This window comes from Haliotis cracherodii, unplaced genomic scaffold (genome assembly GCF_022045235.1).
Source record: "Haliotis cracherodii isolate W230 unplaced genomic scaffold, xgHalCrac1.p SCAF_7, whole genome shotgun sequence".
NCBI lineage: Eukaryota > Metazoa > Mollusca > Gastropoda > Lepetellida > Haliotidae > Haliotis > Haliotis cracherodii.
In genome coordinates, this window is record NW_027266330.1 from 49,261,674 (window position 1) to 49,405,852 (window position 144,179).

General features: G+C 41.1%; 4 protein-coding genes and 1 pseudogene across 10 annotated transcripts; 4 read left to right on the forward strand and 1 right to left on the reverse strand.

The window, feature by feature from the left end:
* Positions 1–12,517: 12,517 nt before the first annotated feature.
* On the forward strand, positions 12,518–80,271 carry LOC139447456 (monocarboxylate transporter 12-like). 5 transcript variants are annotated; one of them, XM_071228829.1, is made up of 8 exons: positions 12,518–12,670; positions 49,080–49,146; positions 69,005–69,340; positions 69,762–70,132; positions 72,583–72,726; positions 73,475–74,644; positions 77,019–77,144; positions 78,059–80,271. In XM_071228829.1, the coding sequence occupies exons 4-8, from the start codon at positions 69,865–69,867 to the stop codon at positions 78,271–78,273; spliced, it is 1,923 nt and encodes a 640-aa protein (XP_071084930.1). In that variant the 5' UTR covers positions 12,518–12,670; positions 49,080–49,146; positions 69,005–69,340; positions 69,762–69,864; the 3' UTR covers positions 78,274–80,271. The 5 variants fall into 5 exon arrangements, with proteins under 5 accessions (XP_071084930.1, XP_071084932.1, XP_071084931.1 ...); XM_071228831.1 differs by lacking the exon at positions 49,080–49,146; XM_071228830.1 differs by lacking the exons at positions 12,518–12,670; positions 49,080–49,146 and adding an exon at positions 56,677–56,761.
* Positions 47,180–47,959, forward strand: LOC139448949 (keratin-associated protein 9-7-like). The gene has a single exon (XM_071230456.1). The coding sequence runs from the start codon at positions 47,180–47,182 to the stop codon at positions 47,957–47,959; it is 780 nt and encodes a 259-aa protein (XP_071086557.1).
* A 159-nt stretch (positions 80,272–80,430) lies between the features above and the next one.
* LOC139447388 (putative nuclease HARBI1) lies at positions 80,431–83,018 on the forward strand. 2 transcript variants are annotated; one of them, XM_071228715.1, is made up of 4 exons: positions 80,668–81,256; positions 81,755–81,863; positions 82,381–82,561; positions 82,947–83,018. In XM_071228715.1, coding segments are annotated over exons 1-4 (795 nt in total). In that variant the 5' UTR covers positions 80,668–80,753; the 3' UTR covers positions 82,949–83,018. The 2 variants fall into 2 exon arrangements, with proteins under 2 accessions (XP_071084815.1, XP_071084816.1); XM_071228714.1 differs by lacking the exon at positions 82,947–83,018 and having other exon boundaries at positions 80,431–81,256; positions 82,381–82,647.
* LOC139447389 (t-SNARE domain-containing protein 1-like) lies at positions 82,091–85,411 on the reverse strand. 2 transcript variants are annotated; one of them, XM_071228717.1, is made up of 4 exons: positions 84,994–85,411; positions 83,725–83,857; positions 83,271–83,418; positions 82,091–83,017 (listed from the first exon to the last, which is right to left on the reverse strand). In XM_071228717.1, exons 1-4 carry the CDS (start codon positions 85,138–85,140, stop codon positions 82,846–82,848), a joined length of 600 nt encoding a protein of 199 aa, XP_071084818.1. In that variant the 5' UTR covers positions 85,141–85,411; the 3' UTR covers positions 82,091–82,845. The 2 variants fall into 2 exon arrangements, with proteins under 2 accessions (XP_071084818.1, XP_071084817.1); XM_071228716.1 differs by having other exon boundaries at positions 84,985–85,411.
* An 8,851-nt stretch (positions 85,412–94,262) lies between these two features.
* Positions 94,263–105,475, forward strand: LOC139448311 (uncharacterized; annotated as a pseudogene).
* Positions 105,476–144,179: the final 38,704 nt, after the last annotated feature.

The window sequence follows — 144,179 nt, forward strand, 5'->3', positions numbered from 1 at the left end:
AGCTCCAATTTTTGACCAGTCAACTGACAACGTGACCAGAGTATGAGGCAAAATTACAAATAGTGACACCTGATAGTCCAGCTTTATCACGGCGGTCTGTAAATAATCGAGTCTGGAACAGACAATCCAGTGATGGACATAATGTTCGATGGCATGTATCAACCAAATCAGCGAGCCTGACCACCCGATCCCGTTAGTCGCCTCTTACGACAAACATAGTTGACTTTAACGGCAAGTATGGGTTGCTGAAGACCCACTCTACCCCGGACCTTCGCGGGTCTGGTTCTGGTGTTTGATGCTGAACTTTAGCAAACAAAGTCAAATGTCAAAAGAAAGACCTGGATCTGAATAAATTCAAAGAATAGTAAAATCTATGTCCCAATTATAGCGAGGGTGAACACACGTTTCATTCATTTGTATCAAAGCGCTTGGTGGTGATGCTAACATGAGTAAATATAACAAACAACTATGTTTACTCTTACAAACATTGACAGAAAACGTAACCGGCATAAGATTATAGATACACATCCCCAGCAACCTCCGCTTGTCATAAGTGTGTCAAATAATGTTTACAGCACATCGGCAATATCTCGGCCAAATAGATACGGATAAACCAGTCGTTTAAGGCTAAGGAATTCATTCTCCAGAGGGGATCCGGAGTCCCACCCAGGCTTTGTTTCGAGGTTAGTCAGCGCGATATCAGGCGTTTCTGTTACGTGGCACTAGATATAGTAAATATTAACAAATACGTCAACACCAGAGAATATCTTGCCTTGATTATCTTCCGAAACGGATTCCGCCCTTGTTTATGCTTACGTCTGTCCGTTATTTTCCTTTTATCTACATTATCTCGGTCGTGCGAACAGTACATCTGCAACAAGTGTTTGAGACTTCTGGCACTCCTATTCCATGGTGTGTACTATTATACAACAGAGAGTCGCAAGGCAGGATTATCTCAGTTTATCAAAAGTTATAAATTGATTCAGTTGATGAAACTGAGAGATGAAATATTGCTGAGTGCGGCGTTAAACAGCAATCCAACCAACCAACATAATTAGGTTGTGGGTCATGTTCATACGAGATATACTAGAATTTCAGTTTTTTTGGGATGGCCCATATCTTAAAATATTTGGCATGTCAAAAACTATAACTGTAACAAGTTTCATGGTTTTAACACAAAGTGCACACTTTTTCACGACTTTATGGTATAACTGTATACAAATCAACTTGTGTATACCAAAACCAATGCCTGTTATATCTAAATTAATGTGAGAGTACACTTTGCTATAGCCAACCGCTACGTTTGAAGTGCATTACAGAAGAGCTCCAATTTTTGACCAGTCAACTGACAACGTGACCAGAGTATGAGGCAAAATTACAAATAGTGACACGTGATAGTCCAGCTTTATCACGGCGGTCTGTAAATAATCGAGTCTGGAACAGACAATCCAGTGATGGACATAATGTTCGATGGCATGTATCAACCAAATCAGCGAGCCTGACCACCCGATCCCGTTAGTCGCCTTTTACGACAAACATAGTTGACTTTAACGGCAAGTATGGGTTGCTGAAGACCCACTCTACCCCGGACCTTCGCGGGTCTGGTTCTGGTGTTTGATGCTGAACTTTAGCAAACAAAGTCAAATGTCAAAAGAAAGACCTGGATCTGAATAAATTCAAAGAATAGTAAAATCTATGTCCCAATTATAGCGAGGGTGAACACACGTTTCATTCATTTGTATCAAAGCGCTTGGTGGTGATGCTAACATGAGTAAATATAACAAACAACTATGTTTACTCTTACAAACATTGACAGAAAACGTAACCGGTATAAGATTATAGATACACATCCCCAGCAACCTCCGCTTGTCATAAGTGTGTCAAATAATGTTTACAGCACATCGGCAATATCTCGGCCAAATAGATACGGATAAACCAGTCGTTTAAGGCTAAGGAATTCATTCTCCAGAGGGGATCCGGAGTCCCACCCAGGCTTTGTTTCGAGGTTAGTCAGCGCGATATCAGGCGTTTCTGTTACGTGGCACTAGATATAGTAAATATTAACAAATACGTCAACACCAGAGAATATCTTGCCTTGATTATCTTCCGAAACGGATTCCATTGAGCGAAAAAGGTAAAATAACAATATAAAGTGTTTGAATGGATCAGTGACGACTCAAGTGACGAAAAGGGAACGCATGTCCTGCCTTACCTGTAGCAACTGCAACACACAATATGCATACAGAGTTACTTGTTAGTTACCTGATGCCCAACAGCAGTACTCCTGCCATGGCGACGGCGGATCGTAAATAAAACATAATTGATAAATGCTCCTGAGTATTTGTTTCTAGGGGTGACTATTGATCCCAAAAAACTATTGCGATATCAATAAGTATTGCAAGCAACTATAATAACTATTGTTTGTTTGTATGTTTGTTTGATGTTTAACGCCGCATTCAGCAATATTCCAGCTATATGACGGCGGTCTGTACATAATCGAGTCTGGACCAGACAATCCAGTGAATAATATCATGAGCATCGATCCACGCAATTGGTTAGTTGGTTGGTTTGTTGTTTAACGCTGCACTCAGCAATGTTCCAGCTGTATGAAGGCGGTCTGTACATAATCGAGTCTGGACCAGACAATCCAGTGATTGACAGCATGAGCATCAACCCACGCAATTGGGATCGATGACATGTATCAGCCATTAAGGTATTTGAGAACAAGAAGTCAAAACAATTAAATCAATAAAATTAAAATGAGTCAAGACAATGTGAAGACATTATGGACTTTGTTTCATGATGAATGGGGATTGTGAAATACCTTTCACAAGAAATAGAACAATAAAAAGTAATGCCCAACTTTCAGTTTCAAAATACAAATGCCACAAACATAACTGAAAAAACACTTAAACTGATATCAGACTTGGTCATGACATTATTATAACTTCAGAATGTCAAATAGCATCAGAACTCTTCTTCAAAAATAATCACCATGCTCAGGATTTAATGCTACCTTCTTGTAATTATTGATTTCTTCCTCTACTCTGACAAGGGCGGGTTTGGCAGGTTCGGTTTTCACTATGAACCCATCACACAAACATGACATGGTTGTAGGGCTGTCATCACACTTGTCGCTTGTTGCTGAGGCACGCTCCTCGTCAGAACTTCTGTTTGGTGATTCTATTTTCATGACTACAGAAGGAATGTCGACCTCCATGTTATAAGTCCGATGGCCTGTAAGGACAGATCAGGTAGAGTTGGCAGATCAGGTAATGGCTAACTCTTTACTTCTGCAGGGGCTTTGGCCTTAGTTTCAAAGTGTTCTGGCATTTTGACTGCTTCAAATGTCATAGACTGGTATGTTGCCAACTTCTCGTTACCCTTTAGGAATTGTCCGGACTTACAGCTAGGATCCAAAAGTGTTGCAATGAGTAAATGCTTTTGACTTTTTCATCTACATAGCGTCTTCCCAAGTCTTGAGATACGGCTATCTCGACATATTTGACGAATTTGGTGTCATCATCATTTGCTGAAAGAGTGTTATTCAACAACTGCTGTTGAAGAGGTAAGGTACAACGATTGAGAGGATAGGAACCTTCTCCTCACATAGGGCCACTGTTGAAGTTTAAGCACAGATGGTGTAAGCACAGACAATAGTTCTGCAGCAGAAGTGATGTCTTTGTCGGACAAATACGACTCATTACATTTACCTCTCAACACTTTGGAGGTCATCGAAGCAATGACGGCAGGTTGTTGTTCAAGGAACCTATCTGTCATATCTACTGCAGGACCCGTGAAGATCCGGGGTAGAATAGGTCTTCAGCAACCCATTCTTGCTGTAAAAGGCGACTATGCTTGTCGTAAGAGGCGACTAACGGGATCGGGTGGTCAGGCTCGCTGACTTGGTTGATGCATGTCATCGATTCCAATTGGGTGGATCGTTGCTCATGATGTCAATCCCTGGATTGTCTGATCCACACTCGATTAATTACAGACCGCCGTCATATAGCTGGAATATTGCTGAGTGCGGTGTTAAACAACAAACAAACAAACAAACATGTCCACTTTAGAGTTCCATCTTGTTGCACAATCAATGATGAGTTTATGCTTAGGAAGGTTGAGTGAGAGCTGTTTTTCTGTAAGCAAAGCAGCTGTTGTTGTGCTCCTGTGAAACAATCCAACAATCTTTCTCATACGGGCAAGCAGTTTTGAAACTGTCAATTTTCAAGGCTTTTCCACATGACAAGTTCAGAGTGTGCGCAAACAGCCAACGTGGTCCTTTAATTCCCCCTCTCGTGCCGCCACGTACATGTTCGCAGCATTATCAGTTACAAGTGATGGTGAAGAATTTCGAGCAAGGTCCCATTCTCCTCCCCCTTGTTTTAGGACGGCAGCTATGTTTGTCCTGTGTGGGCCTCTGACAAAGCTCTTATATATAATATATATTCGTTCAATTGATTAAATGTTAAGTCAGAGCAATCTACGCTAGACTAATGCACACATATGTAAACGATTTCACATTGATTATTATTTATATTATATAATGATTAAGCACTCCATGGCAGTTTAAAGGGATTAAATGAACTCATATTAGTAAAGAACAAAGAAACATGTCACTGAAATTCAATAAAATAATTCTATTTTAGCATCATTTAAAACTAATAAAGTCTCAAATGATGATATTGTATTATAATAATACATTGTCTAATTTAGCAATATGGTGAATCTACCTGAATCTATTTACATAATCACTTCATTTAAATTCATTAACTTTTATTAATATTTCAAATAAATAAAGACTTGATTAACATGTGTTACTAAATGTTATATCTTTTACTTTTTTTTTAGGATTTTTTTTTTTAATTATCTGCACTTTATTTTCAATACTAACAATTTATCTTTCTAAAAGCGGCGTAAAACTATACTCACTCACTCACTATCTTTAAACATGTTTTTCTAGTTGTTTTGGGGTAAACTATTTATAAAATGTCTTAAATATTTTCCATTTATTCCTTTTATTTAAGTCATTCATATCAGATAAAATATATAATAGATCTATCCAAAATGTGATGAATTATATATCATCATAACGTTTGTAAATTAAAATATGTTGATCGCACTTTATTTTTAGATTTGTTTATTATTACCTGCAGAACATGTGTAGCTTTACAAAGGTCAGATGTCACGTGCTTCTTTGTTTGTTCGTATTTCTTTTTCAAAGCTATCTCAGGAAAATACTGACGTGAGGGCAACGTATAGGTCCGACTCGGTTCCAACACTTGAATACGTTTTCTGAAACCTGGATTACCCACGACACTCAAAGGCCGCAAATCCATGATGATAAAATCAAGAATGGCATCAGATATTGCAATGGCACGATATGAATTTGAAGGAAGTTTCTTCGAGTTCATTGTGTATGTCAATTTTATTTGTTATTTTTTTTTCAGTGTCGATGTCTTACCACGTGTTTCACCGCTGGGGCTGGCAACCCTTGTTGCACCAGTGGAACAGTGCTTTCTTCGCTTCGTGATCGAACAAATTTGTCGTGTTTCCACTATTTCTAAGAATTGTTCCACAAATCCTACAACCAGTGCGCTTTTTGTCGGCATTGTTGTCTTCTTTAATGAGGCCAAAGTTCATCCACACTTTTGAATTTGCGGACGGATTTGTGACAAATTCAACTTTGTCTGCCGGCATGATGGAAGGGTTGCTACGAGACAGAAGGGGCAAATAACTCTAACGGCTATACCAGTTTTCAAGCTATTGTGCGCTATTCAATTAGAATACGTTTTCAACTTTTAATAAAGACAAAAGTGCTACGAAATGAAATACGTACGTACACTATTGAAACTATCGATATTCGACACTTAAATCGATACTATCGATTGCAAAACGCGACTCCCATCGATAAATCGATATTGGGGCACTCACTATGCAGTACATCGATAGTCCGAAGACAATCCAGTGATTGACATCATGAGCATCGATCAACGCAATTGGGATCTATGACCTGCCTCAACCAAGTCAGCGAGCTTGACCACCCGATCCCGTTAGTCGCCTTTTACGACCAGCATAGTCGCCTTTTACGGCAAGCATAGTCGCCTTTTACTTTTTCAGCCACAGCCACAAAACCAGCTATTTTTTATACATTTAAAAATCATCTTTTTAAATCATGAAGTCCCCCGCTCCCCTCCCAGCATATAACTAAATTACGTTCAAACCCATCAAATCCAGCTTGTAATTGCGTCTTTCATCCACTTAATGTGGAACTGTTTCAAAACAAACCCAAGCTTGAACCCCCACTTGGGATATGGATCAAACTCACATTGCAGCTGCTTGTATTGACTTAGACTTCTGTCTACTCCACCTTGGCAATTAGTCAGGCCTGAAGTAGACCTTTCTCTCACAAAATTTAAGACCGCCTCCGTGGTCAAGTGGTAGAGCGTCCGCCCGGAAGGTCCGGGGTTCGATCCCCGACCGCGTCATACCAAAGGAGGTTAAAAGATGGTACTTGTTGATACTCTGCCTGGCGCTCGGCATTAAGGGGCTAAAACAAGGACTGGTCGGCTCGGAGTCAGTATACTGTGTCTGAGTGGGGTATTCATGTTAAACTGCAGCATGGTATCTCAGTGAGCTAGCACTTACAATCGGCATCAGTCCGGACTAGTACAAGCAGCCACACAAACACACAAACACACACGTCGTTATATAAGTGCAATAATCTTGGACGCGACGTTAAACCCCATTTCACCTCACCTCACTAATTTTAAAAAATCAAACACAATTCAAATAATATATCAACGGGGATATATACAATTACGAACTAAATATGAAAGTCATCGTTCGATGTACAGATGCATCCAAGGATGGTGGCAATGTTTCAAGTGCCACTGTCGTTGGATCTAAAGTAAATTCTTCCAGGATACCTGATAATAGTTATATTTCCACTGCCGAAGCCAAGGCTATCCACTTTGCCTTGGAAAACATTCAGCGCCAATCTAAATATAAGCAATCCATTATCCTCTTTGATTCTCTTTCCTGTCTTCAAGCAGTTAAAAACAGATCGTCAAATCATCCATTAATACTTGCTATTTTAGAATTATACAGTGACCTCTCTAGTGGCCAGTTCGACATTGTCTTTTGTTGGTTACAGAGTCAAGTCGGCACTGTGGGTAACACTAGGGCTGATGCTGCTGCTAAAGCAGCTCTTGATAAGTCGGTCTCTCCACCTCGAGTACCTCACTCTGATTTTAAACCCTCCATCAAAGTGTATATCAGCCAGATGATGCAAAGAAAGTGGAACCCCCATGTGGGTATAAACAAACCTCATGAAGTTAAACAAACTTTAGGTTTTACCTACGTGGGTTGTCAATCAAGACGTGATGAAGTACTGCGACGATGTCGAATTGGCCATACCAGTTTTACTCATAAATATTTATTGAAAGGTGAGGATCCTCCGTTTTGCGTCCCTTGTGATTAGCGATCATGTTTTGCTTGACTGTGTAGATTTTTCTCTCACAAGGGATATCTTTTATCATTCATCTTCTTTAGATAATGTCAATGCTCATTTAATTCCTGGCTTTTTAAAAGAAATAGAATTAATGAATATATTTTGAATAATTGCTATGTGTTTTAAAATTAGTGTAATATTATCATCAACTGAGATTATAGATGGTGGTGCCACTCCGGGGGTTAAAGTAATGTAAAAGTATTGTCCTCCTGCTAGTGGCATATAAATCCATTATCAATCAAAGTATACCCGTGAAGATCCGTGGTAGAATAGGTCTTCAGCAAGCCATGCTTGTCTTAAGAGCCGACTATACTTGTCGTAAGAGGCGACTAACGGGATCGGGTGGTCGGGGAGGGATTCTTTAACGAAGAACTTGAAATAATTCGCGCATTCTGATTCGTTTGTCGTATTTCCGCACATAACATTCATCGATAGGGGGACGAGTCTTCTTGCAGGTCACGGAAAGGGGCGAGTGGTGTCGAATGCTCCTAAGTGTATCCCTCGTGGTGAAAGGTTCACCGTCAAGCATATATTGCTTGACTGTGTGGACTTTGCAAGGGATTCAAATTATCAAAGCCTTAATCTTAAAGATCTTTTCCCCCGTGTAAGCGGGCATCTAATCTTAAGTTACTTGAAAGGAATTGGTGAGTAGGTGAATAATTAAATCCTTGTATTTAAATTTAGTTGGATGCTATTATCAACTGACATTATTGAAGGTTCATTCCAGGAGGTGAAAGTATCGTAAAATCATTTTTCTCCTGTGTGACACATAACCTTACCATAATCGATGTGACCCGTGAAGATCCGGGGTAGAATAGATCTTCAGCAACCCATACTTGCCGTAAAAGGCGACTATGCTTGTCATAAAAGGCGACTAACGGGATCGGGTGGTCGGGGTCGCTGACGTGGTTGATGCATGTCATCATATGATATCAATCACTGGATTGTCTCATCAAGACTCGATTTTTTACAGATCGCCGTCATATAGCTGGAATATTGCTGAGTGCGGCGTTAAACAACAAACCAAGCAACCAACCTTCCCAACTTGCATGCCGCTACACCCCCGCACATACAACCTGGAATATGACGCATCGAAAGTCACATGTGCGTACGAGAAGCAACAAACATACTCTCCTTCCATCCAAGTACGCCACTTTTCCCATCCCACAACATGGGTTTGTTATTCCCTTAACGCTATCTCCCACTGACATGTTTCACGCGACTCATTACGTAAGCAGCGGGGGTATTACGACACAAGGGGGATATACTTAGACTGGAGAGAGACCAGAATACAAGTACAGCGCTGAGAGGTCTAAGTTTAGATCTAGCACATTTGTGATGAGAGTTTTTCACACAAGGGGCAACGTTTTAGAAACCAAGTAAGGTCATACTTGCTTTTTATTCTGCCTGATTGAGGAAGCGCTTCAAAGCTGCTTTCGGAGAGGGTGTTGTTTTTTATCGATTTGATGGTGCCAAATTTCAGAATTCCTTGCTTGCTGACGTGAATGTAGTGAATAGAATAGTCAAACATCTAGTCTCTGAAATGGACATATGTTAGAGATAAATATAGTTGTGAAATATAATAAAAACGACTGTCTTCATTTCCAGAAACTGTTTTCCTGATAGTGAAGTAATCTAGATTCCGGGTTAGAATATGTGTTCAGCAACCCATGCTTGCTGTAAAAGGCGACTAACGGGTGGTCAGGCTCGCTGACTTGGTTGATGCATGTCATCAATCCCAATTGCGTGGATCAATGCTCATGGTGTCAATCACTGGATTGTCTCATCAAGACTCGATTATTTACAGACCGCCGTCATAAAGTTGAAATATTGCTGAGTGCGGCGTTAAACAACAAACCAACAAACGCATCCGTTGCACTGCAGCCGTACAACAAATGTAAACAAAGGATAAATACGCGCATGGAAATAGTTCTCGTCTCATGATATGTTTTCAATGAAACTTAAATAACCATTTTAAGACATATGTTTATCTTAATGTTTAGACTTATGAAACAGATGAAAAACATATGTAATTTGATAAATGGACTGTAATCGTCACATCTCGCTTGCCTGTGGGATGGGTATCAGATTGGCTGGCCGCTAGGAACTTGGGAATCTTGAAATTTGCTCTCTGACCCCAAATGTAGCGACATTATTTTTGTGTGTGACCCGTGAAGATTCCGGGATAGAATAGGTCTTCAGCAACCCATACTTACCGTAAAAGGCGACTATGCTTGTCGTAAAAGGCGACTATGGGGATCGGGTGGTCAGGCTCCCTGACTTGGTTGATGCATGTCATCGATCCCAATTGCGTTGATCGATGTGCATGATGTCAATCACTGGATTATCTGGTCCAGACTCGATTATTTACAGACAGCCGTCATATAGCTGGAATATTGCTGAGTGCGGCGTTAAACAACAAACACCACACCACATGTGTTTGGGAATGCCATCATAGTGAAAAGGTTACATTTGACTTACTATGCCCCCGATGAATTTACGCTTTGTTTGTTCAATCAGATTGGTTCGAACTTACAGACAAACGGAAAAAATAGTCAATGACTCACTTACATATTTACTATACCAATGACATGACATATACATTCAAATTGACCAGGGAAATTTAGCTGGGGAATATTCAGTGTCACGACAATCCTGCTCTTGTTTGTAATCATGGCAGTCAGTCGTTGGCGAGTTCAACATGTGACCTCCTAAGTCATTCGTGACCAACACGTGTTATTCCGGGACAAGCCGAATAGCGACTCGTGCCCCTCTCATGGCCATTTTTGCGACCGGGTTCCGTCTTAGCGCAAACGGGCATACCTAAAACAATTGTCAACTCGTTGCGTTATGGTTCACATATATTTCCCCATATATTATATATATTTTAGATGCAATTTAAAGCACATCGGGACGTGAGGAATTATACAGTATGATTGACCAAATTTAACTGTGTCTTGTGTATATTTTTAGATGTAAGACATATGTTAAATCAAAAATTGTTTCTGAGGGATTCTTTGACGAAGAACTTGAAATAATTCGCGCATTCGGATTGGTTTGTCGTATTTTCGCACATAACATTCATCGATAGGGGGACGAGTCTTCTTGCAGGTTACGGAAAGGGTCAAGTGGTGTCGAATGCTCCTAAGTGTATACCTTGTGGTGAAAGGTTCACCGTCAAGCATATATTGCTTGACTGTGTGGACTTTGCAAGGGATTCAAATTTTCAAAGCCTTAATCTTAAAGATCTTTTCCCCCGTGTAAGCGGGCTCTCCTGTGTGACACGTAACCTTACCATAATCGATGCGACCCGTGAAGATCCGGGGTAAATAGATCTTCAGCAACCCATGCTTGCCTTGCCGTAAAAGGCGACTAAGCCTGTCGTAAAAGGCGACTAACGGGATCGGGTGGTCAGGCTCGCTGACTTGGTTGATGCATGTCATCGATCCCAATTGCATGGATCGATGCTCATGATATTAATCACTGGATTGGCTGGTCCAGACTCGATTATTTACAGACCGCCGTCATATAGCTGGAATATTGCTGAGGGCGGCGCTAAACAACAAACCAACCAACCAACTAACTAACTAATCGATGTAACTATCATCAACCTGTGTTTTTAAGCCAACTCATTGCCGAGTATTTTGTAACATAGGCTAGTATTGTGCACAACCCCCAGTAGCTAAAGTGATGACGTAAATCCTGCTGGGGTATCATGCAGGAAGCCGAGGTGGCCTAGCTTTGGTTACTGGTGGCCTATAGCCCGTGTTTTAAAACTGTATATATAATATTGTTATGCTCAAATATCTTTCATAAATTATTTTTAAATATAACTTTGCATAAATGACTCAACTGTGAATTGACCCTTGAAGATCCGGATAAACGACAAACAAACCAACCAACCAACCAATTGCGTGGATCGACGTTCATGATGTCAATCACTGGATTGTCTGGTCCAGATCAACTACAGTAGTTGTCTGCAATGCAGGGGTGTCCAGAAGAAAGGGGTCCGTTTTGCTGAAATGTAGCTTGAACAAACGGCGTACATGTTTTTCAAACGACCGGCACTGTTTGATGACGTCACTGCGTCCATAAGTGACGTCACTGAGCTGTACGCGTTGCTCTGTGTTATCATCTAGAGACTAATATTATCGCTTCCATCTCCATCAAATATAACGCGTCCGATTGTACCTGTAATATAAACAACCTATCTGTGTTACGCCTAATTTTAAATTCAGCTGATTCAGCGAGAAGCTCCATGAACAGCTAGAAATATATTATGCCAGTCACATTCACAGCTATAAATAAAATTATCTCAACACTATTTCTCATCAATCTGAACAGTTGTGTGTATGTAGTTTAATATTCTCATGGTTCAGACGATGTTTTATGATATATATTCAATTAAAATATTTTGTGATTTTCGTGTGATATCCATACATACACGTTTCACATTTCAGACAAAGCCAAAATGGAAGTCTATATTTAGACAGTTTATAACAGGACACCCCGTGTCGTTTCCACAGAGCCCAGACGGCTGAGAAATAATGTTTGACCTTTAACCTTTATCACCGCCGGGTTACCGCTGCTCTATAAATAGAACAAAGGCCACCTGTTCCGTGTGGACTGCGCAGTTATGTCGCGTTAATTAATGCTCCCGTTTGGGTTCGCGATGGGTTACGTTAACGACAAAAAATAAATGTTAAGACAAAAGAAATGAGCAATGCGTCGCCTACACCAGAAATGCCATCGAACAAACCAGAATTATTTCACGCGAATCCCATCCCACAAACCCATTCCTAAAAATCGTCCGTCACTGACAACATTGCCTCGTTATAACGCGAATCTTTTGTCGCTCTGGTTTTGTGGATCTTGTAAGGTGAGATGTACGCCAGTGTGTCTGACACTTCAAAAACATGCTTACTCAGAAATGATATTACTTCACCTATGGACAATGAGTCACATATTTTCACCAGTCGCGGTGTTTCCTCACAGCTGATCAGCTGATTTCTAACGCAGTGGTGGTCACGTGCCAACTGCACGCCAGCAGTCAGTCTTTGTTGCTAGTGTGGTACATGCGATCCCAACCCGGCTCACTGATGTCGGGGAGACTATAACAGCCTCGGATATCACACTGGATACCATTTTACCGGACGGGTGAGTACATTTCAACTCAACTATCGCCATTTTTGACTTGCCTCCTTAAACTGTAGTGTTTCTAAGGCAACGGGCTGTCATCCGCTCATCTTTAATGTGTCGGTTCGCGTATCTACATCAGTGATGAAGGGGGCTTTGTGGTGCGATCAAATGCGATCACCACAATGAACCTCTGTCACAATTTCTTTCTGATAGCCAAATTGGGTGGAGTTGACGAATTCATAACATATTTTCATCATAGGTATCGATCCTTTAGCTACGACATTGGGGTGTTGGTGTATTACCAGCCTTTGGAAATAGAGGATTCGGTATAGTCTGTCTTACAGACCCTGATACAAATATATATATATATATATCAAATACAGCCCATGCAAGTCTATAATGTTTGGCAAGTCTAGATTACTGCAGTATCTGAAATGAATAGTCACTAGGCTCCCTTTTATTATATTTACATTAAGATAAGTGAACAACTGTTTTTTCTGTACGATATATTCATTTCAGAGACTAGATGTACGTCTAGATTCGTTACATCGGACGAATTTCCTTTTCGTTTTGGTTTCCACTAGGTTTCAATACAGACAAGCTATGTACCCGCGAGGGTGGGAGTGTTGTAGTTGGTGTATCTTCCGTATCGCCCCTATTGAAAATAACGCCTGAGTGAAAGCACCCTTGTGGGTTTGTTTACGTCGTAGCTGGGCCATGTTATATGCTTGGTGCGTCACCCGAATTACTTCTATTGATGATAATAGTGAAGGAGAACACCCTTGTGGGTTTGTTTACGTCGAAGTGAGATACACAGACAGGGTTGTGTCTCGCTCGACTGCTTGAATATGGACTTCGTTATTCATCTGTAGGCCATGCGGTGTATCATGTATAACATGGGGTATCCTTCTCGGAAAATGAGGAAGGGGGGGGGGGGGGGGGGGGGGGGGTGCAATTGTGTTATTCTTCTTCCCCTTCTTCAATCCGTTCAGCCGTCATTTTCATCTTTTGTCCATCCATCTCGATCTTCCGTGCATCATTCCGTCTTTCCCCAACGTCTTTTCTTCCTTTCCCTTCTCCGTCCTTCCCGATCTCCAGTTCATGCTTCCGTCCTTACCTCTTCTTCCGTCCATCCATCCCGAACTTTCGTCCTTCCCGATCTCCAGTTCATCCTTCCGTCCTTTCCTCTTCTTCCGTCCATCCCTCCCGATCTTCTGTCCTCCAAGACTAACCATCAGATCCATTCGGTCGTGTCTTACGACACACAGAGGCAACCAAGAATCCCCATGGGCAATATGTGAACTTAATTAAAGATCTATATATGCATCCGAGTTCGGTGATATATTCAGATGCATGTAATAATTTCAGTACATTATGGTATTCGATTGTGATTCATTTCATGAAGCGATTGTTTATGCTTCGACTCCCATGGGGGGCTAACTACAAGTCAGACTGATTCCCAACTCCCAATGCTTGAGTATCAGGGTTATTGTGTCACTGACCCCGACGGTGTGGGTCGTTGTTCATGCTGTCAACCAATGGTGTTCCTGGCCTACACCTTGTTCATGCCATCAACCAATGGTGTTCATGCCCAGATCTTGTTCATGCCATCAACCAATGGTGTCCATGACCCAGACCTTGTTCATGCTGTCAACCAATGGTGTTCATGACCCAGACATTGTTCCTCCCATCAACCAATGGTGATCCTGCCCAGATCTTGTTCATGCCATCAACCAATGGTGTTCATGGCCTTGACCTTGTTCCTCCCTTCAACCAACGATGTTCCTGTCCCAGACCTTGTTCATGCCATCAACCAATGGGGTTCCTGCCAAGATCTTGTTCATGCCATCAACCAATGGTGTTCCTGTCCCAGATCTTGTTCATGCCATCAGCAAATGGTGTTCCTGCCGAGCCCTTGTTTGTGCTCTCAGCCAATGGTGTTCCTGTCCAAGACCTTGTTCCTCCCTTCAACCAACGATGTTCCTGTCCCAGACCTTGTTCATGCCATCAACCAATGGGGTTCCTGCCAAGATCTTGTTCATGCCATCAACCAATGGTGTTCCTGTCCCAGATCTTGTTCATGCCATCAGCAAATGGTGTTCCTGCCGAGCCCTTGTTTGTGCTCTCAGCCAATGGTGTTCCTGTCCAAGACCTTGTTCCTCCCTTCAACCAACGATGTTCCTGTCCCAGACCTTGTTCATGCCATCAACCAATGGTGTTCCTGCCGAGCCCTTGTTTGTGCTCTCAGCCAAGGGTGTTCCTGGCGTAGACGCTCAACTGATATACAGGCCGTCGTGATGAAAGCGGCATAGTGTTGCTTCGGAAAATAAAATTTAATCGCTCAATTCAATGACAGTAGTAACAGATAACACCACTGACAATGATTCCCCCACAATAAGATTCCCAGGTGTTGTTTATAAGAAAGTGAAAGGGACGGGGTCGATTCAGCGAATTACTAACTGTAAAAAGGACTTGCAGTATGCGTATATAATGTACGGAAAGCGTACGTGATTAATTCGTTCGCTCGTCACGCCTGTAGGTCGGGTTCGATTCCCCACATGGTACAATGTTTGAAGCCCATTTCTGGTGTTCCCCCGCCGTGATATTGCTGGAATATTGGTCAGAGCCGCGTGAAACCATACTCACTCACTGACAACCCAAGTCACCTGTTTATGTCACCATGTTAACATACATGTATATTACAAAGTTATTGATTATTATATCTTGTGTCTCTTAAACAACAGCACGAAATGCATCATGGTCGTATATCAGATTTGAACACACATTTTTACACTTATATTCACGAACCTTGGCACATGTGTAAGTAAGATACCTGTGTGTCACATATATGACTTCGTGGATATACGAAACGTATTTCAATAATAAGGTCACAATACGATAGATATCTCAATTTAGATCCGGGTCAGAATAGGTACTAAGCAACCCTGACTTGTCGTTTGAGGCGACTATGCTTGTCGTAACAGGCTACAAACGGCATGGGGTTGTCAGGCTCGCTGACATGTCATCGTATTCCAGTGACGTGGATCGATGCTCATGATGTCAATCACTGGATTGTCTGGTCCAGACTCGATTATTTACAGACCGCCATCATACAGCTGAAATATTGCTGAGTGCGGCGTTAAACAACAAAGAAAGAAAGTAAGTATCCATACGGCTTACATCGATCACATACATGTATGGACATAATTCAGTATGTCACATTGTCCAAACTTAGGAAAAGAATGAGTATGGTTTTACGCCGCTTCTAGCAATATTCCAGCAATATGAAGGCGGGGGGACGAGCGACCGCAACAAGAAACACACAAACATATATGATCTAGAAACCCGTGAAGATTCCGGGGTAGAATAGGTCTTCAGCAACCCACGCTTGCCGTAAAAGGCGACTAACGGGATCGGGTGGTCAGGCTCGCTGACTTGGTTGATGCATGTCATCGATCCCAATTGCGTGGATCGATGCTCATGATATCAATCACTGGATTGTCTGGACCAGACTCGATTATATACAGACCGCCGTCATATACCTGGAATATTGCTGAGTGCGGCGTTAAACAACAAACCAACCAAACAAATCTAGAAAGTATTATTAAAACTAATAATAATGGCCTTAGAGACAAGTCTATTGTTATTACTACACATATGTACATTACAAATAAAAGTCCCGAATTGGACTGTTCATTTCTTTATGAAATAATAAATCAAAACATGACTGTCACAAATATTGCTGGTGTTCGTTGAGAGCAAATAAACTCATTTATCATTGGTAGCATCTGGCAGTGTTGTGGAATTACCTCGGGAGCGACGAATTCCGCTGCAGAAGCTTTCTGCGGCGGTTCCAGTCTGTCGATCGATTTGTCTGTTTGTTCTGGTAACACATCTTATCAGCTATCAGTCAGACATTCAGGTAGCTGTCGGCCGCGTCCTTAGCGACAGCTTTCTAACGCAGCAGAAGCGTTTTGACCTTTAAAATCGTGAGCAGTGCTGTGATGGAGGAACTACTATCTGGGGGGGGGGGACTATTCGATTGCGGTTTTCTTTCGAGACGCTTCATATGTTTAGGACCAAGATATATTTTTGGCAGTACAGTGAATATTTGGTTTGACCCAACAGTCGTTGTTTATATCAGGTCACCCAGAGAATACATATTTTTGGTGGTAAAGAACAAAGAAATGTAGGTTAATTACCATGGTTTTTTCTGGAATATGTCATAATGATCCCGTTCAGGCTATTTTGATTCATAGGATTTTAAAGTAGAACATGTGCTGATTCAAAGTCCTTGCAGAATCATTTCTGTGATTTGTTTTATGAAAATGTTTTCGTCAACAAGATATCAGTTTGAACTTGTTTGGTGTGTGGCGTGTTCACTTAATTGACGACCCTTGAAGATCCGAGGGACCAGATCCGAGAAGATCCGAGCGATTTGGGACGGGTGCAAGATATAGATTAGTGAATGGTGTTTTACGCCGCATATAATCAACACGATGTCCTGTGCATTATGTCTGGGCCAGACAGACATGTGATTTATAATATAGACTCACTCCACACCGTAGAGGTACGATAACACACAGTCGACAAGATCACATATTGTGACCATCCAATCCCCCTTTTTCATCCTCGTCCCAAACATGAGTTACTGAGGTTAGTATGTTATTAGATGGACCAGTTTTACGCCGTTGCACGATGACCCTGTTGTCTCGTTGGAATTTTAATTGTACACCATTGCTTTAAAATAATCCTGTTGAATCGATTGTGTACATATGTCCGGATAAACGAGGTCTGGAGGTTTACTGTATGATTCAATGAATCCTCCGGACCGTGTTAATCCGACAACCCCCTCATTCAGGACGATTTGTTTGTTGTTTTACGCCGCACTCAGCTAAACTCAAGCCATTTGACACCAAGTCTGGTTCAGACAGTCAAGTGACTGACATCATGAACATCGATCTACGCAGTTGGGATACGATGACATGCATCAGCTAGCGTGATCTCCCAATCCCGTTTGTAACCTCTTTTGTCGAGCACGTGTTGCTGAATAATTTTAAATAATTGTGTGGCAAGTTGGGAGACTGCAGTAGATCTAGCGTTTATGGTTCATCATAACGTGCGGGACCCGTGAAGATCCGGGATAGAATAGGTCTTCAGCAACCCATGCTTGCCGTAAAAGGTGACTAAGCTTGTCGTAAGAGGCGACTCACGGGATCGTGTGGTCAGGCTCGCTGATTTGTTTGATGCATGTCATCAATCGGCGTTAAACAACAAACCAACCAACTGACGTGCTGAGTTGGCATATTGTGATACATGTGTCGTTTGAAAGGTCAATGCGTGCACGTTGAGGTCAACCTCTGATACGGATAACAGGGGTCATTCTCGATCATTCAATGTTTGCTTCAGATGACTCTCTGCTTTAAAGTGAGTGAGTGAGTATGGTTTTACGCCGCTTTTAGCAATATTCCAGCATTATCACGGCTTTGGCACCAGAAATGGGCTTCACACATTGTACCCATATGGGGAATCGAACCCGGGTCTTCGGCGTGATGAGCGAACGCTTTAACCACTAGGCTACCCCACCGCCCCCTCAATTTTAAAGGCTTATAACGGCATATTGCATATTATGGAGTCGTTAGGGATGCAGCTTCACATGATAGATCGATATCATTGATTTCTCTCAGAACGTTGCGACGAGCTGGTGTGGGATTATGCAGTGATCACTTCCTCGTGGTGGCGCACGGGCAGAATACGCCCACGTGTCCACGTCGTGTCGTTCAAGGCGGATCAATGGGGATCGGTTGGATAGAATGGCTTCTGAGGTTGGATAACAGTTCACATAGATGTGTATTTAGGCTTATGAACTCTCGGTTGTTGAACCTACTAGAGGGGCTGTCGGGTAGCCTAGTGGTTAAAGCGTTTGTTCGTCACGCCGAAGACCCGGGTTCGATTCCCGACATGGGTACAATGTGTGAAGCCCATTTCTGGTGTCCCCCGCCGTGATATTGCCGGAATATTGCCAAAAGCGGCGTAAAACCATACCCACTCACTCACTGCTAGATTGTTTGTCACACAACCTGCCGATGACGTGAGTCGTTCCATTTCACTACTGGTTTGCCTGCTATAAATCCGACAACATTGAAGGTCGACCTAACATAGAGATTGAGTACAACCCCATTCACCCTCTCAGTAATAATATGAAAGGTCACTCGCATTTTCTAAATTGATCTTTTAATGTCAGTGCAGTTTACGTCGTACTCCGACGATGTTTTGTTATCGACCATTGGTTTCCCCTATGAAAGGCCGAGAAGATTCAAAGCATGATCGGCGTTCGCAACTGGATATTCTATTTTAGATTCGATAACGTCGCGAACGCCGATCGTTGCTCACTCAATCAACCACCAGTTTATCTGCACAGCACACAAGGGTGCTCTGACAAGGCTGTGCTCTTTTAATGTTAATGCAGTTAACATCGTGAATGCTCACTCTATCAACCACCAGTTTATCTGCACAACACACAAGGACGCTCTGACAAGGCTGTACAACTGTACAAACTGGATCAGTCACTCTGACGATCTTTAACATCATTTATCAGTTTCCATTTTGCCGTTATAATTAACATGGTATGGTCACGTGGATCGTACTCACGTTATCGACCATTGGTTTGGCTTCTACAATTGTGAAGATCGCCATGACATTGGATATAACAGTGGGGTAGAAACTCATCATTAATCACACAACGGCTATAGATATTGTTAGTGGACATCGCATCCTGATGACGTGGATGGATGCTCACATTGTCGACCACATGTTTGTCAACTAAGGCCGACATGACATAGGCTGTTAAATTCATTGAGAATCATCCTTCAAATTTCATGGTAGTCCGCTACTGCGAGACTACTTAATTGTGTTGATGACAAATAGATAACCTCTGAGGCCAGTCTTCATTGACTAGTTACATTAGGAGCTATGGATCTGATCCATTTCTCAATGGACCCGTGAAGATCCGGGATGCTTGCCGTGAAAGGCGCCTATGCTTGTCGTAAGAGGCGACTAACAGAATCGGGTGGTCAGGCTCGCTAACTTGGTTGATACATGTCATCGTATCCCAATTGCGTGGATCGATACTGATGATGTCACTAACTGGATTGTCTGGTCCAGACTCGATTATTTGCAGACCGCCGTCATACAGCTGGAATATTGTGTGCGGCGTTAAACAACAAACAAAAAAGACGATGCGTCATTTTTGCTACAAATTCCTGAACAGTATTTCCTGAAAATGTGTATTCTCGTAATGTTATTTCAATAAACATGACATTACGTCGATTGCAACAGCTGGTATTTATAATCATTATTCACTAAAAAATAAAATTACATATTCTTGTCACGCCGAAGACCCGGGTTCGATTACCGACATTGGTACAATGTGTGATGCCCATTTCTGGTGTCCCCCGCCGTGATATTGCTGGAATATTGCTCAAAAGCGGCGAAAAACCATACTCACTCACTCATAACGAAGAAGATCATCGCAATAGACTGGGCTCTGTCTCTTCATGTCAGCTTTACGCGTACGCCACTTATCTCTGAGCAGGTGTGAAACCGGTCTTACTTGAGCTTGTTATGTGACAACTATTTAATTTTGAGACTGAAAAGCGATAAATTATCTATGTGAGAGTTCGTGACATGTATAAGAATATTCAGAGAGATAACCAGCGTCATTAATCAATCATTCGCTGTGTCAGTTTCGACGCGGTGAACGCACACAATGGCGTGGCATATTCAACAAAGACCCGTGCAGGTTGAATGAACACCACGCATGCGCAGTCGAAGATATCATTAAGAGGTGAGGTGAAATTGGGTTTCACGTCACGTCCAAGATTATTGCACTTATACGTGTGTGTGTCTGTGTGGCTGCTTGTACTTGTCCGGACTGATGCCGATTTATAGTGCTAGCCCACTGAGATACCATGCCGCAGTTTAACATCAATACCCCACCGAGACACAGTATACTGACTCCGAGCCGACCAGTCCTTGTTTTAGCTCCTTAATCCCGAGCGCCAGACAGGGTAACAACAAGTACCATCTTTTAACGTCTTTTGGTATGACGCGGCCGGGAATTTAACCCCGGACCTTCCGCTCTCCCGGCGGACGCTCTACCACTAGACCACGGAGGTGGTCTATCATTAAGAATAGGAGACTGTTACGAGTCAGTGCTTTGATAGTGCTCTTCATTGCTGAACGTGGCTACGCCGTAGCGGAAGAGCGCGTCCAATATGAAACCTGTATTTGGTTCACATTCCATTTTTCAAATCCTGTCACTGGAGACAGCATTGATCAAGTATAATGTCAGATCTTGCATCAGCCTCCATATATCACTCTTCCGATTACTGTCGGACGTGTTCGGTTTGTGTAATACAAACTGGGTCCCAGCTGTTGATATCTGTATGCAACAGGGACCACTGAAAATCATTCCGATTGTCTCGGCACCGACTGTCTTGTTTAGATCCCAGTTTAGTCCCCATTGACAGCGTTGCCTCCATTTCAATTTTCGGTCCTCGGGTTTCAGCTCGATTGCGTCATGGTTGCCAGGAGCGGCTCAGTGATATAGGGCGCTGCAATTCATTTTCCAGAGTTGTGTCCCTTAGACGTGTAAGGATGATCTTATTATTTGTTCGAATCTGATCCGCCCGGATTATGACCCTTGGTCTGTCATCACTTTACCCATATTTATGGGTCTCACCAACCATGTCCCCCATTTCTTTGGGGGTGGGGTGGGTGGAGGGTGGGGGGGGTGGGGGGGGGTAGTCTATTGGTTAAAGCATTAGCTCGTCACGACGTAAACCGGAGTTCGATTCTCCGCATGGTTACAGTATGTGATCGATGCTCATGATGTCAATCACTGGCTTGTCTGATCCAGGCTTGATGATTTACAGACCGCCGTCATATTGCTAGAATATTGATGAGTGCGGCGTTAAACAACAAACAAATGGTACATGATCCAGAAGAACCTCCGTGCTTCCGTTTGAGTTCAGGGACAGAACTGAATGCACCAGCTATATTCAACCACAAAATCGAAGTTCTTGAGTCTCATAATACCAGGGATGCCTTTCAAGCAGCCAGTGTCGTGACAACTACACGTTTTAATTGTTCTGATTCTAAAACATCGCCGGTTGCTCGGGCCGATCAATGCAAGAGTGCTCCTCACTCAAGGGTTTGCTGCTGCAGGAGATCGCCATTACTGTTACCGAGAAGAAAGACGCCGCATTCAGATTGACGTAGGTTGTGTAGGTAACGTCACAAGGTCCATTCGAATAACACTGCGTTAAACGTGTGACGTACCGTGGCTTTTGGGTGACGTAGACGTCTTTTGGGTGTTACTACTTAATTGGGACCCGTGAAGATTCCGGGGTGGAATAGTTCTTCAGCAACCCATGCTTGCCTTAAAAGGTGACTATGCTTGTCGTAAAAGGCGACTAAGGGGATCGGGTGGTCAGACTTGCTGACTTGGTTGATGCATGTCATTGATCCCAATTGCGTGGATCGATGCTCATGATATTAATCACTGGATTGTCTGGTCCAGACTCGATTATTTACAGACCGCCGTCATATAGCTGGAATAATGCTGAGTGCGGCGTTAAACAACAAACCGAAAACTGAATTGGGGGAATTAGCGGTAGTAGAGCGGTCACGACTGGTTATTACCTTGAAGAACAGAGACGGCTGCTGAGGTGATGGCGTTTATTCGGTGGAAGTAGAGTGAGAAGTACATTTAATCATAATAACAAGATAATATGATACGTGTGCAACATATAATCGTATACATATAATTATAATAACTCGGTACGTGTACAACACGTATGATCATAATAATATAATCGGTATACAACAGAGAATGACATGATTATATAGATGTACAATATGTATTTTAAGGTTTAACAGATGGTTATCAAAAGGAATTTATTACGAGAAAATATGTCTAGTAGAAAACACTACACGTCACACGCTGTCATGCGTGGATATTTAATAACATATTGTTATAACAGACAATATAATATAATGATGGCCGACTCAGTGTTCATTGCTATTCAGTTGCAGGCAATCATTGGTATGAGTATGTGGCACTGAATGTAGGAACGTACAAGTTATTGACATTGGTCCACATACTCATAATGGGATGTTGCCGTGCAACTAGTATACTAATATACAAAAATATACGTTCGCGGGAGAAAGTATTGTCTGGATTATTAAGTCAATGATAATTTTCCCAACGCTACGATATAGTCGAATTAGATCTAACCTACACCTAACGTATTAAGATCGTAGCTGACAGAATAAGTTAACATTTAAGTCAATAGTGTCTTACCTTGAAGAACAGACAAGGCTGCTGTGTTGATGGCGTTTATTCGGTGGAAGTAGAGTGAAGTTTGTTACTACCGACCGCCGTATATAATTACAGTCAACTACGGTTATAACGAACTTAAAGGGACTACTGTTCATGTATTCATGTTGAGCTACGGCATGGTATCTAAGTGGGCTAGCACTATAAAATCGGTATTATCCCTGACAACTACAAAAATCGTCTCATCTAAAAGTGGTAAAAGATGTTTTTTTCGTATTTTGACATCAGTGATAAAGCTCGATAGATTAATTCGACTTATATTTGTTTGTTTGTTTGTTTGTTGTTTAACGCCGCATACAGAAATATTCCACCAGACAATCCAGTGATGGACATCATGAGCATCAATCAACGCAATCGGGATACGATGACATGCATCAACCAAGTCAGGAGCCTGGAATGCCTAAATGCTGCTAAGTGTGGCGTTAAACATCAACAACAACAAAAACCAATAATCTCTGACATGAAGGAATTCATCAGTTCGACACAACCGAAAATTAGACATAACGATGTTTAACTACTATATTTCGACCCCATTTCAGAAGAGTATAATATCCGCCATATAGGTCAGAACTATACTGACATCTTTCGTCACGCTAGCATTACATGTTTTCATCCTGAACTAAATATGTTCGAGCTAAATCATGTCATTTTATCTGACAATAATATGCCCTATTAGTCAATTTACTTATTTGCCTGCAACAATAACAAGCATTTGGTCAGGCAATCAATACAAATGCAATTCGTCATAACGAATGGGTTTAATGCTACGTGTATGCCCGTAGAGATCGATTAATAATCGTGTTGTCTCCCAATAATTGAGTTACTCAGTCCCACGGTCATATTTCGGTACTTTTGTGAGCTGATCTGTCTGGTATTGTTTAGGATGTAGGGCATCTGTTGCCAAGTCGTATGAGGCAACTTGACTTGTGGTGAGGTGAAATGGGGTTTAACGTCGCGTCCAAGATTATTGCAATTATATAGCGACGTGCATGTACGTGTGTGTGTTTGTGTGGCTGCTTGTACTTGTCCGGACTGATGCCGATTTATAGTGCTAGCTCACTGAGATACCATGCCGCAGTTTAACATGAATACCCCACTCAGACACAGTATACTGACTCCGAGCCGACCAGTCCTTGTTTTAGCCCCTTAATGCCGAGCGCCAGACAGGGTAACAACAAGTACCATCTTTACACGTCTTTTGGTATGACGCGGCCGAGATCGAACACACACACACACACACACACACACACACACACACACGTGCATGCACGTCGCTATATAAGTGCAATAATCTTGACGGCGACTTTAAACCCAATTTCACCTCACCTAACCCTTTATTTCGAGCAATATTCCAGCTGTTACAGCATTTGATGGCCACATTTCACAATTTCGAGGTACAATCGAGCATGCTCTTTCTCCGAAGATGTCAAAGAGCGGCATAGGAATCTTGCTCAACAGTTGTTTCCCGCCTGTGACTTGTACCATATGAAGTTCCGGGGTAGAATAGGTCTTCAGCAACTCATGCTTGCCGTAATAGGCGACTATGCTTGTCGTAAGAGGCGACTAACGGGATCGGGTGGTCAGGCTCGCTGTTGATCCATGTCATCGTATCCCAAATGCTTGGATAGATGCTCATGATGTCAAACATTGGATTGTCTGGTCCAGAGTCGATTATTTACACATCGCCGTCTTGTAGGTTGAATATTGCTGATTGCGGCGTTAAACAACAAACAAAAACAGCACACACACACACACACACACACACGTCTTAATAACCGAAATAATCTTGGACGTGATGTTAAACCCCATTTCACCTCATCTCAAATTGTAATAGACGCACAGTAAGTCAATATCAAAGTCTCCATGCAATGCGTGATATGAGTATAGTCACTGCATGTTGCAGTCACACAGATTAATATATAATAGGTTAATCGCCACATCAGTGATTTCCCAGCATCAGATGTGGATACAAATCAATAGCAAACAATGATAACACTGGGAGTGTATTCCACCAAATTAAACCAGTGGTGTTAATTTTGGGCGTCGCCATGGCAATATTATGAATTAGGCATACGGTCCTTCGGGGCTTGTACTGGTCGTGGATTCATATTGATCAGTATCGACCTATGTGTGCGTGGACAATGGTCAGTCTGGACTGTCACTGTCATTAAACAGCAGAACAATATAAATATTTCAATTGTCTACAGCCGTGCTGACAAGACCAGAATTTATGCTTACGTTTACTGTTATATTGAAATATTTGGTAACCCATATTATTCCAGTGTTATTTTGTTTAGTAACCGATTCAACTAGTAAACCTTCATTATATATCTATGGCTCAACTGAACCGAAGGTTTTGTCGCACAGCTTTGCCCGTTGTCTTGAGAAAAATAATTTTACTCCAGACTGCTTGAAAGAAAAGAAATTTGCCCACAAAAATTACATTGCTGCAAAGTGTTTTTCTTGAAAACATCAGTTGATAGTTTTACAATATCTGGTTTTGTAGAGGGAGCTGAAAAATATCTAATCTCGAAACGAACATTTTGCATGTACTGTTAGAAATATGTCATGAACTGAATAACAATAACGTTATATACCGTATATTGATTTAAAGCTGTTACCTATTATTATGCACTGTTTCTTCTAACTGCTGCACATATGTTCGACAGAACCTTATTGCTCTATTTCTCTATTTCGGAATCATGCAGTGGTCACTGTTGGCACAGATTGTTATGATTATGATGGTGGTGTCGCCCTTTTTATATATTTGATTTGTGAAAATAATGTGCCAACTGTAGTAACATATATCACACCAGATAGTCCAAACCGTCAACGTGTCCTAGTGTTTTAATTGTTGCTCGTCTCGAAAAACGCAATGGGCTCTATGTTGTGTAGTCAAGCATGCATACTGTGACAGATGGGGAGGTTAAATGTGCAGCACATTCCTCACACACTCTCTCCTTTGAACAAAGGCTTTTATTTTGACAATTGTGTAATTCAAATGTTTAAATTTATTTCAGTTTGTGATAAAATGTATCAAAAATGAAGGTGTAGCCAAACAGTGGAGGTAACCCTATGATTTGTCATTCAAAAAACTGATTTGCCATTATTTCCAATTTTTCACTCGACAGACAGGGTTTTCAGAGAGCACATAGAAACACATTTTGTTCATTAACTACAAATAGACACACCAGGAAAAAACTGCGGTTTGAGCGACCGGGAGTGGCATACACATGTAGAGAATCCATACATGTCCGTCAACGATAGCCCACTATTCATTGATATATCATACATGTTCGTCAACGATAACGCACTATTCATTGATATATCATACATGTTCGTCAATGATAGCCCACTATCCATTGATATATCATACATGTTCGTCAACGATAGCCCACTATCCATTGATATGTCATACATGTTCGTCAACGATAGCCCACTATCCATTGATATATCATACATGTTCGTCAACGATAACCCACTATCCATTGATATATCATACATGTTCGTCAACGATAGCCCACTATCCATTGATATGTCATACATGTTCGTCAACGATAGCCCACTATCCATTGATATGTCATACATGTTCGTCAACGATAACCCATTATCCATTGATATATCATACATGTTCGTCGACGATAACCGATTTCTATCCATTGATAAACCATAGGTTGTAGCCAACGATAACCAAGTATCGATTGATAAATCATACATATTAGTCAACGGTAACCAATTTCCTTTGATATATCACACACGTCAGTCAACGATACCCTGTTATCCAATGATAAATCCTACATGCCTGTCAATGATAACCAACATGTTAGCCAGTGATAACCTAGTATTCGATAATCTTACATCGAAATCAGTGATAACCCGTTATTAATCGAGATATCATACGTGTAATTATATAAGTAAGGAATAACCGATAATCAGTTGTGAACTCAATGCATGGAATCCATGATACAAAATTCATGTGAGTCAATGATAACCCGTTGTCCAATGATAACCCATAACCCAGCCTTGTTCTGTGAACCTGGGGGTTCAGTCGAGTAAGAACTGTCACGGTAAACGCACTGGCTGAAGAATGGATTTAGAATCGATCAGCTTCAGGCGAAGGCTGGCAAGGTGTCTCTGGTAATAAATAAGATGTTAACGAAGATTTATAGGACTCTCCAGGACGTGATCGGTACACACTCATGTACAAACAAAGATATTGCTCCAACCAATCTGTACCAGCTGGAGGCGAGTAAATACGACCAGATGGTCGCGTATTTGTACAGAAGAATTCGAATCAGTCAAAAGATTTATCAAAATAAAACTGCCCTCCCGCAGTCATTGCGTCGACCTGCCACCAGAGGATACTCGGTGTCCACGGAGAGTCTCTATTAAGGACCCAAAAGAGAATATATTTCTTTATTGCACAATCGCCCCCATTCCTATCTCACCCCCTTCTCAGCTGTAGCAACCCATTCTCATCACCCCCTCAGCTTCAGAAACCCAACCCCGTCCCGTTTCAGCCCCAAGGGATTTGAGGGTTTCTATATACTTGGTACAAATACGTATGGGAGAATTATTTTTAGTAATCCTTACCGATAACTTAATTTCGGTGACTATGTGTGAGTCTCCCTTCACATGTAAAAGATACCACGAGATACCCAAAGACTGGAAGACCTACAATACCATGACCTTGATACGTCACAATGGAATATATGTTCTGCCCACTTGTTATCCACTACTTATGTCAGAGACCATATGGTCTCTGCTTATGTACAGAAACAACCACCAACCACCAACCACCAACCACCAACCACCACCCCCAACACACACACACACACACACACACACACACACACACACACACACATCCCCAAGAAAGCGCGATTACATTAAAGCCTCGTTCTGGGTCAACCAGCGCTTGGAAAGAGCGCCGGGTGACCTTTCCAAACTGTCCTTGGCATCGACTGGGTACCTCTAACACAAACCACATACCGATATTCTGTATGTCGGCCCTGGTGCGAACCATCAGCCGTTAAATGTTATCATAATAATAGCATCGTATGTTGTAGCACGCAGTTAACCATCAACTATTTGTTTATACGATTCCTTAAATCCTATTCATTTTCAAAATACCTGTGCAATAAAAATGGGTCAATTGGTTAATTGGTGCTTATTTCGCTCTGAGCAAAGGAAACTCTCTGTTAATTTCATCATGTGTTTGATTTTGATTTGAAAACATGTACATTAAGCGATATTATATTTAAAAAACATGAACTGTCAGCAGTAAAAGAATACTTTTTCATGGTTTTATTACTTTTAAATATAATTTGATTTAAAACTTTTACAAATTCAAAACGAATTCACATCGTTCAAGATGCCTTGCTGGTGGGTATCTTAGACATCTTATATTTATCTAAATTTGCTTTTTTTCTGCACAGATTTACAACATTTTAAACATTGTAGGGTTCATGTGGTTGCAAATTAATTTTTTTCCCAAGTCTTCATTGAACCAATTTATTTTTGATAAATTACAAAGCCACGGGTTACTTTTTACAAACTGTTGGAGGAATGAATGATGGTTTAATAGACGCAATCAAATTTCACAACATTGCTTTTGTTTTCAATTACATAATAAACAAACACTGTTTACTTTCTTTTGTTTAACTTGGACCGTAAATGACGTTATGTTTTGCGAATTCAGACGAAAGTTGCATCATTCTCTCTGTCATTCCCTCTGCGCCGAACCGTGAAGATCCGGGGTAGAATAGGTCTTTGCGTAATAGGTGACTGTGCTTGTCATAAGAGGCGACTAACGGGATCGGGTGGTCAGGCTCGGGGACATGGCTGATTGCGTCACCGTATCCTCCTGTGGTGTGGGTCGTTGTTCACAATACCAATCACCGGTTTGTTGGGTCGAGATTCGATAGTTTGCAAGCCACTGTCACCCAAAGCTGAAATTGAAGTGTCTTGCTAAAATACGAAAAAAACAAAAAACGTCCGTCATGTTGGATGTGCGACGAACTCTGACATCGGGGTAGAATAGGTAGAAACGGGATCGGGTGGTCAGGCTCGCAAACTTGGTTGATGCATGTCATCGATCCCAATTGCGTGGATCGATGCTCATGATATCAATCGCTGGATTTTCTGGTCCAGACTCGATTATTTACAGACCGCCGTCATATAGCTGGAATATTGCTGAGTGCGGCGTTAAACAACAAACCAAAAAATCCCTCTCCGCCATTCCTTAGACCATTAATCTATTGCGCAAACTGGGCACCTGTCTTCGGATCACGTGTCCCGATGGGCCATGACTGTGCAGCAATCTGGCAGAACAACCGCTGTCAGGTGCAAATCCTTCCAAGTCATAAATATACGGTTTGATATAATATCCCGTGAAACAGTTTCAGTTATACTGGTGTACTGTATCCATTATGACCTTAAGTGACCTTTGTATACGTATCAATCTATATCTAACTGGTTACTTGGATGGAATGCGCAATCGGCACAGTTAATATTGTCTTCAAATATCAGCAGACGCTAGTCCTGTTTTGAATTGCTTTGTACCTTCAGCTCAGAGAATTCAGAGCGATATAAAAAAGGTCAAGGTTAGTGAACAATTACAAAACAGATTCGATTGACCCAATTCTTCATGGCTTAACATCGTTGCGCTTGTGGAAGCTATTGGTTTTTCTCAGCTATACTCGCGTATGTATTGATGTAGAATGTTCAGCGACTGTACATTTGTGACTTTCAGAATCAATAAAACATAGTTCAATCGATATCCTTTCGCCAGGTTGATATGACGAAACACTTATAGATGTTTGTTTGTTGTTTAACACCGCGCTCGGTAATATAACAGATATATGGTGGCGGTCTGTAAATAATTGAGTCTGGACCAGACAATCCAGCGATTGACATCATGAGCACCTACATGTATCTACGCAGTTGGGATACGATGACTTGCATCAACCAAGTCGGCGAGCCTGACTCCCCGGTCCCGTTAGTCGCCGCTTGCGACAAGCATGGGTTGCTGAAGACCAATTCTAACCCGGATCTTCACGCATGATCGAAACCCTTACTGAATGACGTGATATACATTTACGGTTGAAAGAATAAAATATGACAAAGTAAACTGAGAATGATTTAGCTAAATGCTGACCTCAGAAATATGTACCTTTTATTTGTGGCCCCGGAAACGGTGTTTTGGAATTTGACCACCGCTGCCTGGGATTTTTGCCAATGACAATGCCAATCACAGATTATTCTTCCATGGACGTCTTCCAAATGGTCTTTGGGAATGTTTGGGCACATGCACGAAAAACTGATAGGCCAAGGTCACAGATAGAAGACAGCTTTCGGTTACACTTTCTTAAACAAATGCACGTCCATGTATCTTTAAACTTGGTATGTACTTTCTCTACGACGGGTAAAGGTCAACTGTGTGGATATTGTGAGATATGGTCGCATAATGATTGTGTTGTGAATTACTGTTGCACTTTTGGTTGTACAATCCCGAGACGAAGGTAACTGTTTGATCTTAAGAAGGTGTCATGATTAAGGTCAAGCTCTGTAAGTAATGTTTTTAAACATTTAAAATTTACAACATGTTTATGGTGATAAATTAAGACTTCACGTTTTGAGGAAATGGGAGTGACGGGGCTGCCTCTGTTTTTGCAAAATAAATTCACTTCAGAAATGATACACACCAAGTATATTATTTCAGTGGTGAAAAACAGGGTATTTTTAGTGTTGAATGGTAGAAATGGTAAGTTCACACAGCAAAAGAAATGCAGTTTCCGGTATCCGGATACCTGCCGGATACCTCCAGACACTTACCCAAAACGCGTCCGGGTATCCGGTGGCAGATACCATGCCGGATACCAGATCCGTGGTATCCGGCATGGACACCTCACCTGAAAGTATGCCACCTGGAATCCGGGTATCCGGCACCGGATACCTCAATCTGGGTGTCCAAGGATCCGACACCGGATACCAAGGATCCGGATACCGGAAACTGCATTTTTTTTGCTGTGTCAGTGTTGAAAAATTGCGAGGATAGATGCTCATGATATTAATCACTGGATTGTGTGGTCCAGACTCGATTATCTACACAGACCGCCGTCATATAGCTGGAATATTGCAGAGTACGGCTTTAAACAACAAACCAAACCAAACCTGATCATCTTTCTATGTTTGTCACACAATACTGCAATCGCCTGGGAACAGCGTCACTTCGGGCTTTCCTCCCACATCAAGCTGACACGCCGTGGTATATAACTGGAATACTGTTAAAGTGGCCTTTAACAAGATTACTCACTCACTCAAACGAATCGAGTCAGGACCCAACATGTTATTAGGAAGAAGCATCATCAACGTCCCATACCGTCGTTGTATGTTGTCACGCCAGTCCCAGATTCCAGCACGTACCCCATCACACACACACACACACACACACACACACACCGATATATCTCTACGCCTCTCTATCATCCTCTCGATATGAACAGAAGAAGGGACCTGTGAAGATACGGGGTAGAATAGGTCTTCAGCAACCCATGCTTGTCTTAAAAGCGACTATACTTGTCGTGAGAGGCGACTAACGGGATCGGGTGGTCAGGCTCGCTGACCTGGTTGATGCATGTCTTCGTATCCCGATTACGTAGATCGATGCTCAAGATGTCAATCACTGGATTGTCTGGTCCAGATTCGATTATTAACAGACCGCCGTCTTTCAGTTGGAATATTACTGGGTTTGGCGTTGAAGAATACGAAGAAAAAACAACTGTTTTGAAAGTGAGGTGAAATAGGATTTAACGTCGTCGCGTTCAACGACGTGCACGCACGTGTGTGTGTGTGTGTGTGTGTGTGTGTGGCTGCTTGAACTACTCCGGGGGGGGGGGGGGGGGGGCGGTTTTAAAGTACTACCACACTGAGATACCATGCTGCAGTTTAACACGAAAACCCACTCAGACACATTATGCTGATTCCGAGCCGAACAGTCCTTGTGTACATTATGTACCATCTTCCAATGCCCTTTGGTATGTAGACTTGCACAAGTCTCTGAGACAAAAATTATTAGTTTAGATCATAATTTCTAGATTATATAAATAATTAAAACACGTTGTCCCTTCAAGAGACTGGTATTAAGAATTGCCTAGTATAAAACTAGAATTACTATACATCCAGGGACCTATCGTTCAGTACAGTCTTGGAGCAAGGCTATTTGGTATGACGCGGCTAGGGGATGATCACCCAACGACCGTCCGCACTCCTGACAGACGCTGTGTTTACAAAGGGGCCACGGGTGGCTCAGTGGTCTAAGGCGCCGCGATTCGCCTTGCTGAGTTGCGTCGCTTTGGCACGCCAGAAACCTATGATTGTGGGTTCGAATCCCGGTTCGCCCCGATTACGTTTCTTGGTTTGTCAGCACCATACCTGTGCTCGTGGGTTTCACCGAAGTGGTAAACGTCTGAGACCTGCATCACTTCGGGCTTTCCTCCCACATTAAGCTGACAGGCCGTGATATAACTGGAATACTGTTAAAAGCGGCGTTAAACCCAACTCACTCACTCACTAAAAGTATATATTTACAAAGTGAAAAGAATATAATCCAAATGGAATCCTTAACTTTTATAGTGAGGCAATCTAGACTTGAGTTGGACTCCTTTTTTCTCTTGGGTATTGGAGACAGACTAGGGTATATGAAGACAGAAATCTCCCAACTTACACCGAACATCCACCTCCCCTAACCCGACCCACCCCGTGATATAACTGGAATACTGTTAAAAGCGGCGTTAAACACAACTCACTCACTGTGTTTACAAGACCACGATGGCCGTCACTCTATTTCAGAAAAAAATCCATATATGGAATGCGATGTCATCAGTTATTGTTTTTAAAGCAAATTTGCATGTTTGCATTTTGAGAAACCTTTTTTCGTGACATTTAAAACACTCAGCACGTTCCTTTCTTGAAAACGCATTCTTAGACTAAGGGGGCGTCTCAACGCCAAAACATCTTTTTGTGACTACATGTATGACGAACTGTTTATTATTTCTTACAATCACAATTTTTGGAGAGAGCGTCCACCTTAAGACACCAACAAGCACGCATGTTCAGCGATGAACAAAGTTGTTCGAAAAAGACCAAAATAGCTTTGACACGATCCCTCACTGACCCTCAGATGTCTGAGAACAGTTTTGGCATGCTTGTCACGGTTTCTCTGACCTTGCTTTGGGAAGTGACCTGTCCGTCACTTTAATATTATCGACCCCATGCCTCGCGAGATAACGCGGCGTGTGAGAAGTTAATTGTATTCCAAGTGTCAAATAACGGTTTGATGGAGGGCTAGCCGCGGGCTCTGAACTTTCTGTAACAGAAGCAGACACGCACTTAAACGTTATCCTTTCAAACATGTACAGGGACACCATAACATTTACTATTTATTCTTCAGATATTTTTTGGGGGAAACGTGAGCTTACGTTGGATGAAAAGTTGTTTGTTTCGTATATGCAAAGTTTGTTTTCAAAGACGTAACGTGTTTGTTATTTTCTCTTGGCAGATAAAGACTAGCTATCACGCGATGAGATACCATTTATTGTTTGGCTTCGAGCCTTTTCGTGTAGTTTTGTTTGTTTGTTGTTTAACGCCGCACTCCAGCATTCCAGCTATATGACGGCGGTCTGTAAATAATCGAGTCTTGACCAGACAATCCAGTGATTGGTACCATGAGCATCGATCCACGCAATTTTGACGTGCTTCAACTAAGTCAGCGGGCCTGACCACCCAATCCCGTTAGTCGCCTCTCACTACAAGCATAGTCGCCTTTTACCACAAGCATGGGTTATGAAGACCTATTCTACCCCGGATCTTCACGGGTCTCTGCAATATAGCTGAAATGGGGGGGGGGGGGGGGGGGGGGGGGGGGGGGGGGGAAACAACCACCAGGGCCCACTTGCACAAAGCGATCTTAGCGCTAAGGTGATCATAACTCCCATACTTTAACATAGGCCTACAATAGTCGTAATACTTAGATAGCTTTGTGCAATTGGACCCAGAGTCTCAACCATGTTTATGAATATGTGTACAAATGATGACGTCATTAACTCAGATATGTGAAAAAATAAGAAAAAAATTGGAAAATGTTACTTGCTTCACGTGATACATTAGCCCCAAAGGAAATGGACTCGTGAAGATCCGGTATAGAATAGGTCTTCAGCAACCCATACTTGCCTTAAAAGGCGACTATGCTGGTCGTAAAAGGCGACTAACGGGATCGGGTGGTCGTCATATTGGTAAAACTCGCTCACCAGCCAGCCTCACTCACTAACTCACACTCACACCCATCAGCCACTCACACACAATCACGCCCACCCACTCCTACCCACACTCAGTCACACCAACCCGCCCTCACTCACTCACCCCCGGAATCGCCCCGTGAAGATCCGGGTAGTATAGGTCTTCAGCAACCCATGCTTGTCGTAAAAGGCGACTATGCTTGTCATAAGAGGCGACTAACAGGATCGGGTAGTCAGACTCGCTGACTTGGTTGATGTATGTCATCGATCGTGGGTTTCACCGATGTGGCTTTCCTCCCACATTAAGCTAACACGCCGTGATATAACTTGAATACTGTTAAAAGCGGCGTTAAACCCAACTCACTCACTCACTCTCCAATACTGTAACTGTTACAGCCCCAAATATTGTTGGTGCAGGTGAACTGAGGTGTGTTCACACAAGCGCTGTCAATTAAAATCATGCAAGTCATGCAGATCGTGCAGCGCACAGCTCAGTCAGTCCACGTGCATGGATCATGCGCATGCGTCTCATACTGAGACAGTGACACAATTATTCGAAACGTTTACCTTCGGGTTTTTCATCATCTGTCAAACAAATCCACTAACGCTGGCAAACAGACAAGTCGAGTGGTATTTTATGATTAATTACAGACAAACACTGAGGAGGGGTCCTTCAGTATATGCTAGAAAAGTAGTTTGAAACCAGGTCATCTTAAAAGGTGACTAGGCTTGTCGAAAGAGGCGACTAACGGGATCGGGTGATCAGGCTCGCTGACTTGGTTGATGCATGTCATCGATCCCAATTGCGTGGATCGATGCTCATGATGTCATTCACTGGATTGTGTAGTCCAGACTCCATTATTTACAGACCGCCGTCATATAGCTGGAATATTGCTGAGTGCGGCGTAAAACAACAAACAAACATTTTGCTGTAATAATTGTCAATATGCATAAGCATTCTGTAATACTGGTTCGGATAAAAGAAATGCACTGATTACGATCCTTGGTTTTGACAGCGGTCACACACATCCATCCCCCTTTTATTTTGAACCGTGGTTCAGTGGGGTAGCCTTGCTTTTTTAAAAGTTAAAACATTTCTGTCATTTTACAGTTATTTTCCCGTCGACCGCCACCGTGGTCTGGTGGTAGGGCGTCCGCCCGCAGAGCGGAAGGTCGGGGTTCGATCCCCGCCCACGTCATGCCAAAAAACGTTAAAAGATGGTACTTGTTGTAACCCTGTCTGGCGCTCGGCATTAGGGTGCTAAACCAAGGACTGGTCGGCTCGGAGTCAGTATACTGTGTCTGAGTGGGGTATTTATGTTAAACCGCGGCATGGTATCTCAATGGGCTAGCACTATCAATCGGCATCACTAGTCCGGACTAGTACAAGCAGCCACACACAAACACACACACGTACACGCACGTCGCTATATAAGTGCAATAATCTTGGACCCGACGTTAAACCCAATTTCACCTCACCTCACCTCGCCCATTTTCCCGTCACACTGACCAAACGTTAAGAAGTTCCAAAGGGCCTAAAAACTTCACAGCAGACTAATTATGCTGGGATTAGAAATCAAGGAATTCAAAAATATACATTGACTTTCGTTTTATTTTAATCGCATCATGTTCAGTCACTGTGTGATGACATCGGTCATAAAAATGTCTGGAATTCGTTACCATAATATAATAAATGGAAAAAATACTAATTGTAAAATGACTGAATCATGTATGGAGCCCGGGTTTTGTCCCCATCAACCTGTATTTGTTTGATGCATCTCAATTGGATCATCGTCACGATATGGCTGAAATATTGCCGATGTGACGTTAAACTTTAACTCACTCACTCACTCAATTGGATCGAGTGGTCAGGCTCGGGGACATGGCTGATTGCGTCACCGTATCCTCCTGTGGTGTGGGTCGTTGTTCACAATACCAATCACCGGTTTGTTGGGTCGAGATTCGATAGTTTGCAAGCCACTGTCACCCAAAGCTGAAATTAAAGTGTCTTGCTTAAATACGAAAAAATAATAAAAAAACGTCCGTCATGTTGGATGTGCGATGAACTCTGACATTGGGGATCTAAGTATGGGCTTAGGGTCCTACTTAAAATACCAATCGGCCCGTGAAGATCCGGGGGTAGAATAGGTCTTCAGCAAGCCGTGTTGCCGTAAAAGGCGACTATGCTTGTCGTAAGAGGCGACAAACGGGATCGGGTGGTCAGGCTCGCTGACTTGGTTGATGCATGTCATCGATCTCAATTGCGTGGATCGATGCTCATGATATCAATCACTGGATTGTGTGGTCCAGACTCGATTATTTACAGACCGCCGTCATATAGCTGGAATATTGCTGAGTGAGGCGTTGAACAAGAAACCAACCAACCAACAAACAAACAAACAAATTATAATATTTATCACTGGTTCATCTGGTCGAGAATTGTTTATTTGAGCACGCCGTCATTTTGCAACAAGAAGACAATCTGCATTCAGACTACAAAAGTCATAACACTAAGTTCGGTGCCTTCAGATGCCCTAGGTGGGCACGGGTGGCCCAGTCGTCTAAGGTGCCGCGATTCGCTGTGCAGAGTTGCGTCCCTTGGGCACGCCAGAAACCTATGATTGTGGGTTCGAATCCCGGTTCGCCCCGATTATGTTTCTAGGTTTGTCAGCACCATACCCGTGCTCGTGGGTTTCACCGAAGTGGTAAACGTCTGAGACCTGCATAACTTGGGGCCTCTCCTCCCACATTAAGCTGACACGCCGTGATATAACTGGAATACTGTTAAAAGCGGCGTTAAACCCAACTCACTCACTCACTCACTCAGATGCCCTAGGCTGTATTCATGTCACTTCGTCCTGGTCGCTATGTGGGTCTGTGTACTCATTATCTTTCTGTGCCCGCTGTAGACACATGTGGGACCTTGTGATAGCATTGCTCTACTATAGTCAGACACAGATAACACCAACAGATAACACAGATAACAATCGCAATAAATATTACTACAATAGATTCTCGGCTTTGGATAACTGCAGACAGGCATATGTACTCATTGGAAAGGCCACTGCACAAAAACACATATCATATACAAGGTGAGGGTGAGGTGAAATGGGGTTTAACGTCGCGTCCAAGATTATTGCACTTATATAGCGACGTGCATGTACGTGTGTGTGTTTGTGTGGCTGCTTGTACTAGTCCGGGCTGATGCCGATATATAGTGCTAGCTCACTGAGATACCAATGCCGCAGTTTAACATGAATACCCCACTCAGACACAGTATACTGACTCCGAGCCGACCAGTCCTTGTTTTAGCCCCTTAATGGCGAGCGTCAAACAGGGTAACAACCACCTTTTAACGTCTTTTGGTATGACGCGGTCGGGGATCGAACCCCCGGGCGGACGCTCTACCACTTGACCACGGAGACGGTCTCATATACAAGGGATGTTAGTGTATATCTGACCAGTGAGAAGGTTATTGAGTTTAAAGATCCCCCCCCCCACCCCCTTGTAACCCAACCACTACATAGCTTATGTCGGGGGCGGTGAGGTAGCCTAGTGGTTAAGGCGTTCAGCCGTCACGCATAAAGTTTGGGTTTTGATTCCCACATGGGTACAATGTGATGCCAATTTCTGGTAGGCCTCGCAGTTACGTTGCTGGAATAGTGCAAAAAGCGACGGGAAAAACATCCTCAATCAATCATTAATGTCTATGAGTAGATGTTTCGACAATGGACAGTCCATGAGGCATTGCTGTATAAATTAGTGTCTTGAAGGACAATATGTTCATATATCATCAACTGGTATTCATCATATTTTATTCACACAATATTCACAGCATCTTTTATCATGAGCCATATTCAAAAGCCTCCCTAATCTACAGGTTGCAATATGCCACTTGATGTACTGAGCTATATGTTTTGGGTTCACTGACTTGGTTGATGCATGTCGTCGTATCCCAATAACGTAGATCGATGCTCTTGATATCAATCACTAGATTGTCTGGTCCAGACTCGATTATTTACAGACCGCCGTCATATAGCGGGGATATTGCTGAGTGCGGCGTTACACACACAACAAACAAACAAACAAACATTTAGGTTTCATAACAATATGAATTCTCGGGCACATTTCATTTCTGGGGTTGGACTTTTTTTTAACTGAAAAGAAAAGTAATGCAGATGTAACTTTATTTTTTACCACCAAGACCATCAACAAACACGACAGATTTTTTTTTTTTTTTTTTTTTTTTTTTTGGTGTGTGTGTGTGTGGGGGGGGGGGGGGGGGGGGGGGGGGGGGGGGGGGGGCAATAAACATCACTGTCGACGCCCGAGAAAGAATTTCCATTGATATAATCAGATAAACAGTGACATATATTGTTGATAATTGTGGATGCTGATTGTAGTGATGAGGGCTTGATACAGGGTATCTGCCGATCTTTGTCACGTTGCGTGACACGACCCCGTGTACGGCGACGTTTGTTCCTCGTTATTCCCGGCCACACAGTTACAAAATCACAGGTTAGATAACCCTGGCGCCAAAATCAATACGTCGCCATGTGGAGTGCGTGTAGACTCTTCGTTACCTACATACATAGACAAGGATTCGCTTGTTTCGTGTCACGGGCGTTTATCGGGGCATCGGTGGCCGAAAGTCGCTGAGCAGAGTTGCGTCCCCTAGGCGTTCAAGGAACCTATGGTCGTAGGTGCAAGTCCCATCGTGACGCAAGGCGAACTTTTTATTATATTTTCAAATGTTTTTAACATATATATAAACTGAAAAATTCAGACGTTTTCATTTAGTATTCTTTGAAGTCCTAAACATGAAAGTATTGGTTGATATAAACAGGGCCCCGTTCCACAAAGCAATCTTAGCTCTACGACTGTCGAAAGTCAGTGTTAAAGAATGGGAGTTACAATCACCTTAGCGCTAAGATCGCTTTGTGGAACGGGGCCCAGGTCAAATTCGTACTCTTGTTTATCAAAAGAATCTGATAAATTTCCAACTAGTCTTAACTTTCTTGGATTAATGATGTAAGGGAATAATTATGAATATCAAGGAATGATTATGAAATATGAATATGTGCCAATAAAGGCGCGGAGTCCAAATCAAGTCTAGAATGATTTGGCAAGTCTAGATTGCCTCCGGGAATATAAGCGTTGTTCTTGTCTAGCCCGTAACGTATCTCTCTTCTCTGGCACTGATCGTTGGGCCTCTTGCCTATATCATATGAATGAATAAGTGCCTTGTTTGTCTGACGCGGAGTTTATCAAATTTACGCTGAATGCGGGATGTTCACCAAAACGGTGGGGAACTCGAGAATTACGAGTAAAAATCTGGGACTCTAAATTTGGGTCGGTCGGAAACCGGAAACACACATCCATAACACGTACGTCCAAGCGTGTGGTCGATAACATCTTGTGATAACAACTGATGGAGAGATACAGATAAGTATGTGGTACACGAATAACATCCTTTAACAGCCTTTGTCTGCATGTACGAAGCGATATTGCGATCGTAATCTTCTTTCAGACAAGATCTTATCTCAGCGCCACGATCCATCGAAACACAGCAACGCCGGCTCTAATACAGTTGCCATGAGGGCGTTACGACCGTTCATAATTTTACAGTTGTAAATTTAGGGTAAAGACTTAAATAAATAAGTAAATGAATTGGGCTTCACGCCGATGTGAACAGTATTCCAGTTATATTTGTTTGTTTGTTGTTTAACGCCGCATTCCAGCTATATGACAGCGGTCTGTAAATAATCGAGTCTGGTCCAAACAATCCAGTGATTGACATCATGAGCATCGTTCCACGTAATTGGGATATGATGACATGCATCAACCAAGTCAGCGAGCCTGACCACCCGATCCATTTAGTCGCCTTTTACGACGAGCATAGGTTGCTGAAGACCTATTCTTATCCGGATCTTCACGGGTCGACAGTTTTATGACAAAACAAGACTTTAGAAAGCGATATTTTCTGGAAATGCGTCGCTATGTGGCTGAAATAATGCCGATGCGACGTTAAATGATAACTCACTAACTCACTCTGAAAATGCACCAGATAAAATGGAGGTTTTCGGCCTAGTATCAAAACGAGTAAGCCTTAATGAAGGCTTAGTCGTGCTCTGTTAATTAAGATTGGGTTTTTTAAACTTTGCTATACATCTGAGATCGTCCTTTTGCTCACAAATTGACCTGACCTTTGAAAACTCGGCTACCGTGCTTCTTTTGGTCGTTTTCCACCCACGCATGTCTTTTTGACCACCTCATAGACTTCTTTCAATAAATCAGTTCTCTTTGAGCCAAGACGAAGCACGCCTTCTCTCAAAGTCTTTTGTAAGCTCAGTATTCTGTCACGTCACGTATTTTCACAGTAGGTATGCCCGAACAATTCTCATCTTCAGCTCTCGCGAGAGGTCTCTCCTTTCCAGACTCTCTGTGGATTCGCCTGGTAATTGCATTATGTCAAGACGTTACTACATGTGATCCATACCATGGGCCGCTGGCCATTGTGTTGTGTCTAATGAGAACTTGCTCCCTCGGAAGAAAGTCCTTTATATTTTGTTTTGAGTGAGTGACTGGATTGTTTCACGTCACAGTTGATATTATTTCAGCCGTATCACGATGACCTGTAAACAATCGTGTTTTGTTGGACTCACTACTCTCATTGGGGCGGTTGGGTAGCCTAGTGGTTAAAGCGTTTGCTCGTCACGCCGGAGACCCGGGTTCGATTCCCCACATGGGTACAATGTGTGAAGCCCATTTCTGGTGTCCCCCGCCGTGATATTGCTGGAATATTGCTAAAAGCGGCGTAAAACTATACTCACTCAATCACTCACTCACTTTGATAATCGGGGGTAGACTAGTGGTCAAAGCTTTCGCTCGTCTCGCCGAAGCCCCGGGTTCGAATCCTCCCATGTATACAATATCTGAATATGTGTCCGCCCCCCCCCCCCCCCCCCCCCCCCCCCCCCCCCCCCCCCCCCTCCCCCCCCACTGTGATTTGCTGAAATATTGCTAAAAGCGGCGTAAAACCATACTCGTAAACTCATTCAATGATATTCTTACAAGCTTTGTTTGTTTCTTTGTTGTTCATCCTCGAAACTCAGCAATATTCCTAGTATATGACGGTGGTCTATAAATAATCGAATCTGGATCAGACAATCCAGTGATTGACATCATGAGTATTCTTACAAGTGGGCGAATGTTGTTCTACTCCGAATCAACAATATTCCCTCTAACAGTCTGAACCAGACAAACCTATTGTTGATATTATGAACGTCAAACGACGTCGGGTTATGATGACGCCGCCAACAACGTCACCATCGGATTCATTTAGTCGCCTCGCAGACAAGCATTGGTTGCTGGAGACCTAATTTAACCTTGAATCTCAACAAGGTTTCGAATGATTAAGACGTCGCAAATATGGTTAAGGTTATATTAATGAGAGGTATACACTGACATTTAGTACCAGAAATAAAGTTGTCTTATTTAAAAGTATAATGGGGGTACGGGTGGCCCAGTTGTCTAAGGCGCCGCAATTCGCTCGGCAGAGTTGCGTCTCTTTGGGCACGCCAGAAACCTATGATTGTTGGTTCGAATCCCGGTTCGCCCCGATTATGTTTCTAGGTTTGTCAGCACCATACCCGTGCTTGTGGGTTTCACCGAAGTGGTAAATGTCTAAGACCTGCATGACTTCGGGCTTTCCTCCACATTAAGCTGACACGCCGTGATATAACTGGAATACTGTTAAAAGCGGCGTTAAACCCAACTCACTCACTCACTAAAAGTATATATTTACAAAGTGAAAAGAATATAATCCAAATGGAATCCTTAACTTTTATAGTGAGGCAATGTAGACTTGAGTTGGACTCCTTTTTTCTCTTGGGTATTGGAGACAGACTAGGGTATGTGAAGACAGAAAACTCCTATCTCCCAACTTACACCGAACAGCCACCTCCCCTAACCCGATCCCACCCCACCGTGCACCCACAAGCGTTCTTGTTGCATGTTCCCCAGGGGCGGGATGATGGTTGGGGCTGCCTCACAGCAACACCTGGACAGCCTGGTCGACATCCAGCCCAACTTGTCTCCAAAAGCCCAAAGCGATGGCTAAGATAATATTGATTGAAATTTAAGAGGAATAAACATCAATATATTTCTTTAGGCACAAAGATAAAAACCGTTCTTCATCCGTGCTCCATTGTACAATAGAAAATCAATCGGACGACACAGTATTACTGATGAAACAATCGATTTTCTCCTGTTTCCGTTGATACTGTAGCTTCAGCTTTGGAATCATCTAATGTGGGCTAAAGGAAGCCATCGAACGATGCCCAACGGCTGGAAGACCTACACTAACACGTGATCTGTACGACAAAAACGGTGATAATGAAAATAACACGACCACGTAATCCTCGATTTGGGGATAAACAGGGTGCCGTTGTACAAAACAACCTTTACTTAGGTTGAACTTAGTTACTAAGGTTAATCTTAAGGTAACCTTATAAAAAAAGTTACGCCCATTGCACAAAACTACTTTTGGACAACCTTAATGATGTCTACCGTTAAGCAGTGTACAAATATAATTTGTGTCACTTATAGAAATATTACAGCCATTAAGATACATTTCACATTTTGTATCGAGCAGCGAGGCGGTTTTAGTTCGTTGCAATAATCTGTAGTATGTACAATCGGGGTCTGTAAGTATAGATTACACAAATCATTGGTTGATAGTGTGAACAACAAAACACGAGTCATAAAAGCACGAGTCAAAGCAGAGTCGAGCCTGTTCTCACAAGCTAGTGGTAAAATAATGTGAGCTTTGTCGGTGACCAAAGTCCAAAGGTTACAAGTTACAAGGAAACGCAAACATCGACTCGCGGGTCAAGGCACACAGTTGACGACTGCTGAGATAAGTGATGACGAAACTCCTGAGCATTGATACTGTCGAAAGTCGACAACCCTATCACGTCCTAATATTAAGCTCATTCATCTGATGATAATCATTATGCATTATTCGATAGTTGTCATTTATGTTAATGTCTCAAACATGTAAGTACTGTAACAGTAAATCAGCTCTTGCACTTTGCCGAGGTGGTTACCGAGCTCTCCCGAGCCTAACTCGGTTAGGACTCGGGAAGAGACTACATATATACGTCGAGTATCATACGAGTACGCTACGAGTGTGTCACGAGCCCCATATGAGTCCAATGGGAGTCCAATAGGAGTCCAATAGGAGTCTATTAAGATTTGCACACTAGCACAACGATCTCGATACGAGCTTGGTACGATTTTGGTACGAGGTGGCTACGAACTGCTAAATAATTCGGCGGGAATAACACTCGTATAGCTCGTTTTAGACTCAACTCGGCAATAAATTTTGCAGACGGTGATCATACGAGTTCTGTACGAGCACCACGAGGTCGCCACGAGTGTACTACGAGTAGGACGAGTGTGTTACGAGTTTCTTTGGAGTTGGCTGGCGGCCCGACTGTGTTGAGCAGTTCCAAAACTCTCGTAGATCAGAACGAGGTATCCCGAGTTATCCCGAGTTTAGTACGACCTTGCAAGCTCCATTCGTGACAAACTCGTGTTATTCCGTGACAAGCCGAATAGCGACTCGTGCCCCTCTCGTGGCTATTTTTGCGACCGGGTTCCGTCTTAGCGCAAACGGGCATGCCTAAAACAATTGTCAACTCGTTGCGTAATCGTTCACACATTTTCCCCATATATTATATATTTTCAGATGCAATTTAAAGCACATCGGGACGTGCAGAATTATACAGTATGATTGAACACATTTAACTGTGTCTTTGGTATATTTTTAGATGCTAGACATATGTAAAATCAAAAATTATTTCTGAGGGATTCTTTGACGAAGAATTTGAAATCATACGCGCATTCGGATTGGTTTGTCGTATTTTCGCACATAACATTCATCGATAGGGGGACGAGTCTTCTTGCAGGTTACGGAAAGGGGCGAGTGGAAGCGAATGTGCATGATCCATACGAGTACCCCCGAATCAGCTCGGGTCCATACTCGGGACGCAACTCGACAAAGTGTGAGAGTACTAACTGTATTAAAAATCATGACACTGTCACCAGAGATCTAAGATCTTATTTAGGCAAGTTTATGCATCTATGATTCAACTTTGATAAATTGATGGGACAAGGGTGAAATCTGGTTTTGTCTGGTGTCTGATGTCAACGCACACCTGGTGCAAGTTAAATCAGTTTTCTGAAATCGAGCCCTGCAAACTCGTCACATCGTCACTCGTCAGTGAGCAGCCCCTCTTTAGGCGTGTATAGAGCCTCCTGTTGCTGTTAGTGTAGTACTCTGCCATACAGACCCTGAAACAACAATATTTAATACTGCCCAAGCAAGTCTATAATAATGAGCAAGTCTAGATTACTGCAGTATCTTGAAAATGAAAAACTTTTCTGGGCTCCTTTTTATTTTTATTATAACTATGATTTATCAACTGTGTTTCTTCTGTTAAATAGTTCAATTCAGAGACTAGCTGTTAGTGTAGTAGTGCCGAGGTGAGCTACGAGTACGACCTTGACATTCATACAGAATGGTGTCGTTGAGTATTTTTCTTTGGAGGTACATATCTGGATTTCGTTGGGTATTTTTCTTTGGAAGTAGGGCGGTCGGGTAGCCTAGTGGTTAAAGCGTTCGCTCGTCACGCCGAAGACCCGGGTTCGATTTCCTACATGGGTACAATGTGTGAAGCCCATTTCTGGTGTCCCCCGCCGTGATATTGCTGAAATATTGCTAAAAGCGGCGTAAAACCATACTCACTCACTCACTCACTCACCCTTTGGAAGTAAATCCCGACCCTACCCTGTGACAATTCCGAAACCCACTGGGTAGACTTTGCACATGTCTCTAAGAGAATAAATATCAGTTTAAATCCTAACGTCTAGATTATATAAATAATAGGAACAAGTTTTCCCTGTGTACTCTCCGCTTATCTAGACTTGCCTATTATATGGATGGAATTGCTATACACCCATGGACTTATCATTCAGTACAGCCTTGGAGCCTTGTTATTTGTGAGACCATAGCTCCACATGCAGAAGCTGGTTTCCACTCCTCTCCGTGTCAAGAGACCCGTGAAGATTCCGGGGTAGAATAGGTCTTGAACAACCCATGCTTGTCGTAAAAGGTGACTATGCTTGTCGTAAGAGGCGACTAACGGTATCGGGTGGTCAGACTCGCTGACTTGGTTGATGCATTTCGTCGTATCCCAATTGCGTCGACCGATGCTCATAATGTCAATCACTGGATTGTCTTGTTCAGATTGAATTGTTTACAGACCGCCGTCATCTAGCTGGAATATTGCTGAGTGCGGCGTTAAACAAAAACAAACAAACATGAATACAATGTGGGAAGCGAACTGTGTATATAATGGCTTGTGTGTTGCTGCAAGGGACGTACAACACAACGCATGAGCTCCATTTGCGCTTAGGGATTGGTGACAATGTGTTTCAGTGAATGCGTGTATTTTGCTGCTCAGCGCTAAAGGTTTATGAATAACACAATGGTCCACATAGGTGCCATTGAATGGAGTGCCGTCCACCGCAGAGTCAACATTTATATATTGTTCTCACATTTCAAAAGAGATTTACTTCAGATGTACCAGTACATGCATGCCCTTGACCTATATAATCTATTCAATTGCAACAATATGGCTGCACGTCTTACTACTCACTATCAGACGCCACCGCCATCCAGATACATCCCACACCTTCCACAGCTCCTGATTGTCCGCACCTGCGTCACTACACTCACAGACACAACAAACATCCCCACACCTTCCACAGCTCCTGATTGTCCGCACCTGCGCCACTACACTCACAGACACAACAAACATCCCCACACCTTCCACAGCTCCTGATTGTCCGCACCTGCGCCACTACACTCACAAACACAACATACACACACACACACACACACACAACCCCCCCCCCCCCCCCCCCTCCCCCAACTGCTTCCCAAGTCTACAATAATACACCCTCATTCGCGCCGCATTACGGGGTGGACTGGGTTTACAACGCCCCATGCTGCGTCCCAGTACCCCATGCTGTGTCCCAATGCCTCTTGATGTGTCCCAGTGCCTCATGCTGTGTCCCTGTGCCTCTTGCTGTGTCCCTGTGCCTCTTGCTGTGTCCCAGTGCCTCTTGATGTGTCCCAATGCCTCATGATGTGTCCCAGTGCCTCATGCTGTGTCCCTGTGCCTCTTGCTGTGTCCCAATGCCTCATGATGTGTCCCAGTGCCTCATGCTGTGTCCCTGTGCCTCTTGCTGTGTCCCAGTGCCTCTTGATGTGTCCCAATGCCTCATGATGTGTCCCAGTGCCTCATTCTGTGTCACAGTGCATCTTGCTGTGTCCCTGTGCCTCTTGCTGTGTCCCAGTGCCTCTTGATGTGCCCCAATGCCTCATGATGTGTCCCAGTGCCTCATTCTGTGTCCCAATGCATCTTGCTGTGTCCCAGTGCCTCTTGATGTGTCCCTGTGCCTCATGATGTGTCCCAGTGCCTCTTGCTGTGTCCCAGTGCCCCATGCAGTGTCCCAGTGCCCCATGCTGAGTCCCAGTGCCTCTTGCTGTGTCCCTGTGCCTCTTGCTGTGTCCCAGTGCCTCTTGCTGTGTCCCAATGCCCCATGCTGTGTCCCAGTGCCTCTTGCTGTGTCCCAGTGCCTCTTGCTGTGTCCCAGTGCCCCATGCTGTGTCCCAGTGCCTCTTGCTGTGTCCCAGTGCCCCATGCTGTGTCCCAATGCCTCTTGCTGTGTCCCAATGCCTCATGCGGTGTCCCAATGCCCCATGCAGTGTCCCAGTGCCTCATGTTGTGTCCCAGTGGCCCATGCTGTGTCCCAGTGCCTCATGTTGTGTCCCAATGCCCCTGCAGTGTCCCAGTGCCTCATGCTGTGTCCCAGTGGCCCATGCTGTGTCCCAGTGCCTCATGTTGTGTCCCAATGCCCCATGCAGTGTCCCAGTGCCTCATGCTGTGTCCCAGTGGCCCATGCTGTGTCCCAGTGCCCCACGCTGTGTCCCAATGCCCCATGCTGTGTCCTAATGCCTCATGCGGTGTCCCAGCGCCTCATGCTGTGTCCCAGTGCCTCATGCGGTGTCCCAGTGCCTCATGTTGTGTCCCAGTGGCCCATGCTGTGTCCCAGTGCCTCATGTTGTGTCCCAATGCCTCATGCAGTGTCCCAGTGCCTCATGCTGTGTCCCAGTGGCCCATGCTGTGTCCCAATGCCCCATGCTGTGTCCCAATGCCTCATGCGGTGTCCCAGCGCCTCATGCTGTGTCCCAATGCCTCATGCGGTGTCCCAGTGCCTCTTGCTGTGTCCCAATGCCCCATGCTGTGTCCCAATGCCTCATGCGGTGTCCCAATGCCTCATGCTGTGTCCCAATGCCTCATGCTGTGTCCCAATGCCCCATGCTGTGTCCCAATGCCTCATGCGGTGTCCCAGCGCCTCATGCTGTGTCCCAGTGCCTCATGCGGTGTCCCAGCGCCTCATGCGGTGTCCCAGCGCCTCATGCTGTGTCCCAGTGCAATGTTTCATGCTTGTTTCCGAAGCAGCCTTAAATGAGAATTGGATGTTTACAATATGTGATCCACAGTCCGGATAGGATAATACACCATCATCCACATCGTACTGTCACATACACATATAAATACGTCACTCCTACCCCCACCACCCACCACACAAAACACACTCACGCCTTCCATGTCCCCAATAATGCGATCACCCATACCAGATACTTGATTCTCGAACAACAAACCCTCATCCAACCAACCCCTCCATACACGAACAAATACATCATCCAACCCCATCTATTTCTCGAACAACAAACACTCAACCAACCAACCCCTCCATACACGAACAAATACATCATTCTACCCCATCCATTTCTCGAAAAACAAACCCTCATCCAACCAACCACCCCCCCCCCCCCCCACCCCACCCCCCCACCCCCACCCCACCCCCATACACGAACAAATACATCATCCATCCTAGCCCATCCATTTCTCTAACAACAAACACTCACCCAACCAACCCCTCCATACTCAAACAAATACATCATCCTACCCCATCTATTTCTCGAACAACAAACACTCACCCAACCAACCCCTCCATACACGAACAAATAAATACATCATCCATCCTACCCCATCCATTTCTCGAACAACAAACACTCACCCAACCAATCCCTCCAGACACGAACAAATACCTCAACCCACCCCTCCCTCCCCGCTACTATGATCGTACCCTCGCCCTCTCATTCCAACACCACCACATGAAATATCTCCAAACCTTAAACCACCCCTACCCAGACAAAACTACAGGTAAAAGTACACCGTCAGTGTATTCTGGTAACGGTTATGCACTCAAGGTCTATGAATCTATTCGCCTCGTACCTAGGAGTGGGAATATTGTTCAGAACATTCCTGCATTGAAACAAGCATTGCGCCGCGACCTCGGGTCGAATAACATCCATGCACCTACTCACCTCATTATAGGTGTACACACTTGATAAACTCATCAAGCGTTAGTGGTATTGACTGTTCTATCAACATAAACGTTAGGCCTCCGTTGTCGCTGGCATTCGCTATATAGACCATTCACGGACCACTGAGTTCTGATGAATCTATTGCAGCTGATTGCGCAAGATAAACACTCACATGTTACCGTTACTCTTTCCGTCCAGATATCGTGAGGCGATCCTTGAAACACGTGCGAAACGGGATCTTGCTGCACGTGTCGTGTAAATAACGGTGAGTACAAATTGATCATTTTTTCTAACAATCAAAACATCGTAATTGCCCATCTCATACATATGGCGTATACATCTAAACGTGAACATGCTCAAACAAAAGTAGGTACTTATTTCCAAAGTTCATAATAATATCAACAACAGGTCTTACATTAGACAGAATTTGACCTATATCCATGTATAATGTATGTTTCACGTTAACGGGAAGGTATTAAATTGCTTTTGAGCCTCCACGTATTTCATTGTTGGTTTGGATTTGGTTCGTGTATTGTTTTACGCCGCACTCAACAATATCCCAGCTATATGACGGCGGTCTGTAAATGATCGAGACTCGACCAGACAATCCAGCGGTTGATATCATGAGCATCGATCCACGCAATTGGGATGGATGACATGCTTCAACCCAGTTAGCCAGCCTGACAACCCGATCCCGTTAGTCGCATCTTACGACAAGCATAGTCGCCTGTATTTCATTGTGAGAATTCAATCTCTTTCTAACGATATGGGATTTTAGGGGTGGACATTAATCTAGATCTGTTACCGAAAATGCTGCAAAAAATTATTTATCTTCAGGTACAAAGAAATAAAAATTTCACTCGACAGAATCAATATTCAGAAAAGTAATGTGTAATGTGTCGATAAAGCGAGTTGATTCAAATGTATTCTCTCATACTCTCCATGAGACAAAAATATCGGTTGTCTCGAAGCTTTCGTTTCGCAGATATTCGAGACTGATTATTCTCTGACGTTAACGTTATTTATTTAATGTGGACGAAAAGCTCAATATGAAGGAGGTCGGAGACATTGTGCACTGTGACAGCCCTCGTGGATGACTGGCGCGTCACTTGTGACTGTGTCGTTCACGTGGCTGCCAGGTGTGTATATTGAACACGTGCCTTGCGTGCAGCAACACATACCGGTATATGTAATGGGCTCACTAATGCGCCACTGCGTAATTTAAACATATGTTTCTGCCAATAGTTTCATAATGGAGCCAATGGGCGAGACAGTAAAATAATTATATAATAATAGCAATTAAGTATATCACATTTCGTCTGATGTGATCTGTTTATTGAAGTGGAAAAATGCTATTTAAATTACGATGCTAGTCGATTGTGTGTGTGGAAACGTGGAATTAATATTATTTTTGGCAATATTCAATGCCGACCATGACAAAGGGGTTAAAGAGTACACTACAAGCTGTTACGTTTGCCGTGAGGGCAAGTGTGGTGATATTGTATGGCCCATGTGAAGGACACTTTAAAATATTATTCAAAAAGATAAAAATCGGCTCATTATTCCATCAGAGAACCAAAATGTGACCACAAAAACTATTCATTGTGGAATAGGACACCGCGCTCTGGCATAATTTGTTTGACGATGGTTAAATTGGTATTTCTATCAACATCTTTGTGTGTAAGGTGTGAAAGAAAATCCTAAGATTCTCTACAAATATCTTTCACTGAGAAATGGCAGCACGGCAGTTTTAACAACCATCTCAGAAACCGAGCGAGCTCAAACATTGAAAATTCGAACAGTCAGATTGAAAGCCGGAATGGTAAATGTCAAAGATCGACCGAGATCATTCTCTTGTCCTTGGTGTTCAAACACGAAAAAATACAATTCTCTTCGCGTATATGACCTCTTTACACCAATTCGGCCACCTTTTTTTCGTACGAAAGCCAAGGTCAATAAACAGACAAACGCCTTGGCTCTGCGGCAGGGCGTTTTAGGAAAGGCCATGAACTTATGAGTGGTCTGTCGATGTGTGGAGTAAAAGCTCCTGGCACTGACACCTGCGGACGTCTCAAAAGCATTTTGGGCATTTTCACTGGCGTACTTCTTTTGTAAATGGTAAAGCTTAAATTCTCTTCCTTCTTTTAACAACAGCTTATGTGATACAAAATATGTATGTCAAATATACATTGTTTATTATGAGAAGGTGTAGGGTATTTGTCGTTGGTTTGTGCAATAGTTTCACTGTAGGTTTTGAGATGGTTCCTGTGTATAGTGGTGACGTAGGAAAAGGTTTCTGGTGGCTTGGGTGTCAAACACTATCAGATGGATTCCTAAAAAGTCCCACAGGATATCCAGGAACACCTTGCATTCGATACACACATCTTTGATTATGTAGCATAGCGCTGCGTCTATATTGAGTACTTCTTGGTGGCTATTTATGTGCACGATTGTTTACCGGAAAAAAAGAACTCTCGGTGATGTTGAGCGAGTGAGTGAGTGAGTTGGGTTTAACGCCGCTTTTAACAGTATACCAGTTATATGGCAGCGTGTAAGCTTAATGTGGGAGGAAAGGTCTCAGACGTTTACCACTTCGGTGAAACCCACGGGCACGGGTATGGTGCTGACAAACCTAGACACATAATAGGGGCGAACCGGGATTCGAGCCCACAATCATAGGTTTCTGGCGTGCTAAGGGACGCAACTGCACAGCGAATCGCGGCGCCTTAGACGACTGGGCCCCCCGTGCCCCCCCGGTGATTTTAAGGATTATTGGTATCTCAATAAAGCTATGATACATAGATCTACTACAGACATTAATGGTAGAATTTTATCCATATCAAATTGACCCGTGAAGATCCGGGCTAGAATAAGTCTTCAGCAACCCATGCTTGCTGTAAAAGGTGACTATGCTTGTCGTAAGAGGCGACTAACGGGATCGGGTGGTCAGGCTCGCTGACTTGGTTGATGCATGTCATCGATCCCAGTTGCGTGGATCGATGCTCGTGATATTAATCACTGGATTGTCTGGTCAAGACTCGATTATTTACAGACCGCCGTCATATAGCTGGAATATTGCTGAGTGATGCGTTAAACAACAAACAAACAATGTCGACCTAACCTGGCGATCATAAATATTCGGCCTATCGCAACTAGCCACAATTATGTGCGGCGTTAAACAACAAACCAACCATATCAAATTGTTTTTTAAGCTACATTGCAGATCGGAGTCAGACCACTTTCGCGACTCTCAATTTGATTTAATGTAAAAGGTTCAGTGTGGCGGAATGAAGTCCGTTTAAAATATTCTAACGGTACCTGACAAGAATGCGTGAAGTGTTCTCTTTATATTCGTCGCATGTTCTGCATATCAATATCAACCAGTTCGCTCAGACATGTGCCATTAAGCCGACCAACTGCTTGCGACTAGTTCTGTATGCGTGATAAACAACCTTTAATGACAATAACGGTAGATAGCGGCTGTGTCAGCGTCACCTTGTCTAACCCACTTATACACGCGTATATAGCAACGGGAATGCATGTCCAAGGCTGTTCCTTGACGAATTACAGAGCTGACAATATCTAGGCTCGGCCACAGACTGTCCGTCTACATGTGGATACCTCTAAAAGTCAAGGTTAGCGAGAGGAAATATATTTATCTACATTCATGCTTACATGCCATACATGTAGCATGTTCATATTTCACGAACGATGTGAACAGTTTCCGGGTACTATGAACAGTGTGAACAGTGTGACGGGGGGCACAGGTGGCCCAGTCGTCGAAGGAGCCGAAATTCGCTGTGCAGAGTTGCGTCCCTTGGGCACGCCAGAAACCTATGACTGTGGGTTCGAATCACGGTTCGCCCCGATTATGTTTCTGGGTTTGTCAGCACCATACCCGTGCTCGTGGGTTTCACCGAAGTGGTAAACGTCTGAGACCTGCATCACTTCGGGCTTTCCTCCCACATTAAGCTGTGTCATATACCTGATACGTGATATAACTGGAATAATGTTAAGAGCGGCGTTAAACCCAACTCACTCACTCACTCACTGTGTGACAGTTGAACAAATTCTATGGAGGAAAGCGTAAAATAGGTGAGTGAGTGAGTTCAGCCACATCACGGCACCCATGTGTGGAATCGAACCGAACCTTCGAGGTGACGGGCGAACGCTTTGACCACTTGGCTAACGCCAACCGCCCCTAACGTGTGTAGGTCATGATGCTGAATAAACTTTTCTTTCGTATAATCGAGCGTGTCATTGAAACCCGCGATGAACGGATGGCTGAGGGGCGCAACTCAGCATTGCAAATGACGAGGCTCAGACAGCGTATATATATATATATTGTTCGTGTGCGGAATTTGATGAAGAGGTTGTTCTGAAATCTGTGACGCGTTTATGGAAGCTGATCCTGAAATGATTATATTCATTTGGCGGTGTCCAAAAAAGGTCAAAAAGTAGATTTTTATGGTTCATAACAGGTGAGGTGAGGTGAAATTGGGTTTAAAGTTACGTCCAAGATTATTGCACTTATATAGCGACATGTATGCACGTGTGTGTGTGTGGCTGCTTGTACTAGTCCGGACTGATGCCGATTTATAGTGCTAGCTAGCTCACTGAGATACCATGCCGCAGTTTAACATGAATACCTCACTCAGACACAGTATACTGACTCCGACTCAAGACCGAAGCTCTAAAAACTCGCAGGAATCAAACTGCCGAACACAGTCACCCATCCACCTACTCTCCGCGATCGAAGTTGCTTAACTGTACCTGCGTGACCCGTGCGCTGTGCACAGGGCCACGTGCCAGGCCAGACCTCAACGTAAAACAATTGACACAGAAACGACGTAGGCCGTTGCCCACTCGATCAACCACTGATTGTGTTACAAACATTTTATTTCCGGCTTCTGCTAAACAGATGTTATTTTACTAAAATAGCTTTCACTCACTCTTTCAAAGTCCCTAAAGCTTCATTTCGATTCCCTGTCTACAATATACGTTATGCCAGTCAATGTCGACCGGACCGATGAAGATCCGGGGTAGAATAGGTCTTCAGCAACCCATGCTTGCTGTAAAAGGCGACTAACGGGATCGGGTGGTCAGGCTCGCTGACTTGATTGATGCATGTCATGATATCCCAATTGTGTGGATCGATATTTATGATGTCAATCACTGGACTACCTTGTCCAGACTTGAATATTTACAGTACGCGATATAAAGCTGGAATATTCCTGAGTGATGCGTTAAACTACAAACAAACAAACAATGTCGACCGAATCTGGCGATCTTGAAATATTCGGCCTATCGCCACTAACCACAATTACAATATGAAACTCGTATCCCAATATGATTCTGTGAAAAACTGTTGTCGGTGACTGTTATTTTTATAAAATAAGCATCCAATATCCAAGCCTGCGGGAATGCCGAATGAGTAATTTCTTGATTGCGCCAAGGTGAATCAGGCTGTCATGCTCACTTCTCACACCTTGGCAACCCCATCATTTAAACTCGGTTATTCATATTATATATATTATAATTATAACTGGACTATTTGGTTAAACGTTAAGTAAACAAACAGATATGGAATGTATTCGCCCCCAGGGCAAGACACACCATTGGTTTAAAACAAAACCAACGATGTATGCCTTCAGGTCGACTGACATCTAGTCTCTGTCATGAAATTCCTTGTAGAAAAAAAACAGTTGTTAAAATATCTTAACACAAAATAATAAAAAGGAGCCCATAGACTCTCAGTAATCTAGACTTGCTCGCTTTTATAGACTTGCATAGGCTGTTTCGGATATATCTGTTTCAGGGTTTGTATGACAGAGTAGCCATCAGGCCTCAGTGATATACAAGGTCGCACCAACCGGTGAATGTTTGTACGTGTGTGTGAGTGAGTGTGCAGAGTTTAATCCCGTAGGCGAGCAAGACACCTATGATCTTGCGTTCGAATTCCCAAATTCTGGAGCAAGTTTCAATCCGAGTTTCAATCGACTCCAACCCCCAACCTTCCTGTACAACTTCTAAGTCAGTATCATGCCGATGCGTGTGGGTTTCATCGCAGTAGTTACCCAGGACGTCCTGACGTCACGTGACTATGGCTCGCTCTTATAATACAACGACACACTGTGAAACCACAACTACGATCAACTCACATCTATGTCTACGTCACATCCCCTGCTGCCATTACAACTATTGCTGCTACTCTACTCTACTACTACTACTACTACTACTACTACTACTACTACTACTACTACTACTACTGTTACCATTACTATTACTGCTGCTACTACTACTACTACCACTACTACTACCACTACCATTACTACTACTACTATTACTACTACTACCACTACTACTACCATAACAACTGTAACTACTACCACTACTACTACCACCACTACCACTACTACTACTACCACCACCACCACTACTACTACTACTACCACAACTACTGTTACTACTACTACTAATACCATTATTACTACTACTACTACCACTACTACTGCCACCACTACTACTGTTACTACAACTACTACTAATACCATTACTACTAATACCATTACTACTACTTCTACCACTACTACTACTATCACTACTACTGTTACCATTACTACTACTGCTACTTCTACTACTACTACTACCACAACTACTGTTACTTTTACTTCTACAACTACTACTACTACCACAACTACTGTTACTTTTACTACTACTACTACTACTACTACTACTACCACCACCACCACCACTACCACTACTACCACCACAACTGCTGCTACTACTACTGCTACTACTACTACCACCACAACTGCTACTACTTAAGTTTCTTGTTTGTTGTTTATCGCCGCACTCAGCAATAATCCAGCTATACGACGGCCTGCTACTACTACTTCTGCCACTACTACCACTGCCTCTACCACTACCATTACTACTACTACTACTACTGCTGCTGCTATTACTTCTATCACTACTACTATTGCTACTACTACTACCACTACTACTACTACCACTACTACTACTACAACTACTGCTGCTGCTATTACATCTATCTCTACTACTACTGCTACTACTACTACTACTACCACTACTACTACTACCACTACTACTACCACTACTACAACTGCCTCTACCACTACCATTACTACTACTACTGCTGCTGCTATTACTTCTATCTCTACTACTACTGCTACTACTACTACCACTACTACTACTACCACTACTACTACCACTACTACTACTACAACTACTGCTGCTATTACTTCTATCTCTACTACTACTGCTACTACCACTACTACTACTACTACTGCTACTACTACTACTACCACTACTACTACTACTACTACTACTACTACTGCTGATACTACTACTACTACTACTACTGCTTCTACTACAGCCACCATTACTACTGCTTCTTCACCACGACGACCGCTGCCACCGACCACCTCACTAAACATACAATGGAGATCGCAGCAATCACAAACTCGCCCCCTCGTCCATCTTCAGAAGAAAAACCAAATACAGGTCGATAAACTTCATTACGCTACAAATGTACAGTCCGTCATTAATAATCTATCGATGATCACACGGTAACATGTACAGTCTACATGTAGACGTAAACACTTCCACAAGAACCAGTGAACTGTGTCACATATCCGCTCTGAAGGGCGCACTTCCGATCACATGGGCCACGACCATGTATAATGGAACGAGTTGCCGCATGGCACCAGGTGCTTCGTGACGTCACGATGCGTGTGCGGTCACGTGACACTATGGATAGCCTAATAGATATACGCGTCAGATTTAGAACAGCTGATTCGGCGGAGCTTGTCAAAACACGGATGTGCTGTTATTCGCGGAGTTCTTTTAAATATGTGGTATGTATATGTTAATACATGTAGTTATATTGTCTGTGTTTGTATGCAATAGACGATGTTTATAGTACATTGATGTCTATTTCAGTGAAATAGAGACCAGTGATGACCGGTGTGGTAATCACGTGTTATGATTTGTTTATAATCCGGTAGATAATCTCCAATGCCTTTCACAAAATGATAACGAATCATCGGAGTATGTATATACATTTAACCACCTCGCTCTTTCATAGTTAAGTAATTACTGGTGATTTTTGGCAAACATGTTTTTTTATGGCACGATCGCATAGATTGCGTTGTGCAACTTCGCTCTTCGAGCTGGACACAATTTCATGCTTGGTCAATCCAATTGTGTGGCCGTGTGTGTTTGTGTGTGTGTGTGTGTGTGTGTGTGTGTGTGTGTGTGTGTGTGTGTGTGTTGTGTGTGTGTGTGTGTGTGTGTTGGGGGTGGGGGGTGGAGGGGAGATTGTTGTGGGGCTATGACAGGACGTGTTCGATCTCACTAATTAATCAATAAATATTAATAAATATCCCTAAGCCCGTTAATCCGCCCTGCAAACGATTAGCGCTAATCCGGCAATTAATCCGGACGAATTCACTGGTAACATATCGTCCGAATTAACCTAGTTACTCTGTTCAGGATAACTGTCATCAATCTCGGAATTTTCCTAACATGCCTAAAAGAATAAACTGTTTTGGAAAATACTGCATTTTTTACATCGACAAAAACAGTGTTCACTGGATGGTTTAAAAATGCGTTACGAGTTTTAAATATGAATGGTGCGGCTCCCCTTTCATAGAAATAATTAAATCATGAATTTGTATGAACTATCAACTGATCGGTATTAATGTGTATGCAAACGTTTCCTTGGTCGAAGGGACACTCGTGTCTGCTACAATATATATACTATACCGCGGTATCAATACATTGATAACAAAAAGCCCCAAAACTTATGATGCTGAGGATATACACGGTTCATTTTGTATTCTTTTTTTTATGTATCTTTATTACGCTTCATTAATTTAGATAATTAAATTTCAAGTATTCTTTTTCATTCATTTTTATTACGCTTCATTAATTTAGATAATTAAATTTCATGTATTCTTTTTTATTCATCTTTATTACGCTTCATTAATTTAGATAATTAAATTTAATGTATATAGATTGTAATCAAGGTAAAGTCATACGAGTCTATTATTATTATTATTATTATCGACTGCAATGTGTAGGAGGCTAGTGGTTTTTGTCATCAGCCCCACAAATGTATATTTATCTTAACGAAATGATGATATATTTCATATTTATATTTTTGTACATGCTTCATGTCATTTGTTGAAAACCGTCCAGTATAATCAGTCATGCGTACTAAATGTCAGAAGTCCGTCACAATAGTTGACAAAAGGCCTCAGTTTGTCTGGATACGGCATGGCGTTCAATTCGTGTCTTGTACAGATCGGTTCATGACAATAATTGAAAAAACGTCACTCCTTCATCGACTATAGATGAACTGATGACATACATCTGAGACACATCAGATGAGTGTGTACGCGTAAGAGGAAGACAGACAGATGTGGCGGTCTAAATTGATCGAGTTATTATTCAAATTAGATATGTATATGACACCTGTATACGATGAGCATGACAAGTAGGCTACCTGAAATACAATTGTCACAGAATAACAGCCAGGTATACCTTCGGTGAGTGTTCGTTTGTGTGTTGTTAACGCCGCAATATTCCAGCTATGTGTCGGCGGTCTGTAAATAATCTAGTCTGGACCAGACAATCCAGTGATTGACATCATGATCTACGTTATTGGGATGAGATGACACGCGTCAACCAAATCAGCGAGCCTGACCACTCGATCCCGGAATATATATTCCTGGAATGTTGCTGAGTGCGGCGTTAAACAACAAACAAACAAATAAAGGGATATGTCCTGTATATCGAGGGGGCACGGGTGGCCCAGTCGTCTAAGGCGCCGCGATTCGCTGTGCAGAGTTGCGTCCCTTAGGCACGCCAGAAACTTATAATTGTGGGTTCGAATCTACATAGATGGTTCGAATCCCGGTTCGCCCTGATTATGTTTCTAGGTTTGTCAGCACCATACCCGTGCTCGTGGGTTTCACCGAAGTGGTAAACGACTGAGACCTGCATCACTTCGGGCTTTCCTCCCACATTAAGCTGACATACCGTGATGTAACTGGAATACTGTTAAAAGCGGCGTTAAACCCGACTCACTCACTCACTGTATATCAAGTAAGGTGCTTTAACAGTGACCTTGGATTTGATGACGTGTAGCTGAAAGTGCATTGCCACATTTACTGTTAGAGTCGCCTGGGTTGTCTGAGTGTGTTTAAGTGAGTTCAAGCTTTTGTAAGTGTGTTTGAACATTTGTATCGTAGTCACGATAGGCTGCCTGTGCATATGAGATACACGTAGAGCTTTCATCATAAACATATTTTATGAGCATCGTTAAACGTATCCTATGTAAATAAATTTATTTTCATTTGACGTCACTATTATTATTTCCGTTTGACGTTTTGTTTGTTTGTTGTTTAAAGCCGCTCTCAGCAATATTCCAGCTATGTGACGGCGGTCGGTAAATAATGGAGTCTGGACCAGACAATCCAGTGATTGATGTCATGAGCATCAATCTATGCAATTGGGACAGGATGACATGCATCAACCAAAGCAGCGACCCTGACCACCCGTTCCCGTTAGTCGCCTTTTACGACAAGCATAGTCGCCTTTTACGGAAAGCATGGGTTGCTAGAAGACCTATTCTACCCCGTATCCTAACGGGTACCGTTTGACGTTAATATAATTATTTCCATGGAAAGGGTTTCAAAGGGTATGTGCTTCAAAGCGATCATAATCCTCTGACATGACGTCGCACCTTAATGTAAAAGAATCGTTAAAAATGTATAAAGTGAGCAAAAAATATCCTTTTCTTTAACCTGCAACACATAGTGCCTTTGCTAAACAGTGTGCAATCGACACCGCCTAGAAATGAAATATTACTCTAATGTAGGTCAACTTAACACTTATCCGATCAGCTGATCCTCGACCTAGTTAAGAAGCAAGGACTTATGATTATACACGAGGCTTCACTGACATAAGAGAGCGGTGACTTATGGGTGTATTCTTCGTTGTCCCATTGTTAAAGGTTAATGTACGCGATACTCCCATATAGTCATGTTTTAGCTTGGTTGGTTCACAGAAGGGTGAGGCCCACACCCTGGTAAGCTGATTGTCGGCTGTGACTGGTATCTCTGCGAGTAAGTACATATCTCTCTCTCTCTCTCTCTCTCTCTCTCTCTCTCTCTCTCTCTCTCTCTCTCTCTCTCTCTCTCTTTCTCAAACGCTTCAACAACTAGGCCCGTGGTCTAATGGTAGAGCGTCCGCCCGGAGTCCGGGGTTCGATCCCCAGCCGCGTCATACCAAAAGACGTTAAAAGATGGTACTTGTTGTTATCCTGTCTGGCGCTCGCCATTAAGGGGCTAAAACAAGGAGTGGTCGGCTCGGAGTCAGTATACTGTGTCTGAGTGGGGTATCCATGTTAAACTGCGGCATGGTATCTCAGTGCTATAAATCGACATCAGTCCGGACTAGTACAAGCAGCCACACACACACACACACACACACACACGTGCATGCACGTCGCTATATAAGTGCAATAATCTTGGACACGACGTTAAACCCCATTTCACCTCACCTCACCTCAAACACCGATGATACTCTATTTGGGATTGCATGAGAAAGTGAGTGACTTGGGTTTTACGCTGCTTTTAGCAATATTCCAAACATATTAGAGCCGGGAAACCAAACAATGTTTTTTATGCATTGCCCCAATGTGGGCACCGAACCCGACATTGGTCTTCGGCGTGACGAGATTAAACTCATCGGTATCGTCTGAACAATTTGGTTCTTTTCTCTATTAGTCTCATTAAAGATTAAAACGGCGATTGTGTGGTTACAGTGGCCGTTTGTTATGGGTAGCGGTTTGTTTGGCAACCACCAGAGGACAAATCTCACCTATGACTGTGTGACACTCGCCATGAATATTATCGCTGCTCGCCATCGACCTTGCTTCTCCTGCACCGTGCATCGACGCTCACTATCGATCGTGGTTTGCCTGATCCAGGCAGAAAAGATTCCTGACCGTTGGACATACAGCTAAAACACTCACTTTTTTTCTATAATTAATCACTATGTTATGTTAATTCTACAATCCATCAAGCCAAGCCATTCTCTATTACCCGATACATATCGCTAGGACATCACGACCCTTTAACGTCTGTACGTGATGTTCCCAGTGTGTAAAGATTGAAAACGTCATTACGCGTGCTCCAGCGCAACAACAGGCAACAATCGTACGACTTGTCTCAAAAGAAGGCTGACGAGACTGGAAATTAAAAACAGGCAACATCAATCCATGAGTTATCACCCTTCCAATCTTCTGATTTCCGTCCGCCATTTTCCCTTCCGTCAACCAGACTATCATTTTGAATAATCGTCGGCGGCCACATTGATTGTCGGTAATGAAGTCTTTGGTCATGTGAAGTCAAACTGATAGATGATAACGAAAATTTACCAAGCTGAGATTGGTTGGCTTCCGGTTGTTTTCGCCGAAAGGCATATAAATGTCCATGAATGTCCATGAGGTTAAAAGTTCAAACATGTCACTGCGTCGTACCCATACGCGACAATAACGAGACACATTCGTGACCAACTCGTGCTATTCCGGGACAAGGGGCGAGTGGTGACGAAAGTAACGAGACAATGCATGTGGTTGTGACACGCAATAAGGTCATCTTGAGCTGAGGTGCACCTAAACAGCAAAGTGGATGCACATCTGGGTGTAGCTGCTTGCACAAGTCCGGACTTGTGCTGGTTTTATAATGCTAGTCCGCTGACAAACCATGTCGCTGTTCAACATGAATACCCCACACAGACACAGTGCACTGACTCCCAGCCGACCAGTCCTTGTTTTAGCCCCTTAATGCCGAGTGCCAGACAGGGTAACAAGTACCATCTGTTAACGTCTTTTGGTATGACGCGGCCGAGGATCGAACCACCGACCTTCCTCTATTTGTGCCAAAGGACGCACTATCTACAAGACTGCTAGTACTGAGGCGGTCCTTCATCACAGCTAGCATGCTGTTCGCAGGTACAGAACAATTTCTCGTTCGGCGTGATCTTGATCTTGCGCCATGTTGGTCTCGCATTTGGCTTTGTATCGCTTAAAGAACAACGTTTCTACTGCGAGAAAGTCTTTTGTGGATAGTCCTTCTTTAATTCACATTATTTCAGTGGTCAGATATCAGAGATATTTTTATGTTAATATATTGTGTTGTTCTGATGTAGGAAGGGGCTTCACACATTGTACAGCGTGGGGGTCGGCGTGGTGAATGGACTCCTTAACCACAAGGCCACCCCGCCGCCCGTTGTAATGAAGACTAAACGATGGGATAGTGCAATACAGTGGGTCCCGTGAAGATCCGGGGTAGAATAGGTCTTCAGCAACCCATACTTGCCGTAAAAGGCGTCTATGCTTGTCGTAAAAGGCGACTAACGGGATCGGGTGGTCAGGCTCGCTGACTTTGTTGATGCATGTCATCGATCCCAATTGCGTGGATCGATGCTCATGATATTAATTACTGGATTGTAAGGTCCAGACTCGATTATTTACAGACCGTCGTCATATTGCTGGAATATTGCTGAGTGATGCGTAAAACAACAAACAACAGCAATACAGTGATGTATGTCTATCAGCCAGAGGTTGCGTCCCTTCCGTTCTATTGTGAACAAAGGATGTACAATTCTGGTGCTTTGGCATAGAATTCGCCTTAGGGAAACATGAATGAAGACCCCTTTCATTGTTGGAGACATTTTTCCAGCTGTTCCAACCGTGCGCTATGTCGCTGTGTATTTTCGCCGGAGATAGCAACGTTTTTATTATACATGATCAACATTTCAGGGCCACTTCTTGCCTCTTCATCACGTGAATGACATGACGGTAAACATGATGTATTTTCATACACATGACGCCAGTCATAATTAGACCGAGTATACATGAGTGAAGACAGTTCTAAAAATATTTCTCAGGCTATTATTTGTATTAGTGCCACAGTCTAAAACAAATATATCATCTACGTAGAGTGAGTGAGTGAGTTGGGTTTAACGTCGCTTTTAATAGTATTCCAGCTATATCACGGCGTGTCAGCTTATTGTGGGAGGAAAGCCCGAAGTGATGCAGGTCTCAGACGTTTACCACTTCGGTGAAACCCACGAGCACGGGTATGGTGCTGACAAACCTAGAAACATAATTGGGGCGAACCGGGATTCGAACCATCTACGAAGAAGATACTTTCATCTAGATATCAATATCTTCTCGAGTAATCGACACATACGATTATAATATCACATACGGAAATCAAAGCATCTTCTACGTAGATGAAAATGTTGTCTACGTAGATGATAAAAAAAATTCGACCTTGGCATTAATACGCTTCCATATGTATGCGTGTATTTACAATCGGTAGTGTATGTTTGTTGTTCAACGCCGTACTGGGCAATATTCCAGCTATAGGACCGCCTCCTGTACAAAATCGAGTTATTTACATCAAGGGCAACGCCCCTGATCACCCGATCGCTTTTTGCAAAAGGAAAAGGTTGATGGGGACCAATTCTGCTGCTTAAGTCGTAAAAACGTTAGTATTTTCACTCAACGAAAAGACAACGACCTGGACGTCAAGCTTGGCCAAATGTTAAAGGTGCACATTAAGACTATTGAACTATTGTGTGGAATTTAATAAGAATTCGGATATTGAGTGACTTAACAACCTGTGAAGATCCGGGAAGAATAGGTCTTCAGCAACCTATGGTTACAGTAAAAGGTGACTATGCTTGTCGAAAGAGGCGACTGACGGGATCGGGTGGTCAGGCACGCTGACTTGTTGATGAATGTCATCGATCCCAATTGCGTGGATCGATGTTCACGATATCAATCACTGGATTGTCTGGTCCAGACTCGATTACTTACAGACCGCCGTCATATAGCTGGAATATTGCTGAGTGCGGCGTTTAACAACAAACCTTATGTAGGTATAAGTGGCATTTTGCATGAGCAGCACGTGCAGCACACACGCACGAAATGTAAATATACACGTGATCAAATGACGACATTTCATTTTACAAGGACCCGTGCTTGAGATAATGTGAGCCTCACACTTACTTTTGGTGCAATCTGTCTAGATAATAGAGTTCTATTTCCTCAGATCAAATGTCATTTTATATTGTAAGGATGTTTCAAGAAAAGTGGTAACTGCCTATTGCTTTGGCTTTTTTGTCTTTAAAGCTAGGGGCACGGGTGGCTCAGTCGTATAAGGCACCTCAGTTCGCTGTGCAGAGTTGCGTCCCTTGGGCACACCAGAAACCTATAATTGCGGGTTCGAATCCCGGTTCACCCCGATTATGTTTCTATGTGCTTGTGGGGTTCACCAAAGTGTTAAAGGTCTGAGACGTGAATCACGCCGTGATATAACTGGAATACTGTTAGACCCAACTAAATCACTCACTCTTTAAAGCTAAGGATGACGTTTGACAAAGCGGTCGTAGAGCTATGACTCCTTTACTTAGACATCGATCCCTTTGTGAAGACGGGCCCTGAACCACAGACTAGGTAAATTCTTTTCAATTTAGATGATTATGGTCGACCCTCCCTCCTAAGGTGAGCATGGAGTTAAGGAACACCGATGACCTTGCCTCAAAGCAGAATTCTAGAACAAGACCATGAATAACTGCTTAGACAGAAACGAGTATTTCAAGAATGTAAATATCGTTTATTGCTTACGGCGCTTGAATAATCTTTAGAGAAGAACAATTGCCGCGTCGGAAATGAAAATACAAATTTGTATTATGGATCGAAGCTTGTCAGTTATTCATAGAAGCTGGCGTGTGTGTTATGCTAGGTAGGGTTCCCGAGGAGATGCTACACACATATGCCTCCCAGCGAGAAAACGGGAAATGTCCTTGACTTTTGATACTTGGCTTGCTTGAGCAGACTTGTTTTATAATCCATTGTTTGGGCATCTCGAGGGGTTGGTCACGTGGTACTGACGCCATTACCTGTCGAGTAATCATACTTGACACGAAAACTGTGGCTCTACGCACACATTTTAAGTACAATACATTATCGATGTAATTTTCAAATATTTGTTTGTCTGATTAAACCTACGTGTTGACATGTTGCCCTCATTGTTTGCACGGCAACAACGGCAGACTGTTCTTTAATAATAGCTTCGACCAGAAACCTATGAACCCCAGATACACCCTGGTCATAGGTCAAGGTTTGTCAGCACCATACCGTGCTCGTGGGTTTCACCAAAGAGGTAAACGACTTAGACCTGCATCACTTCGGGCTTCCCTCCCACATCAAGCAGGCCCGCCATAATATAAATGAAATGATGATGATGGGACGATGATGATGATGATGGGACGACGATGATGATGATTATGATGATGATGATGCGACTATGATGATGATGATGATGATGATGATGATGATGCCCACGACGACGAGGATGGGACTGATGATGGTGATGATGATGATGACGACGATGATGGGACTATGATGATGAGACTGATGATGATGATGGTGGTGGTGGTGGGACTATGATGATGATGACGACGATGATGGGATTATGATGATATTGATGGGATGATGATGATGGGACTGATGATGGTGATGATGATGGTGGTGGTGGGACTATGATGATGATGACGATGAAGAGGACATTAACGATACCCTCTCAATACTGACATTACAGTAAATTTAGTAAAGACAAGGTTTAACCATCTCATTTGTCATTTGCCCACTAACTGTGTCCAGTGGCAATGTAATGTTGAACCTTAATAACTCATTTGAACATAACTGTTCTCATAAAATGGCTACCCGTGAAGATCCAGGTTAAAATAGGTCTTCAGAAACCCATGCTTGTAAATAGGCGTCTAACGGGATCGGGTGGTCAGGCTCGCTGACTCGGTTGATGCATGTCATCGTATCCCAATTGCGTAGATCGATGTTCATGATATCAATCACTTGATTTTCTTGTCTAGACTTGAATATTTAAAGACCGCCGTCATGCGGCTTGAATACAGTACTCCTGGGTGCTGCGTTAAACGAAGCGCAAACCAATAATAGCATGGCAATAACAATTGTTCATTGTTTCGTAATGAATTGGGAAACCTTACCCTCGTATCAAGTATACAACAAGAAGGCGCAACAATGACTGACACATGCATCACAAGTCACGTGATGACACAAAGGTCATTAATGCAGGGACAATACCACGTGTTGACGCATAACAATGTCACGTGACATTCGGTGACAGGTTGGCTTGTCTTGTGACCAGTGTCTGTGACAGAAATATATATGTTAAATGTTGTGTGAGAGTATGTGATATGTTTATATGGTGGCTTGCTATTAATCGTGGTTTGAAGCAAAGGTGTTTTTTTTTTTCCTATAATGTTTATCTCCTTCATAAATGGGGGGCGGTCGGGTAGCCTACTGGTTAAAGCGTTCGCTCGTCACGCCGGAGACCCGGGTTCGATTCCCGACATGGGTACAATGTGTGAAGCCCATTTCTGCTGTCCCCCGCCGTGATATTGCTGGAATATTGCTAAAAGCGGCGTAAAGCAATACTCACTTACTCACTCACTCATAGATGCTGAATGTTATGACTGTTTCCCAGGTGGCCCAGGTGGCCTTGTCGACTAAGGCGCCGCGATTCGCTGTGCAGAGTTGGGTCCCTTGGGTACGCCAGAAACCTATGATTCTTGGTTCGAATCCCGGTTCGCCCCGATTATTTTTCTAGGTTTGTCAGCACCATACCCGTGCTCGTGGGTTTCACCGAAGTGCTAAACATGCATCACTTCAGGCTTTCCTCCAACATTAAGCTGACACGCCGTGATATAACTGGAATACTGTTAAAAGCGGCGTTAAACCCAACTCACACACACACACACACACAGATTCCAAAATTAGTACCGTTATTTCCGCTGATGATATTATTTTTTGTGCAGAATCCGAAAATGATTTGAACAAATTGCTACAAATATTGAACTGGTGTGAAACTAATGATACTGTTATTAACGGTGATAAGTCTGAGGTTGTGCGTGTTAGGAATCCTAGAGTCCCAAGAACCACACAACAGTTTCTGCTTCCAGTATTGACAATGTTACAGCAACCTTGACCGAGCATCTTCATAGTAATGAAATGGCAAAGGCTACGGCCAAATCATCTGACAGCTTTAGACCGTCTTATTTCTAAATGTAAGACATCCGGGGACATGTTTGTTTGTTTGTTTGTTTGTTTGTTTGTTATAACAAACAAACAAACATTAATAAACATTTCCCGGCCTGGGCCCCGTTCCACAAAACGATCTTAGCGCTAAGTCGGTCGTAACTCCCATTATTTAACACTGACTTACGACAGTCGTAGAGCTAAGATCGCTTTGTGGAACCGGTCCCTGGCCTTTGAGACTAAACCAGTCAGTTATTGTGTTAAGTGTGTTGGGGTGAATCGACTACAGCACGGAAAGGCGATGATGACCTATGCGCGATGAAACCTGACTCATCGCTATACTCTAACACATCATGTATAATGTACGCTACAGCGTCTCTGTTCGTAACAGCATCCTTAATGACCTCGTACACACAATGTTTGGTTACTCATCGAGGGCGTTCAAAGTCCAATTTGGCGGTTAGACCTTATATTAATGATTGAAGTGGTCAGCATATTAATAATAGAAACAGAAACGTAACCGCTCCTTGTCTAACACAGCACATCTGTGGCCTGGTTTCTCAACAAGTTCCGGGGTGTGATCAGTGTCCTTGAACTTGGGACTGTGAGTGGGGGTAGATGAAGGCCAATTGGTATTCTGGGGTTTGGCCTTGACTTTCAAACACATACTGTTTTATGCAAATTGGGAGTTGTGGATGCTACCAATAGCACAGGTCATGCGTACCTTTTCGCGAACACCTAGTGTCATACTTGAATTCCAGTGATAAATTCATATAATTTTCACCGCCATTTTACCCTTTCCGCCCTAAGGAATCCATTTCGGCGGATAATCGAGATTAGAGCTCTGCTCTCTGACGTTTTCTATGTACATATGTCCCAGAAAATGGCGAAAAAGATACTTTGCGAAGAAAACTTTATTCGCCTCCTCCATCCAGAGAAGAAAGAATTATATATATGCCTTGAAGCAGGGACATATAGACCAACAAGCAATACTCCCCTACCCTCCGCCCACCTACCTTCGAGTATATTAAAATGTCTGCTCCTCGGTGAGGTGAGGTGAAATGGGGTTTAACGTCGCGTCTAAGATTATTGCACTTATATAGCGACATGCATGCACGTGTATGTGTGTGTGTGTGGCTGCTTGTCCTAGTCCGGACTGATGCCGATTTATAGCGCTAGCACACTGAGATACCATGCCGCAGTTTAACATGAATACCCCACTCAGACACAGTATACTGACTCCGAGCTGACCAGTCCTTGTTTTAGCCCCTTAATGCCGAGCGCCAGACAAGGTAACAACAAGTACCATCTTTTAACGTCTTTTGGTATGACGCGGCTGGGGATCGAACCCCGGACCTGTTCAGAAGTTACCGCTGAAAAATAAGTTGCCTCAGGGTTTTAAAAAAAAAAAGGAGAACTTTAATTGTTCGCTGGTTATGATGGTGTTTTGTAAAAAATGTTTGGTAAACAGGTGTTAGGCAGTAAACGAAAAACAACAAACTCCACAAGCTAACAAAACTCGAAGTCCCGCCCTTAGTCCGTCTTACAGACCCTGATACAAATATATATCAAATACAGCCCATGCAAGTCTATAATGTTTGGCAAGTCTAGATTACTGCAGTATGAAAATGAAGAGAGCCACTGGGCTCCCTTTTATTATATTTTTATTCAGATAACTGAACAACTGTTTTTTTTATGTACGATATGTTCATTTCAGAGACTAGATGTTAGTCTATCCCGCCCTCAGAATATTGAATCAAAATAAATCAAACATGTCAGTGCTCACGCATTTACTGAACTTAGTCTCCCTATAAAAATAAGAAGGTGGAGATTTAATCCTTGTGGCCTTTGAATATTATATATTACTAAAGGTGGCCGCTTTAATGTTTTAGTGGATCTGCCAGGTACATATCTAACTATTTGATATTCCTGTTTTCAGAACCCATGAATCAGCGACATGAAGACAGCGCAGGCTAAATCGCCACCCGTCTGAGCGCAACCACAGAGGTTGATATCCCACAGAGCTGATATCATTTGTATGACATTGATATCTGTGCTCTCATCGGTCTCACCAACACCCGTTGTCACCTGAACAATCTTTCATCATTGCAGTCTTTGTCTAAACCCCCCGAGAGGTTCACAGCTGTGTACATTTAGAAGGTTGACGGACAAGCAAAACCGATGCTAATTCGATTGGATCGTAGGGGGCATCTAATCCAAGATTATCCGACCGGTTCCTGACGCATTAAGGGTCTATTTAGCTTGTTCCCTGCAGGTACGAACAGATTGTCATTGCCTCTCGCACCTGAACTTACTAACTGCGTTAATAATCTTCCGACATGCTAATCCTGAATTGTTTTCATAGTATATGCCTGGGGTTCGAATTCATTTGTTTTTCGAAACGACCAATACCGAAGAGCATGCAATCACGTGACTTAATGATGACTATAAAGGATGTGTATTTTGTAACGAGTTAATCAACTGCGGTAGCTTAATGGGTTCATATGTTTACCGTTGCATTTGAATATTCGTAACAGTAAATTGTCACGTGGTAGTAAAATTTCGATGTTGTTACTACGGTAATCTCTTGATAATTTACATGTGACTTTGACACGAGGGTACATGCATGTACGTGACAATTCCGAACTAACAGATTCCCGTCACCGATATTACATTGACACCTGTTACGATTCCAGAGCGTTCGTGCCAGTCTGCTATTCGTCCAGTCGACGCACATGACGTGATCCAGCGGTCACTCTTGGGAAGCACGTGCGGTAACGGTACTCACCAGGAGGGTTCATGGGTAAAGGTCGACACCAGGAAAATACGGGGGAAATCCAGGGGAACGCCAAGATGGATACGGAAGCTGCAGCGTCCCTCCCCGTCCCTCCCGACGGAGGCTGGGGGTGGATGGTGGTGCTCTCATCGTTCTTGATTCACGTCATCGCTGATGGGATTGTGTATTCGTTCGGGGTGTTTTTTGTGGAATTCCTGGATTATTTCAAAGGAGGGAAGGGGGAGACGGCCTGGGTTGGATCCCTCGTCCCCGCTGTCACCTACACCGTGGGTAAGTACACGTGGCATGTGTCGTGTCGATAGCGTATATGTTGAAATTGACAATGATTGATAAACATGCCTCTCAAAGACGAAGCTTATATATTACGTGTATATAGAAGCCATTTTTAAAAATGTTGAAATTAACAATGATTGAAGCTGATTGTATGCCTTTCTAAAACTATGCTAAATGCTACAGTGCACATCTACATAAAGCTATTTTTATAATGTTGAAACTGACAATGCCTGATAGAAATGCCTCTCAAAAACTATGCTAAATGCTACATTGCACATCTACATAAAGCTATTTTTATAATGTTGAAATTGACAATGCCTGATAGAAATGCCTCACAAAAACTATGCTAAATGCTAGATTGCACATCTACATAAAGCTATTTTTAGAATGTTGAAACTGACAATGCCTGATAGATATGTCTCTCAAAACTATGCTAAATGCTACAGTGCACGTGTCTATACAAGATATTCTTAATAGCCTGGGAGCCGTTGTACAAAGCGATCTTAGCGCTAAGGTGATCGTAACTCCCTTACCTAAACACAGACTTGCAGCAGTCGTAGTGCTAAGGTTGTTTTGAACAACGGCACCCTGAGGTGCTGGAGCCTGTATATGGGATATACGCAAGGTGTCTTGTAAAGGGTTTCAGTGCGGCCCACATGCGCCAGGGTTTTCTTCACAACTTGTTTGTTTGTTGTTTAACGCCGCACTCAGCAATATTCCGACTATATGACGGCGGTCTGTCAATAATAGAGTCTGGACCACACAATCCTGCGATTGACATCATGAGCATCGATCCACGCAATTGGGATCGATGACATGCATCAACCAAGTTTGCGAGCCTGACCACCCGATCCCGTTAGTCGCCTCTTACGACAAGCATAGTCACCTTATAGGGCAAGCATGGATTGTTGAAGACCTATTCTACCCGGATCTTCACGGGTCAGGTTTTCTTAAAAAGAGGTACTACACACTGTGCAGCCGGTATACGCCATGATTTTCGTAATAACGGAGTGAGTGAGTTAGTAAGTAATTATGGTTTGACGCCGCTTTTAGTAATATTCCCGCAATATCACGGCTGGGGACACCAGAAATGGGCTTCACACATGTACCCATGTCGGGAATCGAACCCGGGTCTTCGGCGTGACGAGCGAACGCTTTAACCAGTAGGCTACCCGACCGCCCCTCTTAATAACGGACAAGAGTTTCTATGCTAAATGTGATTTTACTTGAATAAATTTCGAAAGGCGGCGTATGACATGTCGACTGTAACACACTTTTTTGTAAAGCTAATGAAAACGGAGATGTCAAGATCAAGTCTTGATCATGACAGATGCAGCTCTATCAAGTACCACCGTTATAACCTTCTCATGTCGAAAACATTCTTCCGTACTTGTCATCTAAACCACTAAAGGACTTGTTTGTGTCGTCATACCGTAATTTTGTGCTCACACTATCAACCATTGCTTGTTTTTCTCAAGACTGCTAACACGCTCAAGGTCAAGGGCTAACACAACCCGCAACACTCACACGTGCATGCACGTCGCTATATAAGTACTATAACCTTGAACACGACGTTAAACCCTATTATACCTCACCGTAATGACCTTGAGTCTCCAGGGTGTTCTACTTGGCAGACAAACGTATATAAATTTATCACCTCCGGTAAGAACGGTCGCCCATGTGAAATCCGGGGTAGAATAGGTCTTCAGCAACCGGCGACTATGCGTCTAACGGGATCGGATGGTCAGGCCCGCTGACTTGGTTGATGCATGTCATCGATCCCAATTGCGTGGATCGATGCTCATGATGTCAATCACTGGATTGTCTGGTCCAGGCTCTATTATTTACAGACGCTGTCATACAGGTTGAATATTGCTGAATGCGGCGTTAAACAACGATAATAACGGCCCGAAACCTTTGTTGAAAATATATAGCAAATTGTCCTTTAATTATGACAGCTACACATACTAATCTCGTGCTGAGTTGTGTTGTCTTTGCTCTTACTGACGCAAGAATGGGGTCAGGTGGTACGTGCATAGATTGACATCTCTCAAGTTGTAACCCTGGCGTTATAGACACGTGGCCTGCCTGTAATGAACTCGTATGTCCTCTTCTAATTATTTTTATCACATTTTTATCAGGATTTCCAGAATGTACATCTGACATTTTTTGTGCGTTATTTTAAAACACAAAGCATACTTTTTTAGTTTCATCTGAAAAAACAACTTTTTTTCAAAAGATGCCATGGCATCTCTCCGCAAATGTTGGTCCTTTTGCAATAACGGGTGCGTGTCGTTGATATTATGCTTTGTTTTAACACGGTTGAAAATGTAATTCAGCAATATTTGTACACGTTTCCTAAGATTATTCCATCGGTGTAAAAACTAAAGTGCAATTATTGATTCATTTGAATCAATGTATATAAAAAATAATAATTTGCTGTTTAGGTCCTATTGCTAGTGCTCTGACGAACCGATACGGATGCCGCGCTGTCACCATCGCAGGCGCCATCATTGCGGCTATCGGCTTCATCTTGTCTCTGTTCGCTCCCAACATCTACTACCTCTACTTCACCTTCGGCATCATGGCAGGTAAGAACGACTACAGTCTTTACGCTAACCCTTCCTTGCCCCAATGTCAAATACGTGTTGAGCAGAAAAGTTAACGGTGCGTGCGTGCGTGTGTGCGTGCGTGTCTATTTGTGGGCGTGCGTGTGTCTGGAGGGAGTTTACCCAGTGGCCAAAGGAATAACAATTTTTCTGTTCAGGATTCATTAGCTGAAATCCAAGATTCGCCAAGTGATTCGATTCTTACCTCGTTGATTTCACCAAAGTGGCAGATGTTCACGCTTTCCGTTTACACCCAACTATCACGCCGTGAGACAAGACACTCACACATCAGATCGCACGTAAATACGCTGAATAAATGGACTTCTTACAAATAGAAATGAAAGACCAATTCACATATCGCCCCGATTATGTTTCTGGGTTTGCAAGCCCCATTTCTGTGCTCGTGGATTTCTAAGACCTGCATCACTTTTGGCTTTCCTCCGGGATCCTAGGCTGACAACGCCGTGATATAACTGGAATACTGTTCAAAGCAGCGGTAAAGCACCGGCGACAATAGGTTTATTTCTTCAAAAAACATGATTTGAAATTAAAATTACATTTTTTGTTAAGTTTTCAAATTCTCTAAATGTGTAACTTTAATTAATTTTTCAGGACAATTTTTCAGGCGACAATAGATTTATTTCTTCCTAAAACATTATTTGAAATTAAAATTACATTTTTTATTAAGTTTTCAAATTCTCTAAATGTGTAACTTTAATTAATTTTTCAGGAGTTGGCTTCGGGCTCATCTATCTGCCAGCTATTGTCTCCGTGGCGAACTACTTTGAGAAGAAGAGAGCTTTTGCAACCGGTTTGGCGGTTTGTGGATCCGGATTCGGAACGTTTATTCTTGCACCTTTTACAAAATGGCTGATCGACGAGTTCGGCTGGAAAGGAACGATTCTCATTCAAGCCGGACTGATTTTAAATGTTATTGTTTGTGGCGCCTTGTTTAGGCCTCTTGAAAATAAAGACAACAAAAAGACAGATGAACTGCTGGAAAAACTAGAAAAAGAGGCGAAAGACATTTTAGAAAATGAAGAGAGACAAAGTCGGAAGTACGATAGTAAAACAGAAGTTAATGGCAAAGATGAAAGCGAGGCTCTCATAACACCCAGGGCCAATCCAAATGTCGAAAGGTTGAACCTTCCTGGACGAGATATCGAAATGAACCGTATATTCAACAGCAACAGGGAACTGGCCCACACCAAAGGAATCTCCATTGAAGCTCCGAGAATCGCCGATTTGGCTCGCAGCGACGGCGCGTTGCACAGAGTTCAAAACGGAAGAGCGAAATCTGCTTCCCCTGTCGGTTCTCCCGATTACCTTGACCCCCATAGATACCACCGGCAGACGTCTGCAGGCGCAACTTCCGGTTTGCTATACCGGAAGGACATATTTTACAGCGCAAGCTTGCAGAACATCCCAATGTATCGCTCTCATCATGACATCTACATCGCCAGCATCACCTCCATTCCCGAAGCGGTGGACGACGACGGCAAATGTTGCGGTGTCTTTAAGCCGTCTCCTGAGTTCCGCGACGCCATGAAAGAAATGCTGTCATTTTCCCTCCTGAAAAATCTTGTGTTTCTCCTGTTCGCCATCTCAAATTTCTTCACCAGTATTGGATTCAACATGCCGTTCATCTACCTCCCCGATCGTGCCATAGAGGCTGGAGTTGAGACACACAACGCTGCTTTCCTCCTGTCCGTCATTGGCATCGCCAACACTGTCGGCAGGGTCATCTTCGGCTGGCTGTCGGACCGGAAAGGCGTTAACCGTCTTGTGCTCTACAACACCGCGCTGACTATTTGCGGTGTCGCTACTGCGTTGAGTCCGTTCTGTGGAGGGAGCTACCCGCTACTGATTGTCTATGCTGCTTGCTTCGGAGTCTTCATTGGTGAGTTTTTTTGCTTTCAGTTTGGTTAATGGTTGTTGGTCGTCATGTTTAACAAAAGTGTATCACATTTCAAAGAGAGATCACATGGAAGACTCGGATTGAAAGATTTGGATTGAATAAGAGAACGAACTGATCAATTCTATAACACTAGGCAGGTTGTCTATATCACACAGTAAACACTGACATAGTCTATGTCACGCGTAGACACCGACGTGGAGTTTATATTACGGTACATTGACGTAGTCTATATCACACGGTAGACACTGACGTCTATATCACACGGTAGACACCGACGTTGTCTATATCTGACACTGACGTTGTCTATGTCACACAGTAAACACTGACGTAGTCGATATCACGGTAGACACTGACGTTGTCTGTATCACACGGTAGACACTAACGTTGTCTATATCACACGGTAAACACTGACGTAAAATCGATATCACTGAAGCCACTGACGTTGTCTTTATCACACAGTAGACACTGACGTAGTCGAAATCACGGTAGACACTGGCGTTGTCTGTATCACACGGTAGACACTGACGTTGTCTCTATCACACGGTAAACACTGACGTTGTCTGTATCACACGGTACACACTGACGTTGTCTATATCTGTCACAGACGTTGTCTGTATCACACGGTAGACACTGACGTTGAATGTATCACACGGTAGACACTGACGTTGTCTATATCTGTCACAGACGTTGTCTATATCACACAGTATACACTGACGTAGTCGATATCACGGTAGGCACTGACGTTGTCTATATCACACAGTAAACACTGACGTAGTCGATATCACGGTAGACACTGACGTTGTCTATATATGACACTGACGTTGTCTATATCACACAGTAAACACTAACGTAGTCTATATCATAGACACTGACGTTGTCTGTATCACACGGTAGACACTGACGTAGAGCCAGGATCGCATGAGAAACACAGGTTAGGATCATAAGAGGTACTCGTACCAGGCATAGCAGACCAATCTCCAGAGGGAGCCACGGACCGAGGTAGATGACTGGCTATGATAGACTGGAACGGAGACCTCGAGAGGAACTAAGAACCCACATAAGCCAAAGGCAGTCTGAGCGCAAAGACAAAGGTTCATTATGGAAGAATTGGACAATATTTGATGTACTGTAATCTGGTATATCCGTCCATCGATCACGAGATATTTAGCACATTAAGAAGCTTTACAGTCGTGGAACTGCTCCAAGGGTCCCCAGACTCCCCATTTCCAAAGATCTGGTCTCATTTTCCTGCGATCATTACCCTCCATCAGATGTAACAGTATCGTCGTTCTTACATTCATCGTTGTTACTTTATCCATTTTGGGGCCCTATCACTGTTCATTGAGGCCCTTACCTTGCTGAATCCCCACCATGCTAGAACATACCACATAAACCGGAAACCCGGGCCAGTAGTGTCTGGTTTAACGGGATTTCATTGACCCGTGAAGATCCGGGGTAGAAGAGGTCTTCAAAATCCCATACTTGCCATAGAAGGCGACTATGCTTGCCATAAAAGGCGACTAACGGGATCGGGTCGTCAGGCTCGCTGAATTGGTTGATGCATGTCATCGCATCCCAATTGCGTGGATCGATGCTCATGATGTCAATCATTGGATGGTCTTGTCCAGACTCTATTAGTTACAGACCGTCGTTCTATAGCTGGAATTTTGCAGAGTGTGGCGTTAAAAAAACAAACATTACTTTTTTTAATGATACGTGGAAATGGTCTGAATTTTGACTGACAGGTGGTATACAAACTTATTTCTATACGGCATAAAGGGATACATATGTGATGTGAAGATATGCATTCTAGTCACAAACAGATAACACTTCAATTTCATGGAGAATATACACTACCATACAATCGTTTACATATAAGTATATCCCATCCGTTGGCACATGGCATAAATATCAATTATGACTAAAATCTTTCAACACGTGTGGTACCACGCTGGCTCAAGTGGGGCACGGGTGGCCTAAGGCGCCGCGATTCGCTTTGCAGGGTTGCTTCCCTTGGGCACGCCAGAAACCTATGATTGTGGGTTCGAATCCCGATTAGACCCAATTATGTTTCTAGGTTTGTCAGCACCATACCCGTGCTCGTGGCTTTCACCGAAGTGATAAACGTCTGAGACCTGCATCACTTCGGGCTTTCCTCCCACATTAAGCTGACACGCCGTGATATAACTAGAATACTGTTAAGAGCGGCGTTAAATCTAACTCACACACTCACTCAAAAATTAATACTTCGTGAACTTGACCTATATGAGGTCGCACAAACGAAATGTTATGCATTGATTTTTACCAGTTATAAATATGATTATTTTTAACATACTGATAATGATTTCTTCCACAGGCGTTTACGTGTCCTTGACCTCTGTCGTCCTTGTTGACCTTTTGGGATTGGACCACTTGACCAACTCCTTCGGTCTCCTGCTGTTGTTTCAAGGGGCCGCTACGTTCATCGGACCTCCTATGGCAGGTAAGTTGAACGGGTCATCTAGGGGTTAAGTGGACAAGAGGTTTGATGGATAGGTGGGGGACATTGGCCCTCTGTTTGAATGGGAGAGAGTAATTGAGGACCGATGGCGATGTGACCATCTCATTACCGTATTAATTTGACATCGTACACGACTAAAAAGGACACAAGCTGACCACTATTATTATTGCGTAGATTGATGCCATGATGTCAATCGCTGGATTGTCTACAGATCGCCTGCATATAACTGGAATATTGCTGTGTGCGGCGTTAAACAACAAACAAACAAACAAACGTAAACGTAATACTACCTTCATCGCTTGGAGCTTCTCTCCTACATTAAGCCGTAAAAGGCGACAATGCTTGTCGTAAGAGGCGACTATGCTTGTCGTAAGAGGCGACTAACGGGATCGGGCGGTCAGGCTCGCTGAATTGGTTGATGCATGTCATCGATCCCAATTGCGTGGATCGATGCTCGTGTTGTCAATCATTGGATTGTCTGGTCCAGACTCGATTATTTACAGACCACAGTCATATAGCTGAAATGTTGCTGAGTGCGGCGTTAAACAACAAACAAACAAACAAATCCTACACTAAGCTCACACAAAACACTAAAACAAAATATGTCCATTGACCAGTATGCCTGTAAGAGTTATGCCCCTTTTCGCTGGCGATGAAACCTTATTCGTTGTCGTGTAATGGTTCAGTACGAAAATATTGCTCTGGTTAATCATTTAGAATTATGCATACAATACCTATTACTTGACAATGATTGTTTTTATACTGGCTTATTATTACTGCAACAATCTTCTTTTTTTAAAATCTTCAAATTCTATCTTACAGAAAATATAGGTAGACGTTTGTATGTGCCCTACATGGAGTGTTTATAATCTAATATTTTGAATCTTGTTTTTTAGGTTGGATGTACGACTGGACCGGAAGTTACGACATATCATTTCATGTGAACGGCGCCATGATCGCTATCAGTGGGCTCATGTTGTTCTTCATACCGTGTGTGCAACGCTATCAGTATATGCGGGATGGCTTGAGCGCGAGGGACATCGAATTCGGTCGCCACGTGAAGTCGGAGACCGAGATTGGGGAGATTTTAGACAAACCAACAACGACATGAAGAAATCTTATGTGAGCACATCGTGTCTTCCATCACAGTGGCCTTCATCTGATGTCCTGCCTTTTAGCATGCTGTCAGCGAATGGAATATTTCTCTGGACCATTATGCCTTCACAGATGATACGTTGTGCTGCCCTTGTGATATGTGTGAAATATGTGCACAGAGCACCTCATGCCTTCACCTGATTGTCACGTGACCCTTATGTATATTCAATTAGTACATCACGTCAATCGACGCCATATTTGTATCTGATACCCGTGACGTAGAGAACGGCAGCCACATATCAGACAAAACTTCACGACATAGTTGTCATGGAAATATAGTGCTTTAAGTCGTATCGACTTATGCGTGAAGTGTGAAGTACGAATAAAATGATTGAATTCCAGTAGAGTGAATCAAAGGATAACTTGAAAATTCGCACTGGTTCAAATGAAGCGGAAACTGGACCAAACTTTCTGCAATAAACAAGCCAATGGCCTAAAGGAGTTTATATTCACGTATGAGTGGGTTTTGTGAACTTGCGTTAACCCTTAAAGTTATCTCCTGTTGGGAAGAGTTACTTCCCCTGACGTCCTCCACAAGTTCATAGCGAGATACACGTGTGGACCCATAAGATGCGCAAGCTACGCAAATATATGTTTTGGATACTTTTATATATATAAATATGAGCATATATATTTGTATGTTGTGTTTGTATGTTGTGACAATGTGATTGTTAGAAAGAATGACAATAGTATTGGAGATGTGTTTGTGTGTTAGAAGAAGATCGAATCTGGTTTTCTTGTACGCTTTTGTTATTAATAAAAAAATACCTCTACTTTCACATAGCAAGCTCATGTAAGTATTCTCACGGATATTCGTTGTGGGCAAGGCACATGCTGCATTCATGGTTACTTGTTGAATTACGAAGTAATTGTTTTATCGTGTTGACTTGTTTGTGACACGATGACCAGGATGAAAACTGTCTGCCGGTACGTTCTATTGTAAACTGTCACTGCGGTTACTATCGCCACGGAGACGGGTACAATAATTGCACTGAAACTCGTGTCATTCGGGGACAAACGGTCATGTGTCCGCGTGTGTTACGGTAAAAGAGCCAGATATTGGGTAGGGAGTAACGGGACTTTTTTGTGTTATTTCATTGCGTTTTAGAGACGTAGATCGTAGATATTGATCACTTTTGGTAAAACTCACTACTATGCGGCTGGCAGACCATTATCAGGAAGAATGAGATACGAACCCTCGATCAGCGGATTCAGGAACAAGTAAGGATGCGAAATGAAGGGCCTTATACATCTGTATTGATTGGACAATTATGCTACACAATATTGTTACACTTGTATGGGCAAGCCCCGAGCACCTCAAATCGCCGTAAATACATGTATTTTGTCGGATTCATAATATTCCATGAAGTCGGTTTGTATCATATTTCTTGTCACTTTGTTGTATTTTTCGTCGTTTTACTTGTCATTGATATCTACAATGTAGATTTCTCTCTGTGAGAGCAGTCCTGCTGAACATAAGTCATCTTCTTGTATCAACAGCAATATGGGTTCTCGTGTTCTGACGTATGATATTGTCGAAGGTGTTCCGTATTAGTCTGCTGCCCAATCAGAATTGGCGGTTCAACCCTTTAGGACAGCCATTACCTCATTGCAGGTCATGGTTAACTTGTAACAACGCATCTGATTGGCCCTCAGTGATCAGCAGCACAATCAAAACTGGAACCATCGTTTAAAACGGAACAGCTTCGAGTCCTGAATTCATGAATGAAAAAAACGTGGGCTTAAGCATATTCCATTTTATGCGCAAACCAGAAGGGCATTCCTCACGACTCCAATTGCCTAACGCAAAGTCCAATGCCGTGAATGTGTATTAATGTTTATTCTTCATAAATATATGGCAACATAATATTTACAAAAATACCTGTTAACCGTTTGATATGAATGCGCAGATTGTGGAAGGATGTTGAATGTTTCTGGAATAAAAGGTATTGGGTTTGTCGAAGTCAACTATTTTGTTATATTTTTCTGTAGATCAGGGGCCGTATTTATCAAACAACTTAAGTCATAAATAAAACTTAAGTCAGTTAAAAAAACTTAGTTTTCTTGTTTTTTTACTTAAGTTTAGTGGAAAAACTTAAGTCATATTTATCAACAGACTTAGACTTAAGTTTTGTCATTTTCTGACTTAACTATTAAGACTCACCTTGCTAGGCTTAAATCATGTATGTTTGACTTAAGTCATGTAAAATGGCTGCCAGACGCAATTCAAGAATATTTAATGAGAGAAGAGATATACTACATTCATTGGATGACAATGAACTGATACAGCGGTACAGATTTGATAGGAATAGTATTGTTTATATCTGTGATATCCTTGAGCAGGAGTTGAGTCCTATAACACAGCGGAGTTGTGCCGTGTCCTGCGTTACGAAGGTGCTTGTCACTTTGCGTTATCTTGCCACTGGCAAATTTCAAATGTGTAACGGTGATGACCATGGTCTGAGCCAACCCACTATATCTCGGGTGATTTTCCAAACGCTTGACTCCCTCACAAGTCACCGTATCCTTCGTAGATTTGTTACCTTTCCTGTACAACCCCAAGAAATAAGACGCCATCAACAGCGCTTCTATCAGACTGCCAATTTCCCGGGTATTGTTGGGGTAATTGATGGCACCCACATTCAGATTCAGGCCCCATCAGTCAATGAAAAAGAATTTGTCAACAGGCATAATTACCATAGTGTAAATACACAAATAGTGTTTGACAGCGACGATCGTATAATCGACATTGTTGCACGTTGGCCTGGCTCAACACACGACTCCCGCATTTTGACAACAAGTGGGTTATGTCAGATGTTTGAGGGGAACCGGCTACCAGTAAGTTGTCATCTGCTTGGAGACAGTGGCTACCCTTGTCGGAGATGGATCCTAACACCATTTTTGCGTCCTCTCCAAGGACCACAGACAAACTACAACAGGTATAAATATTACTTCGTTCTGTTCACTACGAGCACTCAGCAATAGAGTGACTTCCCCTGGTTAGGTAGAATACTATCTCAAACCTAAAAACGGAATGGAAGAGTTACATATATTTGCTGTAAAGTATTATTAAGGCATCATTCCGTTTAATTCCTACTTAAGTGTCGTAAATTTATGTAAGTTGCAAATAAGGTAAAAAAATATGTATGATTATATATTCATCAGAAAGAAATAATAATCATTTTATCTCACTTCTCTTTTATGTATGAAAACATACTAGTATGAAGCATTGATTCTATGAAATATAACCACACACATAACAAGAAACAGCAATATTAAGGGGTTTGCAATATGTTGTCATTATAATGACCAATGGATTGAAAATGTTAGTTTCTATCGCTGAGAACATAGCAAAATGTGTTCTTCTTTTTCTTATACTCCCAATTTAAATTTTATATGATTATCTGCTAATAATGATTATTCATTGCAATTGTCAGATCACATAAGAAAACAAGGAGTTGTGTGGAGAGGGGAATTGGGCAGCTGAAACGTCGGTTTCATGTTTTACATGGGGAAATCAGACTTTCCCCACAGAAGGCTTGCAAGGTATAGAAATTAGAAAATGTTTTCATTTCTTTTTATTCAATTTCAGTAAAAAATGGAGAGTCTTCATAGACTTACACTTTAATGGAATTATTTCTTTTTTACATTATTATTGTCAGGACTAGATATACTGTAGGTTGATAAATAAACAAACACAATACGGTGAACATTAATTTTTTATTCAATGAAGACAGTAACATTTCATCAATATGACATTAAACTCACTCACTCACTCACTGTCATGTGTTATTGTTAAAAAAAGTCAACGCAATTTCATAATCTGTATCTGTATTGATGTTCAATATTCATTTTCTTTTGACTTATTTTATATCTAGCTTAAGGGAAAACATTAGGCAATTATATCTGAGATTAAACAGTACATAGTATAACATATTTGAAATACAGACCATACATTTCAATCTTTGTCAAATTCAACACATTCTAGAAATATTTGTCATTAGATTAAGGCCACATCAGTTCATGAAAGGGTATTGAATATGCTTTTTAAACATTTTTCTAGGTAATAACTGCCTGTGCAGTGCTGCATAACCTCAGCAAAGACAGGAATGTGCCGATGCCAGTTGTACATGGAAACAGCCAATCCGGACAGCTAAGGGCACAGATGCAAGGTCTATCAGCCATTGCACCTGCAGCAACAGGGTTGAGATATAGGGAACAGTTTGCAATCACCTACTTTCCATGTAAGTTAGTTCCTGCTACTATTATTTGGCACTCTAAGTATGCACTTAGTATTAATTTAAATTTTCCTAAGGGGCAGCCCATTTGATATTCGGGGGTGGGTGGGAAAAATACATTGTTGCAAGGTGTTTTTCTAAAAACATTTAGCTCATATTTTTAAATAAAACGAAATCTGTGTCTGTAGCTGAAAAACTATCTAATCTTGATACAAAATATAATACTAGCCCCTACCCCCAAGCAAATATCAAATGGTCGGTCCCCACTTGCGTGACATGAGCTTTACAGTCTATTCTTCTACTTTGTAAATTTTCTTTGTTAGATACTCTTTTCTTAATTTTAAACATTCAATTTCTAATACAAGTTTTTCTTTGTTTAATGCTTCCATAGAAGTCTGATTCTGGCACTGGCAAGTCCTCTCTGGCACGTGGAACACATTGGCCATGTCCTCAACTTCACCGCTGAAAGAAATATATATACATTATTTGTGTATTCGGAGCCTTGTGTTTTGTTTTTATACAGAGACTTGTCAATAATTGCAAATTGACTAGACACATTGGGAAAGAACTTTAAAGAAGTATTACTTTAAATTTTGATTTCATAAATATATTTTGGGCAGTATGTAAAAAAGTTGACAAACATGAAATACTACGTGATGCAATAATGTTAGTATAATATCAAAATGATTAACATCAACATTTATGTCATTTGTACCTCTCTCTTGATGTCATGACATCAAGCAGTTGTAGGGCTGTTGAATCACAGGAGTTGGATATTCCTGTCAAAGACATGTTGTCCCTCCCTATGGCCTCTACAACTGCATCTGTGACAGGACTTACAGGGATGGGAGGTGGACCGCCTCCTGTAAGTGCAAGAAGCAGTATAGATTATAGTGTGAATGGTGTTATAGTATTTAGAAACATATTATCACAAAACCAACACAATATAGAGACAAGTACTCTTTTGACCTTCAAACATTGAGATAGGTTTGTGTTGGTATAATTATACTCTTAATATACAGCAACAAGTTACAATGTAGGTCTTAATAATAACTGTGGAGGAATGACAATATCCTTTTTCCACTTTCACATTAACTATATCATTTTAGGTCACCTTTTTTATCAAAACTATTTAATAACTAAACTAATGTATCCATAAGTATGTTTACCAGTGGCAATGGTTTGCTGCCTGAAATTAGAAAAGGCTTTCTTTGACTGGCTCTTCAGGTTTTTCCATTTCTTTTCAACCTCCTCCTTGGTCCTCTTGTTCATTAAGCTTGCATTGAGGGTGTCTGTAATCATCTGCAATATAAACATACCAACTCAAATGAAAAACACATCAAACTACATTAATATTTTTTGTCAGTATTAAATCATGCTATATGCACACTGTACATTGTACCCAGTTTTAAGACTTAATCTCTGTCCTTGTGGTATTAACACTCAAATTGATTCCTGAAATAAAGTACAGATTGAAAAGAGATATCTCTTTTTTTAAACATGAAACCAATTATTCATGATGTTTTACGCCTTTGAATAGTTTTTATGTCCATTGAAATATAAAAATTGAAGTGAATTATGTATCGTGATACATATTGTATCATGAACTGAGTATTGCGATATGTATCATATTTTGTACCCAAAGCCCAGTTTTAGCAAAGCTGTTTAGACCCAAAATTATATGGGACTGTGTTACTAAGAAAATAATATTATTCATATTTCAGTATATTGTCATATATGTTTTACATTAATATTGTAAACAAGAGTATATTTGCATTACATAATATAACATTTCATCAAGTTCATAATATGACTATGCAGCACTAGATCGAGGTTGTATGAGATCCATCACATTATATTTATTACTAATTAATGCATAGGAACACATTGATTGGTCTTGATATGGAAATGACATCTTGACCCTGTAATAAGTTAATTATTGTTAAATTAGTTAAACTAACTTAATTGTATGCTTTTGACATGAAAGTGATAGTAATGTAACTTTAGGATACTAACATGAGGCCTAGGACTAATGTATACTTTAGAAGCTAATGCAAATGCCCCAAAAGGAGTACAAAATGACATAGATCTAGGCTACTGGTTTGGGTTCAAAATCACCGAAAATTTTGGGTAAAAATTGTTAGGGGTACAGACAATAGGCCTACCCCGATGAAAATACAAACCACAGCGCAACTTGAAAAAGACGAAAATAATTGTTTGGGTCTCAGTGTCTAAATATGACCAAAATATATCATTCCCGTGGTACTGGACTTACGAAGTGTGATGATGGAAGGTTGGAAAACGTCTTGGTTATTATTCGACTACATGCATTCCTTGATACGCATTACGGCCTTGTCTGCTACATATGTATGTAAAATTAATGATGTAAGCAGCTAAACCTCTCAAAACCCATAAAAAACACTCACTACCTCACGTACCTGCCACGCCTCCTGTCGCTTCAAGGAGGTGATGCCGGGGCCAAACTTTCCTTCAATCACCGCCTTGTTTGATGCCACCAGCTCTGCTAGTAGTAATGATTCTTCTTTGGTAAAGTTTGGCCGTCTCTTTTTCGCGTCTTCGGTCATGGCGTAGGCCTATCTTGGAGCTCGAAGCGGTGTTTATTATCGTCTGCACTGTCCGGGAATTCCCCGATGACGTTTTTCTCTCTCTTAGTAAAAAGAGTTCCACTGGTAGGCTAAAAATAGCTGGGATAGTCCTTAGTGATCACGTGTTTGCATTCGGTGAAATCGACTTAGTTTCTCACGGCAGACTTAGCTAAGTTTTTTACTTAGACGCTTCGTGAATACCAACTTAAGTTTTTGACTTGGCTAAGTAATTTTTCAGAAACTTAAGGTTTTTTTAAAGCCAAAACTAAGTTGTTTGATAAATACGGCCCCAGATCCCTGTGACATGTACTGTAGATCAGATCCTTGTGGCGTCTATTGTAGATCAGATCCTTGTGACGTGTACTGTAGATCAGATCCTTGTGACGTGTTCTGTAGATCAGATCCTTGTGACGTGTACAGACGTCGGATCCTTGTGACGTGTACTGTACGTCGGATCCTTGTCACGTGTACTGTACGTCGGATCCTTGTAACGTGTACTGTACGTCGGATCCTTGTCACGTGTACTGCAGATGAGATACTTGTGGCGTGTACTGTACGTCGGAACCTCGTAACATGTACTGCAGATCAGATCCTTGTAACGTGTACTGTACGTCGGATCCTCGTAACATGTACTGCAGATCAGATCCTTGTAACGTGTACTGTACGTCGGATCCTTGTAACGTGTACTGTACGTCGGATCCTTGTAACGTCAACTGTACGTCGGATCCTTGTAACGTGTACTGTACGTCGGATCCTTGTGACGTGTACAGACGTCGGATCCTTGTAACGTGTACTGTGCGTCGGATCCTTGTGACGTGTACTGTACGTCGGATCCTTGTGACGTGTACTGTACGTCGGATCCTTGTAACGTGTACTGTACGTCGGATCCTTGTAACGTGTACTGTACGTCGGATCCTTGTAAAGTGTACTGTACGTCGGATCCTTGTGACGTGTACTGCAGATGAGATATACTTGTGGCGTCTACTGTAGATCAGATCCTTGTGACGTGTACTGAACGTCGGATCCTTGTAACGTGTACTGCAGATCAGATCCTTGTGACGTGTACTGTACGTCGGATCCTTGTGACGAGTACATGTTTTATTCAAAGTAAGTTTGGTTTGTCAAACTTAAAAACTCAGAAAGTTCTAACCGTATGTTCATATGAACTCAGATATATGATAACTGCTTTTCAATGTTCGAACGTCTTCGTGGTCGAGCGTCCGCCCGGAAAGCGGAAGGTCCAGCGTTGGATCCCCGGCCGCGTCATACCAAAAGACGGTACTTGTTTTTACCCAAAACAAGGACAGGTCGGCTCTGAGTATACTGTGTCTTAGTTGTGTATTCATGTTAAACTGCGGCATGGTATCTCAGTGACTTATCACTGGCATAAATTGGCATAAGCCTGAACCAGTGCACGCACGCACACACACACACACACACACTCACACACACACACACACACACACACACACACACACACACACACACACACACACACACACATGCAGGCGCGTCGTTGTATAAGTGCAATAATCCTGGACGCGACGTTAAACCCCATCTAAACCCACCTCACCATTATCATGTTCAATTTGGGGGCACGGGTGTCCTAGACGTCAAAGGCGCCGCGATTCGCTGTTCGAGTTGCGTCCCTTGGGCACGCCAGAAACCTATGATTGTGGTTTCGAATCCCGGTTCGCCCCGATTATGTTTCTAGGTTTGTCAGCACCATACACGTGCTCGTGGGTTTCACCGAAGTGGTAAACGTCTGAGACCTGCATCACTTCGGTCTTTCCTCCCTCATTAAGCTTACACGCCGCGATGTAACTTTGACAGAATGTCATTAACGAAGAACTTACCTTGTTTCGTATTATCACAGGGAATTGAGATCAGTGATTCTTGTTCTATCCAACGTTCTGCCAACCATAAAATATTCCTCAAAATTTAGACTTTATTTGATTACAGACATCAAATTTCAGTTAGAAGCACAACACGGAGATAAAAAAAAATAGATAGTTATCTCCATATAATTTTGATAATTGTATCATGCGAAGAACAATTTATATTTTCTTGAAGGGTGTCATTTACCTTACATCTGTGCGCCGGGGCCCCATTGGTCTAAGGAGCAGCATTGTGTTGCACAGACCTACCTTCCTCACCCGTGGCAGGATCCGCTGAGATTCGATTATGGTCCATAATGGTTTATCGGCACCATATCCGCAAACATGTGTGTGCTGAAATTACCAAGATCAAGGAAAAAACATGCTTATCTGTGTGTATATGTATATATCAGCTGTAAGGAAACTCGGCTCGTGGGGATTATGTGTAAGAATGTAGGTCACCTGGAACGCATGCCGGTCGTAGGAGAAGACTTAATGGAGTACGATGTCAGGTCAGGGTGACGTGGTTGATTGCGTGCCATCGTACCCTAGCTGCGGGAACCGTTGCTAACAATATCGATCACTGTATAGTCTGGTCCAGACTTGACCATTCTACAGACCGACGTCACTTACCTTGAATATTGCGGTGTTAACAATAAACAAACAAACAAATAAATGGATACTTCACCATGCTTTAAGTTGACAACACCATCTGCAAGATGTAGCTATTATTTACTAATGGTCAGTTAGTTGCATCTTCTGGCCATTTTTGAAGCATTCATGACATGCCGGCGTGTATTCTGATAGATACATACAAGTACATTTGTAATATTATATGCGAATATTTTCCGATCATTCTAGATATTCATCAAACCCTTGAATATTAAGCGCTATTGGTGAACTGAATCAAACAACTTAGCTGGCCTGGAAGACACCCAAATGTCTAAGACTAAAGATCACAATCAGTCCGAATGTGGGATTCGAACCATTGGACTGCGAATCCTGGCATGCCTACACAAAATCATTCTGTTGTATCTTCGATCACTGCGGGTTACCCGTCTCTGGTTTGAGACCTCTGGTTTCGTAAAACCCCCCTCTTTGTCATTGCTATGATATTTAAATCTGATATTTATTATCACAAACAACTGATGGAAATGATTGAGATTTTGGCTCTTGCAATGTTCAATTATTGTTTACCGTTGTCCATGTGTTCAGTGTAAAGGTGTACGTCACTAGTAACAGGAGTGGGTGAGTTGGGTGTAACGCCGCTTTTAACAGTATTCCAGTTATATCGCGGGGTGTCCGCTCAATGTGGGAGGAAAGCCTGAAGTGATGCAGAGATCCCTCGTACAGTACTAGGCAAAGGTAGTGCCCGTTCACCATAAGCATCCCTTGCTGACATCACCCACTGAACAATTGGTTTGTAGCAACATCGTAAATACCAGAGTGAGTGAGTGAGTTGAGTGAGTGAGTTGTGTTTAACGCCGCTCATAACAGGATTCCAGTTATATCACGGCGTGTCAGCTTAATGTGGAAGGAAAGCCCGAAGTAATGCAGGTCTTAGACGTTTACCACTTCGGTGAAACCCACGAGCACGGGTATGGTGCTGACAAACCTAGAAACATAATCGGTTCGAACCCACAATCCTAGGTTTCTGGCGTACCCAAGGGACGCTACTCTGCACAGCGAATCGCGGCGCCTTTGACGACTGGGCCACCTGTGCCCCCACTAGTAACATGAACGGATATATCTACACCTGAATAAGAATGACATACTACATAAAATATTACACTGACACCTCAGCTTTTACTTTACTCTCATAGATGTGGGCAGACCCACTTCTTGTCACTTATAGGGGTAAGTATATAACAGACCTTCATATGTTGCCATCTTAACATTATTTACTTTTACAAATGCAAATTAAAATTAAAAGTCAAGAGAATGTCTTAACGTCCCGTCTGGGATACGAACACTATGTCGTCTTAGTGTCAAGCCATAGACTATACCATTGTGCCACCGTGGCGGTGTGGAGCTGAAAACATTTGGAAACTTTATTATTGTTTTAAGGAAAGTCGTTGGAGCGTGAATATTTTATGTCCGTTTCAGTTACTTTTATTACAGAATTTACTCCCTCGGAGTAGGGTTCAACTTGCGTGTGTCCATACTTTCCGCCATTACACCGTCAGTTTCACAGATCCCTCACGGAACGACGAAACTGTAGGTGTATTTGCCGATACACCGAGGAAAGTATTGTGTACGTCTTATGTACGCGATTCAAATCACCCATACATTCGTGAGGTATTAAATCATAACAGTTTGCAGGGGCGCAACTGGGCTGATTTTTAAGTGTAAGCATACCAATTACCAATTGTACGAGGGCCTGCTGGGAGGGTTTGGGGGCATGCTTATCAAGAATTTTAGAAAGTAAGATGCTTTTTAACGCTTATACCTGCAGTTTGCCAATATTTGTTACAAATAAAATTTAACAATGTTTTAATATATATGAACTAATGTCCACAAGAAACGATACCACGTGTTTTGAAAGGACATTACAAAAAAACTGAACGATACAGACATTTCAAATTGGTATATGACTTATGAGTAATGTTTTCACAGTGCGTGTACAAAAATTCATTGTAATCAATCCTTTACAATCATGAGGACAGACATGTAAAGACGCGGGGGGTCCAAAATGAAAATTTCATTTGAACACGGTTGATGAGTCAAGTGTGGAAAATGTCACAACACACGTCTCAAAGTCACGTTAGTACCGGGTATGTCCACCGTGAGCGTCAATACACGCTAGTACACGTCTACGGGCTGATGACGTCAGACGTCTGATGACGTTGGGGGGGGGGGGGGGGGGGGGGGGGGGTGCGTTGCCATTCATGGAGGAGGCATTGTTCCAATTCCTGGAGGTTAACTGGAGGCACAGGGCGATTCTTGACTTTGCGGCCGAGAATGTCCCACATGTCTTCGATTGTGTTCATGTCCGGTGAACATGCCGGCGTTTGTTAGGAAGTTCTGGGTCAGCCTTGCCGTGTGAGGCCTCGCATCATCGTGCTGGAAAATGATACCATTAGGCTGTTGTTGGATGAATGGCACCACAACTGGTTGTAAGATGTCATCACGATAACGATGCGCATTCAGGTTTCCTCGAATAACGACGAGTCTCGTTTTGACGTCACCCTAGATTCCACCCCAAACCATTAAACCTCCGCCTCCATATGGCCTGACTTGATGGATGCAGTTCGGTGCCAAACGTTCACCTACTTTTCGGTACACACGCTGCCGGCCGTCGTTCCTGAAGATGCAAAATCTGCTTTCGTCAGAAAACATGTCATGTGCCCAGTTCCACCGTTGCCACCGCCGAAGTCGCCTGGCCCATATCCGTCTGTTGAGTCGGTGTTGAGGTGTCAGGAACGCTCCGCGGTAGGGGCGACGTGCTCGGATACCATGTGCCCGCAGTCTCCTGTACACGGTTTGTCGACTTATCACGTGTCCCAGTGCCGCCCGTGCCGTTAACGTCGCCGTTACGAAGCGGATCCGAAGGTGAAGTACCCGGATGTGGCGGTCTTCAATTGCGTGGTCACCCATGGTCTCCCGGTTCTCGGCCTGTCTGCTGTCCGACCTGTTTGACGCAACCGATGCAATAACCTGGTGACGGTTATGCGCGCGCATCCTAACCTTCTGGCGACGTCGCGGTGCGTAGGTCCCAGTTGGAGCATTCCTACGGCTCTCTCTCTCTCTCTCTCTCTCTCAATCGCTGTCAAACGTGGCATTTCTTTTGTGTGCTTTTTGTTGCTGTGATCCCAACGTGTCGGGTCAGCAGTTTTATACAGAAGATATGCACGTGCATTTCGTGTTACGGGACGGAACGTCATTTGGGCAAATTGCACGGTTTTTTCTCAATTGATCAAATGTTCCCGGTTTTATCGACCGAATACGTTTGGTTTGGAACGTAGGAAACGCAAAAGTACTTTTTCAGACGAAAATTTACTCTTCATAATAAAATATTGAGAAAAATGTGTGGTATCGTTTCTTTTGGACATTAGTTTATATACATTTTCGACTTTCATTCATGAAACATCTATGATGACAAATGAAAACGAATCGATTATATTAATCTTATGTGTCTTTACATGTTTTTTCGTAGTATGTGATTTATTTCGTTTCATATCTAAACGCGAACTGTCCTGTCATTATAATGAAAATAATTACGTCACAAACCATCTACCACTAAAATCCTAACGTGCGTAAAGATTCTGATTTTCAAGTTATAATAGACAATAAATATCACGTTCGGCCGTGTAGAGTTTGAATTAATAATTTACTGCATAGATGGTAATTTGTGGTTCAAATAATTGTGCTTTTTTAGGTTTAAGCAACTGCTTTTCCGCTGGGATGATACGGTAGAGTGAGTGAGTGTGGTTTAACGCCACTTTTAGCAATATTCCAGCAATATCACGGCGATGGACACCAGAAATGGGCTTCACACATTGTACCCATGTCGGGAATCGAACCTGGGTCTTCGGCGTGACGAGCGAACGCTTTAACCACTAGGCTACCCGGCCGCCCCGAATAATCGGCAGAGGTTTACAGTGAACACAACTCATAGAAGGAAATACCCGAGTGCAGAAAGAGTCTGCTGATATTCTGACACCAAGCGTTAAACCGAATATCCGGGTTGTACGTGACGAGCACCTGACATCCGGGTCGTTTTTTATACCTGTTGATTTCGTGGCACCGGCTCTCTCCGTGGCCCCTTAGGGACAAATATAGCATTTACGTGTTAAAAAGGGAATGCATTTTCTCAGGTTCTGTTAAGAAGAAATCATTACGGGCTCTTGATTCTATTTCTGGAATCAACAGGTTTCAAGTGAATTTTCTGATTTAAGCCATGATATGGTATAATTTCTCTACAGATCTGCATGAAGACCTGTGTTTTCGTCAGAATGGCCGGTGAATCAACTGCAAGTATAATAGCGTGACGTCATCGAACTGGTTTAAAGAAGTGAATGAGTATGGTTTTACGCCGCTTTTAGCAATATTCCAGCAATATTACGGCGGGGGACACCAGAAATGGGCTTCACACATTGTACCAATGTCGGGAATCGAACCCGGGTCTTCGGCGTGACGAGCGAACACTTTAACCACTAGGCTACCCGACCGCCTTTAAAGAAGTGAGTGAGTGAATGAGTGAGTATGGTTTTACGCCGCTTTTAGCAATATTCCAGCTTTATCACGGCGGGGACACGAGAAATGGGCTTCACACATTGTACCCATGTGGGGAATCGAACCTGAATCTTCGGCGAATGCTTAACAACTAGGCTACCCCACCGCCCCGGTTTAATGAAGGGGTAAATGGGTAGATTGATACCAGCTTTTGTGTTGTCCTGATCCACATTCAGACCTCACGAAATGATTACCGGGTGAACAGATATTCACGTTTCTAGTTACCATGACAATCGTTCTGTAAACATTAACCTACATGTTTTGGACTCAGTGGCGGCAAGAAAACACAGTTTTTAATTGATGTATTATGAAGCTGGCAATTGTCACTGAGCTCAAGACATGGAACTAGTTATAGATAGATAGAGTACAGGTTAAGCTTTGTTTTTTTATTGGTTTGTTTGTTTGTTGTTTAACTCAGCACTCAGCAATATTCCAGCTATATGACGGCGGTCTTTAAATAATCGAGTCTGGACCAGACAATCCAGTGATTAGACATCGATCCACGCAACTGTACGATGACATGCATCAACCAAGTCAGCGAGCCTGGCCACCCGATCCCGTTAGTTGCCTTTTACGACAAGCATAGTCGCTTTTTACGACAAGCATGGGTTGCTGTAGACCTACTCTACCCCGGAATTTTCACGGGTTACAGGTTAAGAAATGGCAAGACAACATTATTTTATAGTAAATTATATGTGGATTTATATATGGGAAGAAGTCCGTATACATATGTATAATATTGCTTATGTGGTAAATAGATGGACAGATAGCATTTTCTATTTATTTGCATGCAACGTCACGGCCACATGCATACGTCAAGCCACCATTGACACGACACTTGCCATTGTATACCGTTTTTTTATAAATTGTTACGTAAAAATGCAATTAGAAAATCAACATCTGCAGAAATATTAGACGTTAGGCATTATCTTACAGCGCCTTGTGCTAAAACCGCATCTGGTTTTCCGCGAAAACACATTTTCACATAGACACCATCCCTTCTCGACCCTCTGTTTGCGCCGTTCACATACGCCGTTTGTAATCATACGAAGCGCCCATAAAATGCTCTTCGCTATGAGGATGAGTTGGTGTTTGGTTGTTTGGTTGTTTGAGGTGTACGACAAGCACAGGATGCTGGGAACCTATTCTAGCCCGGACTCCCCACAAGTGAGATAGGTAGGGTTTTGAGGTAGGGTTTTGCTGATTATTAGTTTGATAAATACCACAAATAACACTATTAGTTTCATAAATACCACAAATAACACCATTAAAGAAGGGCTCTCTTCACGGTTTATTTCAGGTATTGACGTTGCACACAGTTGGTGTTAATTAATATGCATCATACAATATAAGTTCTCAGGCAAATCAAGATGGGTATTCAGTAACTTTACCAAACTGATTTGTGTTGCCAAATGCACCGTGCAAAGTCTCCCTTTAAATGCATTCGTCACAACTCGCCCCTTTCCGTATCCGACAAAAAGACCGGCCTTTTTATCGATGAGTGTTATGTGCGAAAACACGACAAATCAATCGTGAATCATAAAACAGAACCAAATTGATAAATTGGCCGCGAGAGGGACACGATAAGCAATGAGACGAGTGGCTTGTTACAAAGGCGGTTTCAAGACTATTAATGATCTAGCTTGTGTCCGTACGTTTGGCTCAACTATATTCTAATTGCATCATGTAGCACTTCCCGACATATAATGCATTTAAGTTATTCTTTTCCGCTTGATCTTGTTTTTTCTGGAGAGGAAAAGTCAAGCATTGTTTCAGACTGGCAAACAACGTGTTCCGTATGTTATCACAGTCTTATGTTTTTAGTTTCCTTAACTGTTTGTCAAAGCTGCATAACATTGTGTTTGCATCCGAAATGAATATTATCTGGATTTTTCGTTTCGTGACCCATGTTACATTTTAGTAATAACCTAACTATAAACATCGAGAGTTATCTGCTCTTGATTTGCCGAACCACACATGACCACTGTCATGTGAAACTGAAAGGAATACTGTCATCGGTGAAGCATTAAATCGCTCTGGGAGACTGTTCAATATGCTGACCAATTGAAAGGAGGGGTAATAATTAAAGCAGAGGTAGGAGTTTTTGAAGGTTTTCTTTGCACTCGCAGTGCAACAGCGCAGCGAGAATCGTAAATCGATTGACCTATGAATATGAATTATGATTTGGTTTGAATATTGATAATTGACATGTGTTGTTACCTGTGTTTTGCATCGTTATCATAGCCTTCAAGTATATTTGAGCGAAACGGAAACTGTTTTTCTTTGAATATCTCCTGCTCAAAGGACAAAGTCCAGTCACCTGACCGCGGGGTAATGTCTGCAAGTGCGTTTATGCTTGGATGACGGTAACGGTATATTTTCGATTTTAAAAAAATAATATTTTCCCTGTAAGCTGTAACATAACCGTTTTGTGTTTGTGTTGTTTTGTGTCGCACTCAGCAATACTACAAGTATTTGAATGTGCCCTTTTAATATTCATGCTACGACCAGACAAACCAGTGATTGATATTATGAACATCAGGGTAAGCTTTCACGCTATCAACCAAGTGATCTCACCCATCCACATATCCATTCAGTCGCCTTTTACACAGTTCTTAACACATATAGATAGCAGATAATGTAAAGATAATGTAAATCATGAAATTAATGTCTGGATCAGATCTAAATTCATACGAGGGTATTAAAACGTCTTAAACAAGATGAATACAAAACAATAACAGCAGGGAACTAGATCTGCCCAGTAAGTAGCGCCATTTCGGCCGCCGATGAGAATTAAATCTATGGTTGGCAACCTAAATTTTTCTGCTGTTCGCCACATGGCTACCTAAAATTTTATACATTACTGGCAACAATAATTATTTCTGATGCGAATAATGTTGACTTGTGTTATTACACAGTTGTTTGTTCTGAGGTATTTTGGTACCCTGTTGAAAATTGCATTTTCACCAGCTTAAACGTCACAGCAACAAAATATTGTGGTTCCGATCATTCGACCAATATACAGAAAACTACGTTTATAACGAACACGCTTATAATGAACTGACAGGTATAAAAAAATATTTTTTTTGTCCCGGCCATTTGCCATATATTTTATTAAAAAAGCTGAGGGATATAACGAGGCACTCATCACGAAATAACGGATATAGCAAACTCACCTTGTGGCCCCCGTGTGTACTCTGTTAATGATAATTTTTAAGTGTATGACGAACTGTGAATCCCAGAGCTGAGCTCCTCACGTGTCACCAATCTGCCTATCAAAACATCTGTGGCAAAATGCTGTTGTTCAAAGCGTCAATAAACAATTGAAGGTAATTGATTTACTCTTAAGTACTGACACTTTGACCTCAAATTACACCCTCAATTAACAATAGTAACACCGTGATTGAAGTTGATATATTCTGTATATGTACAGTGCATACTTTTGTTATTTATTGATTAACATGATGTCACATGACTTGATAAAAGATGTCTGATGGTCGAAATACATATAACGAACGATGGATATAGCAAACTAAAATTAGTGGTCCCTTTCAGTTCGTTAATAACCGTAGTTTACTGTTTATATATTTATTATTTGCTAAAAGCCTAGGCAAGTCGAGATCAAGCTAAGCCAAGTTTAGTTTCCTTGATATGAAAACAGCAGACGAGGAAAGGTTCTTTGAAAAAAAAATTACAATTTCTTTAAAGAAATGTTATCATAGACTAAGTGTTTTTTCTAAGTGTGTTAGTACTGTATGTCTTGGAAACATAATTCTGTATCAAGACAAATCTTATAACATAATCAATACAATGTGTCATTACAGTCTCATTTTTGGGCATCTTGATAAAGAATCAGAAAACAAATGATAGACATGATAGTGTTTGTACAGTGCGTGCAGAAATGAAATAATAAATTTTCAATTCAAATATTTCGCGTGTGAAGTTCTTATTATCCCCCGCCTAACATAGTTGACGGGGGATATAGACACGGGCTCTGTCTGTCCTTATGTCCGTCCGTCCGTCATGTTTCGTTTCCGGAGCATAACTCAGAAACTCCAATATTTTTATTTTTTTACAATTTCCATGACAAGTTCCACCTCGGTTAAAAAAGGCTAATTGTTTAGATTTAATTATGTCATAAATTCTGCAACAGGGAATTTTTTTGCGTGTTTATGTCTTTATATGATTTTAATGCCTGAAAAACGCAGGTTTCTGCGTTAACACGAACACTGTAGAGTGGTCACCCATAGTTCTACTAGGTCAGAGCAAGTGTAACCGATGTCTATCGTATAAGGATGAGTTCATTACCTTTAATGTTGATGTCAATTAGTATAGTATTCCTTTTGTGTAAAGCAGGACTCTAGGTTTGGTTATGAAATAAGAACTGATTCTCCAATGTAGTTCACATATCTGTATGGCTTAATGCCAGGGGAGTGTAAGCAGGAGATTTGTTGGGAGGGAAGTACACATGGAATGGCACAGTTCCGTTTTGTGATGCTGAAATATAGAAACCTTACAGTTACACATGTCGTCTGTCAGTAGTATTCATGTTTCAAAGAGACCGCCCATGTGGTCTAGTGGTAGAGCGTACGCCCAGAGGGCGTAAGGCCCGGGGTTCGATGCCAAGCCGCGCCGTACTAAAAGACGTTAAAATATGGTACTTGTTGTTACCATGCCTTGTGCTCGGCATTAAGGAGCTGAAACAAGGACTGAGTCTGAGTGGGATATGCCTGTTAAACTGTGGCATGGTATCTCAGTGGTCTAGCGCTATAAAATTGGTATCAGTCTGGACTGGTTCAACAAAAACACACACACACACACACACACACATCGCTACAAGTGCAATCATCTTGAACGCAACATTAAATCCCATTTCACCGCACTAGGACAGTTGCCAACCTTGTATGACAGCATCTCTGTCCATGGTAATATTGTCCAGTAACCAAGACAAAGGCTGCATACCCACCAGTGGTGGGACAATACACCGATGCATCGGTAGATCGCGATTTTTTACTATTTCATGCAAGTATCGATCACAGTTGCACACTAAGTAAAAAATATTAATTCTGAAGTAATATCTTTGATTCAATAATAGTTCCATAAAACACTAATTAGTAGTGCAAGTTAATAGTGAAAGCACATATTTTCATTTGTTGTGCCATACTTCACACCATCAACTGTAAATCATCGGTGTGATAGGTATTTGGCCATCCTCTCTATGAATAAAATGCCTTACGCACCACAGATCAGAGCACATACATATCGGATTGCACAGTTGGTGTATTGTCATAGCCCTAACACCCACGTGGTAAAAATGTCAAGTACAGCAACAGCTGGTGTGATGAATACATTACACTGCACATTTACATTCAAAGCGTTTTGCTAACTCGTGTAGCGACACTCTGAGCCTGTACCATCGACATCCAGACCTGACCAATCTCGTCATCATGGTTATTTGGAATGGATTTTTCTGCTTTTGATTTCATGGATGTTAGTGAGTGAGTATGGTTTTACGCTGCTTTTAGCAATATTCCAGCAATATCACGCCTTGGACACTGGAAAATGGGCTTCACACATTGTACCAATGTGGGGAATGGAACCCGGGTCTTCGGCGTGATGAGCCAACGCTTTAACCACTAGGCTACCCGACCATCCCTCATCATGGATGTTAGACCACACATAAAGCAGTTGAAGATAATAGACCTGTGAAGATAGACACGTGAAGATCCGGGATAGATTAGGTCTTCAGCAACCCATGCTTGTCATAAAAGGCGACTAACGGGATCGGGTGGTCAGGCTGGTTGAAGCATGTCATCGATCCCAATTGCGTGGACCGATGTTCATGATATCAATCACTGGATTGTCTGGCCCAGACTCAGTTATTTACAGACCGCCCTCATATAGCTGGAATATTGCTGAGTGCAGCTTTAAACAACAAACAAACAAACAAAACAGTTCTGGGACATGTGGACTTGGCTGATTTGTTATTTTGTCCTCTGCATTTTCTATGATGGTACTTGGACTGATGGCTAAAAGTATGGCATTTTGGCTTTGAGTGACAATTTCATAAACAATATTAACCTGAAATGCACCATCCCCATGAAATCAGGGGTCTGGCATTTATGATGCTGCTACAAACCAATTGTTCAGGGGGTGATGTCATCAAGGGATGCTTTTTGGTGAACGGGCACTACCTTTGCCTAGTACTGTATGAGGGATCTCTCTGAGGAAGACATAGAGGGGGTACATCTGTTTGGGCCACTCTCTTAAAGTAGCAGTTGACTATTCTGCATTTGCATAGCAGACATTGATGCTGTATTCTGCAGGAATATTATTCACAATTTAATGGGGGGCATGGGTGGCCCAGTTGTCTAAGGTGCCGCGATTCGCTGTGCAGAGTTGCGTCCCCTGGACACGCCAGAAACCTATGATTGTGGGTTCGAATCCCAGTTCACCCCGATTATGTTTCTAGGTTTGTCAGCACCATACCCATGCTCGTGGGTTTCACCGAAGTGGTAAATGTCGGGCTTTCCTCCCACATTAAGCTGACACGCCGTGATATAACTGGAATACTGTTAAAACTCACACACTCACTCACTCACTCACGATTAAATATTCTCTAAAGAATACTAGAATATGAAGTCTCGGAGGGGGGGGGGGTTGACACAAAGGGATGTGTCAAATCTTCTTGTTTGTCATGGACAAGTCACCAGAGTGCTGACCAGATGTTTACCTGGTGTCATTTAATGGCAGAGTAAATATTCTGAGGAATGGCATGGATTTTGCTGTTACTAACAACAACTTGGAAGTTCCGATCTTCCACTAGGTTTTACAAGCCACTGTTTTGCCAAATTGTCCTTAACATAGTGTCACAATAAATATTCTGAGGGATTGTTGGGTTCTGGGTCCTGGTTGTTATGCTATGACACAAAGTCCTGATCCTCCTAAAGCCATGCATCGGAAGCTGCACAGGTACACGACCTTGAAGCATAGCTTTGCATATAAGAGTAGGGATCTGACGGGATAGAGTATTAGAGAAGGAGTACTCATAGAGCACAGTCTAATCCAGGCATATTCCGGTGTTGGGTAACAATATTGCAAACTGCAGACCCTGTCACCATCTGTGGAATACAGGTTACAATGTTTTGTGTCAGGAATAGAAATAAGTTTCCATGAATTTGTATATTCATGATTTTAGTCTGATTCTGACACATCAAGACTTTGGCCCACTTGTCCGTTCCATTATCAAGCTAAGTGCTGATTTGTTTTTGTTTGTTTGTTTGTTTGTTGTTTAACGCCACACTCAGCAATATTCCAGCTATATGACAGCGGTCTGTAAAATAATTGAGTCTGGACCAGATAATCCAGTGATTGACATCATGAGCATCGATCCACGCAATTGGGATCAATGACATGTATCTACCAAGTCAGCGAGCCTGACCATCCGATCCCGTTAGTCGCCTTTTACGACAAGCATAGTCGCCTTTTACGGCAAGTATGGGTTGCTGAAGACCTATTCTACCCCGTAATCTTCACGGGTCTCCAAGTGCTGATTACAAGGTAGTGATGGGTCGATGACAAATAACTCACGATTGGCATCCAAGGGCAAGGCAGCATCCAAGAGGTAGAAGAGGCACGTTTTGGGTTCTGTGTTATGTGATCAAAGTTAAGAAGGAAATATAAATATGTTGTGGGAGGATATGTTTACTAATACCATAAGTATCCAAATTCCTGTACCAGGTAATTTTTCGTATGGCCTCACTTTTTTATATGGATGCCTTACTCAGTGTTGTTATTGGTAATTTGCCTGCAGTTTGATCAGTTGAAATCCTGTGAAGTTTATGCCATACACTTTCTTTAGCTCACCTGACTCACCTGAGAATTTGGTATACTTTCGTTTTATGGTTTACAGATTTTCTGCTGAACAATCATCTTGGTTGGGGAGAAAAAACATAAAAAAGATTTGTCTGGCTCATTTAGTTTTTATGTTTGGCAGAACACAGATGGAATTGTATGCAATTTAGTTAACTGGAAAACATAAATGACATTTCTTTTTAAAGTGTGGGATGTTTACTTTACATGATGTTTTTCATCCCAAACTCTTCCACAGGAGATATTGGGTGAGGACCAACCAGTAGCTCCTATTGCATTTTCTACACAATGATTTGCAGACCATTGGTCCTGTGAAGATCCGGGCTAGAATAGGTCTTCAGCAACCCATGCTTGTCGTAAAAAGCGACTAACGGGATCAGGTGGTCAGGCTCGCTGACTTGCTTGATGCATGTCATCGATCCCAATTGTGTGGATCGATGTTACTGATGTAAATCACTGGATTGTCTGGTCCAGACTCGATTATTTACAGACCGCCGTCATATAGCTGGAATATTGTTGAGTGCGGCGTAAAACAACCAAACCAAACCAAGCAGACCATTGTGACATCACAATCAAGTTACATCACTAAACGTCATGTGTATTCTGACCACCTAATCCTCGTGTTGTAGATAACTGTGATTATATTTACTTTCAGATCAAATAAAGATGGATAAAGCTCACATCAAAACAGAAAGTGATGATCCCCAACCAGACTGTTGTTTCGGAATAACACCTTTAACACCTAGCAGTATTGATATGGACAATGGAGGAAGTCCATTGCCTTCTGATGTGTCCGACATCATGGATGAGGATCTGTCTGGAATGTCAGAATTGTCTGATGTAGATGACTCCTTTGAGGATTCTCTCAAAAGCAGCAGTTTTTCTCAACCTGAACGTTTTGAATTACAAAAGAAATATGCAAAGCTTAAAAAAATGTACTCAAAATTAAAAAATAAAATGGAGACACCGTTGCATGAGTCAAAGTCCGACCCACGTTCCAGTTTGGAAGAAAGAACTGATGTTCAAAGTCAGACTATCCTGAATCGGGATGTGGAAATGTGTGATCCAGAAGTGAAAATCAAGAAAGAATTTGATTCAGATGTTGAGCTGGTAGAAACAAATTCAATACAGGAGGGAAAGATGGTGATGAAAAATGTTGTGAAAATCAAACTATCAACAAAATCAAAACCTCGAAAGAAAAAGAAAATTGAGGCTTTTCATGATGAAAGTGATGAAGATTTTGAATGGAATTTATGGAATGGCTCTGTGTCAGAGGAAGAAAAGGAAGACGATGATTCAGACTATAAACACAATGAAGGGAGGAAAAAATCAAAATCAAAAGGTGCGAAAAAGACCCCCAAAAGGCGTGAAAAGAGGGAAAGCTAAAACAAAACGAAAATCAAGAACTCCAATTAAGCTTACACCTGATGAAGGTGTGTTGAAGGAAGAACTAGCTGGTGTTAAGTTGCGCCTTGACTTTAAGGAGGAAGAAGGCGACGATATGTTGGAAAGTGTCGTAAGAAATGGACGCAAAAAGCAAAGTGGTAAAATTAGTGAGCCTCAAATCTTTAAATGTGAAGTCTGTGGTAAAATTGTTGCAACGAAATGCTCCCTTGTGAAACATGTTCGCACACATACTGGAGAAAAACCCTATCAGTGTGACATTTGTGGTAAAAAATTTAACGCACCAAACTCTTTCAACAACCATAAACGAATACATGCAGGCATCAAACCCTACCAGTGTCGATTCTGTGAAAAATCGTTCACAGAGTTGAGTCAACGTGTGACGCATGAGCGAACTCACACAGGCGAGAAGCCATACATGTGTGACGTGTGTGGGAAAAGATTTTCCCTCAGGTCTTCTCTTGTTCGACATAGACGTATTCACACAGGAGAGAAACCCTATGTCTGTGACGTTTGCAATAAGTCCTTTGTGCAATACAACCAGCTAGCCAATCATAAGCGCATACACACTGGAGAGAAGCCATATTCTTGTCAGTTGTGTGGGAAAAGGTTCAATGTCTCGTGCACTCTAGCTCGTCATCTTGAAGCTCATTACAATAAGATGTTCACAGTGAGAGCATTATCTGAACAAGATTCATCCACTGCAGACCCTAATACAGTGATGAAGATGATTAACAGGATGAAAGATGTGGATGTTAAGAAAAAGGATGCTAAGAAGAAGCATTCTAAGTTAATGAGTGGTGAGGTCGGTGCCAAGTTTGAGATGCAGAGATCTGCAGATAGAGGTGGTTGTAGTGGAAGTAATGATACAACACTTCTCAGCTCAGCGAGCTGTAAGGAAGGAAGGTCTAGCAGTATTGGGAACATTAAGGGAAATATTGGTGAAGGCACGGAGCCAAGGCATGGTAGCCATGGATTAATGGGCAAAGAAATTGAGCCTGGTGTCGGACGTTTATCCATGGGTTCTATTTGTTGTGATGTTTTTATGGATAGCAAAATTGGGCATCGTCATGGACCTTTAGATTTGGGGTCGACTAGTTGCAAGTCAGTGGATAGCAAACATTTGGGTGGTCTTAGATCTGTGGACATCAGGGCTGATGGTTGTCATAGATCTGTGGACATTAGGGCTGATGGTTGTCATAGATCTGTGGACATTAGGGCTGATGGTTGTCATAGAGATGTGGACATCAGGGCTGATGGTTGTCATAGAGATGTGGACATCAGGGCTGATGGTTGTCATAGAGATGTGGACATCAGGGCTGATGGTTGTCGTAGAGATGTGGACATCAGGGCTGATGGTTGTCATAGAGATGTGGACATCAGGGCTGATGGTTGTCAAAGAGCTGTAGACAGGGCAGGTGGATATCGTGGATCCATGTATAGCAAACTTTTGGGTGGTCATAGATCTGTGGATATCAGGGCAGATGGTTGTCGAGGGTCAGTGGATTTCAGGGTAGATGGTCATCATAGATCTGAGGACATCAGGGTAGATGGTTGTCGGGGGTCAGTAGATATCAGGGCTGATGGTAGTCTTAGATCCCTGGATGTGAGTTCAAATGGCACCCGTGGTGCTAGAAGCAGAAGTGGTGTTGTGAGCAGCCATGGAGTTGATGATGATGATGAAAGGTCAAAGTTGAATGACTCTGGTCCCCAGTTTCCTCCTAGGTTCCCCGTTTTTGGACACTCACCAACGATTATGAACATTCCCTTTCAGCAGTACACCCAGAATACCTTCACAGCTCCCGGGATTGGTTGAGGTCTGCATGACAAGACAGGCACCTCTTTTTTGTAATGGTTTTGAGATGGACAATATACTGATATCATGATTAGTATTGGAAGGAAATCTGAGTGAATATTGTTTAATGATGCAGTGAGCAATATACCAACTTTGCCTGTAAGTAATATAGCCTGGAATGGATGAACCAATGACTGCTTTTATGAGCTATGTCAGACTGTCAAAGACCTCCCCCTCACTGAGTCTTATGGTCCCCGGGCCTTAAAAGGAAAATAACATTAACATCCAACATATTGTCAGCTGGATCAGGGGCTTTCATCACAAATGCAATGGAAGGACCAAAAAGTGTACCATGTTTTCATATTGTTTGTTTGTTGTTAAATGCCACACTCAGCAATATTCCAGCTATATGATGGCGGTCTGTAAATAATCAAGTCTGGACCAGACAATCCAGTGATTGACATCATGAGCATCGATCCATGCAATTGGGATGCGATGACAGGCATCAACCAAAGTCAGCGAGCTTGATCACCCGATCCCGTTAGTCGCCTCTTAGGGCAAGCATAGTCGCCTTTTACAAAGGGGATCGAGTGTTCAGGCTCGTTGTTTTCAAATTGAATTGTTGGGATGGAGTCTATGAAGTTTTTGACAACCCCAACCCCAACGTCTACATGTTTTTCAGTATTTTTTCAAGTTGGCATATGGATAGGGTGAATGTCTGTGGCATTTGAGTAAGGTGATTACTCGTATTTGTAAATGATGAACTGATATTCAACCATGACTTTGGAAAATACTCCGTTTCGATAAACCATTCAGAGATTTACTTTTTCATGATGGTACTTGATTGTTCTCAAGAGTCCCCTGGAATGTCATGTCAACAGTGGAGATTGGAAGGTTGTGGGTTCAGTTCCCGGCCCTGTCATACCCAAACACGTTCACATTATATTTTGTTATGGTAGAATGGATATAGTAATATTGTGTTTTCAATGTAGAGGGAAGGTACCTGGTACATGTAGATTTAGCGTATGAAATACTTCATAATGCGCATTCGATCCCCAGCTGCGTCATACCAAAAGACGTTAAAAGATGGTACTTGTTGTTACCCTGTCTGGCGCTCGGCATTAAGGGGCTAAAACAAGGACTGGTTGGCTCGGAGTCAGTATACTGTGTCTGAGTGGGGTATTCATGTTAAACTGCGGCATGGTATCTCAGTGTGCTAGCACTATAAATCGGCATCAGTCCGGACTAGTACAAGCAGCCACACACACACACACATGTACATGCACGTCGCTATATAAGTGCAATAATCTTGGACGCGACGTTAAACCCCATTTCACCTCACCTCATAATGCGCATTCAGGTCCAAATTCATTCCATCGAATCCAACATAGTTCTACATTGAAAACAGTTATTCCCTCACTCACTCTCCCATTCACTGAGGACCTGTGAAGATCCGGGATAGACTAGGTCTTCAGCAACGCATGCTTGCCGTAAAAGGCGACTAATGGGATCGGGTGGTCAGGCTTGCTGACTTGGTTGATGCATGTCATTGTATCCCAATTGCATGGATCGATGCTCATCAAACACTGGATTGTCTGGTCCAGACTCGATGATTTACAAACTGCCATCATATAGCTGGAATATTGCCGATTGCGGCGTTTAACAACAAACAATCAAACAATCAACCATTCACTGACTCAGTTTCAGCTCAAGTGAGCTGATGGTTCAGCACAGTGTGTGTTCTCCATTTGTCAAAAGGTTTAACATTTTCAGCATGTCTTATGAGACTATTAAGTTAAATTTTGGGCAAGAATGATCCTCAATGATTTAGAAACCTTATCTGAGTTGACAAGCTATCACCATGACACCCACGTGGAAATGTCATTTTTGCCCATTAATCTGACATATCAGCTTATCGCAGTGCAAGCAACGGTATGGCCAATAACATGTCAGATGGTTTTGGCCATATTTATTTTACTTCTTACCCTGTCTTCAGGACAACCTATGGGCTTATCATGGTACCAGTGTCTGCTGATTACAGCATTTGTGTCTCTTAAACACTTTTCACAGATTTCTTATCCAGTATTCAAGCTTGGCTTCAAGCTTGATTCGTAGTGGAAATGTTGCGGAAAATAACTCTAGGTCAGGCCAGAAATTGCCATAGACCAAATGAACTCATATGAACGACACTTTTGTCTGTAATATACTCCAACTAAAATATGAAGCCTGATGCTGTAAATCTATTTTACAATAACAGTGAAAGCAATATTGTGGTGATTTTTACGATCTTGGTCAAACAATTAACAAATAGTCATGGGGCAAATTAACAAATAATTTGGCCTCACACAATATGGTTCTCTGAAAAAAATGGTTTGGATCCTCCTTTGAGCATCTTCCCGAGGCAAGAGAGTTAACTGACTTTAAAAGTCCAGTTTCCACCCTTGCTGAATTTGGCTGGAATTCCTGGGCTCAATCGTAACACCACCAGTGGCTGTTACGAGTTATGTCGCTTCTGAGCCTTGCCTATGGACCATTCCGGTTCCATCACTTGTACTTGTTTCAAACAAAATGGCGCGCCCAGTCAAGACGACCTGATCTTTAATCAAGATCTATATTGTGATAAAACGGGTCTTACATCACGAAGTGCATTAAATCACACGGGCACCTTGATTAAAAACATGAAAAGGTTTGGAAAATATCTGTTGACAATGAGTTGGAGGTGCACATGCTTTGCAAATCCTGCAATCGACCGTAATCTGCATGACAGTTTATGAACCGGATTTCGATTTCGTTGCGACATTTTAATTGGACTATGCATAGACTCGTTAGTCAAGGCAAAATGTAACTCCATAATACCAGCCTAGTTCAGCAAGGGTGGAAACTGGACTTTTATAGTCATTGGGAAGATGCCTTCGAGAGAAGGAAGTTGTCGTGAAGGACCATCTGCCAAACATTCAATGTAATTTTGTACATGATAAATCTGAGAAACCAGTCGATGTTCATGAAAAAATTAAATTCAAATGAATGAGTAATCCCAGTTTTGCTTTAAATTATTAAAAATCCAGTGGTTTATCATTTGTTGGCAGACTTCTTTTCCAAAATGGAATACAGAATCCACTAACATTAAAACAATGGACATAACAGAATCTGAAATGCGCAACTGTTTCATTTTGGTGAATTGATTCATTCTGCTTACAGACATATATCGCACAAATATATATGTGTAGTCCTTATTCTGGGTGTATATTTAATACCGTCTGAAGAATTGTTAAAAGCTAGATCCGGCATTGTGCTGTTGTTTTTGTTTATGAGTGTTATCATGTTAATTGATTTGTATTTTGTGTTTTGTTTTGCAAAAGTTTGTGCTAAGCACCTCTGTAACTTATATTTACTCCATACACAGATGTTACATTAAATATGACTTTCTTGATGTTTGTTTTTCATTTTTGCCTTGATGGATATTAAAAGTTATAAGAACTGTGGTGTGTGCATGTTGTAATACTGCTCTGTATTCATGTTGTAATTGTCTTCGGGGCCACAGGTGGCCCAGTCGTCTAAGGTGCCGCATTTCACTGTGCAGAGTTGCGTTCCTTGGGCACACAAGAAACCTATGATTGTGGGTTCGAATCCAGGTTCGCCCCGATTATGTTTCTAGGTTTGTCAGCACCATACCCGTGCTCGTGGGTTTCACCATAGTGGTAAACGGCTGAGACCTGCATCACTTCAGGCTTTCCTCCCACATTAAGCTGACACGCTGTGATATAACTCAAATACTGTTAAAAGCGACGTTAAACCAAACTCACTCACTCACTCAAAATGTTTCTATGGTTTGCGTTTCTTTTGGCGGTGAGTATATATAGGTCTTTACTGTGCTGTCTTACTTCACACTTGCTTCACAACGGTACAAGGATCTCTACGGAAACGTCGCATCATAATAGAATAAAGAAGTTGTCACATAAAAATATCTTGTCTTTACTGTTACTTACGAAAAATGCAATCAAACAGTTGAAGCATGACTATGGTATGCGGTTGTTCCTACAGTTCCTATTTTCATTAGAACCTACCACCTAAACAATATCATGTCGTCTGGTCTTTTTTTTGTTTGTTTTTCCCCAGTCGTCTAAGGCGCCGCGATTCGCTGTGCAGAGTTGCGTCCCTTGGGCACGCCAGAAACCTATGATTGTGGGTTCGAATCCCGTTTCGCCCCAATTATGTTTCTAGGTTTGTCAGCACCATACCCGTGCTCGTGGGTTTCACCGAAGTGGTAAACGTCTGAGACCTGCATCACTTCGGGCTTTCCTCCCACATTAAGCTGACACGCCGTGATATAACTGGAATAATGTTAAAAGCGGCGTTAAACCAAACTCACTCACTCACTCATTGTTTGTTTTTCTTGATTTTATTATTTATTTCAAAATCCGATTTCATCGTGACACCAGTGCATGTTGCTGACTGTGACAAAACAACATTTAAACATATAGCCTTTCACTTTTATCAAAACTGGTTTAAATTATAACGGTAACGCTATTTTTCAGGGCATTATCATTTGCAGAAGCCCAAGGTCTTCCATTAACGGCCAGAAGGAGGGCAGTTGAAAAGACCTAGGGCTTCTGCAAATGATAATGTCCTGAAAAATAGCGTTACCGTTATTATAGCTAAAATGGATGGAATTTGTTATCAAAGAAAAAGAAATAACAATATCTGTTTTGAAACATTTTCTGCAATCAACACGAATGCCACTGACCCACTTTTACAAATATGGAAACGTCATAGAACAAACCAGATGACGTCACTATTGAACGTGACGTCACCTATCCCTATCCTATGACGTCACCTAACAACGGGCGTGATAATGGCCCGTCGTCAAGTAATATGAGGGCATTATCAAGTTACAGTGGCCCGCTGATTACTGATAACATGCGGGCGGTTTAATGATAATTCTATCCTTTATAGCTATATTTGACATTAACTTTCTTAGAACTACACTCTGCATCGACTATCCTTTATGTTTCTGCGAAATGATGTTCATATTGCATTATAGCACCTTTCAAAGTAACATTTACTTGTAACAGGCACCGACCGCCTCTGTGGTCTAGTGGTAGAGCGTCCGCTCTTGGGAAGGTCTGGGGTTTCGATCCCCAGCCGCGTCATACCAAAAGACGTTAAAAGATGGTACTTGTTGTTACCCTGTCTGGCGCTCGGCATTAAGGGGCTAAAACAAGGACTGGTCGGCTAGGAGTCAGTATACTGTGTCTAAGAGGGGTATTCATGTTAAACTGCGGCATGGTATCTCAGTGAGCTAGCACTATAAATCGGCATCAGTCCAAACTAGTACAAGCAGCCACACACACACACACACACATACACGTGCATGCACGTCGCAATATAAGTGCAATAATCTTGAACGCGGCGTTAAACCCCATTTCACCTCACCTGAAACAGGTACCTGCATCTATTTGAGACGAGGATTGTTTTACAATCTCTGGTAAGATATCTCCATATTGTTTTCCAAATATAAGAATTGGAAAAATAACTTGTTTATATTTATTATCATCTTTCCCTTTTTGTGTGTGTCATACATCATGATGAGCATAGGTGACCAAAACATCGAAAACAAAATTTACTGTGATTTACTACATCAATCTATTTGAGACAAGAGGAGATTGGTTATCTCTTCTGTATCTCCTATTGTGTATTATTTTCTATTGTATTAGGGGCGGTCGGGTAGCCTAGTGGTTAAAGCGTTCGCTCGTCGCGCCGAAGACCCGGGTTCGATTCCCGACATGGGTACAATGTGTGAAGCCCATTTCAGGTGTCCCCCGCCATGATATTGCTGGAATATTGCTAAAAGCGGCGTAAAACCATACTCACACACTCAGTCTATTGTATTATTTTAATGATGACTTCTTTGCCAAAGCATATCACTGGGACACGGGTGTCTCGGTTGTCTGAAGTTCCAGATTTGATGTGTAGAGTTGAGTTCCTTGTGTGTACTAGAAAACTTTGGATCCTGGTTCGCCCAGACTATGTTCCTAAATTTCTCAGCACCATACCCGTGGTGGTAAACGGCTGAGACCTGCATCACTTGGGACTTTCCTCCCGCATCAAGCAGACACGCTGTGATATAGCTGGAACACTGGTCAAATCAGTGTTAAACCAAACTCAACCACTACTACATCATGGTGCGATTGAAATCAGAAAATGATCAAAATATACACCTAAATTTTTCTGAAATGTCCCAAAGCCCAAAGTGATGCAGGTCTCAGATGTTTACCACTTCGGGGAGGGGAAACCCACGGGCACAGGTGCTGACAAACCTAGAAACATAATCGGGGCGAACCGGTATTCGAACCCACAATCATAGGTTTCTGGCGTGCCCAAGAGACGCAACTCTGCATTGCGAATCACGCACCTCAGACGACTGGGCCACCCGTGCCCCCTTAGATGCTACAGAATACAGCTGACATTGAACAGAAACAGTTCTTGTGTATTTCCAACATTGTTCACAAAGTTTATCAGTCCACTGACAACAACACCCCACCAAAGTATGAAGCAGAAGATTGATAAATATATCGTGATTCATCTGCTTGCACACACACCACCTAAACCTCATCCAGATGGTTGAAAGCCACAGCAGAAACATCAACGTCATCAATATCTGGGTCTCTCTCGTACCCGATTGTCATGTCCACTCCTGATATGGATGTACATGTAAGTGACCGCCGTGGTCTAGTGGTAAAGCATCCACCCGGAGAGCGGAAGGTCCGGGGTTCGATCCCTCGCCAAAAGACGTTAAAAGATGGTACTTGTTGTTACCCTGTCTGGCGCTCCGCATTAAGGGGCTAACACAATGACTGGTCAGCTCGGAGTTGGTCACAGTGGGATATTCCTGATAAACTGTGGCATGGTATCTCAGTGGGCTAGCACTATAAATCGGCATCAGTCTGGACTAGTACAAGCAGCCACACACACACACGTCTATGGACGTCGCTATATAAGTGCAATAATCTTGGACGCGCGTTTAAACCCCATTTCACCTCCCCTCACCGTACATGTAAGTCATTGATTTCATCATTTCCATCTGCATCCAGTACATGTAGGTTCAAGAGACTACCCTTTTGAGCATGTTCAGGAAGACATTTACATCTATCATTAACAAGAGAACAATGGAAATTAACTGTAAACAAAGATAAAACGAAGATCGTTGTTTTTAAAATTTGTCTGAAACTTGCTCAAAAGGAAAAATGGTTTTACATAGGGAACGCCTAGAAACCACCTTTTTCTACAAGTATTCAGGTGTATATTTCACAAATCATCTTACTTGGTCTATGCATGCAAAGCAAGCAACGATGGAAGGTATTGATACATAGGTGTTAAAACAAATCTATACTCTTTGAAATATTACTTACAAGTTGTTCTTCAAGATATTTGATTTAAAGATAAGTCGACATTACTATATGGAGCAGAGATATGGGGACTCGGTAAGCTTGAAAAAATAGAAAAAGTACATTTTTGTGCCTGCAAGAAATTCCTTGGTGTTAAGGTTAATACACCAAGTGTTATGGAATATGGTGATTGTGGCAGATTTCCAATGTATAAAACTTCATATATAAAGATTATTAAATATTGGTTAAGATTATTGAATATGCCATCTTATAGGTTCTCGAAAAAATGTTATAATAGGATTGGACTCTTTGATGCAACGCCAGACGTTGTCTTAACAAGATTACACATTACCAGCTGATTACGAGGGCATAATACGAAAATGGGTTACTTCGGTTGCCAAGTGGAAACGTATTCGGGGGGAAAAAAAGATTCTCTAAAAACATTTTCCCATCCAAATTAAAAACAACTGCCATATTTTATGGATAAGTAACTGAATTCCGTACGTCACACCAGCACCAGCCGAGCAAAACCGTCCCCATTTGAAAGTGAAACGATAGATCACTCAATAATTGAAGTGTTTGAAACCAGTTACTGCAGTAGACCTATATCTTTTTAATAGGTTTTTGGTTTGTTCTGACAACCATTCATAGAAAGTTCATTGCAACTTTGCAGGGAAACTATTTATCATCCATTATGAGGCCAGATTTTTTTTTTAAATGTTTACAAACTAAAAAATTTTGAAAGGTTTAATGTATAATTAATTATAAAAAACAGTGGGTTTAATTGAGTGGACCAGATACATATATGCATATGTAAAATGCTAACAAAATGCTCATTTACCGTCACTATCAACATATAAAAATTATTTAAGAAACAATAATTAAAACTTGTTGAAAATTAATCATGTTAATAAGAAATATTTGAAATTGTAAATTTTTGTTTGGAAATTTAGACCTCCTGACCCGACGTTTTGGGCAAATCATTTGTAACAACAGATACTCGCATACAGATCAACCCCATGCTCAGTGTGTTCTAAATGTTAACATACCTTATATCATGTGGTAAAAATCCAACTTCATAACGATACAAATACAGTATGTAGGTCTAATGCTATGACAGGGTGAGGCACCTAATCGCCAGCACACAAAGTCAGCGATCTAACCCACTCAGCCACCGAGGCTTCCATAAAAATGAAAGTCCGACAACTGGTAGTCTAGATCACGTACTTTGAGTACCCCCCTGACAAGTGTAAATTGGCATGGCTCCCACTTTGTGTGCTGGCGATTAGGTGCCTCACCCTGGCAGGTGTGGGTTCGAATCCCGATCGGGACTCAACCCAAAAAAGTACTAGAATCTGTACTTTACTAAGAAAGTGTTACCCAAATATAACATTAGTTACATTTGACCACTTTCTAAATGGCATTGTGTATTCATAGCTTTCGGCCGTGGGAGCCGTGCCAATTTACACTTGTCAGGGGGGTACTCAACGTACGTGATCTAGACTACCAGTTGTCGGACTTTCATTTTTTGTGGAAGCCTCGGTGGCTGAGTGGGTTAGATCGCTGACTTTGTGTGCTGGCGATTAGGTGCCTCACCCTGGTAGGTGTGGGTTCGAATCCCGGATGGGACTCAACCCAAAAAAGTACTAGAATCTGTACTTTATTAAGAAAGTGTTATCCCAAATATAACATTAGTTACATTTGACCACTTTCTAAATGGCATTGTGTATTCATAACTTGAAATGAAGTTTAGAAAAAATAAAACATGATTTGCTTTCATCAATTTTTTATATTATGCAAGATCTATCATGCAAAACAAACAAATCTGACATGTAAAATAAATCTCCAGTACTATAAATGTTTATTTGCAAGACAGTTATAAAAACTTGTAACTTGTAAGGTTATTAAATTACATCAGTGATATTGAAACTTGTTCACAATATTTTAAGAAGTATTCAAACTAATAGTAACAAGAGTCATCAGAAAGATGACATATTCCCCCGGGAGCTGTCTGTAAAGTAACCACTAGTAAATGTGCAATTCTGTATGTAATGCGTCAACAGTTGAATGTTCTTTAAGAAGCATACATTGTTTACCAACAAAAGATCCACAATGGTCGCATCCATATGAAATGGAAAGTAAAACTTGTGTTTCTGTGGGTTTTTTTTATGCAAACAAATGACAAATTACACGAAACAAGCGTATAGTCAACGAAGTCATCTATATCCCCCACCCATTTTAACATGTTATGGTCCCAAACCAGGTAACTGACCCAACATTTCTCTTAGCCCATGACAAAATAGCTGCAGTGGAAATTCTAAAATAAACATTTCTAAAACTCCTTAATATCAAATGGCACCTGTTCAGTATGCACTTTATATATGGACATGCAATGTTTGGCAAGGAAATATTTAACAGATTATTTGTTATACTCCATAAGTGAACCAACCCTGTATGAAAACTTAAATCCAACTTGTTGCCATGGAAACGTAAAAAATAAAAAAATAAAAATTCCTAAATAGCAAAAGGCACCAGTTCAGTATGTGCCTGGTAGACATGCAAAGTTTTGTAAGAAAGTATTTAACAGTTTTTGAGTTACGATCCGGAAATGAACACCACCCTTTTAGAACCTAAGTCCAACTTGTTACCATGGAAACGTAAAAAATAAAAATTTCTAAAATTCCTAAATAGCAAAAGGCACAACTTGAGTATGTGACTGATAGATATGCCAAGTTTTGATCAAATACACTAAATTATTTTCGAGATGCCCTAGTTGGAAAAGGAAATGATCACGGACGGACAGACAGACAGACTGGCTGATCGCTATATCCCCCCGCATTATATGCCGGGGGATAATAAACACATCATATCAACATGATAGAAAACTATAAACTGTTTTGAATTATTAACATGGTATAAAAATTATGCATATATCATCAATATAAGTTTCTTCTTCTATAGGCTTCCCTCCAGATTGAATGACAAAAATATATATTTAAACAGTGTGATATTTTTGTAATGTTTTGTACTGTGCGACTAATAAAAGAAACTTTTTCATTTCAGTATCTATTAACACCTTATAAACAAGAGGTTCAATTTTTGGATTTGCAGGAATAGTTGAAGAATCAAAGTTATTCATTCTTTGGTTGTCGAGGTGATTCATGAACAATTTCCATCTGATGTATGTACTGTTTTTCTCTATGCTCACTAAAATAAACTTTTTTCATTGAAATCTTGTTTTTTGGTCTCTGACAACAATCAGCCTTTGCTGTTTCTTTTTATAAGTTTCTGATAGATATGCCAAGATATGGGTGGCTGATGCTGGATGAGGGAGTTCAGGCAAGGCCAGGGCAAAGGAGGGGGAAAAGACTGAAGAAAATAGGACAAGCACTGGCTAAATGCGTTGTGGCAACTTGTTAGTGCACTGGTTGACTATTTCAAAAGCACAGTTCTCTTGTTGTCTGAAGCACTGTAGCTCACAAGACACACTAATATTTTATGACTTGTAGCTCTGCATGAGAATAAACACAATTTGCACACAATGAAAATGGATCTCAACACCAGGAATTTCTTCTGACACCGGTGGGGCAGGATACTCTAACCTTTCCCAAACACCTGGTATCATCAGTATTTGATAGCAATTCATTAACACATGCTCATGATGTAGTCAGAATTGTACAATCGACTGTTTTAGACAGATATTTCTTAGGAATATGGAAATGGTTTTGTCGCTTTTATTTTCTTCCATATTATCACTGAGGGACCTGAAAAATCAAACAATTTTTTAAGATATATTTATCTTTCGGCCTCACTGGGTGCCTCCATACAAATGTCATCAGTTAACTGTGTACAAATTGTATCAGATCCATCCTTTTATATGCCATTCACACTATACTTTCATATGTCATCCACACTACACTTTTACATCAAAAGACACTCTTGCTACAATATAGAATATTATAGATATACAAAATAGTTCAATACATTGTTTGATTTTTATTTTGTACCTCATACTGTAAAGCACGGTGTGCCATGCTTCTGGTGTACACTGGACAGCGACTGTACCATGATGGACTGAGGCTCTTCTGGGGACCTGTATGTTCTTGGCATCAGTGTATGGTGTGACTTGGCTCAAAACTACAAGGTAACTTGATTTATTTGATGTATCAATGTACTGTAAATTATATATGTGTGTAAACTGTATCAAACATGAAATATGAGGCCAATGATTTTGTATAGAGACTGGATATTTTGTCAGCTACAACCCAGCAAAACCTGATACCTTTTTAAATAAAAAGTAAAAAGCCTAAACTATAAAATTAATAAACAACATGTTGCAACAATGTATTTTTGTTGTTTTCTGCTCCAACAGTCTGAATCAGAATGATTATTTAAAGATCACGACCTCCAGAAAATTGATGAGTTTATATAATTTGTTTTACTGTGTTACTTTAATGAACGTTTATTAATTACCGAAATGAGATGATTTGTGTCAATTCCAGACGGGAATGGCTGTAAAACTAAAACTACATGGAAATTACGTAACACAACTTACTCCACCGACATGAATTAGCTGCAGACTGCAATAATCAGCTGATGGCGGAGGATCGACATGACCATGCAGGAAGTGAGCATGTGAACGAGACAACATCGCGGATAGTCATGCTTATCAAGTGAAACTATGAACAAATATCACCTTACTCCTGGTAAACCACATTTCTTAAATACTACTGTGATTAGAATTTGTCTGTTTAATAACTAAACAGCAAACTTACCTGAGTTACATCAACTTTACAGCATTTGTTTACAAAAACAACCCAGTCAGGGTCTTGATGAGAGTGCTGTCCCTTTACCCCGTTTCCATATAAGGATCGTACACATCCGCTTCCGATCAGTTTCAGAACCAGCAGGTATAATCTCTCGCGGAGCACGACAGCAACTCAGCAAGAGTCAATATGCGCAACACAAATGAACGAATAAGTGCAATTCAGACAACGGACCCTTCCAACCATCACCGCGAATCTTACAGTTCGTTATCAATGCATTGTTGTCTTCTCAGTTGCGATTTTGGAAAAGTTTGTGAGTTAAAGTTTAAAGTTACATCGGCATTATTTCAGCCATATACTATAGCGACGAGACCAAGTTAATATATTTACAATTTAGTTATTAATGCCTCTTTTAATTTAAAAATAAGTTGTGAAACATATTTGAGTATAATATATTTAGAAACAATTTATGAAACATATTTGAGCATAACAATATTATTTATACAGTTTTAAAACACGGGCTGTAGGCCACCAGTAACCAAAGCTAGGCCACCTCGCTGGGGATCATGGGGACTTACAGTACCTCGGCTTCCTGCATGATACCCCAGCAGGATTTACGTCATCACTTTAGCTACTGGTGGTTGTGAACAATACCAGCCAATATTAAAACAATACTCAGCAATGAGTGGGCTTAAAAAAACACTGGTTGTTGATAGTTACATCGATTATGATAGGATTACGTGTCACACAGGGGGACATTATTTTTACGCTACTTTACCCCCCTGGACAAAGCCTTAATAAAGTCGGTAAATAATAGCATCACACCAAATTTTAAAACAAGCATTTATTTATTCACACACAGACTTAAAATTTATTATACAGACCAATTTCTTTCAAATAGCTGATAATAAGATCTTTTAGATTTACACTTTGATAATGTGAATCCCTTGCGATTGCAAAGTCCTCACAGTCAAGCAATATATGCTTGATGGTGAACCTTTCATCACAAGGGATACACTGTCTTGATTTTGGAAAAGACTTAAATTAGAGTAATTGTGCTTAGCGTTGGGTTTTGAACAGCCCGACACCGAACAAAACAATAGGCTGCGCATCTGAGAAGATAGAACCACACACCTGTACCCACACCACGTAAAACGAACGAGTCTAATAAAGTCTTATGACGTCATTCCTTTATCAGTTGGCACCAATGACGTCATATTGCAATTTGCAAGGGGCATAAGCCATGGTGTGTTTATAATGGAAATAAAACTCTCGGTAAATATGAAAAATATGAACCGATTTAATGAATAAAATCTATTAGATACGTGTGATTTTTGTATTGTTTTGTCTCTTAAACTACTAGATAAATACTTTTCATGATGAAAAAGTACAAGAAAAATATAACATGTTATATTTGGGATAGCACTTTCTAAGTGAAGAACAGATTCTCGTTCTTTTTGGGTTGAGTCCCGTCCGGGTTTCGAACCCACACTGCCAGAGTGAGGCATCTCACCGCCAGCACACAAAGTCAGCGATCTAATCCACTAAGCCACTGAGGCTTCCACAAGTCCGACAACTGGTAGTCTAGATCACGTACCCAGGTAGCATGCCATCATCGGCCCTGCATCGGCCCAACGTCGGCTACACCATCGGCCCAACGTCGGCAAACTGCATCGGGCCGATGAAGTTTTGCTCATCGGATCGACATCGGCCCAACGCCGGCAAACGTCATCGGCCCTGCATCGGCACTGCACCGGCCCAGCATCGGCCCAGCGTCGGCAAACATCGTCGGGCCGATGAAGTTTTGCTCATCGGATCGACATTGGCCCAACGTCGGCAAACATCATCGGCCCTGCATCGGCAATGCACCGGCCCAGCATTGGCCCAGCGTCGGCAAACAATGTCGGGCCGATGAAGTTTTGCTCATCGGATCGACATCGGCCCAACGTCGTAAATAGTTATCTGGCCAGCCTCCGGCAACTGTTATGGAATCAGCATTGGATGGACATCGGCCGAACGTCGACAATAATTATCAGCGCAGCATCTGCCATTGTCTTAAATAGGCTGATGTCATCAGAAGTCATAACTGACAACATCTCATCTTCATATTTCATATTTTCCAAGTGTAGTGTTAGGGTACATAAAACTAAACATTTCTAAAAGCTGCAGCTAGCCGTGATGTTAAAGTTACAAAGATAAAAGGTAAAACTAAAAAATACTGAATTTTTAAAAAGATAATATTTTTTTATCATAGTTAATACTTTGAAAACCAAATGTTAGTAATATAAATACTTCTAGCTGTACAAAACAATCGAAATGCTTACACTAGTTACAGTACTATTTTTTATGTACCCTAATACATGTGTAGTTAATACTTATAAATAAACACAAAGAGCAAAATAGAATAATAAACTTTATTATTAATTAATTATTATTTACAAGAAAACAGTGTTACTACCTGCAACAAGGCGGATGTGAAACATATATTCTCAAAACCTGTTTTAAAACACAGTCTAAACATATACCCCTCATATTGGCCTGCAAAATTTCATTTATGTGGCTTCAAATTCAGAGACAAACCCCCCCCCCCCCCCCGCCCCCCCCCATATTTCATCAAGTTAAAATAGCATGAAGAAAAGGCCATAACTCCATACAAAATAAGTTCTTATAACCATCTTCTGGAGTTTGTACCTTAGATAAGCACGGAAAGTTTCCTTTATTAACTTCAGTAGTGTCCAAGAGAACCTGGCAGTATATGTACCAAGTTCAAAAACAAGGGTCATAACCCTGTGAAAAATATGTTGTCAACACCATCTTTTTGGATTTCTTTGTTCCGTTGCAATTCAGCACTTTTGTTTGCAGATTCTCTATCTACACCTCTGTTTTTCAGTACGCGTATTCCTTATGCCATTTCTAAGCCTTGCTCCTGGAACTCGAAGCCATTCTTTTACACAGGTCACCATGTACTTGTCAGTGGCTTGTAAGAGCCCAGCTGCAGGCTTCCTCCTCAGCTTCTGTTTACAAATGATAGAAAAAAATGTCAGTGTGCATATTATAAGTCATTGCATGCACTCTCACAATTACAAGTAATGGACTTCACAAGTGTGTTAACATAATGGAATAATAGAATAAGTAATACCCTGTTCACATGCACCACCTTACATATGTGTGTATATTTTATTTTAAGTCTTGACACCTGTTAATAAATACAGGGTTCACTCAAGGAATTTTCTGCCATGGGCCCTTTATGTGACAATTTCATATATTCCCTAGGTACACCCGCACTTGTCCATACAGCACAATGTTAAAATGCCCCATTGTATTTGAAAATGTGGGCCTTTTTCCAAATTTAGGGGCTAAAAGCAGAAGGCCCCACCCTAGAATTATCGGAATCCCAGTAAGTAAATTGATGAGTTAATAATATGTGTAAATAAGTAAATTGAATTATGTGTAATTATATACGCAAATAACATATCAACTCCCAATATTGTATGGTAGGTCCCTAATCTGTTTCTTATGTCAATTAAAAAAGATTTTATAACTGACATATCACCCTATTAATTTAGCCCAATAAAAATCCCCAATAACCACATAACCCCGCTCCTCCAATCTTGCTGGAAAACAGTTTTAGGTGTGCAATCTCTCTTGTATGTCCATCAAAAGTAAGTCAGCATGAAATTTCATTTGGAAGATTACCATAGTAAGTGTCAGGGTCCCTTAATAGGGCAAACATGATATTAAATATATGCTTATAAATATTTCAAGCAGAAACATGTATCAGTTGGTTTGGTTTGTTGTTTAACGCCTCACTCAGCAATATTCCAGCTATATGACGGCGGTCTGTAAATAATCGAGTCTGGACAAGACAATCCAGTGATTAACATCATGAGCATCAATCCATGCAATTGGGATTGATGACATGCATCAACAAAGTCAGAGAGCCTCACCTCCCGATCCCATTAGTCGCCTCATACGACAAGCATAGTTGCCTTTTACGGCAAACATGGGTTGCTGAAGATATCTTCTACCCCGGATCTTCTATATGAATCAAAATAGGAGTAAATTTCCCATACTTGATACATCTAAAGAAATTTAATTCACTCACCAGTTCTCTCTCAGTTGCTCGATTTTGGAAAAGCTGCTAAGAGTTCATTCAGCTCATCCATGTTTGCCAATCTGATTTTCTTAAATAGAAATATAAGGATATTATATGTCAAGTTTGTGTAGCAGCAGTGAGCACTTAGCTATTATGGTGATGATGTCAAGAGGTTGAGGGGAATATTGCTCAAAACATAAAAGTAACATTTAAATAAAGCTTTGGCCATACACAGATATCAGGTCCTTTCCTTAAGTAATACATCTTATCTCATATATTTGCACTTGTACATACAGTCCTTATCTGGAGCCATGTAGCAGAAATAATTTCCCAGGGAAAGTATTTTCATGTTAATAGCCATAGCCACATCCATTGAAAAGCAGTGAGAAAATCCCCATATTGACATAATATTGACTTGTACATACAGTCCTTATCTGGAGCCATGTAGCAGAAATAATTTCCCAGGGAAAGTAGTTTCACGTTAATAGCCATAGCCACATCCATTGAAAAGCAGTGAGAAAATCCCCATATTGACATAATATTGAACAGATCCTGTGAAGTCTGGTTACCACAAAACAGATTTCATTTATTATATGATGCCAAAATATATGTAGATTACATCATGGTAAACCAAAACTGCAAATAAACGTTTTTCATTAAAAGATCAGATACAAAGGTATGTACATATTACAAACACTTGTATGCAAAAAATAGCAGGAAAGTATTGGGGACAAGTAATTTTATGCAGTTTCATTGCTTGTAAACATAGGCAAAGGGATAATGATAAACTGAAATAATATATCTTTAGTTAGAATAAATCAAATTTGAAACAAGGCTGTGGGTGTTTTTCTACAATGGATAATGTCCTGAAAAATCTGTACTGAAGTATCTTCCTCAAAGTTTTACCATTAATTTGAAATTTGATCAAATAAATGACATTCTAAATTGTTTTGGATTATATATTTAGCATCATACCTTTGAAATAGTACATTTAAAAAAAATTAATTCAGTATTTCATCAAAAATGTACATCATAAATTACTTAACTAGATAAGACTACCATACCCCCCCCCCCCCCCCCCCCCCCCCCAAACACACACAACCTAAAAATCCATTCTGAAATAGCCATATCTCAAAACCTCAATCGATCGATACAGATACCATACATAGGTATAAGATTTCTGATCGATTATAGGCCTAAGTCTATGTAAGGTATCCAGCAGATCTTGATAAAATTGCCCACACCTGTAATGCGCAGTGATCCGTTTACTAAAAGAGCTGTCCTTTCATTTCGCCCATTATCCAGAAAAAGTTCCAAATTCGCAAGTAACTATGACATTAAAAAAACATACATTTTTTTTTTTTATTTCAACTTTTTGGTGATCGAAAACCAAACTCGGCAGTGAAGCTCCGTTCATCGATCAGTAGGAAACATTAGCTGGATCGCATGACATGCACACGCAATGCTGAAAGTTTCCGAAAGCCTCGTTATGAATTTCATGTTCACTGCTTTTTGCGCTGACAGCAATCACAAAATTGACTTGTAAATTCGAGTTTGTAATCAATTTCCTAACCTCATCCATCCCCACACTTAACAAATACGCATGTGACAATGACAAATAAAGCAATGTTCATTCAAAAATACTAATGTAAGTAAATGTTTGGCTATTCATTTGCTTGCCGCTGTAATACTCTCACCCCGAGATTGCGACTCGTTGGTTGAACATCGCTGAATCTACATGGAAATAAAACATATCTTGTCATGTTTTGTATTTGCCCTTGTCCCCGCGTTTTGCTAGAAATATGTATATGGTGGTATTTAAAAAAAATATAAATAGAGAATCTGGTGAGGATGCAGTGTCACGACATATTCCACGGATTTTGACACTGACGTAGAATTGACAGGAGTGTGTTTCTCAAAACCTCCAAAACACATAGGCCTAGATTTCTCTACTCACGTTGACACTTATGAATTTACACTGTTTCTCGTTTCAATTGTAAGGTTTGAAAATGAAATAAACACCTCGTAAATACAGTAATGAAGTAAACACTTACCGCAAAATAGATTTTCCCTCAGCCCTCCACACATCATCCTTTCGTCGTCTGCTTGAAATGACGCGCGTGAGTAACAGCGCCCTCTATAACAAGAGTAGCTTCCCTTGGAAACATGTTGTGAAAACGTTGGACCAACGTAACATAACCGCTCGCGATATTCCAAACTTTTGCCAATATCATGTAATTTGCTGAATGAATTGTAAGATGTGACGAATCCCGTCTGTATCTTCTCTGTCTGTTGTATATGTGCAGCCAAAATGGTCAGTGAATGTGCTTGATCTATTTAATTTAAAAATTAAAAATAAAGTTAATATTTTGAGTTCGAATAGAATTATTGTATTATTCGTAAATATACTTGATCTATTATTTGTCACATTGTAATCGACAAATGTGTTTTTTTCTTTTATGTTATCATAACAAGATCAAATCATATATCAGGTTCAATGTCAGTGCCAGTCACCAGCATTGGCCTGACAGCGGACCGCTGCAGTTTGCCGATGCCGATATTGCCGGCGGTTGCCGATGCAAAGCCAACGTCGGCCCGATGTAGGTGTGCTAGCTGGGTACTTTGTGTACCCCTCTTGCAAGTGTGAACTGGCACGGCGGCCATGGCCGAAGGCATTGAATTCACAATGCCATTTAGAAAGTGGTCAAATGTAACAAATGTTATATTTGAGATAACACTTTCCTAGTAAGGAAAATAGGTTTATTTTCGTGTGCACTTGCCCTTTAAGCAACGTCGGTCGCGGCGAGTCCTTGGATGGGTGGCCGCGTTCCTGAGAGTTCCTAAGGCTTCGCTCCTGAAGCACACGCAGCATCTGTGGTGCCTCCTTTGTTCGAATTGTGCCTCTGTTCTCCCAGCAGTGAATGTGTGCCCTGTAGGAAGAGACGGCAATGTGGCTGTTAACGTTCTAGCGCCCCGGGGAGCTGAGAATAATTGTTTAGTGCACACTGATCCACACTGATCCATTGACCGGGGTAATAAATGCCTAAGCTTGTACATGGAGTACATCGCCATATAAATGAATTATTATTGTGATAGAATCCTGCCCCACAGGTAGCAACCGTAACAAACACATGCAAAGGCAAGTTAATTGTTCACCTGGAAAAAACACGGGAACGGACATCCATATGAAGCAATCCTTTTACGTGATGAACGTTTACTGCATGAAGACAGTGACTTTGATCGATCATCCCAGCAATGGTGTCGCGGGGATTTACCGAAGTCTGTGTATTTGCTAGTCCTGGGGATTCGGAATGAATTTTGGGGGTCCCGGGGAAATATTCGGGTACCAGCTTAGTGACTACTGTACCAACAGCAAAAAAATATACAAATTATTTGTGAGGCCTTTTGCTTCTTTCGGTAAGAGATTTTCCTGTTTGGGACGGAATTTAATTACTGAGTAAAGAAATCTGACATGGAATGTCCGAACATTGATACAGGAATATCATACAAATCAAACTGACAGATTCAGTTTAATCATCCTAGCATCCATATCCCTGTGTGTCCAATGGATATTATTCATTCATAATTGTTATGCGTACAGGAAGCAATATTTTGCCGCCGGTAAAACCCTGGTGTCTCTCCGACTTAACTTTTTCTAAATTAAGATTTTTTATTACATATTTTTTAATGCATCATCATGACCTCAGAGTTTTTGCTTATAATACCAGTTTTGGTTTCTCTGGAATATGCATGCTGTTTTGTTGTATGGAAACTTCTTTTAATAGGCTTTGAATTTTCGTGGTAATATTGTTTATAAATAGTTTTATTATTTTAAAAATATTCCAGAATAAAACAGGTGAGCTACAGAACTTTGTGCATGTCGCAGTATATTTGCATATGTCATTCTAGAACTGATCATTAGTCCTAGCACCTCTGTAGCTCCAGCTTGTTACCCCTTTTCGCCATATCTTCTGAGTGAGTTCGGTTTTACGCCGCTTTTAGCAATATTCCAGCAATATCACGGCGACCGACAGCAGAAATGGGATTCACACATTATACCCATGTGGGTTTGTTTGTTTGTTTGTTGTTTACGCTGTACTCAGCAATATTCAGGTCGACTAACTGACAACATTGTATATGTCAGTTAACTGAGGGAGTTGGTTTTAACGCCCCGTGAACATTATTACCGTTACATCACGACATGCATCAACCAAGTCAGCGAGCCTGACCACTCTACCCCGTTAGTCACCTCTTACGACAAGCATGGGTATTCTAACCAGGTTTCCAGCTATATGACGGCGGTCTGTCAATAATCGAAACAGGACAGACAATCCAGTGATCAACATCGATCCACACAATTGGTTTGTTGGTTGGTTTGTTGTTTAACGCCGCACACAGCAATATTCCAGCTATATGACGGCGGTCTGTAAATAATCGAGTCTTGACCAGACAATCCACTGATTGACATCATGAACATCGATCCACGCAATTGGGATCGATGACATGTATCAACCAAGTCAGCGAGCCTGAGCTCCCGATCTTTTTAGTCGCCCTTTAAGACAAGCATAGTCGCCTTTTACGACAATCATGGGTTGCTGAAGACCTATTCTACCCCGGAATCTTCACGGGTACACGCAATTGGGATACGATGACATGCATCAACCCAGTCAGCGAGATTGGCCACCCGATCCCGTAAGTCGCCTCTTACGACAAGCATAGTCGCCTTTAACTGCAATTGACGGGTTGTACCCATGTGGGGAATAGCACCGGGCATTCGGCGTGACGACGAAACGCTTCAACCACCAAAAAACTAACACAAAATTATTCAGCCACAGATTACTTTTCACAAACTGTTGCAGGAATGAGTGATGGTTAAATAGACATAATCAAATTTAACAACAGTTCTTTCAATAATTTTCTATTACATACAAAAACTCGGTATACTCTCCCTTGAGCCTCAGTCAATACGTTTTTACTCGTGTGGTACCTAATACATACTGTTCATAATTCTTTAATAATTGTTTTTTCATAATCATCATTATGATTAAAATGCATTAATATGTTAAGGCGCTTGGCAACTCATGGTCGACCATCCACTGTATTAAATCTCCATTCTATTATGAGGAATACCGCTAAAAATTACCATTTATTATTGCAAAATCATTTGCGAAAATTGGAACAAAATCCAAGCCATGTTACGGAGAAGGGCGTCAAAATCGGCCCTACGTGGTGTACCTATGTGACGAGTCAACGCTTTAACCTCGCTAGACAAACACCACTGCCAATGGCTATGTCGGTTAAGATTATTTGTATAAACAAATGTCAAATCAGGTTAGAAGTGTTGTATATTTCATGCAGGTGTTCACCAGAATAGTCACGTGGTGTCATGGTTACGAGTTTAACCAATCGGGAAACACTTTCCTGCGCGTTACCCAGACTGTATGGATCGAAGCAGACGACGCTTACTTTATCAAATGCACCGGTGCATTTCAAATTAATTTCAACAATTTGTTGATAGAATTCATTTAAAATCGAGATTACAATGGGCTTAGACCACTATTTACATTATTCACGCGCTACTTTGAACGCTGGGTTTAAAACTTGGGTATGTCATGTGCATTATGAAGACTTTTCATGAAGAAACATTTTTCAGCTTGATGTCCTGCCCTGCCGGATGTTTTCACTCTGGAGAGGACTTTGAACAAAACGATAAGGTAAGTGCAGCAATATGTAATTAGACAATCTGTTGGTGAACATATTATCATGTAAACGAATAATCGCTGTGGCTGTAACGATTCGCAGATGATGTGATGTTATATTCGATACAATTGTGTGTGTTTGTGTGCGTGGGGGGTGGGGGACATTGTCCCATATGACAATGTCGTCAATGGATTAAGCATATTATTTAATGTAAGAATACAGCATATGCATAAAACATATTGATTCTATAGTCTGTTTATGTTCTTAGTGGTATATTATATATCAGTATTGTTTTAGAAAATGAATGAATGAATGAGTATGGTTTTTACGCCGCTTTTAGTAATATCCCAGCAATATCACGACGGGGGACACCAGAAATGAGCTTCACACATTGTACCCATGTTGGGATTCGAACCCGCGCGTGCACACTATATACAGACATCCAATTATTTTTTTCAATAAATTTTCAAAAGGAGTATTTTGTCCAACGACTCCACACATTGGCATACAGTGTATTTGCTGCGAAATGAAAGTTTTAACCATTCATTGCAGTTCTATCTTGTCCAGCTCCGCTATGAAAGGCGTTCTTTGTCGTTGTGCAACTGGTTCATTTAATTGATAATACTTGCGTTCGATACCGGAGGTGAAGCTGTCACTGACGTTCGGCGCTATTTTACGTCACTGACATTGTATTGACTTTGTCGTCTACCTATACGTGGGCGGTTTCGATGGGAACTCGGCATGACCTCAAAGGAACCATTTATGGTTTATACTTCACAATGTTTATGTTTATATTTCATACAGAAAACCTTTTTCCATCCAAACCGGCAGTGTGCAAATATAGAATCTTTACACCAGAAAAAAACTACACTGGTTTATTATGGCAAAATATTAATTTATGACAAAATACAAAAAGGGGAAATTTAAGATATTAGCGCTCAATTGTAGAGCCTTAAATAATAAAAGGAAACACGTATTTAGTTTTTTTAAAATAAAAAAACCCAGATTTACTGTCTACAAGATGTATATTTCACAGTTGATCAAGAACATATGATTATACAGCAATGGGGTTATAAAGAATGTTATATTTGTCCTTTTAAAGGCAATGCAAGGGGTACAGCTATTTTATTTAATAACAATTATGAACTAAAGGTTATGCATTCAATTATAGATAAAGATGAAGGTAACTTTGTGCCATTAGATGTTAGTATTGATGGAAAAATATATACCATAATTAACTTATATGGACCAAATTCGGACAAACCAGAATCCATTAAAAAAATAAAGGAACTAGCAGTAGAATTAACAGTAGAAAGAATCATTACGTGTGGTGATTGGAACTTAATAATTGATCAAGATAAAGACACTTGTAATTATAAACATATTAACCACCCCAAAGCAAGAAAGGAACTTTTGGAGACAATTGATAGTTTAGATCTTAAAGACCCACGGCGAGAGAGAGAGCGAGAGAGAGAGTGAGAGATGGGAGAATTAATGGAACAATTAGATTCCGCTAAACTAGAATTGGAAAATTTGCATAGAATAAGGCTCTTTTATGAGATCAAAGGCCAAATGGATAGGACAAGGTGAAAAACCCTCAAAATATTTTCTGCAACTTGAATATAAAATATCTTAAACAAATCCGTATCATTACTTGACAAGGGAGATAGGACACAAATAAATGATGAACTAATTCAAGAAGTTAGAGACTATTATAAGAAATTGTTTAAAACTGAAGATTGCACACAGATTGATTTAGAAAACCTATTTTCTGATACCCATGTGCCAAGACTAGGTGATGATATAATAGCTTCTGCTCTTGAGGGAGAATTGACTTATTATGAGATACTTAAAGCATTGAGAAAAATGAAAAATAATATAAGCCCTGGCCCAGACAGGTTTTCAGCAGAATTTATAAAATTCTTTTGGGTGGATCTTCATAGTTATTTAATATATGCTCTAAATTATGCATATAAAAATGGATCTCTATCAGTATCAGATTGATAACATGTATTCCAAAAGAAAATAAACTAAAATCAGTTTTAAAGAATTGGCGCCCAACCCTCCTTAACACATCTTATAAGTTAGCTGCAGCATCAATTGCAAACAGAATAAAACATGTTTTGACTGTTATTATTCATGAGGCTAAAAAAGGTTTTGTTGATGGTATATAGGTGGGGTTACAAGAATGATTTATGATGTGACGGAATATACTGAATCTTACCAAATACCAGGTTTATTGTTATTAATTGATTTTGAAAAAGCATTTGACTCTGTGGAAAGAAAATTTATGCATAATGTACTAACATTTTTTAATTTTGGACAAAGTATTCAACATTGGGTAAAAGTCTTTTTCGAAAATATTGAATCAAGTGTTTTGGTAAATGGATATGCTAGTCCTTTTTTAAGGTTTCAAGGGGTTGTCGCCAGGGGGGTCCGATATCTTAGCAATAATGATAAGGAATAATAACAAAATAAAAGGTATACAGATGGGTAATATTAAATCTCTGCTTGCACAATTTGCAGATTATACTACATTAAGTTTAGATGGATCTGAAAAGAGCCTCTACACTAATGAGTACGTTAAATTTTTTGCCCAGTTTTCGGGATTAAATGTAAATGCTGAAAAAAACAAGTTGATATGGATAGGGTAAATAAATGATCAAAATATAAGTTAAGTGAGGATTGGAATTTTGACTGGTCACAAATTGAGTTTAATTATTTGGAAAAATATGGTCAATTCAAACTATACAAACAAGTTTGATAAGATAGGAAAGGAAATGAAAATATGGGAAAAGAGAACCCTGACACCTATGGGTAGAAATGATGTACTAAAATCATTGTTGTTACCCAAACTCAATCACCTGTTTTGCAGTATACCAAGCCCACACAAAATTGTAATAGAAAAGGTTTCAGTCAAAATGTTTTCACTTCATCTGGAGATCTAAACCTGACAAAGTTAAAAGGAAAATTATGTCATTACATACTAAATATGGCGGCATCAGTGTCCCAGTGGTGGCAATGGTTATCACCGCACAGAAATTAAGCTAGATGAAGATGGTTCATGGTAACTCCACATGGACAGTTTTCTTTTTTTGAAAATGTTGCTAGCGCAAATGAAATTTACCTGGCTGATGCTGCCTATATAAACGAAAAGATTATTCCAAACATCAACAATTAATTTTGGAAGGAAGTTTTGTTATGGTGGTCAGTATACTTGAATTGTTGTGATAATGTTAAACAATCTGGAGAGAATATGATGAGCAAATTTGTCTGGTATAATAATGAAATCAAAATAATGGTAAATCTATTTATTTTCCACAATGACATTAAAAGGGTATAGCATATATGAATGACTTCATTCATGACACAGGGAAATTATATCATTTTGATGAATTTGTACAAAAATACAGTTAGGAGACAGACTTTTGACCTTTCAAGGAGTAAAACTATCAATAGTCAGGTATTTACAGAATAACAATATAATACTGGTGTTAAAGACCAAAGACCTGTACTGTCATATAATGTATCAAAAATAAACAATATAAAGGGAAGCAAGGTATGTCCTTGAAGCCCTATTAAACCCTAAATTATAAAACATAAGTGCTCCAGTAAATGGGAAGATTTTCATGAAAAACAGTATACAGATACAGAGTGGACTAACTGTAACCTTTTGGCAAAAAGATGTACACAAAGTTCAGAATTAAGATGGTTTCAGTTTAAAGTTATACATAATATTTTGAGTACTAACTGTTATTTATTTAAAATTGGATATGTTGAATCGCCAGATTGCTCATTATATAATGAGCCATCTGAAACAATTACTCATGTATTATGTCCTTGTCACTATGCTGCTGATATATGGACGAAACTTTCAGAATGGCTTGGAAACTATACAGAAGGCAGAGTTCAATGCAGTAATTATGGTAACAAAATCTATGCTGTACACATTTGATAGAAAATAAGTCAAACCAATCCTTTTACTAATTCAAAATGAAATACTTCGATATTATGAAATTACTAAATGTATTGCATATTCAAATTGTAATTATGCAACTTTCCATGCCATCTGGTCTTCTCTACATGTATTTTTTAGAAACTCTGTATAACTATGATATATGATCTGTCCATGCTACAAACATGCCAATAATGTCACAATAAATCCATGCACGCCCTATGTGTGATATTGAAATGTAAAATATGATGAAAAAATGCATTATTTTTTTTAAATGAAAGGTGTAGTAACACCATAACATGCTGTTTTCTTTGTGAAACCTGAAAACTGTTGGTTTATTATCAATAGAACTTAGTATTAATTGCAATAAAAACGAGTTTAGCATCGTCGATTCAGCAGTCTTACTCCGACAAGGGTTGTGGTTTGGTCAGCTGTAAGCAACGGCAGACTTAGTACCAGTGTCTAAATAGGGAGGGGTGATGTTAGGTGTCACTTTTTCCTTCGCTTTATCAACAAATCTTCACAAGATGAGACTTTGCTAAACACCTGCACCCATTGACCGACATCTAAAGGTATACAAAGATTTATAGAAACCGAATTTAGATTCATTATGTTTGGCGATTGGTTTGTTTGAAATTTTGTTTTTGTCAAAGATTAATTTAAAATATTTGCTGTATATCATAATGAAATTTGAAATTGCCGAGAATACCTTCGATGCATTAAATGGCTGAAGAGTTAAGCTCGATTGTTTTTATATTTTGATATATAGAGCTCGAATAAAAGTTTGTTACTGATCATGATATAAAGATCAGTTGTCAAGGTCATCGGTTGTTTTACAGTTTGTACATTGATCACTGTGGTGATCAGGTGCACAGTTTAGATCTGCAATGGCTCTAAATTTAGTCTAAATGATATGGGCCGAGTTCGAAAAAAATGTGCCATTTAGTAATACTTTTAGTGTGAAGGGATTTATGTCCATTAAGATTTGCAATTTGGAATATACATTTTGAAATTAGATGCTATTTTTTTATATTAATGTTTTGATCCTCTAGCTAAGTTTAAGAGTTTTAGAGTTGGCGGGGGTAGATAATAGGTCAGATAATATAATTAATTGTTTTAGGAAGGTTCCAGTTCTTGCCCTCTTTGCTAGCTTTAGGGATTACTTAAGAATGGACTTTCACTTTGTGTGAGTTCATTGAAGTATGAACCTTCACAGAGTGTGGTCCAAACTGAATGGACGTCGGGGCTCGACTGGCGCCATGGGGTATGTTCCCGTGATGTTTCAGGTGAACAATTAACTTGCCTTTACATGTGTTTGTGACGGGTGCCACCGGTGGTGCAGGAAACGCGAACACCTGGTATCATCACTATTTTCGAGTGATTCATAAACACATGCTCATGATCATGATATTGTCGGAATCGTAAATCGACTCTGCTTTTATCAGAGATTTCTATTGAATGTGGTAAGAGTATTTCGCATTTATTTATTTGAAGAAGAATGAGGGCAGGGCTTTGTTGGATTGTGGTAGGGTCGGAGGCTTTAGATGGAGACTTTATTGTTGGCGAGTCGGACGTTCTGTTGATGTTGATGCCGGGATGTTGCTGTCGCTGTCACTGATAGGACTTGCTACGGCCGATTATACTATGAAATAATGTGAATAGGTGAATCATAATGAGTGCGTCTTTTAATGTTTTGGCTCCAGCTCAGATACGTGAAACCCTATCATGATCAGTTTGTCTCGTATGTTTTAGCTTCAGTTGTGACATCCCACTTCCGACAATAACGAGTTAGTCTTTGTATGTATTAGATCCATTGAAAACGCGCCACTTCCTATTAAAATAAATAAAATGAGTTGTACTTTAAGCTCAAGTTGAGATCCATCTAGATCCCTTAGATGATGCAGATAGACATTATCGTGTTCAATTTTATGGTTATTGAAATGAATTGGTCTTTTAATGTGTCAATATCAGTTGAGGCGCCCCATTGTTTTTTAAGGTAAATGTATCTTTTTTAGCTTCAGCTAAGACGCATCACTTCTATAATAATGAGCTAGTTTGTTTTCGAAACGAACGTAGCCCTAAAATTATCGTAATGTTATGGTAAGGAAATCGTAGGCTATCGTATCCTATTTTCGAAACTATCGTAGCCCTAAGATATCGTAAGATTGTCATAAATCTAAGATAGCCCCATACCTGTCGTAAGTTTATGTTATCTTCATCCAAGATGGCGGCATACTTTGCCGCAGATCTTTTTCAAACAAATAATCTGCTTTACGTTCAAAGATTGATGATTTCATTTTGTTAAACTGCGCAATTCAAATTGACACTTCGAAAAAGCACGAAGAACGCATCGAAGATATAACGTTAGAAATATTCTTAATCGCGACAGCGATCCACATAACGATAGAGTCGACAGCTTACACTATATTTCTATCAGAGTCCATGCTGAAGAGTGTGAAACAACATACCTTGCTTTTCGATAATTTCGGAAGGATTAAAACGGAAGGTGTCGGCAGGCTATAGTAATGACCGTGACTCAGGGGCAGCTAATCTTATTGATTTAACAAGGAAATACATGTGATCAAATATGAATAATATATTTGTATAAAGAGTATATTTAATGTTTTTTCTAGCAAAAAAGTAATTTTGTTTGGTTTCGTTTTCAAAACAACACCTAGGTTATCTATATTACTGAAAGACAAATATTTGACAAGTAATTAAATATTGTTTATTGAATAATTGCATTCCTTAAAAACATGTGATTAACGACATAGATGCATTCCATTAAATAGAGCAATTTATTGATATTTTGAGAGCAAACGTTCAGCACATATTTTCGTATCGTATTTTCGAGAATGACGATTTGAAAAATCAAGTAAAAAGTAGGTTCCCATGCTTATTTGAGTTTAAAATGTCGTAAAGAAGAAACATACATGTTTTTTTAACACTGTCCAAAATTCACTTTCCAATATATTTTCGCAGGAAATGTTTATTAAATGAAATTTACTGATCAATATAAAATAGACATTTTCACCACAAAAATCTTTGAATTTTGCATTCAATTTACCGGTTTAAAATAATAACTGATGTTGGTCTTTTGAAATCTTTAGTGTACATTTACCCGTTTTATATTTACAAAATATAGATACTTGACACCATTCAAACAATAATATTTTCACCGGACAAATACTATTAATTGTCCCTCAGTCATACTTTCAGGCAAGCCAAGCATCATCGAACTACGTTCTGTAGAATAGATGTTTTCCTCTTCAGCCAGATTTAAATCAAATCAGACGAATCAGTTAATTAGCTCTACCTAATTTAAAGGATAGAAAAGGCCTACATCAGATGTATGTTTACGTTAACTTGTGGCGTATTCCATAAGACGACATCACTTGACAATTCCTAAATTATCTCCCTTTGTGAACGAAAGTGTCGCTTTCAAATTTTGAGAAGAATTATAGATCTAGATAGGTTTAAAAAAAATTACATCATCTAACTACAAATAGCTTGATTTTCTATTTCAGTCCTTTGTTTAATCGTGAAATATATTTGATATGAAAATAACAAAAGAAACTTACATTGTCATTTTAACTCGCTCGTGGGTGCGCTGCTTCCTGAACAATTTTTGTTTTGATTGTTTCAAGGTATGTGTTTGTGATTGCTCTATAAACTTGAATTTTGACATATGCACAAAACAAGCAGTATTGTGAAACTGACCCAGCATACATCAAGTAACATCAGACCTGAACACGCATCTTAAATGCTGAACGCCTGTTATTCGATCTCAGGTCTCGTCATAGAATAGGTCTTCAGCAACCCATACTTGCCGTGAAAGGCGACTAACGGGATCGGGTGGTCAGGCTCGCTGACTTGGTTGATACATATCATCGATCCCAAATGCGTGGATCGATGCTCATGATATTATTCACTGGAATGTCTGGTCCAGACTCGATTATTTACAGACCGCCGTCATATAGCTGGAACATTGCTGAGTGCGGCGTTAAACAACAAACCAACCAACCAACGTCATTGTCATTTAGAACAACGTATCTTAATTACTTTCGTCCCTGACTTTGTACGCGATGTGTTTACATAAAGCTCTGCTCTATCGCGAGAAGATCATTACAATGGAAAATAGTGAAGTACATGTAATTGTATTTTGGATATCAGAATTGAATTCAAGATGTCTTTAATTATTTATTTATATCTTATTTCTAAAATTATTGATATGTTTAAATAAAATACTGATATCTTTAAAACAATTGAAGATATCAGTAATTCCGTAATAAATGTGAAAACAGCTTGCTTTGTACACCGCTCTGTGCCGCACTGTGATGCAACCCGAGTTGATTGTCTTTCCAACAGTATCTGAAGTCAACCAATCCAAAAGATTTATTAGGCCAGTAGGAAAATCCCCCCATTTAATTACACCTAGACATTTTCGAAAACAGACAATATGTGTGCCAAAGGTATTCTCATGTTCATATGTCATTACCAAACACATGATTATGGGAGCATGTCTACCTGACTAATATTGTTATTTCACCTTGACTTAATTTTGAATGGACGTATTGCTCCCTCTAAATATATAACTTCAATCATAAAGTTGCTGCAAACATTAGGAATAAAGAAGACCAACATTTTGACAGTTGATGCAAGTATGTTTAAAGGGAGACAACTCATGTATGGCCTTGCCCCACATCACCTTGTCAATTAATCCCAATTCCATTTTATAGCATCATAATCTGTATTTGTTCACCAAATATGGCAAATAATCACCATTATGTGTTTAAAGACATCCTGATTAAAGCCTCCATGAAGAAATCATTTTCACCTTTTTCTACCATATTTGTCCCGATAAGAAAATGGTTAAAAATATGTTTGCCAGAGGTTGATTTTGGATGGGTTTGGTATGGTGTGATAGAATATGTATATGATTTTAACATAAAATTCGTCTGTTATCAAAAATGTCTAGGTGTTTTAATATTTCTACTGGCCTGTGTGCACTGCCTAGCCATCAATAAAAGTGCCGGTATTGTAAGGTTCCTACTTTTCTACTTTAATCGTAATATCAGAGACCATATAATAGATAATCTATTATATGGTCTCTGGTAATATGGAAGCACCCGAATGTGGCAAGTAAAGTCAAGTAAGCGCTCTTGTTTGAAATATAATTGTCCAATAATTCATATCATTGTACGTATCCTGACATATCCTGACGGCGATAAACATATGACATTTATTTCGCAGTACATATTCATTGAGCATTTTCCGTGGTTAATGTTTATTCATCACCGACCAGTTATTTATTTTCATGTTGTTTCTGACATATTCCGTGTACAAAGTTGACTGTACCAATAACTTTTATTTTTGTGAGACTATGAGCAAATGCGCTCATTTCTGTCCGTTGAATAAGATTCAGTTCCCCGTCGACTATCTGTACCAGTTATCGCCATCGTCTTATCAGCACGTGCCACGTGATCACGCGCACGGCTTTAGTTATACAATTTGCATTTTTTAGTATCTCGGGTATCGCACTCAATTTTTTCTCATCAAAATGAATAAGAAATGCTATTATCTATTTGTCGTCTGCAAACTGACAAAAACCAATATTCCCCTTATTCGATCTACTTTATTAGTAGCACCAAACAAACATGGCGGATTGGTGTCCCGTATAATGCATGTGTACCCAAATAGGTTTCAGAATTGTATTTTTGGGGAAGAATTGACTGACAGATAGAAAGCAATGACAGTTCTGAAAATGCATTATCGTGTTGTTTGATTTATATTTTCGCGTCATGAAATACTCACGTGACACAGCCCACGCGTCTTTTCTAAAGTTGTATTTCAGCAAGGTGATTATGGTGTTTTTTTCTAATTATTTCCTCACAAGAGTCCATTTTATTCATCATTTTCGGATAAATATTTCTCTCTTCTAATGAAAACGTGCAAAAGTAAAATGAGATGCGATCACGTGCGCGCTATAGCGGGGAGCTAGCGATAATTGGTCCTCAGCGATAACTTGTCAGTACCGTTCTAAAATCCTGATGAAATTGTCAGTGTTTTTAAAATCAAAACAAAATTGACGGAAGTGGTCGTGATTAGTGCGTACGCAGGCTGTCAAAGGGAATCATACAATACGAATGACAGTTTGGAATGTATATCTTGAAGAAATCCCGACTACGTTCATGTAGGTTTCCGTGTCCGTGCACTTTCATTAGTGATAAAAACAACTTCGTGGAAATTGACATGGGACATTTTCAAAGGACAAAATGTGAAAGATCGCTAAACAGCCCTAACAATACTCAAATTGACATCACTCAATATCTGATATCATTATTATTTCTTAATAATTAACAAGATTATAACGTACTCCCACCCAAGAGTAAGTACATGTAGATTCTATCAAAATCATGGGTTGAAATCTATTCAACAAACCTATTTTCGACCTCTTGTAACTTGGGCGCTGTATGTCATAAAGGCATATTGCTTCGTTGTGAAATCACACAGACCGCTTAAGTATACTTCGGGTGTTATGGTATGTTGTTAATGGTTTAAATCTACCTTACAAAAAGCTTGAAACGAGATGTAATTGGACAATTTTGATAATTGAATTTGAAAGCTGAAGAAGCATAGGGTTGTATTTATTTAATACAAGGAAATGATACCTTGCACAAGTGAAAGAAGGCAATAGTATTGTTTTTGCGGTACATTTATAAGTAATACCTAAATCAAGTGAAAGAGAAAATTACGAAAATATGAATTACTTCGATTGAAGTAGTGTTCAATGTATATATACAGTTCATGTGCTCAAAACTCTGAACATTTTTTTCACAATGACCACTAGAAAACATACATCCTCGCCTCAGCATGTATTTCGAACTTGGCTGCCTCACTGTGACCTTTGCTCAAAATATACTTGTATGGTCAGTCCTTGAAATACAACTTTTACAACCAGTACAGTTTTCCATTTCATCCCATTCTACAAAAGGAAAAGTTGAAAATAGATAATGCTCGTTGGTGAATGAAATTAATGGAATTATTTGTCATATATTCTTGGTATTGAACTTCGAAAATATAACTGACACAATCTTTAATATTAATGGTTTTCAGTTATTAGGCCATTTTTGTGTGTGTGGTCTAGCTAAACTTCAGCTTGGAGGGAACATTCACAGTTTAGAATTGTGAAAAAAACAACACAAGAACGCATTCATTTTGCTCTCAGACAAGATTCTTCTTTTACAAATTCTAGTTCTTACTAAGGATGCAAAACAAAGTAATTATTACTAAATACTTATGTCACTGATCTAAGTATTTGATAATTTATATAATGTGAAAAAATACAAAATGAATACTATTTAAAATATCAAAACGAAATCACAGTTAGTCTACGTACACTAAAATCATTTTGTCATTCAGAAATCGATTATGAATTTACCTATATATTGCGTGTAGATCTAATTACATTTAATGTTAATGTTATAAATTGAACCATGCGAGATACTAACATATGAAGCTTAAAAATTAAAAGGTTGTTTAATATTCGGTCCAATTTGACAGCTTTTTCACTGTTAAATATTTCATTCCCTTACTCAACTTAATGCACATTATTTTCTTGGAATAACAAATCTTAAAACAGATATGAAAAGCACATTCGTCAACATACTAAAATTGGAAAACGGCCCCACCGTCAGTGTTAGTCTAGTAATAAACGGTCTCATTCACTCGTCGGTCTCCGTGGTAATCTTCCCATTCGTGATGTACTGGTCTACTTTCTAGTTCAGTCAAAGAGAAATATTATTATTTGGAAAATGAAACCACGTGTATCCATTATACGACCAAAACATTAGACCAGCTGTTTCACGTGACGTCATCAACGTCACAACATGCGAGGTCAGTTCACGAGCACCTGTCTAGACGACAAAATCACAGCCGCGGGAAATCACGGACCGTCTATCGAACCTACACAAATAAAATTGAAGAATGTAACGCCATTGAACGAAAAAAATAAAGCGTTTACTCATTGCTGACTTTACAGATAACATATCAAAAAAGAGTTGAAGACTTGCATAAGATTATCATACGTTAATCGAGAGTACAGTCTACATCAATAATTTGTACATTTAATATTAATTGGATCTAATATCCATGGCAGAATGTTGGAAATACGAGCAGTCGTCCTATGATAATATATTCCATTTTCTGAGGAGATTCATAATGTGTATTTGATTATGTATATACATACATAATTGATAATCAGTTATCTTGCACAATCACAGCATGTACCATGACTCACGGAAACTACTATTTCAGTAAACCAATCATAGCGCCATTATCACAGTTTCAATGAAATGGCAAAACAAATCGAAATCGAACTTTACAACACATCGTGTCTATAACCTAAATGCAAAAAAAGGTATTGCTGTCACCATTTTAGAACCCGTGAAGATCCGGGGTATGATAGGTCTTCAGCAACCCATGCTTGCCGTAAAAGGTGACTACGCTTATCGTATGAGGCGACTAACGGGATCGGGTGGTCAGGCTCGCTGACTTGGTTGATGCATGTCATCGATCCCAATTGCGTGGATCGATGCTCATGATATTGTCTGGATTGTCTGGTCCAGACTCGATTATTTACAGACCGCCATCATATAGCTGGAATATTGCTGAGTGCGGCGTTTAACAACAAACCAACCAACAAACAAAGATAATTTTAGTATTTATGTCGATTTATTCAATAGTTTTATGTTTGTATCGTGTGTATCGACAGAAACGAGGACCGAGCTACCACACGTGAAACCGACCCACAATTACGTTTTGACCATGGACTTGCTGCCCATAAATATACACTATTCGACTGTAATATTAACGATCATAGCTATCATTCCACATCTTAGGTTTGAATATTTTCTGTAAATAAGCATCATAAATAGAAAGACAATCTGCTCTGTCGTTTCGTCTCTAGCGCCGTGCTACGTTGGTAGTCTCACGCCGATAACTGTACAGTGGGAAACAGTAAATCTGTCTGGGCAGGTTGATATATTTCTTCTAAGGCTGTCTGATATGATAATAGTTCCGTGTATGTTGCATGGGCGCATAATAAAAACAATTGCGTCATTTTCATGAAGTTAAAAGAAAAAAGGACGAGAAGCACGGTAATCACTTTACTCATCTCGCCATATCTCGCAAACCGTAGCACTGTATAAAATATGAGTTACACAATGTTAAAGCTGAGATAATTAGGGCGATGATGGTTATAATTTTGATTGTGCGCACTCAGTCTTTGACATCTTAATTTACAGTTGAAAAGGGACATTTTCACGGAACAATATATGGTCACGTGGCACTAAGAGGGTGTGAAAAGTGAGGGACCATATATGGACCCGTGGTACTAAGAGGGTGTGAAAAGTGATGGACCATATATGGACCCGTTGCACTAAGAGGGTGTGAAAAGTGAGGAACCATATGTGGTCCCGTGGCACCAAGAGTGTAAGGACGCCCTTCGACAAAAGATAATTAATGGTGAGAATGTCGATTTCCATTCACTGTTGCCGTCAAATAACCAACCGCTTGATGATCAAATTCCGTTGAGGTTAGTATCGGACAGAACCAGGCTATTTATCTAAACCATTTCAATCACAAGCACCAAGCTATCTCAGCGTAAGTGCGTGGACGACGGCCGTTCACATCTTCATGGGAATATACGTAACCCAGCATCCGAAACGGGTACAGTAGAGACTATCCGATGTCGAAACTATCCGGGGATCGGCGATCAGGTATTGTGGTGACTCCTGGGTGTTGTATGACTACCATTTTCGCACAAAAATGGCTGGTGACCCGACCCGGTCTTTGGGAGCTCCGGACGCGGACCTGTGGCTGCCTTTCATGTTACCAGGTAAGCAGGTCAATCCCGTCAGGCCTTCCCCAACAAAACTTACAACAACAACCAAGAGAGCTTCGTATGTTGGGATTTCGACCGGTCTAGGAGCATGTGACCGGCTTGTGTATGCATTCACAAGTGTTCTAGGTGCCATGCTACACTCTTAATCTACATGTATGTTATCTATGAATCTCGCTCGTCACACCGAAGACCTGGGTTCGATTCCCGACATGGGTACAATGTGTGAAGCCCATTTCTGGTGTCCCCCGCCGTGATATTGCTGGAATATTGCTTAAAGCGGCGTAAAACCAAACTCACTCACCGACTATGAATCGCGTCCATACGTTCTCCAACAAAATACGAGTGTTCTATTTCCGGCAGCACGTGTTCTATTGCTGGCCGCCTTTGATCTGTTGTAACACGCTTGTCTTCTCTTCTGGGAGAAGTCCATGCACATTAGCAGAGATAATGTGCTGAATATTGTTAGATAAAATTAAATTCGACCATATATTTGTGTTTTCGGAATATTTGTTTTAGAGAAGAGAGGCTGATAGACTGGTAAGTCAAACAGAAAATGTGTGTAAAGGAAAGGTGATATTTTGAGTTTGATGAATAATAAATAGTTCATAAACACGGCATACAATGTGTTAATAATAACTCCCATGTAGCCTAACTAAATACAACAAGAAACGTTATTGAAATACAGCACATTACTAATACATGGAAATAACATGCCTGCAATACGGAACATTTAGCTGTATCAGAACACTGGCATTCTGTTGGCTAAATCTACCCGGAGCATTTATGTGAGCTATGGAACATATACGGTCTATTTGCTGAACACATGCGTTCTCTCCACGCGTTCCATTAACAGAACATTGGAGTTCAGTGTTAATATATGGCTATGTTAAGTGCAATAGTTTAGAGAAACAGTCTCACGTTGTTGTTATTTTTATTTCTATTACAGGGTGCTTTGCAGACAATCAGCACAATGGAAATTATTGAACACAGCACACGTCTACGCAAAGGAAGAAAGGAAACGCGGTTTTGCAGATCAATTAAGATGGTACTTGTGTATATTCTGCTCTAATCTTTATCCAAGTAAGTTACTTTGTCAGTCAAATGACATTTTTGGCAAAACATTTTGCAACCTGTCAATAATGAAATACAGTAATCTCGCGTTTAGGAACGAACATTTGTTAGAATAATGTCTAACGTAATATGTACGAGTTTAATGAATATATGACAATGACAAAATAACTGTTTGGGGTTGTAGGATGTTGCAAAGTCATATTTGACATGAATTTTCCTGAAGCATGCAATGGTCATGACGCTAAATTCCTTATTATTCCCAGGCCCCTAAGACATAAACATCACACACCCAATTTTGGACAAGACCTGGAATCAATCACTCCCTCCCAAACACCCTACCCCTCCTCCACCTCACCCTACCCCCAACCAACAGAAACTACAAAAGATCACACATATTCCAAACTCCCCCTCAAACTGCTAACAAAATAGTAATCCTTCTTGCCTTTTCAGCTTACTCAACCACCCCACTAATTGAAAACTTCTCAACAAATTGAATTTACTCTTTGCCTCAAAAATTCTAATATCAACTTTAAACATGTCAACATTTACGTCCGATGCTTCAACATTCCTTTTCCTGATCAAACCTCACTAAATACAGCTTCCAGATCCCCTATCATCCTCGGGTTAAACATAAATTGGCAAACCCCTCGCTGGCAATCACAACTACAGGGAGTTATATATCTAGACAGCAAAGACACCACACAAGACACCAAGGAATGTATACAATTAGCCAACCAAATCCACACACAACCCCAAATTCCAGACTTTAAAGCAGTCAACAAAAAACAATCATCACCAGGTAGAACAGTCACACAAACAGTTTTCAGCACCTTCAAAACAACAACATTCCCAACTTACATCACCTTAATCGCACTAAATTTAAAGTCCACATAATGTCCCACACAATGAAAAATCCCACACAATGTCAACACTGCCTTTCTTTCGGCCATAAATCAATCAACTGCAAAAACCTCCCCCTATGTCCCAAGGGTGGGTACCAAGATCATGCCTCCCCACCACCAAGCACTACTCCCAACACCACAAACCACCCAAAACACACCTAGCCACCCCTGTCACCCCACCCATCCAACCAACTCAACACCCCCAGGCCCCGAAATAACAACCAGCACACCAACCATACCCCGCCCCATCCCCCACTACATCACCAAAAACAGGAAAACTTATCTAGCCAACAAGACACAAAACATGAAAACTGCATCCTCTGCAAACATCACCCCACAAAGACTACATAGCAAAATGAACAAAATAGTTCAGTTTATAGTTGCCACAATCCTTTTGAAACTACCCACTACAAAAAAAATTACAGTCTGGCTACCGAATCCAAAGTTTACCAAAAGTCCTTCTCCCCCCTCCAAACAGCCACCTTAAAGCTTAAAATTAACTGGATAACTAACATTTTATTACCTACAAATCAAATCCGTAGTCAAAATTATTCCCCCCCCCCCATGTTATTTACAAGTATCGTTCTTACCCTATCAGTCATGGTCATAATACAATGGAACTGCAATGGTTTCAGAGCCAGTAGGCATGATCTTGAGGCCCTCATTGCCCAAAACAAAACCCAGCCACTGTTAATAGCTTTACAGGAGACATGACTATCCCCTAAAATGGCTTTCAAACTCCAGATTTTCAATTCCTACGGAAAGACAGACCCCTCCCGCTCATTTATCCTGCCCCCACCCCCTCCTCCACGGGCGGTCCAGGTACTTTCAGAGAAAACCCTCTTGATTATGATATTATTCATATTACCACTCCTAACCTTGAAGTCCTGGTAATAAATACCACTATCCAAAAAGCTAAGATAGGAGTAATAAATATATACCATTCAAAAAACAAACCCTTTGATAATTCTAACAAATTTCATACAACCCAATACCATTATCCTCGGGGACCTTAATGCACCCCATCCATTGTGGGGCACAAACAATTACACTGATAAATATGGAAGACTGGAGAGATAACAGCAACCTTATTTCATTAAATGAGAACCAACCCACCCGGTACCCAATACCCAATAAATCATCTCCCAAATGCAACAGCAGTGGAAATAACAGTAAATACTGGTAATCTTTTAAAAAAAAACTAAAAGGTTCACCTGGGGCAGCGACCACTGCCCCACAACAATTTCAATAAATATAAGCCACCCACCAACCCCGAACTTAACCTCCCTCGGGCTTTCCCCAGCAAATAAAATTTAATTTTAAAAAAGCTAACTGGCACATATTTACAAATCTATTCAAGCAAACAGACATAGACCAAGTACATGACACAATGACACATTTAACACAAATCTAACTAATACATTGCATGATATAGCCTTAAAATGCATCCCCACTAGCTCCACAAACAACACCTATAACTCAGTCCCCTGGTGGAGATCTGAAATTAAAAAACAACAACAGAAAATTAAGAAAAAGTCCCTTAATAAATAAAAAGGGACCGTTCAAAATTGCTTTTCTTCATAAATCTTAGAAACAAAACAAAACAACTCACCAAGGCAGCAAACAAAAGCCACTGGCAATCTTTTTGTAATCCCTTGAAAATTGACAATAATAATACTAGGAAATTGTGGAAAGAATTTAAAGCCATAAAAGGTATACGTACTTTTTTAAAACAACAAGTTAAACAAACATTAAAGACCTATCAAAAAATAAAGAAAAGGTTTATTTTATTGCTGCCCATTTCTCCCCCCACCCCCAATTCCAAAACACCATAAAAAGACATCCCACATACACAAAAAGACCAGACCACACCCGCCTACCTATCAATACAATTTCTTGGTTTACGGATTTCAAACTCATTTCAAAAGTTGTTTAAAGTCCTAAAAAGTTAGGTAGGTATGAAGAAAAATATCCCAGAGTAAGAAATGAAAATAACTAAATTTTTCAAGAACATTTTATTATATCCCTGGCACTCAGCTTGTGCACAAATGGCAATATAACAATATTCATGTCATGGGTGGAAATGCAGGAAGGACGCTGCTATTTTGGCAGCATGGGCATCGTTTAACTCTTTAAACACCAACCAAAAAGAAAATCACTTCTGTGACACCAAGTTCCCAGAGGCTCTTGTGTGATAGATGAAGCCAACATGTATCAAGGAAATTATCTATTTGAAAGGTCTAATTAATCCTATTGTTTATAAATATGAAAGTTATGTTTATTACATTATTTAAATAATTCACTAACAACGTTCTAAAGTTCTTTTTAAATAAAAATAATGTAAGCTAAAACATTCATAACGTCCAGATTAAGGACGAATGAAGCGAAAATTTAATGATTTTCGGCAAATATAAGATTTCATAAAATCCACTTACGTATTTCTTTTTTATTTTCATTTGTTTACGTAGTCGGAACATTATTTTGAAAAGAATTACAAATAATATCTGTCATCACCCATTTCCCGATGATAGTAGCTGTCCGCCCACCAACATGAGGAAATACCTCTGTTTTCAAAGCTTCGTATGAATAACACATACGTCGAAGGCTGTCATGTCACTATACATTAGTTTTGTTTGTTTGTTTGTTTATTTGTTTGTTCTTAACGCCGCACTCAGCAATATTCCAGCTATATGACGGCGGTCTGTACTGTAAATAATCGAGTCTGGACCAGACAATCCACTGATTAATATCATGTTTTGGTTTGTTGTTTAACGCCGCACTCAGCAATATTCCAGCTATATGAGCATCGATCCAAGCAATTGGGATCGATGACATTCATCAACCAAGTCAGCGAGCCTGACCACCCGATCCTGCTAGTCGCCTATTACGACAAGCATAGTCGCCTTTTACGGCAAGCATGCATGGGTTGCTGAAGACCTATTCTACCCAGGAATCTTCACGGGTCCAGTACACATTACCCCCCCCCCCCCCTCTAAAAAAAACAACAACAAACAACCAAAACAAACAACAACCCCAGTATACATTAAAAAACCTTC

Bases quoted from the DNA above. Each gene is read 5' to 3' on its own strand.
- LOC139447456 (XM_071228829.1), top strand. From the start codon at position 69,865: ATGGGTAAAGGTCGACACCAGGAAAATACGGGGGAAATCCAGGGGAAC. The intron at 74,645-77,018 runs GTGAGTTTTTTT...TTTCTTCCACAG, and splicing joins TTGCTTCGGAGTCTTCATTG to GCGTTTACGTGTCCTTGACC. The intron at 77,145-78,058 runs GTAAGTTGAACG...CTTGTTTTTTAG, and splicing joins CATCGGACCTCCTATGGCAG to GTTGGATGTACGACTGGACC.
- LOC139447388 (XM_071228714.1), top strand. From the start codon at position 80,526: ATGGCTGCCAGACGCAATTCAAGAATATTTAATGAGAGAAGAGATATA. The intron at 81,257-81,754 runs GTATAAATATTA...TGCAATTGTCAG, and splicing joins CCACAGACAAACTACAACAG to ATCACATAAGAAAACAAGGA. The intron at 81,864-82,380 runs GTATAGAAATTA...ACATTTTTCTAG, and splicing joins CCCCACAGAAGGCTTGCAAG to GTAATAACTGCCTGTGCAGT.
- LOC139448949 (XM_071230456.1), top strand. From the start codon at position 47,180: ATGCCCCATGCAGTGTCCCAGTGCCTCATGTTGTGTCCCAGTGGCCCA.
- LOC139447389 (XM_071228716.1), bottom strand. From the start codon at position 85,140: ATGACCGAAGACGCGAAAAAGAGACGGCCAAACTTTACCAAAGAAGAA. The intron at 83,858-84,984 runs GTAGTGAGTGTT...TTTATATTGCAG, and splicing joins AGGCGTGGCAGGTACGTGAG to ATGATTACAGACACCCTCAA. The intron at 83,419-83,724 runs GTAAACATACTT...TTGCACTTACAG, and splicing joins GCAGCAAACCATTGCCACTG to GAGGCGGTCCACCTCCCATC.